The following is a 144,179-nucleotide window of genomic DNA, read 5'->3' as shown; positions in this document are numbered from 1 at the left end:
AAAGATCCAGAAGTGACATCTCCAGACGTGTTACCAAAGATCCAGAGCTGACATCTCCAGACGTGTTACCAAAGATCCAGAGGTGACATCTCCAGACATGTTACCAAAGATCCAGAAGTGACATCTCCAGACGTGTTACCAAAGATCCAGAGCTGACATCTCCAGACGTGTTACCAAAGATCTAGAGGTAACATCTCCAGACTTGTTACCAAACATCCAGAGGTGACATCTCCAGACTTGTTAGTAAAGATCCAGAGATGCCATCTCCAGACTTGTTTGTAAAGATCCAGAAGTGACATCTTCAGACTTGTTACCAAAGATGCAGAGGTGACATCTCCAGACTTGTTGCCAAGGATCCAGAGGTGACATTTCCACACTTGTTACCAAAGACCAGAGACTACATCTCTAGATCTGTTACCAAAGATCCATAGATGACATCTCCAGATGTTACCAATGATCTAGAGATGACCTCTCCAGACTTGCTATAAAAGAGCCAGAGATGACATCTCCAGACTTGCTATAAAAGATCCAGAGATGACATCTCCAGCCTGGTTACCAAAGATCCATAGATGATATCTCTAGACCTGCTACGAAAGATCCAGAGCTGACATCTCAGTACTTGTTACCAAAGATCCAGAGGTGACCTATCCAGACTTGTTACCAAAAGTCCAGAGATGACATCTCCAGACTAGTTACTAAAGATCCAGAGGTGACATCTCCAGACTTGTTATAAAAGACCCAGAAGTGACATCTTCAGACTTGTTACCAAAGATCCAGAGGTGACATCTCCAGACGTGTTACCAAAGATCCAGTGCTGACATCTCCAGACATGTTACCAAAGATCGAGGGATGACATCTCCAGACTTGTTAGCAAAGATCCAGAGATGACATCTCTAGACTTGTCACCAAAAATCCAGAGATAACATCTCCAGACTTGTTACCAAAGATCCAGAAGTGACATCTCCAGACTTGTTATAAAAGATCCAGAGGTGAAATCTCCAGACCTGTTAGCAAAGATCCAGAGGTAACATCTCCAGACTTGCTAGTAAAGATCCAGAGATAACATCTCCAGACTTGTTATCAATTACCCGGAGGTGACATCTCCAGACTTGTTACCAAAGATCGAGAGGTGACATTTCCAGACTTGTAACCAAAGTTCCAGAGGTCACACCTCCAGACTTGTTATAAAAGATCCAGAGGAGAAATCTCCAGACCTGTTAGCAAAGATCCAGAGGTAATATCTCCAGACTTGCTAGTAAAGATCCAGAGATGCCATCTCTAGACTTGTTATCAAAGTTCCAGAAGTGGCATCTCCAGACTTGTTTTTAAAAGATCCAGAGCTGGCATCTCCAGACGTGTTACTAAAGATCCAGAGCTGACATCTCCAGACTTGTTAACAAAGATCCAGAGATGACATCCCCAGACTTTTTACTAAAGATCCAGAGGTGACCTCCCCAGATTTTTTTCCAATGATCTAGCGATTACATCTCCAGACTTGTTACCAAAGATCCAGAAGTAACATCTGCAGACTTCATACCAAAGGTCCAGAGATGACATCCCCAGACTTTTTACCAAAGATCCTGAGGTGACATCTCCAGATTTGTTACCAATGATCTAGCGATTACATCTCCACACTTGTTACCAAAGATTCAGAGCTGACATCTCCTAACTTGTTACCAGAGATCCCGAGGTGACATCTCCAGATTTGTTACCAATGATCTAGCGATTACATCTACAGACTTGTTACCAAAGATCCAGAAGTGGCATCTCCAGACTTGATACCAAAGATCCAGAGATGACATCTCCAGACTTGTTACCAAGGATCTAGAGATGACATCTCTAGACTTGTTAGCAAAGATCCAGAGATAACATCTCCAGACTTGTTATCAATTACCCGGAGGTGACATCTCCAGATTTGTTACCAATGATCCAGAGGTAACATCTCCAGACCTGTTACCAAAGATCCAGAGGTAACATCTCCAGACTTGTTAGTAAAAAACCAGAGATGCCATCTCTAGACTTGTTATCAAAGATGCAGAAGTGACATCTCCAGACTTTTTTTAAAGATCCAGAGCTGAGAACTCCAGACTTGTTACCAAAGATTCAGAGATGACATCTCCAGACTTGTTAGTGAAGATCCAAAGGTGACATCTACAGATGTGTTACCAAAGATCCAGTGATAACATCTCCACATTTGTTATCAAAGATTCAGAGGTGACATTTCCTAACTTGTTACCTGAGATCCCGAGGTGACATCTCCAGATTTGTTACCAATGATCTAGAGATTACATCTCCAGACTTGTTACCAAAGATCCAGAAGTGAAATCTTCAGACTTGTTACCAAAGATCCGGAGATGACATCTCTAGACTTGTTATTAAAGTTCCAGAGCTGACATCTCTAGACTTGTTACGAAAGATCCAGAGGAGACAGCTCTAGACTTGTTACGAAAGATCCAGAGATGACATAATCAAACTTGTTATCAAAGATCCAGAGGTAACATCTCCAGACTTGTTACCAAAGATCCAGAGATGACATCTCCAGACGTGTTACCAAAGATCCAAAGCTGACATCTCCAGACTTGTTACCAAAGATCCAGAGATGTTACTAATGATCTAGAGATGACATCTCCAGACTTTTTACCAAAGGTCCAGAGCTGACATCTCCAGACTTTTTATCAAAGGTCCAGAGCTGACATCTCCAGACTTGTTACCAAAGATCCCAAGTTGACATGTCCAGACTTGTTACCAAAGATCCCGAGTTGACATCTCCAGAATTGTTACCAATGATCTAGAGATGACATCTGCTGACTCGTTATCAAAGATCCAGAAGTGACATCTCCAGACTTGTTATAAAAGATCCAGAGGTGACATCTACAGACTCGTTACCAAAGATCCAGAGATGACCTTCAGATTGGCACTAAAAGATCTAGGGATGATATCTCTCGCCTTGTAACTAAAATTCCACAGATGATATCTCTAGATTAGCAAAAAAAAATAGATTCAGAAGTGACTCACTGAAAGCTAGATATACCTTAAAGCTCTTCACACCACCCCAAATACTCGGAGTACAAGGGCTATTCAGGGATCTTTGTCTGCTGCTTGCCTATCATGGAAAAACTTACAATCCTCTGCCTATAATATTTCGATAACCCTTTATCCTTTGGCAGACGCTGACCCCACTGGGACAGACTGGAGTCTACAGAAGTTCCACCAAAGGTGTCTAGACCCCATTCTGGATCGACTTGGGTGCTTGTACTGACCTTTTAGCTCTTACTTGAATTATGTCCAAAGGCTGCCTGTACTACCGTATAGAATGGGTAATGGAGAGCGTTTTTGGCCTTCAGAAGAAGGGCTATTTGCATATTTTTTCCCAGCAAGCATTGCCTGAAGTTTCATTTCTCCTTAAGCAGAGCCAATGATAATATACAGTATATACAAGTGAATTGACTATCCCTATCTCCGTCTCCCATCTGAAGTGGGTGGGCTGAGCTGAGGGAGTCTTATATTTTTTGTGCTCCACCCCTCAGTCAGCCTATATGTATTATATAAGGGGTGGAGCTTGCCATTTTATCTAGCGCTCTAACTTGTGCGCCTTCTTTCATTTGCTATTACTTCATATTTTTCATACTTTTTAATGGAGTCTTAATTTAAAGGGGTCTCTCCTGGGCGGCAGGTCATGTGATTGATATCACAACATGGCCTCCAATACCAAGAGTTTAGCTAACATCGAATGGCTGTATCGCTGCAGTGAAGCAAAATCGTATTCGCCGTACAGACTGGTTGTTTTCCTGTTCATAAGGCTAAATAAACAGATACGGTTTTCGCGGTGACCTGATCTGCGCCGGTCATCTATGGAATTAGCTTGTGTAGAGTCATAGACACATCTTTGTGGGGACTTCGGGTGGATATTCCTCCTAATATGTAAATACACCCCTCCCCCACACACAGCGGCGCAGTGACATAAATAAAGAAATCCGACCCCGTAATAAGCAGATGTGAGGAAAAGGAGGAAAATAAAATATTGTCATCTTATTTAGAAATCGGAGAGATACGCGGGAGATGATTGCCGAGGGGCTGGTTGCCATGGCGACGACTGCCCTCGTTAGACCATCGTGCTGGTTTTTACGGCTACTTGATAAAAAAGCATGCAAAATAAAATATCTGTCTGAGGAACTGAAATATTAAGAAATTGGTAAATTAACGATGAGAAAAAAAGCGAGAAATCTGCGACTGGGAGAAGAAGACGCCGTGAGATACTATTTTACGAGCTTTACAATGTATTGCGACCATATGAAATGTACGCCCCTGAGATACTCACCGGGAACGCGCTGCTTCCACCATGTAACTCCCGGGATGCATTCACACGGGCGAAAAAATCCTGCGAGTTTTGTACGTTGTGAGACGCAGACAAAGCGCACGAAAATACAACCATTTATTTGTACTGAGTGTATTTACATGGTGATTTTCTCTGGCGGCGATGCTACGAGATGGAAGAATCGCGGTATGTCCTATAGTCGTGCGTATCTCACACGGTAATACATCATGCAGATGTGCGGTCACACGGACATGTGCTGTGCGATGCCAGTCACGCCCCAGTATGTCAGACGCGACCCGCTGTCACCCATGTGAATGCACCCTTAGGCCGGTTTCACATGGGCGAGAAAATCGTGCGAGATTTCTGCTGCGGGGGGAACCTGCTTTCTCTGCCCACCCCATGCACCATAGGATCAACACAACTATCTACTGAAATACTCGGTGCTGCTGTGAACCACTCTGTCCACCACAAGATCTGATCACTTCTCTCCGAAAATACTCTCTGCTGCTCCTAAAAACAGCTGAAACAACCATATTGGTAAATTTTCTTAAAGGGGTTCTCCAGTCGTAAATTATTGACAGTCTGTCCTTAGGCTAGGACATCAATAGTAGATCAGCAAGGATCTGCCGCCCGGGATCTGTATTATCCGCTGTTTGCGAGGTTGGTGTTAGCTGATTTCTGGAGGAAGCCGACAGCTCTGTTCTCACTGCAGTGGCCAGGCTTGGTATTACAGGCCATTCACTTCAATAGGACCTTTGCCTGTAATGCCAAGCCTGACCACTGCAGCGGAAATGGAGCTGTCTGCTTACTGCAGAAATCAGTTCAATGTCTGAGCACACCAACCCTGATCGGTGTGGATCGCAGGTGGCAGACTTCCACCGATCTACTATTGGTAGCCTATCCTAAGAACTGAGCATCAATAGTTTATGACTGGACAATGCCTTTAAGACTGCCCCCGTATCTCACCTGGAGGTGACATGAATTCTTGACATTTATGACCCCAGTGCTGTTAACAGGTTTAAGGTCAAGGTTTTATGGGACACGAGGAATCCTGACTGTGCGAATAAAGAGGATAAACATCTATAAACGCGTTTTTTGGAGCTGCTCACTCGTTATATAGACCTGCTCAGTGGGTATCGCTTGTCTTAGAAAGCTGACACCTCTCTGCAATAGCCATAATTAAAGATTACTCTGATCGCAGCTACTAACCCTCTGACATTTAAATGTCCCGATTGGGATGGGGATAAGTTTGCGGGGTTACCATCCCGGGGTCACTTCTGGGGACTTCTGAGGGCCTCTATAGTTGTCATGATTGTTTGCCTATTAGAGATATGATTTTGGCACGTGTTTAATAGGCAGCTTGTAATAATAAAGTATAATGCAATACCATAGTATTACATTATACTCTATAAGCAATCAAACGATTACAAGTCCTCTGTGGGGACTAATTAAAAAAAAAGGAAAAATAAGTAAAATAAGGATAAAATGAAGATATCAAAAGAGATCATCAAAATATACTAACAGAATATATCAACAGAATATACAGATAGTGTATCATCAGGATGCACACAATATATTATGTAGCATCCATTAGTGAGGGGAGTTGATGGTCAACCCCAGAGGCGGAGGGCAGACTTCAGCTTCAGTCCATGATGGCCTCCCACCTCCCGTTGTCTGCAGTGACTTCTATACCATTGATGACGGTACATGATATTTCCACCTAATTATCCAATGAGACATTTCGTAGCCGTACTGTCAAGTGTTGGGAACCACTTTTTTCATCCAGCCTTAACAGGTCCAAGTGAACATCATGACTGAGGACGGGGTTTCTGAGCGCCCTTTTACATGGCCGATAAATCCTTGAAATTCTCGCATCCAGTAGGAATCTGAATGATTATCGCTCCGTGTAAATGCGGCCCAATTAAACGACAAACGAGAATTCGTTCGCTTCTCATTCGTCGTTCAGTTTCTGCTTGCATAAACCTGAACGGATCGGCCGTGTAAACAGGCAGCCGTTCACTTATGGACAACTGGCTGCTTACTGCCAATGGAACGATCCCCGACCCGCTCCGCCTCCACTCACTGAGCGATGGTTGTTCCTGTGTAAAGGGGCCCTAAGACAGTGGTAGGGGCCATTCTAAGCTCTGACTGGACGTTGCATGACTTCAGTTTCTATTTTGAATTTAAAGGCATAATTGACAAAAATTCCCCTTCCTCACGCAGTTCTAAAAACAAAAAATATTAAAAGTAAAAAAAAACTTTTCCAGTCATTGCATCTAAAAAAAAAAAAGCTGAAAATTGGTATCGCTACCTCGCCACCTCGATCTTTGGTCTGCCATGAAAAAAATTGCGCAAGAAAAAAATACGCAATGACAGAATTGCGTTCCTTCGGTCACTCAGTCTCCAAGAAAATATTGAATAAGAAGTCATGTGACACTCCTCTGTAGAGAGTCGGGGTACATATCAGAGGGCAGGGCTCCCGTCTTTCAGCCTCTTTAATAGCACTTTGTAAAACTCTTTTAACCCTTTCCAATCCAATTTTGGATTTGGGGTTTCCTAGGGGGCTTTCTCTTTCTGCCATTATAGAATGGCACCATCTGCTGGCTAGAGGCAGTACTGCAGTATGTGACATGCTGAAGAGGCCCCCGACAACAAATCAGCCAGTAATATACAGTAAGAATACCCTGCCGGACGTCTTCCGACATCTGAGCTGTGCAGCCTTCAATCAGAATGTCTTCAGACGTCAGACAGTGGATTGGAAAGGGTTAAAGCTGCAATTCTGCCCACTACTTGCATGTAGGACGGGCATTGTACAGATGCCATAGTATGATAGTGCTGTGTTCCCCTTTAAATAACTCCACATGTGGCATCTCAGGCTCAAGAGAGTTTATTTTTGTTTGTTTTTTTGTTTTTTTACAGAAACCAACTCTGGGCAGAATGTACCATGTGAGATTTGTGCCAACCTGCGTGCCACCATAGACAAAATAGAGAAGGAAAAAGAGGAGGCGATAAGAGAGCAAAAAGAGGTAGGAACCACCAGGCATCACAACATGAATGGCACAATGACCCACCAGGCAATGCCCGCTGTGCCAAGGCTTCATTACATTCACAGTACCATTAGTAGATGGGCACGGGGCAAGGTTATGGCCGCAGGTCACATTCAGATCTAGTCATGTGACAAAAGTTGCTGTTTGTCAACACAAAACAATTCAAAAATATTGCTAAAAATCCCACGTTCGCCCTCTGCCCAGTCGTTCCAGAAGCAGCTGACTGAGATCTCCAAGAACCGCAAACATCTTGAGGAGGAAAGAGTAAGGACATTGCGCCAAAGGATCCGGAAAGAGCTGGAAGAGGAAATGAAGGAGCTACGGCGGGACTGGAAGGTGGAATCTACTGTGGCTGTGGAGGAGGCGTGCCAAGAGACGCAGAAACGGGCAGAGAGGGAACAAGAAAGGAAGATGCAGGCAGTGAAGGAGGCGGCAGAGGTGAGATAGTGGGGGTTGCAAAAAAATTTATATAAAATTGTGTCTGACTAGAAAAATATTGCTGTGTTTTTTTGGTTATTCTTACCAAAAACAGCATCACATCCAGTGGCATATCTATAGGGGTCGCAGGGGTCACAATTGTGACCTTGCCCCACAGCCAGGCTAGCCCAAAGACGCCCTTGACACATTTCTGCAGTGCCCTAAACACACTGCTGCCGTCACTTCAGACAGCATCTACATATTCTGTGCCCCTCGCCTCATTCTCTGCCGCCCCGCACCCCGTCCTGCAGACTTCAGCGTCAGTTCTTCTCTATTTCTGTCGCACAGCCGGCTGCCCATCGGGCTTTGCAACTTCCTGCACGGCATAGCCTGGCTCCTCCCGCTGCCTCCCATCATAATGAGAAAGGAGGTCTGGGGGCTCCAGAGTATGAGGAGAGGGGGCCCGAGAGGCAATATTAACCCCTACTGATGAGACAATTTTTTTGCCTTAAAGGCATTGTGCGGTTTTAATATATAGAGGCTTGCAGCCTGGGCATGAGTTACAGAACCGAACAGCATCAGACGGACCCCATTGACTATAATGGGGGTCCGTTTGGTTTCCGCTCAGCTGTCCGGTATTTTGTGCCGGATGTACGATGGTTCCAGCACAGATGTGAAAGCCGCCTCACTGGAGGGCAGGTGAGTATATGTCACTTCTTCTTTATTTTAACCCTTGTTCAGACCGTAAAGCTCTTTATATTAAAACCCCACAACCCCTTTAAGGACCGTTTGCATCATCGCTTGGCAATAGCCATAACTCGCTGACAGTTGTGTGAGGGCAGGTTTTTTAGGACAGCTTGTATATTTTACTGGCCGCGTTCTGGGGTCCATATAATGTGTTGTAGAACTCTTAGTATGTTTTTGGGAGGAGATGCCACACAGTCGCTCTTCCAAGTGCCCTTTTCACCAAACAAGAATTAGAATACGATAATGGTAAATCCCTTCTCAATTCTGCTCTCCCCAACATTGGCTGCTCAGCAGATTTCAGTGCAAGAGGAAGCTCGGGGGCGTGACCAGGAGGAAGTCCTTGTTATGACTCCTCCTTCATGTACACACCCATGCCCACCATAGCAATGAATACTTTATATTAGATGTAGATCCTATTATACCTTAGTGTAGCTCTATATATAACGACAGCTCTGACCGAGGACTACCTTTACATCATCCATCTCTTCTCATTCTCAGTTGTACTACAAGGAGCGTTTGACGGATGCGGTGAAGGAGGCGGTCAAGGAGGAGCAGAGACACTCCGAGCTGAAGAAGGACTTATTGAAGAGGCAACATGAAGAAGAACTGAAGTCTTTTCAGGAACAGTAAGACACTCCTGCCTAGGTCCTCCTTACCCCTCGGCTTGGCTCTTGTAGGCCACTTCCACCATACGGTAGGCCCTACATTGTCAGTTTGTCGTTCATCCCTAAGGAGGCACATTACGCATTTCGGGACGATCGTGTACTGACTTCATCATCCATTACACATGCCATATACTGAACCTATGTTTCACCCTGGTAGGATTTGTGCTGTAGAGGAGCAGCTGAAACGTGTCATCCGGGAGAAGGACGACTTTGCGTGTCAATTTAAGGTATTACTTTACTATTTATATCTATGCAAAGACTTTATATCTCTGTATGATGTATGGCTGAATTCGGTTCGGCACCAACCGAGATACAGCCGGTGACTCATATACACAGCTGCATTCGCAATTCTGCTGTTTGTTAGTGGAAACAATCAGTAAGCTTGATGGAACCACCCTTAGCAGTGGTCTTATCGTCCAAGTGGGGGAGGGGGAATCAGCTCTCTAATGATAACACTCCCTAGAATGCAAATCTAGTGAGGAGACACTGAACAAGCAGAGAAAATCAGGAAATGCAATCTCTGCAGAATTTTGATTGCTGCTCTGGAGTATAATATAATCTTTAATTCATTGAATTCTTGGTCTTTTTTGCAGGAGCTGCAACTGAATTACAAGCGGTTTATTGACCTGACAGACTCCGCCCTTCACTCCGATTACCTGCTGCGTTTGATCCGCCTGGGAAAACCTCCAGGATACGCCCACTGCGCCGTGCAGACAGATATGGATCTCCCTTCTTTATAATGTTCTAGGCTGCGTCCGTCACAGGCAGAAAGACTACCAATCCTGCTCCATACAACCCCCGTGCGCCCAGGACATTAATGTACGCCGTGCGGCATAAAGGGGTTATATTGGTGTACACATGCACATCTCTCTCTGTTGTTGCAGCCTTTGAATAATTGATTAAACTGTTTACTATTATTTTTATCATCCCTTTTCCCTTATTTTTAGGATTTTGGGTGCAAGATAGCAGCATGCTACAGTTTACTTTGCTACCACTAGAGGCCCTCAGCACTCCACCATCTCCCTATCACTAGTATCCTGTCTCCGCTATACATTAACTATATGCTTTCCTTCCCCCCTCTACCCAATACCCTCTCTCTGGCTCTTGTTACTCGCTGTAGGGGATTATGGGTAATATAAAGAAAACAATCGGGCATTTTTGCTTCTTCTACTCCAGTCACATCCAGAGCTGCAGTCACAATTGATCTTCCTTCCATTTGAAAGACATTAGCATTGCTTCTCCCAACAGACATGTCCAACAGCTCCGCTGAGCTCCCATTGCTGTATGTAGTAACTTCCTACACAAGATACATGTATAGCATATTTCCCAACCTTCTCTGATTCAGCCATGAATTTTGGGGGCTGTCCCAGGAGGCAGGAAACATGCCCCGCGTAGGTGAGTGGGTGGGAGGGGTGGAGTAGAAAAAAATTGCCTATCCTCACCCTCTTTGCTCCCCTCGCCTCTTGGTCCGTGCCGATCCAGACTCCCACTTTCAGGAACCTGATAAAGTGCTGTTTAGCACATGAGTGCTGCGGCCAATCACTGACCTCAGGCATACCAATGCCAGGGATTGGCCACAGTGATCATAGGATCGTGGTATCCGAAAATGAACAGGGAACTGGAGCGGCATGGAGTGATGGCGGTGCGGAGCAAAAAGGGTGAGTAGTGCTTTTTTCAAGTTTTACTGCATATAAGGAGGCATTATGGTGGGGAGTATTAATACTGGAGGGGGGGAGGGGGGCATGTGGGGACATTATTGTGAGAGGGTTAATAAGCTCCCCAGGGTGGCCATGACTGTTTGGCCTGTCTTTAATAGGTAAGCTGTTAAATTACAGTATAATGCAATACCCTAGTATTGCATTATACTGTATAAGCGATCATATAATCTAAAGTTCAAGTCCCCTATGGGGATTAATTAGAGAAAATAGTAAATATCTGTAAAATAAAATAAAAATTTTATAATAACTTTAACATTAAAAAATATTACCTAAAAATAAAAAAAATCTTTTCCAAGTTGTCACCTCCAAAAACAAAAGTTAGAATTGGTATGGCTACATCCGTGACGGTGCGGTTCATTGAACGATCACTTCATTAGTCCGGCATGATTAGCTCTGTCAGAAGAAAAATTCACAATGACAGATTTGCACTTTTTTCATCGCTCCGTCTCCAGGAAAATGGGAATAAAAAACTATTAAAAAGACTTATGTGCCTTAAAATAGCAGCAATACAAACTGCAGGTCGCCAAAAACTGAGCCCCGCCCTATCGAGGGAAAAATAAAAAAGGTCTAAGGGTTAAATGATGGCGGCAGAAGGCGATTATTTATTTATTTACAGGTATTACATTTTTCTTAAAGTATTAGGCTGGATTCAGACAACCGTATATCGGCCAGGTATTCATGTCGGCCGATAGACGGCGTCTCTCTCTGGGGGGGGTGGAGGCTGGAAGAGTCGGGAGCAGTGCTCTGAGCTCCCGCCCCCTCTCTGCCTCCTCTCCACCCCCCTACACTATTTTCAATGAGGAGAGGCGGGATGAGGCGGAGCTAATTACAAAAAAAAACTTAGCCCCGCCCTGTTCTGCTTCCTCTCATTGCAAATAGTGCAGAGGGGCAGAGAGGGGGCGGGAGATCAGAGCACTGTTTCCAGCTCTTCCAGCCTCCTCCCCCTGCAGAGAGAGACGCCGTATATCGGACGGGTGTGAATACCCAGCCGATATACGGTCGTCTGAATGCAGCCTTAATATGTAAAAAACCGACATAAATCCGGAGTCGCTGCACTCACACCGAACCCGTCAGTCTTACCGCACCCTGAATGCTGTAGTAATCCTTCCCCCACCCCTTCCCCCCAAAATGGTGCAATTGTGGATTTTTTCCCACATTTTTGAAAGTCTTCTAATACATTACATGGAACAGTAAATGGCGCTATTTAAAATTACAACGCGTTCCACAAAAAAGCTGCCCTCGTGTAGATACGTCTCCGGAAGAATAAAAAAATCATGATGATACCAGAACTTCAACATGTGACCTGGACACGGGCGCATCAATGACCCTTGGTCCTCAGAGGGTTAATTGTGTGATCTACTCGTTATCTCATTAATGAGTATCAGAAGCATTCTGTGTCCGCACAATCAGCGCTCTATGAGTCACGCCGGAACGTCTGCTGCTTTCATATCCACGGCTGTACATGCTGAGGGGTTTGTACATGATGGGAAAAGCATGGCTGCTTTCTTCCAGAAACAGTGCCACACCTCTCCACAGGTGGCTTATGGTATTGCAGGTTAAGGTGCTTTTACACGGAATGATTCGTCACACGATCCAACTTGATTCTGCCCAATTATCGTTCGGTGTAAATGCAGGCAGCGACTGAACGACGAACGAGACGTCACTCACTTCTTGTTCACTTGTTGCAGGCACAAAACAGAATGATGGATCTTTCCGTGTAAACAGGCAGCATCATCTATGAACAACCGCCTGTTTACTGTAGATGGTCCAGAAGGATCCCCGGCTGCTCCTCCTACATTCACTAGCGATGATTGTTCCTGTGTGGACGGAGCGATTATCAGTGGGGCGCCCTGTCTGGCATCTGCGCCCAACAAGTCGTCCCCTGTAAAAGCACTACTACATCTATTCACTTCAATAGAGCTACATTGCATTACCGGACCACCGGAGACCGCTGTCTCACCTGACACCCCCCACACATGGGGCTCAGTCAGTTGAGTGTACATCCGCAAGTAGAGAACCCTTTGTGGCATATCTTCCCCGAAATACAAGAATAGGGCAGATAAAATCCAACTGCCTGATCTTCATCTCCCCCAATATCTGCTATCCGAGGACCGGAGAGACCGGGAGACCCCCATACACATTACATCATCTGCTGGACCCATTGAAATTGGTGGCTTCAGCTAATGTGCACGACCACCCCGAGGAACGAGGAACTTTGTGCATCTATTAGCTTAGGGGCGGAGAAACATTAACTCTTCCCGCTTATGATGGGTGTAAGGGGCAGAGAAATATTAGCTCTTCCTACTTCTAATGGGTGTAAGGGGCGGAGAAACATTAGCTCTTCCTACTTCTAATGGGTGTAAGGGGCGGAGAAACATAAACTCTTCCTACTTCTGATGGGTGTAAGGGGCGGAGAAACATTAACTCTTCCTACTTCTGATGGGTGTAAGGGGCGGAGAAACATTAACTCTTCCTACTTCTGATGGGTGTAAGGGGCGGAGAAACATTAACTCTTCCTACTTCTGATGGGTGTAAGGGGCGGAGAAACATTAACTCTTCCTACTTCTGATGGGTGTAAGGGGCGGAGAAACATTAACTCTTCCTACTTCTGATGGGTGTAAGGGGCGGAGAAACATTAAGTCTTCCTACTTCTGATGGGTGTAAGGGGCGGAGAAACATTAGCTCTTCCTACTTCTAATGGGTGTAAGGGGCGGAGAAACATGAACTCTTCCTACTTCTGATGGGTGTAAGGGGCGGAGAAACATTAACTCTTTCTACTTCTGATGGGTGTAAGGGGCGGAGAAACATTAACTCTTCCTACTTCTGATGGGTGTAAGGGGCGGAGAAACATTAAGTCTTCCTACTTCTGATGGGTGTAAGGGGCGGAGAAACATTAGCTCTTCCTACTTCTAATGGGTGTAAGGGGCGGAGAAACATTAAGTCTTCCTACTTCTGATGGGTGTAAGGGGCGGAGAAACCTTAACTCTTCCTACTTCTGATGGGTGTAAGGGGCGGAGAAACATTAACTCTTCCTACTTCTGATGGGTGTAAGGGGCGGAGAAACATTAACTCTTCCTACTTCTGATGGGTGTAAGGGGAGGAGAAACACACACTTCCTAGTTTTAATGTGTGTGATGCTACTTTCAAAGTGCAGAATCTGCATTAAATTTTTCCACAGTTTTCCCCTCAAAATAGACGGCTTGGCCACGGTTTTCTGTGGTGGATTTGCACTTGAGTTTATCATGGATCTACACACCCTTTACAGTGGGGCAGAGCCACATGAACGCTTCCCAATGCAGATTCCTCATCAACTGCTTTTTTTTCTGTGCGCACATTTCCGTTACATTTGATGGCTAACGCTTAGTATGCGGAATCTGTGAGGAACGGCAAACTCCATGCCAAAATCTAGTGTGTGAACAAGGCCTGAGGGGCATTAACACTTCCTACTTCTAATAACTAAGAAGACGAGAAATAGTGACACTTCCTGATCCTAATATCTAAGGGGGAGGAGGATATATGAACACTTCCTGTTTTTAATGAGTATAAGGGGTGGAGAAACAGTGACACTTCCTTCTTCAAATAAGTCCAAGGGGCGGAGAAATAGTGAGTAGAAGTAATGGGGAATCATTGACACTTCCTGCCTCCAATCACTGAGGAGGTGGTGAAACATTGAGACTCCTAACTTCTGCTAGTATAAAGGGTGGAGAAACATTGATGGCCATTACAGAATCTATGCAGGCTGCGACTCAGTTCTTTATAGAACTTAAATGGCATAAATAGCTGTATGATTATGTAGACTTCACTTCTTGCCTCAACTACTAGTGTGTCAGTCTTTACTGAGGGTCTGTCATTCTATTTATGCATAAGCAAGCTCAGGATGAACAGACCTACAAGTCCCGTGCAGATGGAGGAGTACAATAGTGCATGAAACGGATTCATTTTCTTTCTTCTCCGCTCAGATGGTCCCCAGCGCAGCAGAGGGTTTGCTATTAATGCAGATTTCTCTGGGTCACCATATGCTGGATCCTCACAGCAGGCAGATGAGGAGGCAGGCAGTGTGAACGCAACCATAATGAGTCTCCTGCTTACCAGGAAAACCTGCTAAACCAAAGAGTGCACGGATGGCATCACTCAGAGGACAAAAAGCAAATCCAGCATTTGCCATATTGCTTTACATTATTAATCCGTCTCAATATGTAATGCAGCTTTGGATGTGATTAGAGTATTTTGGGGTTTATAGAACAGGGTGGAAACACTTCAACCCAACAGACACTGAACCAACTGGAACGTACATTGCTGCTGTATAAGAAAGAGGTAATGGGACACCAGTAGACGTTTGGGTGCAGCTATAGATGTGGCTAGAGTACAGGACATAATCTCATTCTAGATGCAATAAGAAGTGTGACAATGTTGTGGGGGCTCCTGGGACCCCCTTGTGTGTGCGGCCGAGCATTATCCTACTGGAAGCCACCATGAGAGGAACGCATGTGGCTGCAGGATGTCCTGAACATATCACTGAGCTGTCATTGTCCCTCGTACCACTACTAGGGGGGACTGACTGTTGTATGTGATGCCCCCCCCCCCAGACCATCACACCAGCAGAGGGCAGTGTGACGCTCCACAGCAAAGGCAGGATTGAGATGCTCGTGTTTGTCAGACGATCAGACGCTCCGCTCTACTGGTGGTCTGTCGGGGGGTCCTGAGCCCGGTCACCTTGTGTGCCCTCATCCATTGGTCCAAACACTTCCCAACAGTCTGATCAGATGCTCCTCTCTACTGGTGGTCTGTAGGGGGTCAGGAGCACGGTCACCTTGTGTGGCCCCATCCACTGGTCCCAACACCCCCTAACAGTCTGATCAGATGCTCCTCTCCACTGCTGGTCTGTAGGGGGCGTCCTGAGCTCAGTCACCTTGTGTGCCTTCACACATCCACTGGTCCCAACAGTCTGGTCAGATGCTCCTCTCTACTGGTGGTCTGTAGGGGGCCTTCTGAGCCTGGTCACTTTGTGGGCCCCCATCCACTGGTCCCAACACATCTTAACATTCTGGTCAGATGCTTCTCTCTACTGGTGGTCTGTAGAGGACGTTTTGAGCCCGATCACCTTGTGTGCCCCCACACATCCACTGGCCCCAACCCCTTCTAACAGTCTGGTCAGACGCTCCTCTCTACTGGTGGTCTGTAGGGAACGTCCTGATCCTGGTCACCTTGTGTGCCCCCATCCACTGGTCCTATCACCGCCTAACAGTCTTGTCAAATGCTCCTCTCAACTGGTAATCTGTAGGGGGCGTCCTGAGCCTGGTCATCTTGTGTGCCCTCACACATCCACTGGTCCCAACACCCCCTAACAGTCTGGTCAGACTCTCCTCTCTACTAGTGATCTGTTGGGGGTCCTGAGCCCGCTCACCTTGTGTGCCCCCATCCACTGGTCCCATCACCGCCTAACAGTCTGGTCAGATGCTTCTCTCAACTGGTAATCTGTAGGGGGGCGTCCTGAGCCTGGTCACCTTGTGTGCCCTCACACATCCACTGGTCCCAACACCCCCTAACAGTCTGGTCAGACTCTCCTCTCTACTAGTGGTCTGTTGGGGGTTCTGAGCCCGGTCACCTTGTGTGCCCCCATCCACTGGTCCCAACAACCCTTAACTGTCTGGTCAGACGGTCCTCTCTACTGGTGGTCTGTAGGGGGCATCCTGAGCTCGGTCACCTTGTGTGCCCTCACATATCCACTGGTCCCAACACTCCCCAACAGTCTGGTCAGACGCTTCTCTCTACTGGTGGTCTGTAGGGGGTCCTGAGTCCGGTCACCTTGTGTGCCCCCATCCACTGGTTCCAACAACCCCTAACAGTCTGGTCAGACGCTCCTCTCTACTGGTGGTCTGTAAGGGGCGTCCTGAGCCCGGTCACCTTGTGTGCCCTCATCCATTGGTCCAAACACTTCCCAACAGTCTGGTCAGATGCTCCTCTCTACTGGTGGTCTGTAGGGGGTCAGGAGCACGGTCACCTTGTGTGCCTTCACAAATCCACTGGTCCCAACGCCTCTCAACAGTCTGATCAGATGCTCCTCTCTACTGGTGGTCTGTAGGGGGTCAGGAGCACGGTCACCTTGTGTGGCCCCATCCACTGGTCCCAACACCCCCTAACAGTCTGATCAGATGCTCCTCTCTACTGCTGGTCTGTAGGGGGCGTCCTGAGCTCAGTCACCTTGTGTGCCTTCACACATCCACTGGTCCCAACAGTCTGGTCAGATGCTCCTCTCTACTGGTGGTCTGTAGGGGGAGTTCTGAGCCTGGTCACTTTGTGTGCCCTCACACATCCACTGGTCCCAACACCCACTAACAGTCTGGTCAGACTCTCCTCTCTACTAGTGATCTGTTGGAGGTCCTGAGTCCGGTCACCTTGTGTGCCCCCATCCACTGGTCCCAACAGTCTGGTCAAAACGGCCGGTGAGGGACAATTCATCGATACGACCATCTAGCTTCTCACATCCCAATAATGCGCCCCTCTCACTCTGGTAACGGGGTGAAATCTCTTCTCTGCGTCGTAGAGGCGTCTAGTGGTCAACAAGCTCTACAAGCGGAAGAAGAGGTCAAAACACACAAGGAGCTCCAGGAGGACAAGGGGAGAACCACTCTCAGGGCCTCTGGTGACAAGACCGTTCATCTAATCACCACAACTCTCATCATTTACAGATCTGCCTGAGATGGAGCTGCAGTTTTACTGCAATTACAACTTCTTCTAGGGGGAGGGAATGTTTTTGACTAAGAACATACTAGACCCCTCACAATACATAGCCTTAGAGTATGTACACATATTGAACCAAATGGGGACAGCACTGTTATATATGCTATTGTAAAAGCAAAGAAACCAATAGAGTTCTTGGTGCAGCTCTGGATGTGACAGGAGTACGAGATGTAACCAGGTACAACCAATATTTTATATTGGTGAATTTTGTAAATTGATGATGAGTAAAAAAGATTGTGAGTGGAGGGTCATCTGCTAACCGCAGAACCAGTAAGAGGGCTCACAAGCAACGGAAATCAGACACAAGTAGCTGTTTGCAGATTTGGTCTGATTTCAGCTCATGTGTTCCTGCGGTTCCAAATCCTAAATTTAGGGCAATCCATTCTATTGCTATATTCTAGTATGACTAGTTCAATCTTTTCATTCCTCCAATCGATTCTTCATGCAACGACCTTTTGGTATTTTTGTCATAAAACTGCCCTCTTGCTAAATATCATACGTGATACTATCTTTGTTGCCATGTAGAACGAATTGCGGGACTCATATATAAGCACTAGAGTTGAGCGAGCATACTCTGTCGAGCTTGATGCTCGTTCGAGTATGAGGCCTTAGTCACACAGGCGTTTTTTCGCGCGATTTGCGGATCGCATGACGGATGCGCATCCGCAAATCGCGTGACCGATGCCCAAAAATCGCCCGAAAATCTGCTCCTAGCCGCGTTTCATTAGAAACGGGCCGGAGCTGTCCAGCGCATTGCATTCAATGGAGCCGGCAATACAGCCGGCTCCATTGAAAGCAATGCGCTGCGGGCGAGCGCGGGATGAATTGTCGGGAAGGGCTTCAATATATAAGCCCTTCCCTGCAATTCATCCAGAAATGTGTTAAAATAAAAAATATATATATACTCACCTTGTCCCGGCAGCCGGAGTACAGCGCAGCCGTCCTGCAGTGGGTGTGAAGGGGGTGTGACTCAAAGCTGCCCCTGATTGGCTCAGCCTGAGCCAATCAGAGGCAGGTCTCACTCACACCCATTCATGAAGTCATGAATGGGTGTGAGTGAGACCTACCGGGACAAGGTGAGTATATATATTTTTTTTATTTTAACACATTTCTGGATGAATTGCAGGGAAGGGCTTATATATTTAAGCCCTTCCCGACAATTCATCCAGCGCTGTTCGGCAGCCCATTGCTTTCAATGGAGCCGGCTGTATTGCCGGCTCCATTGAATTCAATGGGCAAACATCGTTCTTCTCTGCCACAGCTGTTACAGCTGTGGCAGAGAAGAATGATTTGTCTTCTATATGTTCTCAATGGGGTCGGCACTGCTGCCGCCGGCCCCATTGAGCGCATATAGAGAAGAGAACAGAAATCGCAGATCGCAGATAGGTGCGATCTGCGATTTTTGTTCTATAATTTATCGGACGAGCGCATAAAAAGCGCTCATGTGTCCGATACCATTGTAAAGCAATGGTTTTAAAAAATCGCCGGACGCATGCGCATGCGCAAATCGCGCGAAAAATCGCCCGTCTGACTGAGGCCTTAGTGTACTCGATGGTGCTCCTTACTCAAATGAGCATCACGTCGTGTTCGACCCCCCCCCCAGAGAAAGAGACCCCAATAATAATAAAAAAAACCTCGGGACCCGGCGGCCCGCATACAAAAATGCTTGAGTCTCCCATTGTAGTCAATGGGGTTCGTTACTCGAGTAGAGCTCTCGAATTTTACGAAAAGCTCGGCTTGAATAACGAGCACCCGAGCTTTTGGGTGCTCGCTCATCCCTACCCTGTTTCCCTGAAAATAAGACATAGCATGATTTTCCAGAATTTATGAGGATGCAGAATGATTTTTCAGGCTTTTTGAGGATGCTTGAAATATAAGCCCTACTCCAAAATTAAGCCCTGCTAACAGTTAATTAAAAAAGTCAATATAAATAGTGTGCAGGCAGCTATACATGTAAAAAACTTAAACCTTTTTGAACAAAAATTAATATAAGACACTGTCTTATTTTCGGGGAAACACGGTAATAAGCACGCCACCAAACTTCAATAACAACAAACTCTATTACACTACAGAAATTGAGCTGCATCCCAAAAAGTCTATTACTCCGATCCAGCAGCCATTCATTTCGGCCATGTGTGTCCTTTGGAACGTTCGGTTACGCTTCCGGTTACCAATGTGCATATAAAACCGCTTCTACTGGCAACAGGTCCTTACCGAGTACGCTCGCTCATCTCCAGTCCTTACCAAGTACGCTCGCTCATCTCTAGTCCTTACTGAGTACGCTCGCTCATCTCTAGTCCTTACTGAGTACGCTTGCTCATCTCTAGTCCTTACTGAGTACGCTCGCTCATCTCCAGTCCTTACCAAGTACGCTTGCTCATCTCTAGTCCTTACTGAGTACGCTCGTTCATCTCCAGTCCTTACCAAGTACGCTCGCTCATCTCTAGTCCTTACCGAGTACGTTCGCTCATCTCTAGTCCTTACCGAGTACGCTCGCTCATCTCTAGTCCTTACCGAGTACGCTCGCTCATCTCTAGTCCTTACTGAGTACGCTCGCTCATCTCTAGTCCTTACTGAGTACACTCGCTCATCTCTAGTCCTTACCGAGTACGCTCGCTCATCTCTAGTCCTTACCGAGTACGCTCGCTCATCTCTAGTCCTTACTGAGTACACTCGCTCATCTCTAGTCCTTACCGAGTACGTTCGCTCATCTCTAGTCCTTACCGAGTACGCTCGCTCATCTCTAGTCCTTACCGAGTACGCTTGCTCATCTCTAGTCCTTACCAAGTAGGCTCGCTCATCTCTAGTCCTTACCGAGTACGCTTGCTCATCTCTAGTCCTTACCGAGTACGCTCGCTCATCTCTAGTCCTTACCGAGTACGCTTGCTCATCTCTAGTCCTTACCGAGTACGCTTGCTCATCTCTAGTCCTTACCGAGTACGCTTGCTCATCTCTAGTCCTTACCGAGTACGCTTGCTCATCTCTAGTCCTTACCGAGTACGCTGCCTCATCTCTAGTACTTACCAAGTACGCTCGCTCATCTCTAGTCCCTACCGAGTACGCTCGCTCATCTCTAGTCCTTACCGAGTACGCTCGCTCATCTCTAGTCCTTACCAAGTACGCTCGCTCATCTCTAGTCCTTACTGAGGACGCTCGCTCATCTCTAGTCCTTACCAAGTACACTTGCTCATCTCTAGTCCTTACCAAGTATGCTCGCTCATCTCTAGTCCTTACCGAGTACACTCGCTCATCTCTAGTCCTTACCAAGTACACTCGCTCATCTCTAGTCCTTACCAAGTACGCTCGCTCATCTCTAGTCCTTACCGAGTACGCTCGCTCATCTCTAGTCCTTACCGAGTACGTTCGCTCATCTCTAGTCCTTACCAAGTACGCTCGCTCATCTCTAGTCCTTACCGAGTACGCTCGCTCATCTCTAGTCCTTACCAAGTACGCTCGCTCATCTCTAGTCCTTACCAAGTACGCCCGCTCATCTCTAGTCCTTACCGAGTACGCTCCCTCATCTCTAGTCCTTACCAAATACGCTCGCTCATCTCTAGTCCTTACCGAGTATGCTCGCTCATCTCTAGTCCTTACCGAGTACGCTCGCTCATCTCTAGTCCTTACCAAGTACGCTCGCTCATCTCTAGTCCTTACCGAGTACGCTTGCTCATCTCTAGTCCTTACCAAGTACGCTCGCTCATTTCTAGTCCTTACCGAGTACGCTTGCTCATCTCTAGTCCTTACCGAGTACGCTCGCTCATTTCTAGTCCTTACCGAGTACGCTCGCTCATCTCTAGTCCTTACTGAGTACGCTCGCTCATCTCTAGTCCTTACCGAGTACGCTTGCTCATCTCTAGTCCTTACCGAGTACGCTCGCTCATCTCTAGTCCTTACCGAGTACGCTCCCTCATCTCTAGTCCTTACCGAGTAGGCTCGCTCATCTCTAGTCCTTACCGAGTACGCTCGCTTATCTCTAGTCCTTACCAAGTACGCTCGCTCATCTCTAGTCCTTACCGAGTACGCTCCCTCATCTCTAGTCCTTACCAAGTACGCTCGCTCATTTCTAGTCCTTACCGAGTACGCTTGCTCATCTCTAGTCCTTACCGAGTACGCTCGCTCATTTCTAGTCCTTACCGAGTACGCTCGCTCATCTCTAGTCCTTACTGAGTACGCTCGCTCATCTCTAGTCCTTACCGAGTACGCTTGCTCATCTCTAGTCCTTACCGAGTACGCTCGCTCATCTCTAGTCCTTACCGAGTACGCTCCCTCATCTCTAGTCCTTACCGAGTAGGCTCGCTCATCTCTAGTCCTTACCGAGTACGCTCGCTTATCTCTAGTCCTTACCAAGTACGCTCGCTCATCTCTAGTCCTTACCGAGTACGCTCGCTTATCTCTAGTCCTTACCAAGTACGCTCGCTCATCTCTAGTCCTTACCGAGTACGCTCCCTCATCTCTAGTCCTTACATATTGTGCTTGATAAAGGAGGCAGGTATGTTGTAAAGAGCTCCGGAACGCGTTGCCCATTCTATACTGCCCTCTATAGTCCTATTGGGATTGGCAATAGAGATTGGAAGAGCATCCACTCTCCTTAAGAAATCTGGATGGAACTTGCACTCATTGAGAAGGCTAGCCTGGATTCTTGAGGAGGTTCGTTGATGCTCACAAACACCTCAACAAGGTAAGATTAACCTTATATTGTCCCCTTTGCTTCTCACCACACCCTTAGCAGCGCGGGGTGTTTGTAACCTGTTATTCCCCTGATCCTGCGGCCGAGGTACGGACGTACATTGGGTATATACCCGGTGCTCTCACCGTCATTATAGATTCATCGGAAGAGAGGATGGCCAAATTGTATCTAGAGTCAAACAAGAATCAGCGGTGCGGCAGCCGGTCTGTCACGCTGATCATACCAGCTGAATCCGATTTATTCAACACATACCCAATAATCACCTTCTGTGGCGCTGCCCCTGGACGGTGCATCCCCTATATAAACTGGGTATCGCAGCAATCATGCTGAGCAGATAAGAAAGTTATCATAGAATTTTTACTGAATTGCAGATGCTGAAAAAATGAAACTCAAAAACTATAGTGGGACTTCTGGGGATTGTTCCACCCCCCCCCCCCCCCCCCCCCCACACACACACACACTCAGCCTCAAAAATGCTTAATACTAGCAATACAACACATTGTATGTACACCAGAGCAGGGCCCTTACAACGGAAAAAAAAACAACAGCTCCTATGTCTATGTCAAAGACTTATGGCTCTCACAATGCCACAATGAAAGTGACTTGGCCCTTAAAGCATAAAGTAGACTGATCATGAAAGGGTTAATATTTCCCATTTATTGCCCCCATAAGTAATCATGCCCTTTTCCAACCCTGTTTGTGCTGGTAAAAAATACATACTCTTCTGTTTCGCTCCTCGAACTGCTACATCCTACTTCAGATTAACGATAGATTCCTGTATAAAGGGAGCAGTATTATAGTAGGTATATTCTTGTATATAGGAGGCAGTATTATAGCAGTTATATTCTTGTACATAGGGGACAGTATTATAGTAGTCATATTCTTGTACATAGGGGGCAGTATTATAGTAGTTATATTCTTGTACATAGGGGCAGTAATATAGTAGTTATATTCTTGTACATAGGGGCAGTATTATAGTAGTTATATTCTTGTACATAGGGGGCAGTATTATAGTAGTTATATTCTTGTACATAGGGGCAGTAATATAGTAGTTATATTCTTGTACATAGGGGCAGTATTATAGTAGTTATATTCTTGTACATAGGAGGTAGTATTATAGTAGTTATATTCTTGTTCATAGGGGGCGGTATTATAGTAGTTATATTCTTGTACATAGGAGGTAGTATTATAGTAGTTATATTCTTGTACATAGGGGGCAGTTTTATAGTAGTTATATTCTTGTACATAGGGGGCAGTATTATAGTAGTTATATTCTTGTACATAGGAGCAGTATTAAAGTAGTTATATTCTTGTACATGGGAGGCAGTATTATAGTAGTTATATTCTTGTACATAGGGGGCAGTATTATAGTAGTTATATTCTTGTACATAGGGGGTAGTATTATAGTAGTTATATTCTTGTACATAGGGGGCAATATTATAGTAGTTATATTCTTGTACATAGGAGCAGTATTATAGTAGTTATATTCTTGTACATAGGGGGCAGTATTATAGTAGTTATATTCTTGTACATAGGAGCAGTATTAAAGTAGTTATATTCTTGTACATGGGAGGCAGTATTATAGTAGTTATATTCTTGTACATAGGGGGCAGTATTATAGTAGTTATATTCTTGTACATAGGGGGTAGTATTATAGTAGTTATATTCTTGTACATAGGAGGGCAGTATTATAGTAGTTATATTCCTGTACATAGGAGCAGTATTATAGTAGTTATATTCTTGTACATAGGAGGCAGTATTATAGTAGTTATATTCTTGTACATAGGGGGCAGTATTATAGTAGTTTTATTCTTGTACTGAGGAGGCAGTATTATAGTAGTTATATTCTTGTACATATGGGGCAGTATTATAGTAGTTATATTCTTGTACATAGGAGGCAGTATTATATTAGTTATATTCTTGTACATATGGGGCAGTATTATAGTATTTATATTTTTGTACATAGGGGGCAGTATTATAGTAGTTATATTCCTGTACATAGGAGGCAGTAGTATAGTAGTTATATTCTTGTACATAGGGGGCAGTATTATAGTAGTTACATTCTTGTACATAGGGGACAGAATTATAGTAGTTATATTCTTGTACATAGGGGGCAGGATTATAGTAGTTATATTCTTGTACATAGGAGGCAGTATTATAGTAGTTATATTCTTGTACATAGGGGGCAGTATAATAGTAGTTATATTCTTGTACATAGGGGCAGTATTATATTAGTTATATTCTTGTATATGGGGGCAGTATTATAGTAGTTATATTCTTGTACATAGAGGGCAGTCTTATAGTAGTTATATTCTTGTACATAGGGGGTCAGTATTACAGTAGTTATATTCTTATACATAGGCAGTAGTATTATAGTAGTTATATTCTTATTAGAGATGAGCGAACGTGTTCGTCCGAGCTTGATATTCGTGCGAATATTAGGGTGTTCGGGATGTTCGTTATTCGTAACGAACACCATGCGGTGTTCGGGTTACTTTCACTTCCTTCCCTGAGACGTTAGCACGCTTTTCTGGCCAATTGAAAGACAGGGAAGGCATTACAACTTCCCCCTGTGTTGTTCCAGCCCTATACCACCCCCCTGCTGTGAGTGGCTGGGGTGATCAGGTGTCTGCTGAATATAAAAGTCGGCCCCTCCTGCGGCTCGCCTCAGATGCCGTGTGAGTTAGATGAGGGACAGTGCTGTTTGTACCGGAGCTGCTGTAGGGAAAGAATTGGTAGTTAGTGTAGGCTTCAAGACCCCCCAAAGGTCCTTATTAGGGCCACTGATAGCTGTGTGTTGGCTGCTGTTAGCAGTGGCATTTTTTTTTTCTCAAAATCGGCTCTGCAGACCGTTGCACCCGGCATTAGGGACAGAAGAGCTGCATAGGCAGGGAGAGTGTTAGGAGTGAGTGTAGCCTTCAAGAACCTCAACGGTCCTTTCTAGGGCCATATTTATCCGTGTGCAGTACTGTCCAGGCTGCTGTTAGCTGTGCTGCATTTTTTTCTTCTTCTCAAAATCGCCTCTGCAGAGCATTGCACCCTCCATTGATACTGCAGGGAAAGAATTGTGTAGGCAGGGCCACAACACAGTTATTATTCATTGAATATACGCAGTGCGGCCTTTTGGTGGAAAAAAACTGAAAATAATTCTATTTGTCCAGCCTCTGTCCGTCCTAAGGGCGGTGGACACGTGTCGGCTGCGTGTGCAACGTTTAAAAATCAGACGCACCCAGCTACGTTTTACTCCTGGCTTCGCCATTTGCTTTCCTTAATTGGGAAAAAAAATACCTGCTCTGCCAGATTTAATAACTCTGCTACCCTCACGTTCTGTGACACATTAGCAGGAACAGAACAGTTATTAAACTTAGATTATTCATTCACTAGAGGCAGTGGGGCCTTTCGTTTTCAAAAAAGGGAAAAAATTATATTTGGCCTGCAGTCTTGCGCCAATTTATTTCCTGCCTGTGAAATCAAATCACTGGTAATACAGCATGCTGAGGGGTAGGGGTAGGCCTAGAGGACGTGGACGTGGCCGAGGACGCGGAGGGCCAAGTCAGGGTGTGGGCACAGGCCGAGCTCCTGATCCAGGTGTGTCGCAGCCGACTGCTGCGCGATTAGGAGAGAGGCACGTTTCTGGCGTCCCCACATTCATCGCCCAATTAATGGGTCGACGCGGGAGACGGTTATTAGAAAATGAGCAGTGTGAGCAGGTCCTGTCCTGGATGGCAGAAAGTGCTTCGAGCAACCTATCGTCAACACGCAGTTCTGCGCCGTCCACTGCTGCAAATCCGAATCCTCTGTCTGCTGCTCCTCCTTCCTCCCAGCCTCCTCACTCCACTACAATGACACCTGCTCAGGAGCGGGAACACTCCCAGGAACTGTTCTCGGGCCCCTGCTTAGATTGGGCAGCAGCGGTTCCTCTCCCACCAGAGGAGTTTATCGTCACTGATGCCCAACCATTCGAAAGTTCCCGGGGTCCGGGGGAAGAGGCTGGGGACTTCCGCCAACTGTCTCAACAACTTTCTGTGGGTGAGGAGGACGATGACGATCAGACACAGTTGTCTTGCAGTGAGGTAGTAGTAAGGGCAGTAAGTCCGAGGGAGCAGCGCACAGAGGATTCGGAGGAAGAGCAGCAGGACGATGAGGTGACTGACCCCACCTGGTGTGCAACGCTTACTCAGGAGGACAGGTCTTCAGAGGGGGAGTCAAGGGCATCAGCAGGGCAGGTTGCAAGAGGCAGTCCGGTGGCCAGGGGTAGAGGCAGGGCCAGACCGAATAATCCACCAACTGTTTCCCAAAGCGCCCCCTCGCGCCATGCCACCCTGCAGAGGCTGAGGTGCTCTAAGGTCTGGCAGTTTTTCACAGAGACGCCTGACGACCGACGAACAGTGGTGTGCAACCTTTGTCGCGCAAAGCTCAGCCGGGGAGCCAACACCAACAGCCTCACCACCACCACCATGCGCAGAGATATGATGGCCAAGCACCCCACAAGGTGGAACGAAGGCCGTTCACCGCCTCCGGTTTGCACCGCTGCCTCTCCCCCTGTGCCCCAACCTGCCACTGAGATGCAACCCCCCTCTCAGGACACAGGCACTACCGTCTCCTGGCCTGCACCCACACCCTCACCTCCGCTGTCCTCGGCCCCATCCAGCAGTGTAGTTCAGCGCACCGTCCAGCCGTCGCTTGCGCAACTGTTGGAGCGCAAGCGCAAGTACGCCGCCACGCACCCGCACGCTCAAACGTTAACCGTCCGCATAGCAAAATTCATCAGCCTTGAGATGCTGCCGTATAGGGTTGTGGAAACGGAGTCCTTCAAAAGTATCATGGAGGCGGCGGCCCCGCGCTACTCAGTTCCCAGTCGCCACTACTTTTCCCGATGTGCCGTCCCAGCCCTGCACGACCACGTCTCCCGCAACATTGTGCGCGCCCTCACCAACGCGGTTACTGCCACGGTCTAGTTAACAACGGACACGTGGACAAGCACAGGCGGGCAGGGCCACTACATCTCCCTGATGGCACATTGGGTGACATTAGTGGAGGCTGGGACAGAGTCAGAGCCTGGGACCGCTCACGTCCTACCCACCCCCAGAATTGCGGGCCCCAGCTCGGTGGTGGTATCTGCGGAGGTGTATGCTTCCTCCACTAAAGCACCTTCCTCCTCCTCCTCCTCTGTCTCGCAATCAAGATGTGTTAGCAGCAGCATGTCGCCAGCAGTCGGTGTCGTGCGGCGTGGCAGCACAGCGGTGGGCAAGCGTCAGCAGGCCGTGCTGAAACTACTCAGCTTAGGCGATAAGAGGCACACGGCCCACGAACTGCTGCAGGGTCTGACACAGCAGACCGACCGCTGGCTTGCGCCGCTGAGCCTCCAACCGGGCATGGTCGTGTGTGACAACGGCCGTAACCTGGTGGCGGCTCTGCAGCTCGGCAGCCTCACGCACGTGCCATGCCTGGCCCATGTCTTTAATTTGGTGGTTCAGCGCTTTCTGAAAAGTTACCCACGCTTGTGAGACCTGCTCGTAAAGGCGCGCCGGCTCTGCGCACATTTCCGCAAGTCCCACACGGACACTGCCACCCTGCGCACCCTGCAACATCACTTTAAGCTGCCAGTGCACCGACTGCTGTGCGACGTGCCCACACGGTGGAACTCTACGCTCCACATGTTGGCTAGGCTCTATGAGCAGCGTAGAGCTATAGTGGAATACCAACTCCAACATGGGCGGCGCAGTGGGAGTCAGCCTCCTCAATTCCTTTCAGAAGAGTGGGCCTGGTTGGCAGACATCTGCCATGTCCTTGGTAATTTTGAGGAGTCTACCCAGGTGGTGAGCGGCGATGCTACAATCATTAGCGTCACCATTCCTCTGCTATGCATCTTGAGAAATTCCCTGCAAACCATAAAGGCAGCTGCTTTGCGCTCGGAAACGGGGGCGGGGGAAGACAGTATGCCGCTGGATAGTCAGGGCACCCTCATGTCTATTTCTCAGCGCGTACAGGAGGAGGAGGAGGAGCATGAGGAGGATGAGGAGGAGGGGGAAGAGACAGCTTGGCCCGCTGCTGACGGTACACCGGCTGATTGCCTGTCATCCTTTCAGCGTGTATGGCCTGAGGAGGAGGAGGAGGAGGAGGAGGAGGAGGAGGAGGATCCTGAAAGTGATCTTCCTAGTGAAGACAGCCATGTGTTGCGTACAGGTACCCTGGCACACATGGCTGACTTCATGTTAGGATGCCTTTCTCGTGACCCTCGCGTTGCACGCATTCTGGCCACGACGGATTACTGGGTGTACACACTGCTCGACCCACGCTATAAGGAGAACCTGCCCACTCTGATTCCCGAAGAGGAAAGGGGTTCGAGAGTGTTGCTATACCACAGGACCCTTGCGGACAAGCTGATGGTAAAATTCCCAGTCGACAGCGCTAGTGGCAGAAGGCGCAGTACCGAGGGCAAGGTAGCAGGGGATGTGCGTAGATCGAGCAGCATGTACATCCCAGGCAGTGCAACAGTCTTTAAGGGCCTGGCCAGCTTTATGGCTCCCCACCAAGACTGTGTCACCGCTCCCCAGTCAAGGCTGAGTCGGCGGGAGCACTGTAAAAGGATGGTGAGGGAGTACGTAGCCGATTGCACAACCGTCCTCCGTGACGCCTCTGCCCCCTACAACTACTGGGTGTCGAAGCTGGACACGTGGCCTGAACTTGCGCTGTATGCCCTGGAGGTGCTTGCTTGTCCTGCGGCTAGCGTCTTGTCGGAGAGGGTGTTTAGTGCGGCTGGGGGAATCATCATGGATAAGCGTACCCGCCTGTCAACCGACAGTGCCGACAGGCTTACACTCATCAAGATGAACAAAGGCTGGATTTCCCCAGACTTCTCTTCTCCACCAGCGGACAGCAGCGATACGTAAGCAATACGTAGGCTGCACCTGCGGATGGAAGCTACGTTCTCTCTCACCATCCAAAACGGGGACATTTCTGCTTCATCAATCTGTGTCTAATATTCCTCCTCCTCCTCCTGCTCCTCCTCCTGAAACCTCACGTAATCACGCTGAACGGGCAATTTTTCTTAGGGCCACAAGGCTCACTCAAATAATTTTTCAGAACAATTTTTATAAGTTTCAATGCGCTTAAAAGCGTTGGAACTTTAACTTGAACCAATTTTTCGTTACACTGGGCTGCCTCCAGGCCTAGTTACCACTTAAGCCACATTAACCAAAGCGATTCACCTGCCATCTTGGTTGGGCATGGCCAATTTTTACTGAGGTACATTAGTACTGTTGGTACACCAATTTTTTGGGGCCCTCACCTACAGTGTAATCATAGCAATTTGTATGTTCTTCGCCAGCACTCATGGTACAGAAAGGTGTGTGGGGTTGGCCTACACTTTAGCTACATAAATGTAACTTGGGCCTTGGCTATACTAAGGCTACTGAAATGGAACTAAGACTGCGCTCCCGCTATACTGCTGCTTCGGAATTGTTACTGGGGCCTGTCTTGAGTGCTACTATTGCTGACATGGAACGAAGACTGCGCTCCCGCTATACTGCTGCTTCGGAATTGTTACTGGGGCCTGTCTTGAGTGCTACTATTGCTGACATGGAACAAAAAATGCGCTCCCGCTATACTGCTGCTTCGGAATTGTTACTGGGGCCTGTCTTGAGTGCTACTATTGCTGACATGGAACGAAGACTGTGCTCCCGCTATACTGCTGCTTCGGAATTGTTACTGGGGCCTGTCTTGAGTGCTACTATTGCTGACATGGAATGAAGACTGCGCTCCCGCTATACTGCTGCTTCGGAATTGTTACTGGGGCCTGTCTTGAGTGCTACTATTGCTGACATGGAACGAAGACTGCGCTCCTCCTATAATGCTGCTAGTGATATGTTAGTGGGGCCTGTCCTAATGCTACGGCTGAAATGTTACGAATTCTGGGCTCTGCCTATACCGCTGCTAATGGTATGTCTCTGGGGTGTGGAAACAGAGGCTTCCCAAAGACATGATGGCGGCGAGGCCATTTCCCACCAACGCGGTTACTGTTAAGGTGCATATAACCACGGACACGTGGAGAGGACACGTAGTGCCTCAAAAACATCCCCCTCCTCCTCCAACAGGGAAAACATTCTTGGCAAATGCCTTTGCATTGGTTTGTCTGGTGGCAGTCCAAGAATTTCACCTTTACCGACACTACAAGAGAGCCCCCACACCATCCCCCCGCCACGGCCCACTTAATCCTGGCCGCATTCCGAAAACCAACAAAATACAACCGTGCTACTAGGTCCGCAGTCACCACCACATTACCACCAACGCGGTTACTGTTAAGGTGCATATAACCAGTCTGACTGGGGCATGCAGACACCTTGACAGAATGAATAGTGTGTGGCACATAGGTTCCCCATTGCTATGCCTACGTGTGCAGCTCCTGATGGCGGTGGCACAGGATTCTATTTCTCATTGCTTCTGTACAGCATTGTGGGCTATCGCCCCGCCACTTTTAAAGAGGGTCGCTGCCTAGCCATGCCAACCCTCTGCAGTGTGTGCCTGTGGTTCCTCCTCAAGGCAGACGCACTTCTAAATAGACATGAGCGTGGTGTGGCATGAGGGCAGCTGAAGGCTGCGCAGGGACACTTTGGTGTGCGCTGTGGACACTAGGTTGTGCAGGGAAGGTTGGGCAGCATGTAACCCATGAGAAGTGGCAGCGGAGTGTCATCCAGGCAGTGATTGTGCTTTGTTGTAGCTAGTGTGGTGCTTAGCTAAGGTATGCCATGCTAATGAGGGCTTTTCAGAAGTAAAAGTTGTTGGGAGGGGGGGGGGGGGGCACTCTTGCCGGTATTGTGGCTTAATAGTGGGACCTGTGAACTTGAGATGCAGCCCAACATGTAGCCCCTTGCCTGCCCTATCCGTTTCTGTGTCATTCCCATCACTTTCTTGAATTCCCCAGATTTTCACGCATGAAAACCTTAGCGAGCATCGGCGAAATACAAAAATGCTCTGGTCGCCCATTGACTTCAATGGGGTTCGTTGTTCGAAACGAACCCTCGAACATCGCGGGAAGTTCGTTTCGAATAACGAACACCCGAACATTTTGGTGTTCGCTCATCTCTAATTCTTATACATAGGCAGTAGTATTATAGTAGTTATATTCTTGTGCATAGGGGGCAGTATTATAGTAGTTATATTCTTGTACATAGAGGGCAGTATTATAGTAGTTATATTCTTGTACATAGGGGGCAGTATTATAGTAGTTATATTCTTGTACATAGAGGGCAGTATTATAGTAGTTATATTCTTGTACATAGGGGGCAGTATTATAGTAGTTATATTCTTGTACATAGAGGGCAGTATTATAGTAGTTATATTCTTGTACATAGGGGGCAGTATTATAGTAGTTATATTCTTGTACATAGAGGGCAGTATTATAGTAGTTATATTCTTGTACATAGGAGCAGTATTATAGTAGTTATATTCTTGTACATAGGAGGCAGCATTATAGTAGTTATATTCTTGTACATAGAGGGCAGTATTATAGTAGTTATATTCTTGTACATAGGGGGCAGTATTATAGTAGTTATATTCTTGTACATAGGGGGCAGTATTATAGTAGTTATATTCTTGTACATAGGAGGCAGTATTATAGTAGTTATATTCTTGTACATAGGAGGCAGTATTATAGTAGTTATATACTTGTACATAGTGGCAGTATTATAGTAGCCATATTCTTGTACATAGGGGGCAGTATTATAGTAGTTATATTCTTGTACATAGGGGGCATTATTATAGTAGTTATAATCTTGTACATAGGGGGCAGTATTATAGTAGTTATATTCTTGTACATAGGAGCAGTATTATAGTAGTTATATTCTTGTACATAGGGGGCAGTATTATAGTAGTTATATTCTTGTACATAGGGGAGCAGTATTATAGTAGTTATATTCTTGTACATAGGGGCAGTATTATAGTAGATATATTCTTGTACATAGGAGCAGTATTATAGTAGTTATATTCTTGTACATAGGGAGCAGTATTATAGTAGTTATATTCTAGTACATAGGAGGCAGTATTATAGTAGTTATATTCTTCTACATAGGGACAGTATTATAGTAGTTATATTCTTGTACATAGGGGACAGTATTATAGTATCTATATTCTTGTACATAGGGGACAGTATTATAGTAGTTATATTCTTATACATAGGAGGCAGTATTTTGTAGTTATATACTTGTACATAGGGGGCAGTATTATAGAAGTTATATTCTTGTACATAGGGGGCAGTATTATAGAAGTGATATTCTTGTGCATTGGAGCAGAATTATAGTAGTTATATTCTTGTAGATAGGAGGCAGTATTATAGCAGTTATATTCTTCTACATAGGGAGCAGTATTATAGTAGTTATATTCCTGTACATAGGGCAGTATTATAGTAGTTATATTCTTGTACAAAGGGGGCAGTATTATAGTAGTTATATTCTTGAACATAGAGGGCAGCATTATAGTTTTTATATTCTTGTACATAGGGGGCAGTATTATAGTAGTTATATAATTGTACATAGAGACCAGTATTATAGTAGTTATAATCTTGTACATAGGGAGCAATATTATAGCAGTTAAATTCTTGAACATAGAGGGCAGTATTATGGTAGTTATATTCTTGTACATAGGGGGCAGTATTATAGTCGTTATATTCTTGTACATAGGGAACAGTTTTATAGTAGTTATAATTTTGAACATAGGGGGCAGTATTATACTAGTTATATTCTTATACACAGGAGCAGTATTAGAGTAGTTATATTCTTGTACATAGGGGGCAGTATCATAGTAGTTATAGTCTTGTATATAGGGGGCAGTATTATAGCAGTTATATTTTTGTACATAGAGCAGTATTATAGTATTTATATTTTTGTACATTGGGGCAGTATTATAGTATCTATATTCATGTACATAGGGGCCGTATTATAGTAGTTATATTCTTGTATATAGGAGACAGTATTAAAGTGATTATTTTCTTGTATATAGGGGTAGTATTATAGTAGTTATAGTCTTGTAGATAGAAACAGTATTATAGCAGTTATATACTTGTACATAGGGGGCAGTACCATAGTAGTTATATTCTTGTACATAGGGGGCAGTGTTATAGAAGTGATATTCTTGTACATTGGAGCAGTATTAAAGTGGTTATATTCTTGTAGATAGGAACAGCATTATAGTAGTTATATTCTTGTACATGGGGCAGTATTTTAGTAGTTATATTCTTGTACATAGGGGGCAGTATAATAGTAGTTATATTCTGGTTTATAGCAGCAGTATAATAGTAGTAATATTCTAGTAGATAGGGGGCAGTATTATAGTAGTTATATTCTTGTAGATAGGAGCAGTATTATAGTAGTTATATTCTTGTACATAGGGGGCAGTATTATAGTAGTTATATTCTTGTACATAGGGGGCAGTATTATAGTAGTTATATTCTTGTACATAGGAGGCAGTATTATAGCAGTTATATTCTTGTACATAGGAGACAGTATTATAGTAGTTATATTCTTGTACATAGGGGCAGTATTATAGTAGTTATATTTTGTACATAGGGGGCAGTATTATAGTGGTTATATTCTTGTACATAGGGGCAGTATTATAGTAGTTATATTCTTGTACATAGGAGGCAGTATTATAGTAGTTATATTCTTGTACATAGGGGGCAGTATTATAGTAGTTATATTCTTGTACATAGAGGACAGTATTATAGTAGTTATATTCTTGTACATAGGGGGCAGTATTATAGTAGTTATATTCTTGTACATAGGGGGCAGTATCATAGTAGTTATATTCTTGTACATAGGGGGCAGTATTATAGTAGTTATATTCCTGTACATAGGGGGCAGTATTATAGTAGTTATATTCTTGTACATGGGGGGCAGTATTATAGTAGTTATATTCTTGTACATAGGGGGCAGTATTATAGTAGTTATATTCTTAAACATAGGAGGCAGTATTATAGTAGTAATATTCTTGTAGATAGGGGGCAGTATTATAGTAGTTATGTTCTTGTACATAGGGGGCAGTATTATAGTAGTTATATCCTTGTACATAGGGGGCAGTATTATAGTAGTTATATTGTTGTACATAGGAGCTGCATTATAGTAGTTATATTCTTGTACGTAGGGGACAGTATTATAGTAGGTATATTCTTGTACATAGGAGCAGTATTATAGTAGTTATATTCTTGTACGTAGAGGGCACTATTGTAGTAGTTATATTCTTGTACATAGGAGCAGTATTATAGTAGTTATATTTTTGAACATAGGGGGCAGTATTATAGTAGTTATATTTTTAAACATAGGGGGCAGTACTATAGTAGTTATATTTTTAAACATAGGGGGCAGTATTATATTGGTTATATTTTTGTACATAGGAAGCCATATTATAGTAGTTACCTAGTCACCGGAAAGAACTTTACTAAGATATAAAATAATAACCTTTATTTAATCATTTAAAAGAGCTTGTAAGTAAAAATAAAAGAAGTCATACGACTCCACCAGCAACAATCTGGGGGCTATGCTGGCACCCACAATAAACCAGAGGGGACAAAGGTTTATACAATGACCCTCTAACTTGATTAGATGTATCCTATGTCCATAATAGGTATACTTAAACCGGATAACTCTATGGAGCAGTTTCTTGTCTTTTATGCCTGATCTCACTGATCGCCAGAGCTAGATTAAACAAAGATCACATCCATCGACGCGTTTCCTTTAGTGCCTCCAAAGTGCACTATTTCATCAGGATGGGCACCATTCAATCAGTTAGAGAAAGACCAATGTCTGATTGACGTATTAAATGTACTTCCTTGCTCTAACCCTCAATAGAGGGGGCTTATTCACACCAATGTTGTACTGGATAAACCAACACAGTCACAGCATTGGACTTTGTGTCGTTCACTCAGAAAAAGTCCGAATAAACAGCACAGGAGGTAAGTTCAGATGCAGATATATGCTCCTAGCCCTCATTTACGGGGCAATTAGCGAAGTGAAACACTGTATTGATGATAACAGAATTTCCAAGGTAGATATAAACAACTGGATGAATTCAACCCCATATAACCAGGGTCAAAAACTCCCGATGATGCATATACATGGTAAAGCCTGCTACTGCCCACATTTACGGGGCTATTTTAGTCAGCCAAGATCTGTATTGATGGAGAATAATTCATTGGATGAGATTGACCCGAATGTTGAGGGTCAATAACCTCCAATTCCAAACTCTTATGGACCACCAAATACCAAAACCCACATTTACGAGGCAGATCAACAACTATTTCTGATCAGAGAGGAGACCGATGACAGCAATCACATTGGTGAAGTCATACGTGAAACCCCCTAACACTGATCAGAGAAAAAGCACAAACCCTGGTCTAAGTTCAAATCCCTAGGTTAGATAGTGCCTGGGATCAACATGAACCTAAGACCAGATAGTATAATATTGCAAGCCACTACTGCATCATTGGATAGTAGGCTAGTATCGGCTCAATGCCCTTATGCAGGGAGCAGCAGGACCAGCCACACTGGCCGGGATCTTAGGACATAGATATTATAGTAGTTATATTCTTGTACATAGGGGCAGTATTATAGTAGTTATATTCTTGTACATAGGAGGCAGTATTATAGTAGTTATATTCTTGTACATAGGAGCAGTATTATAGTAGTTATATTCTTGTATATAGGAGGCAGTATTATAGTAGTTATATTCTTGTACATAGGGGGCAGTATTATAGTAGTTATATTCTTGTACATAGGGGACAGTATTATAGTAGTTATATTCTTGTACATATTAGCAGTATTATAGTAGTTATATTCTTGTACATAGGGGGCAGTATTATAGTAGTTATATTCTTGTACATAGGGGGCAGTATTATAGTAGTTATATTCTTGTACATAGGGGGCAGTAATATAGTAGTTATATTCTTGTACATAGGGGGCAGTATTATAGTAGTTATATTCTTGTACATGGGGGCAGTATTATAGTAGTTATATTCTTGTACATAGGGGGCAGTATTATAGTAGTTATATTCTTGTACATAGGGGCAGTATTACAGTAGTTATATTCTTGTACATAGGGGCAGTATTATAGTAGTTATATTCTTGTACATAGGGGGCAGTATTATAGTAGTTATATTCTTGTACATAGGGGGCAGTATTATAGTAGTTATATTCTTGTACATAGGGAGCAGTATTATAGTAGTTATATTCTTGTACATAGGAGCAGTATTATAGTAGTTATATTCTTGTACATAGGGGGCAGTATTATAGTAGTTATATTCTTGTACATAGGGAGCAGTATTATAGTAGTTATATTCTTGTACATAGGGGGCAGTATTATAGTACTTATATTCTTGTACATAGAGGACAGTATTATAGTAGTTATATTCTTGTACATAGGGGGCAGTATTATAGTAGTTATATTCTTGTACATAGGGGGCAGTATTATAGTAGTTATGGTCTTGTACATATGAACAGTATTATAGTAGTTATATTCTTGGACATAGAGGGCAGTATTATAGTAGTTATATTCTTGTACATAGGGGGCAGTATTATAGTAGTTATATTCTTGTACATAGGGGGCAGTATTATAGTAGTTATATTCTTGTACATAGGGGGCAGTATTATAGTAGTTATATTCTTGTACATAGGAGGCAGTATTATAATACCTTTATTTTTCTACATAGGGGGCAGTATTATAGTAGTTATATTCTTGTACATAGGGGGTAGTATTATAGTAGTTATATTCTTGTACATAGGAGGCAGTATTATAATACCTTTATTTTTCTACATAGGGGGCAGTATTATAGTAGTTATATTCTTGTACATAGGGGGTAGTATTATAGTAGTTATATTCTTGTATATAGGAGGCAGTATTATAGTAGTTATATTCTTGTACATAGGGAGCAGTATTATAGTAGTTATATTCTTGTACATAGGGGGCAGTATTATAGTAGTTATATTCTTGTGCATAGGGGGCAGTATTATAGTAGTTATATTCTTGTACATAGGAGGCAGTATTATAGTAGTTATATTCTGTTACATAGGGGGCAGTATTATAGTAGTTATATTCTTGTACATAGCAGCAGTATTATAGTAGTTATGGTCTTGTACATATGAACAGTATTATAGTAGTTATATTCTTGGACATAGTAGCAATATTATAGTAGTTATATTCTTCTACATAGGAGGCAGTAATAGTAGTTATATTCTTGTACATAGGGGGACAGTATTATAGTAGGTATATTTTTGTACATACGGGCCGTATTATAATACCTTTATTTTTCTACATAGGGGGCAGTATTATAGTAGTTATATTCTTGTACATAGGGGGTAGTATTATAGTAGTTATATTCTTGTACATAGGGGGCAGTATTATAGTAGTTATATTCTTGTACATAGGGAGCAGTATTATAGTATTTATATTCTTGTACATATTAGCAGTATTATAGTAGTTATATTCTTGTACATAGGGGGCAGTATTATAGTAGTTATATTCTTGTACATAGGGGACAGTATTATAGTAGTTATACTCTTCTACATAGGAGCAGTATTACAGTAGTTATATTCTTGTACATAGGAGGCAGTATTATAGTAATTATATTCTTGTCCATAGGAGGCAGTATTATAGTAGTTATATTCTTGTACATAGGGGGCAGTATTATAGTAGTTATATTCTTATACATAGGAGCAGAATTATAGTAGTTATATTCTTGTACATAGGGGGCAGTATTATAGTAGTTATATTCTTGTACATAGGGGGCAGTATTATAGTGGTTATATTCTTGTATATAGGAGGCAGTATTATAGTAGTTATATTCTTGTACATAGGGGGCAGTATTATAGTAGTTATATTCTTATACATAGGAGCAGTATTATAGTAGTTATATTCTTGTACATAGGAGCAGTATTATAGTAGTTATATTCTTGTACATAGGAGCAGTATTATAGTAGTTATATTCTTGTACATAGGGAGCAGTATTATAGTAGTTATATTCTTGTACATAGGGGGCAGTATTATAGTAGTTATATTCTTGTACATGGGAGCAGTATTATAGTAGTTATATTCTTGTACATAGGGGGCAGTATTATAGTAGTTATATTCTTGTACATGGGAGCAGTATTATAGTAGTTATATTCTTGTACATGGGGGGCAATATTATAGTAGTTATATTCTTGTACATAGTGGGCAGTATTATTGAAGTTATATTCTTGTACATAGGGGGCAGTATTATAGTAGTTATATTCTTGTACATAGTAGGCAGTATTATAGTAGTAATATTGTTGCATATAGAGGGCATTTTTATAATAGTTATATTTTTGTACATAGGGGGCAGTATTATAGTAGTTATATTCTTGTACATAGGGGGCAGTTTTTATAGTAGCTATATTTTTCTACATAGGGAGCAGTATTATAGTAGTTATATTCTTGTACATAGGGGGCAGTATTATTGAAGTTATATTCTTGTACATAGGGGGCAGTATTATAGTATTTATATTCTTGTACATATTAGCAATATTATAGTAGTTATATTCTTGTACACAGGAGGCAGTATTATAGTAGTTATATTCTTGTACATAGGGGGGTGTATTATAGTAGTTATATTCTTGTACATAGGGGCAGTATTATAGTAGTTGTATTCTTGTACATAGGAGCAGTATTATAGTAGTTATATTCTTGTACATAGGGGACAGTATTATAGTAGTTATATTCTTGTACATAGGAGGCAGTATTACAGTAGTTATATTCTTGTACATAGGAGGCAGTATTATAGTAATTATATTCTTGTCCATAGGAGGCAGTATTATAGTAGTTATATTCTTGTACATAGGGGCAGTATTATAGTAGTTATATTCTTGTACATAGGGGGCAGTGTTATAGTGGTTATATTCTTGTACATAGGAGCAGTATTATAGTAATTATATTCTTGTACATAGGGGGCAGTATTACAGTAGTTATATTCTTATACATAGGAGCAGTATTATAGTAATTATATTCTTGTACATAGGGGGCAGTATTATAGTAGTTATATTCTTGTACATAGGGGCAGTATTATAGTAGTTATATTCTTGTACATAGGGGGCAGTATTATAGTGGTTATATTCTTGTACATAGGAGGCAGTATTATAGTAGTTATATTCTTGTACATAGGGGGCAGTATTATAGTAGTTATATTCTTAAACATAGGAGCAGTATTATAGTAGTTATATTCTTGTACATAGGAGCAGTATTATAGTAGTTATATTCTTGTACATAGGAGCAGTATTATAGTAGTTATATTATTGTTAATAGGGGGCAGTATTATAGTAGTTATATTCTTGTACATAGGGAGCAGTATTATAGTAGTTATATTCTTGTACATAGGGGGCAGTATTATAGTAGTTATATTCTTGTACATGGGGGGCAATATTATAGTAGTTACATTCTTGTACATAGGGGGCAGTATTATTGAAGTTATATTCTTGTACATAGGGGGCAGTATTATAGTAGTTATATTCTTCTACATAGGAGGCAGTATTATAGTAGTAATATTGTTGCATATAGAGGGCATTTTTATAATAGTTATATTTTTGTACATAGGGGCAGTTTTTATAGTAGCTATATTTTTCTGCATAGGGGCAGTATTATAATAGCTATATTTTTGTGCATAGGGGGTATACTATAGTAGTTATATTCTTGCTCAGAGGGGTCAGTAATAGTAGTTATATTCTTGTACATAGGGGGGCAGTATTATAGTAGTCATATTCTTGTACATAGGGGGCAATATTATAGTAGGTATATTCTTGTAGATAGGGGGCAGTATTATAATAGTTATATTATTGTACTTAGGAGCAGTATTATAGTATTTATATTTTAGTACATAGGGGTATTATTATTTTATCTATATTCATGTACATAGGGGACAGTATTATGGTAGTTATCTACTTATACATGGGAGGCAGTATTATAGTAGTTATGTATTTGTACATATGGGACAGTATTATAGTAGTTATATTCTTGTACATAGGAGCAGTATTATAGTAGTTATATTCTTGTACATAGGAGCAGTATTATAGTAGTTATATTATTGTTAATAGGGGGCAGTATTATAGTAGTTATATTCTTGTACATAGGGAGCAGTATTATAGTAGTTATATTCTTGTACATAGGGGGCAGTATTATAGTGGTTATATTCTTGTATATAGGAGGCAGTATTATAGTAGTTATATTCTTGTACATAGGGGGCAGTATTATAGTAGTTATATTCTTATACATAGGAGCAGTATTATAGTAGTTATATTCTTGTACATAGGAGCAGTATTATAGTAGTTATATTCTTGTACATAGGAGCAGTATTATAGTAGTTATATTCTTGTACATAGGGAGCAGTATTATAGTAGTTATATTCTTGTACATGGGGGCAGTATTATAGTAGCTATATTCTTGTACATAGGAGCAGTATTATAGTAGTTATATTCTTGTACATAGGAGCACTATTATAGTAATTATATTCTTGTGCCTAGGAGACAGTATTATAGTAGTTGTATTCTTGTACATAGCAGCAGTATTATAGTAGTTATACTGTTGTACATAGGGGGCAGTATTATAGTTGTTATATTCTTGTATATTGGGGACAGTATTATAGTAGTTATATTCTAGTCCATAGGGGACGACAGTATTATATTATTCATATGCTTGTACATAGGGGGCAGTATTATAGTAGGTATATTCTTGTATATAGGGGGCGGCAGTTTTATTTAGTTATATTCTTGTACATAGGGGGCAGTTTTATAGTAGTTATATTCTTGTACATAGGGGCAGTATTATAGTAGTTATATTCTTGTACATAGGGGGCAGTATTATAGTAGTCATATTCTTGTACATAGGAGGCAGTATTATATTAGTTTTATTCTTGTACATAGGGGGCAGTTTTATAGTAGTTATATTCTTGTACATGGGAGGCAGTATTATAGTAGTTATATTCTTGTACATAGGGGGCAGTATTATAGTAGTTATATTCTTGTACATAGGGGCAGTATTATAATAGCTATATTTTTGTACATAGGTAGCAGTATTATAGTAGTTATATTCTTGTATATTCGGGGCAGTATTATAGTGGTTATATTCTTGCCCATAGGGGACGACAGTATTATATTAGTCATATTCCTTTACATAGGGCGCAGTAATATAGTAGTAATATTCTTGTACATAGGGGGCAGTAATATAATAGTTATATTATTGTACATAGGAGACAGTATTATAGTAGTTTTATTCTTGTACATAGGAGCAGTATTATAGTAGTTATATTCTTGTACATAGGGGGCAGTATTATAGTAGTTATATCCTTGTACATAGGGAGCAGTATTATAGTAGTTATATTCTTGTACATAGGGAGCAGTATTATAATAGCTATATTCTTGTACATAGGTGGCAGTATTATAGTAGTTCTATTCTTGTACAAAGGGGGCAGTATTATAGTAGTTCTATTCTTGTACATAGAGGGCAGTATTATAGTAGTTATAATCGTGTACATAGAGGGCAGTATTATCGTAGTTATATTCTTGTACTTTGGGGGCAGTATTATAGTAGTTATACTCTTGTACATAGGGGGCAGTATTATAGTAGTTATATTCTTGTACATAGGGGGCAGTATTATAGTAGTTATATTCTTGTACATAGGAGCAGTATTATAGTAGTTATATTCTTGTACATAGTGTGCAGTATTATAGTAGTTATACTCTTGTACATAGGGGGCAGTATTATATTAGTTATATTCTTGTACATAGGGGGCAGTATTATATTAGTTATATTCTTGTACATAGGGGGCAGTATTATAGTAGTTATATTCTTGTACATAGGAGCAGTATTATAGTAGTTATAGTCTTGTACATAGGGGCAGTATTATAGTAGTTATACTCTTGTACATAGGGGGCAGTATTATATTAGTTATATTCTTGTACATAGGGGGCAGTATTATAGTAGTAATATTCTTGTACATATGGGGGGCAGTATTATAGTAGTTATATTCTTGTACATAGGGGGCAGTATTATAGTAGTTATATTCTTGTACATAGGAGGCAGTATTATAGTAGTTATATTCTTGTACATAGGGGCAGTATTATAGTAGTTATATTCTTGTACATAGGGGGCAGTATTATAGTAGTTATATTCTTGTACATAGGGGGCAGTATTATAGTAGTTATATTCTTGTACATAGGAGGTAGTATTATAGTAGTTATATTCTTGTACATAGGAGGTAGTATTATAGTAGTTATATTCTTGTACATAGTGGGCAGTATTATAGTAGTTATATTTTTGTACATAGGAGGCAGTATTATAGTAGTTATATTCTTGTACATAGGAGGTAGTATTATAGTAGTTATATTCTTGTACATAGGAGGTAGTATTATAGTAGTTATATTCTTGTACATAGTGGGCAGTATTATAGTAGTTATATTTTTGTACATAGGGGGCAGTATTATAGTAGTTATATTCTTGTACATAGGGGGCAGTATTATAGTAGTTATATTCTTGTACATAGGGGGTAGTATTATAGTAGTTATATTTCTGTATGTAGGAAGCAGTATTATAGTAGTTATATTCTTGTACATAGGGGGCAGTATTATAGTAGTTATATTCTTGTACATAGTGGGCAGTATTATAGTAGTTATATTTTTGTACATAGGGGGCAGTATTATAGTAGTTATATTCTTGTACATAGTAGGCAGTATTATAGTAGTTATATTCTTGTACATAGGGGGCAGTATTATAGTAGTTTTATTCTTGTATATAGGAGGCAGTATTATAGTAGTTATATTCTTGTACCTAGGTGCAGTTTAGTAGGTAGAAATCCGTTTATGCTGGAATCTCCCAATAATATGTGCTCCCTTGCTGCACTTATTGATTTGCTTCACCTCTCAGTTCTGTTCTTGAACAATGAATGTTTCATGCTTCGTTTGCTTTAACTTTTGTTCTTTTGTGTTTCCTAGAAAAACTTACTGCTTGTGTGGAGGAGGGAGTACATAAGTTTCCTCAGTCACATTTTGAGTGAAAATGAAAAATATTTTTGTTTTCGACCCTTATCTTTAAACTAAAACAGTTCGGGTTCTTTCTTTCTAAGAATTCCATCTAGCTGTGATGTTCAGCTGCACTGTCGCTCACCAGCAATGTTCATTTTCAGATGATTTTTATTTATATGCACTTTTACCATGACAGAACATGTGGAACAGACACCTGTTTGGCAACGATACGATGTATGGGGGTGTGAGGCTGGAGACAGATAGCTTGATATTTTTTTATTTCTTGATGTACGAGCTATATATACATAATTATATACAGAAAATACCCGGGTTATACCAGCATGCGCTGTATCACTGAATACAGAGATATGGATAATTTATACCAGGTGTACATATATTATTATATACAGGAGATGCCCAGCCTATACCAGCATGCTCCAAATAACAATATACAAGAGATTTTATCCAAGAGATGTATAACTTATACCAGATGTACATATATGATCATATACAGATAATACCCATATTATACCAGCATGGGCCATATCAATATATACAGGAGATATATAACTTATAATAGCTGTACATATGTAATTATATACAAAAGATACCCAGGATACACCAGCGTAGTCCATATTACTAGATGCAGAAGATGTATAACTTAAACAGGCTGTACATATATAATTATATACAGGAGATTTGCAGATTATGCCAGTATGCTCCATATCACTATAAACAGAGTTTATAATTATATACAGATGATACCCAGGTTATATCAGCATGTTCCATCAAAATACTAATGACCACCTGTCAGTGCGTGTGTGCATGAGTGAGTTAGTTACAGTCTCCGCCCCTGATCACATGACGGTGATGTCATTAAAGATCCTTCATCCCGAGTGAGTTAGTTGAATACTCCGCCCCTGATCACATGACGGTGATGTCATCACAGGTCATGTAAGCCCACGGCTGCTGTCCGGCTAGGTGCTCGTTAGTTTCCATAGCAACTGAAGTTTTTAAGGCTTGTAGGGGATGGGATACTAATGAACACCTATAGAACCTGTGATGATGTCACCGTCATGTGATCAATCACCTGTGTGGGAGGAGTCTGGGGTCACATGACCAGGGGGTGATCAGTGTGTGCAGGACTGTGCTGCTTTTGATCTCTGTTGTATGAAGAATATTTGAGGCAGAGCTATATGTGACATGCATGTAGCAGAGCTGTGTGTAACGTGCATGTAGCAGAGCTGTGTGGTGCATTGCGCCACAAGAAACACTGATACTTTACAATTTCCTAATATTTATTAGTATCACTATATATAGGAGACGTATAACTTATACCAGCTGTACATATATAACTATATACAGGAGATACCCAGGTTATTCCAGCATGCTCCATATCACAATATACAGGAAGATGTATAACTTATATTAGCTGTACATAACTGGATGTATAACTTTTAAGGGTACCAATATAATCATATACAGATGATAGCAAGTTTATACCAGCATGCTCCATACCACTATATACAGGAGATGTATAACTTATACCAGCTGGACATATATATACAGAAGATACCCAGGTTATACCAGCATGCTCTATATCATTATATAAAGGAGATGTATAACGTATACCAGCTGTACATATATAATTCTATACAGATAATACCCAGGTTATACCAGCATGCTTCATATCACTATATAAAGGAGACGTATAACTTATACCAGTTGTGCACATATATATATAGTGATATGAGGCATGCTGGTATAACCTGGGTATTATCTGTATAGAATTATATATGTACAGCTGGTATAAGTTATACATCTCCCTTTTATAATGATATAGAACATGCTGGTATAACCTGGGTATCTTCTGTATATTTATCACTATATAGAGGAAATGTATAATTTATACCAGCTGTACATATATAATCATATCAGATGATACCCAGGTTATACCAGCATGTTTCATATTACTATATGCAGTAGATGTATTACTTATAGAGGCTGTACATACCTATATAATTATATACAGGAGATTTGCAGGTTATACCAGCATGCTCCATAGCATTATAAGCAGGATGTATAATTTGTACTAACTGAACATATAAAATTATATACAGGAGATACTCAGGTTATACCTGCATGCTCCATATCCCTATATACAGGAGATGTATAACTTCTACTACCTGTACATATATAATTATATACAGATAATACCCAGGTTATACCAGCATGCTCCATACCACTATATACAGGAGATGTATAACTTCTACCAGCTGGACATATATATACAAATAATACCCAGGTTATACCAGCATGCTCCATATCACTATATAAAGAAGAAGTATAACTTATACCAGCTGTGTATATATATATATATACATACACACACAGAAGATACCCAGGTTATACCAGCATGCTCCATATCACTATATACAGGAAATGTATAATTTATACCAGCTGTACATATTTAATCATATCAGATGATACCCAGGTTATACCAGCATGGTTCATATTACTATATGCAGTAGATGTATTACTTATAGAGGCTGTATATACCTATATAATTATATACAGGAGATTTACAGGTTATACCAGCATGCTCCATAGCATTATAAGCAGGATGTATAATTTATACTAAATGAACATATAAAATTATATACAGGAGTTATACCAGCATGCTCCATATCACTATATACAGGAGATGTATAACTTATACCGGCTGTACATATATAATTATATACGGGAGATACCCAGGTTATACCAGCATGCTCCATATCACTATATACAGGAGATGTATAACTTATACCGGCTGTACATATATAATTATATACGGGAGATACCCAGGTTATATCAGCATGCTCCATATCACTATATACAGGCTGTATAACTAATACCAGCTGTACATTTATAATTATATACAGGAGATACCCAGGTTATACCAGCATGGTCTGTATGACTAAACAGAAGCTTCTTGCTGTACATATTGCTTTTGAGCAGTCTCATTCTGTAACGCTAGTGATTTCCTCTGTCCCGGCAGCACGGTAGCAATGTAACATATTTGCTGACGTGCCATCTCTAATAGCGCTACACTCCATCTGGTATGGAACACGACTTCCACATTATTTTATGCTAATTAGTCAACTCTTCGCCAGCTGTCAAACGTCTGGTTCCTTCGCTCGTCATCGCCGTGTCCATGTGTCGGATTTGGTGATTTTGTGTTTACAACAGAGGCTGAGCAGAACATGAAGGATACATTTGGGACATTTCACGTGGTGCTGCTGAAAGTGGAGTTCCCCTTTTAGTATTGGGATAGGTGTAATTGTGATGGATGACCAGAAGGGCTAGGCAAAAATGGGCCCTGTGTCTTTAAGATTACAGGAACCAACAATTTAAAGGGATACTCCACCTCCACTCTAGAAGTCTACTGAGCCCTCAATGATTAGGGAAGAGGGAGGTCCTTTGTGCTCACTCGTAGGATCGCACCTCATCACCTTCTAACACATTGTTGGAGAATTTCCCATGAACTATACAGTGAGTTTGTTTGTGCGGGAAGAAAAATCAACCCCTGATCAAATTCGGGTTACTTCATGAATATTGAGAAAGGTTTCTTTAAGTAGCAAATAGGGGAGGGGTCTGGGAGTGTGAATTACCCAAGCTTTTAAAGGGGAAGTACGCTGCTAAATAGTGACTCAAATACTCACCAGGCATTGAATCTACAAGTCGTAATGGAGGAAGAAGGTGGCCAAGAACCTGTGCTGGACGCTAAGCTACTCCATAAGCCACTGTTTTACATGGTTTTACCCACCAACCCTGAAGGTAAGTATCTGCACCCTGAAGGTAAGTATCTGCACCCCTTGCAAGTAGAGAGTGGAGACTGGATCTTGTGAAGGGGAATGCAGAACATGTGATGATACAAAGCCCTGTTGCACAGCTCTTCACACCCCATCGTTGAACACGATCCACAGGTGGCATTTTCATCATTAATGTCTCTTTATACCAAACTTGGTGATCTGTAACTCTTGGCATCATAGTTCACACAACCAATATGACCGTTCACATGAGCGTTAGCACCCAGCTTTTCCTGGTACCCGAATGATAAAGCGGTCTACTTATACTTTAAGACTGGGGAAAGTAGCATCATGTAACCAGACAACAACCCCAACGAGAGAAAAATGGCACTTTCCTCGTCCCGGTAAGAAGGAGTTTCAACGCCTCTCCGAACCACAAAGCATCATGGTCCTAAATATCCCAACTTTTTCTATGCAGATGTTGGTACTTCATCTGAACCATCCAAATGGTTGCCCACTGGATGCCAGCCGTTGGGTGCTTTGAGGGTGCCATTTCAGGGCATCATGTGGCAAATCAAATTTATGGCCAATTTATGGATCAATCTGACCGATAACACGAGTGTGAATGAAAAAAAAAAAATTGTAAAAAACTGTGTAGACCATGTGTGCCTACCCTGAAGGTAGGTATCTGCACCCTGAAGGTAGGTATCTGCACCCTGAAGGTAGGTATCTGCACCCCTTACAAGTAGAAAGTAGCAACTGGATCTTCTGAAGGAAAATGCAGAACATTTGACTATACCAAACCCGGTTGCAATATTCTACACACCCCTGATTGGTCACTATCCACAGGTGGTCTGATTACACCAGACTTCATTATATGCGATTCCAGGACAAACCCATCAAGACCAATATGGCCGTTCACAGGAGCGTTGTCAGCCAGCTTTTCCTGGTACCAGAATGATAAAGCAGAATGATAAAGCAGCCTACTTATACCTTTAGGGCGAGCACCCACTGGCGTTTGCGTTTTCCGCGGGAAAAAAACGCAGCGTTTTCGCCGCGTCTCCCGCGGTTTTTCCGCCCGCTTTCCGCTGCGTTTTTCGCGGCGTTTTCGCGGCGTTTTCGCGGCTTTTCCATTAATTTCCATGGAGAAAAATAAGGACACATATGCAACTGACAGCTCCTATGTTAAAAACGCAAACGCAACGCAAAAAAAACGCCAGTGGACAGGAACACATGTTATCTCTATGCCTGTGCAGGAAAAACGCAAAACGCAAAACGCAAAACGCAGGTAAAAAAACGCCAGTGGGTGCTCGCCCTTAGATGGGAGAAAGAATCATTGCGTAAGTAAACAGTAACCCCAACGAGAGAAAAACTGCACTTTCCTCGTCCTGGCAAGGAAGAGTTTCACTGCCTCTCCGAACCACAAGGGATCATAGTCCTAAATATAAGAACATTTCCTCCACAGATGTTGGCCGTCCATCGGAACCAGTCGAATCGTTGCCAACAGACCGGTGGCTGAATGTCGGCCACTGGGTGTTCTTTATGGTCATCGGTATGAAATATCGCATTTGGGGCTGATTTTGCGATCAATGTGACCATAATAAGAGCACAAATGAGAAAAAAATAGTAAAAAAGTAGTGAATGTGCGAAATCCCAACAATACTGTGTAGGCATAAAATAACGATTCCATGATGTGGCGACTAAATGGGCTTTTAACCCCCAAAATGCAATGGGTCCTGTGTCTAAACAGGTCTCCGCTGTCAATGACATTGGCGCCCCGGCTGTAACCAATGACACGGCCCGGTTGTCCTTCACCTGCACTGCAGGCTCTGGGGGCTCTGCCTGTACATGTGGGGGTGTGTACATTGTGTGTGTCTGGGTGCACACTAAGCCTAGAAATGAGTGTGGTTTCCATCCCTCCTCCTCCTCCTCCCTCCCCTCTGCTGCCCTCCACCATTCCTCCCCTTCTCCCCTCCTTGCATTCATCTGCCTCTCCTCCCCTTCTCTCCACCTTCCCATTCTTCTGTGCAAGGGATTTATTCCAGCAGCCTGCTCCTTCCTTGCAGAAAGACCCTACTACTCCGCTCACTCATCCACACACACACACAGAGGGGGGATCCAGGGAGCCCGAGACAAAACCCCTCTCTCCCATCATCCATGCCTTCACCCCTCCCCCACCAACACTGCTCAAAATGACCCCCATCCCCTCAAATCGGGCCAAACACCCTAAACCCTACTCCGCCGTCCTCCTGCCAATATGGCAAAACTTTCTATCCTAAACTTTATCCCATATCCTTAAACCCCCCACCAAACCCAACAAAGAAGCCGGACTCCTTCCCCTGCTGCCTCCAGCATCCCCCCTCCATCCCCACCACCACCACCGCTTGCATTTTAACCAAAATCCCAGGATTTCAGGGTGAACAAAGAGCACCCCCCTCTCTCTCCCCAACCATGTTTTTACGAGAGTTCCTCTCAGCTTTGTACATAAGGATGCTGATCACCCTCTGGAATTTTTGGATTATTTCAGCCTTGAGCCTGGATCCCATCTACTGGAATAGCTCCAACAAAAGGTTAGTGGGATTTCGGGGGGCCCTGCTTACCCTTAAATCGTATCCCCTGGGACTTTTTACTGCAATGCAATCCAAGGTTCTGTCATTTTAAATCGCAATGTCTTTGAGGGTCGGGGGGTTTCAAAAAGTTCCAGGTGTTGGATGCAGGGGAAGGGGGGTTGGGGGCTAATATTAATGTGTTGGATACATTGTATCTATGACTGCACTTGTGATCTGCCCACATTATGGAGTTAATTCCTGCTGTACACATCAACAGTCACTGTCAGGCGTGAATATTTTTGAAAATTTTATTTTCTGTCCCCTTTTTTGTTTTTTTATTTCTTTCCTTTTTGCGTTACCTTTTGTTTGCCCCCTCCCCCCCCCCCCTCCTCCACCCACAACCTCGCTAGTCAAAAAAAGTTTTACAATTTTTTAAAATTGCGGAAAAAAAAAATAAATTCCATGCCTTAATTTTTTTGGCGTCATGTTGTTATATCTACATTGTTCTATGAGCGAGCGATATCAGGAATCGTTTATGCCGGCGGCTTGGATGTTAAGGCTGCTTGGAAAAGGTAATATTAATATTTCTGTCTGGCGTGTCAGTATAGAGGTGTTGAATTAATATGTGCCCTTGTGCCACCACCGTGTATTAGACGCGCGGGGAGATAAGACGCACCCAAGTTTCGGTGGCAGAAAAAGCCGTCTTCTCGTTCATTTGACACATTTTTGAAAATTTTTGCACAATTTTTGCACAATTTTCACCCGTAAAAAGTCTTGTGGTTGGAAAAATACAATAAATATTGATACCTTCATATAGGTATCATGGGTCCCTCTTGGGTTCAGGGACCCTGTGGCCCTCAATCACCTCTTTTGGGTTCGACCTGTCCCCCCTCGGCCTTGTAAAGGACCTTGATTTATGTTGCTATTGGTTTTTGCTCCATTTTTTGATGTGTTTTTTTTTAGGTTTTTCATTGAGCCCTCCTTTACAGTTGTAACTGAAGGGCTATTACTGGGGATCGGTTAACCCCTTGTATGCCAAGGTCTACCATTTCAACCCATCAACCTGCCTCTGTTTACCTCCTCCTCTATATTGTTAGCTGAGGAAGCATTTTCGGCATCACCTTTGTTTTGGTGTTGTGGGGTTTTTTTTTCCTTAATACTCGGGATTTAGTCTCCGACAGGCGCAGGATGACTCACTGGGAGTATAAGTGTAAGACCCCAGGGCTAATCCAATAGTTACAAGCCTGCGGGCTGTACAGGCTTTTCATCCGGTCGTTTAGTAGGAAGAGCATCCTCTATCCATACCAAACCGATGCCGAGCACCAAGCCATGGTGGCGTGGAACAAAGAGCTTGCAATCGTTCGGTGCGGGGCAGAGGGTGGGCTTCTGCCTTGGGTTCTTTCTTCGCAGACGGCTGTGTTTATAGAAAGTGCACTCAGGATGTAAGATGGAGGTACTACGTGTTGTAGTTATGGTATTGGAAACATATGTGTTTAGGTAAATGTAATGGCTGGGGTGGGAGGGGTGAGGTGGGCATTTACCTGGGTTCTACCCATCTGTTGTGTGTAAGAGGGAAGGCCGAAAGAGACGAAATTACTCAACGTCACTCCGTCACATGATGAGGGTATAGATACGGTCTCAGACATATGTATGGTGTTTATATATCTGCTCCATAGGGGCCAAATGGATTTGAAAGGGCCCCAAATGTGAAGACTGGACCTGAAATGGATAGAGTCGTAGATAGGGGGAACAATGGCCGAGGGTCAAAGACTGGCAGGTACACGGACGAGCCCAAAGCTTATGACCCTCACACGTCTAGTGACAAACATAGAAGGTGACAGCATATCAGACGTTGTATAGTCTGACGGCTCGTAGACCGAGATGAAGAAGCAATTATCTCCCAGCCAAATGGAATCATATAGTAAATGAGGCTCAATGATGGGAAGAGGGGAAGGAGAGCGGGGCAAGGAGAGAGTACGTGTACAATATCCGAGAGCTCGCTGCTAGGTGAACTGGGGGGAAGAGCACACAGCCAAGGGGACTGGAGAAATAGAGTGCAAGAACGAGGGGACTGGAGAAATAGAGTGCAAGAACGAGGGGACTGGAGAAATAGAGTGCAACAACGAGGGGACTGGAGAAATAGAGTGCAACAACGAGGGGACGGGAGAAATAGAGTGCAAGAACAAGGGGACTGGAGAAATAGAGTGCAAGAACGAGGGGACTGGAGAAATAGAGTGCAAGAACGAGGGAACTGGAGAAATAGAGTGCAAGAACGAGGGGACTGGAGAAATAGAGTGCAAGAACGAGGGGACGGGAGAAATAGAGTGCAAGAACAAGGGGACTGGAGAAATAGAGTGCAAGAACGAGGGGACTGGAGAAATAGAGTGCAAGAACGAGGGAACTGGAGAAATAGAGTGCAAGAACGAGGGGACTGGAGAAATAGAGTGCAAGAACGAGGGGACTGGAGAAATAGAGTGCAAGAACGAGGGGACTGGAGAAATAGAGTGCAACAACGAGGGGACTGGAGAAATGGAGTGCAAGTACAAGGGACTGGAGATATAGAGTGCAAGAACGAGGGGACTGGAGAAATAGAGTGCAAGAACGAGGGAAATGGAGAAATAGAGTGCAAGAACAAGGGGGACTGGAGAAATAGAGTGCAAGAACGAGGGGACTGGAGAAATAGAGTGCAAGAACGAGGGGACTGGAGAAATAGAGTGCAACAATGAGGGGACTGGAGAAATAGAGTGCAAGAATGAGGGGACTGGAGAAATAGAATGCAACAATGAGGGGACTGGAGAAATAGAGTGCAAGAACGAGGGGACTGGAGAAATAGAGTGCAAGAACGAGGGGACTGGAGAAATAGAGTGCAAGAACGAGGGAACTGGAGAAATAGAGTGCAAGAACGAGGGGACTGGAGAAATAGAGTGCAACAACGAGGGGACTGGAGAAATGGAGTGCAAGTACAAGGGACTGGAGATATAGAGTGCAAGAACGAGGGGACTGGAGAAATAGAGTGCAAGAACGAGGGAAATGGAGAAATAGAGTGCAAGAACAAGGGGGACTGGAGAAATAGAGTGCAAGAACGAGGGGACTGGAGAAATAGAGTGCAAGAACGAGGGGACTGGAGAAATAGAGTGCAAGAACGAGGGGACGGGAGAAATAGAGTGCAAGAACAAGGGGACTGGAGAAATAGAGTGCAAGAACGAGGGGACTGGAGAAATAGAGTGCAAGAACGAGGGGACTGGAGAAATAGAGTGCAAGAACGAGGGGACTGGAGAAATAGAGTGCAAGAACGAGGGGACTGGAGAAATAGAGTGCAACAACGAGGGGACTGGAGAAATGGAGTGCAAGTACAAGGGACTGGAGATATAGAGTGCAAGAACGAGGGGACTGGAGAAATAGAGTGCAAGAACGAGGGAAATGGAGAAATAGAGTGCAAGAACAAGGGGGACTGGAGAAATAGAGTGCAAGAACGAGGGGACTGGAGAAATAGAGTGCAAGAACGAGGGGACTGGAGAAATAGAGTGCAACAATGAGGGGACTGGAGAAATAGAGTGCAAGAATGAGGGGACTGGAGAAATAGAATGCAACAATGAGGGGACTGGAGAAATAGAGTGCAAGAACGAGGGGACTGGAGAAATAGAGTGCAAGAACGAGGGGACTGGAGAAATAGAGTGCAAGAACGAGGGAACTGGAGAAATAGAGTGCAAGAACGAGGGGACTGGAGAAATAGAGTGCAACAACGAGGGGACTGGAGAAATGGAGTGCAAGTACAAGGGACTGGAGATATAGAGTGCAAGAACGAGGGGACTGGAGAAATAGAGTGCAAGAACGAGGGAAATGGAGAAATAGAGTGCAAGAACAAGGGGGACTGGAGAAATAGAGTGCAAGAACGAGGGGACTGGAGAAATAGAGTGCAAGAACGAGGGGACTGGAGAAATAGAGTGCAACAATGAGGGGACTGGAGAAATAGAGTGCAAGAACGAGGGGACTGGAGAAATAGAGTGCAAGAACGAGGGGACTGGAGAAATAGAGTGCAAGAACGAGGGAACTGGAGAAATAGAGTGCAAGAACGAGGGGACTGGAGAAATAGAGTGCAAGAACGAGGGGACTGGAGAAATAGAGTGCAAGAACGAGGGGACTGGAGAAATAGAGTGCAAGAACAAGGGGACTGGAGAAATAGAGTGCAAGAACGAGGGGACGGGAGAAATAGAGTGCAAGAACAAGGGACTGGAGATATAGAGTGCAAGTACAAGGGGACTGGAGAAATAGAGTGCAAGAACGAGGGGACTGGAGAAATAGAGTGCAAGAACGAGGGGACTGGAGAAATAGAGTGCAAGAACGAGGGGACTGGAGAAATAGAGTGCAAGAACAAGGGGACTGGAGAAATAGAGTGCAACAACGAGGGGACTGGAGAAATAGAGTGCAACAACGAGGGGACTGGAGAAATAGAGTGCAACAACGAGGGGACTGGAGAAATAGAGTGCAAGAACGAGGGGACTGGAGAAATAGAGTGCAAGAACAAGGGGACTGGAGAAATAGAGTGCAAGAACAAGGGGACTGGAGAAATAGAGTGCAAGTACAAGGGGACTGGAGAAATAGAGTGCAAGAACGAGGGGGCTGGAGAAATAGAGTGCAAGAACGAGGGGGCTGGAGAAATAGAGTGCAAGAACGAGGGGACTGGAGAAATAGAGTGCAACAACGAGGGGACTGGAGAAATAGAGTGCAAGAACGAGGGGACTGGAGAAATAGAGTGCAAGAACGAGGGGACTGGAGAAATAGAGTGCAACAACGAGGGGACTGGAGAAATAGATTGCAAGAACGAGGGGACTGGAGAAATAGAGTGCAAGTACAAGGGAACTGGAGAAATAGAGTGCAAGAACGAGGGGACTGGAGAAATAGAGTGCAACAACGAGGGGACTGGAGAAATAGAGTGCAACAACGAGGGGACTGGAGAAATAGAGTGCAAGAACGAGGGGACTGGAGAAATAGAGTGCAAGAACGAGGGGGCTGGAGAAATAGAGTGCAAGAACGAGGGGACGGGAGAAATAGAGTGCAAGAACAAGGGGACTGGAGAAATAGAGTGCGAGTACAAGGGGACTGGAGAAATAGAGTGCAAAAACAAGGGGACTGGAGAAATAGAGTGCAACAACGAGGGGACTGGAGAAATAGAGTGCAAGAACGAGGGGACTGGAGAAATAGAGTGCAAGAACGAGGGGACTGGAGAAATAGAGTGCAAGAACGAGGGGACTGGAGAAATAGAGTGCAACAACGAGGGGACTGGAGAAATAGAGTGCAACAACGAGGGGACTGGAGAAATAGAGTGCAAGAACGAGGGGACTGGAGAAATAGAGTGCAAGAACGAGGGGACTGGAGAAATAGAGTGCAAGAACGAGGGGACTGGAGAAATAGAGTGCAACAACGAGGGGACTGGAGAAATAGAGTGCAAGAATAAGGGGACTGGAGAAATAGAGTGCAAGTACGAGGGAACTGGAGAAATAGAGTGCAAGAACAAGGGGACTGGAGAAATAGAGTGCAAGAACGAGGGGACTGGAGAAATAGAGTGCAAGAACGAGGGGACTGGAGAAATAGAGTGCAAGAACGAGGGGACTGGAGAAATAGAGTGCAACAACGAGGGGACTGGAGAAATAGAGTGCAAGAATGAGGGGACTGGAGAAATAGAATGCAAGAACAAGGGGACTGGAGAAATAGAGTGCAAGAATAAGGGGACTGGAGAAATAGAGTGCAAGAACGAGGGGACTGGAGAAATAGAGTGCAAGAACGAGGGGACTGGAGAAATAGAGTGCAACAACGAGGGGACTGGAGAAATAGAGTGCAAGAATGAGGGGACTGGAGAAATAGAATGCAAGAACAAGGGGACTGGAGAAATAGAGTGCAAGAATAAGGGGACTGGAGAAATAGAGTGCAAGAACGAGGGGACTGGAGAAATAGAGTGCAAGAACGAGGGGACTGGAGAAATAGAGTGCAACAACGAGGGGACTGGAGAAATAGAGTGCAACAACGAGGGGACTGGAGAAATAGAGTGCAAGAACCAGGGGGACTGCAGAAATAGAGTGCAAGAACAAGGGGACTGGAGAAATAGAGTGCAAGAACAAGGGGACTGGAGAAATAGAGTGCAAGAACGAGGGGACTGGAGAAATGGAGTGCAAGAACAAGGGGACTGGAGAAATAGAGTGCAAGAACGAGGGGACTGGAGAAATAGAGTGCAACAATGAGGGGACTGGAGAAATAGAGTGCAAGAACAAGGGGACTGGAGAAATAGAGTGCAAGAACAAGGGGGACTGGAGAAATAGAGTGCAAGAACGAGGGAACTGGAGAAATAGAGTGCAAGAACAAGGGGGACTGGAGAAATAGAGTGCAACAACGAGGGGACTGGAGAAATAGAGTGCAAGAACGAGGGAACTGGAGAAATAGAGTGCAAGAACAAGGGGACTGGAGAAATAGAGTGCAAGAACGAGGGGGACTGGAGAAATAGAGTGCAAGAACGAGGGGACTGGAGAAATAGAGTGCAAGAATAAGGGGACTGGAGAAATAGAGTGCAAGAACGAGGGAACTGGAGAAATAGAGTGCAAGAACGAGGGGACTGGAGAAATAGATTGCAAGAACGAGGGGACTGGAGAAATAGAGTGCAAGTACAAGGGAACTGGAGAAATAGAGTGCAAGAACGAGGGGACTGGAGAAATAGAGTGCAACAACGAGGGGACTGGAGAAATAGAGTGCAACAACGAGGGGACTGGAGAAATAGAGTGCAAGAACGAGGGGACTGGAGAAATAGAGTGCAAGAACGAGGGGACTGGAGAAATAGAGTGCAAGAACGAGGGGACGGGAGAAATAGAGTGCAAGAACAAGGGGACTGGAGAAATAGAGTGCGAGTACAAGGGGACTGGAGAAATAGAGTGCAAGAACAAGGGGACTGGAGAAATAGAGTGCAACAACGAGGGGACTGGAGAAATAGAGTGCAAGAACGAGGGGACTGGAGAAATAGAGTGCAAGAACGAGGGGACTGGAGAAATAGAGTGCAAGAACAAGGGGACTGGAGAAATAGAGTGCAAGAACGAGGGGACTGGAGAAATAGAGTGCAACAACGAGGGGACTGGAGAAATAGAGTGCAACAACGAGGGGACTGGAGAAATAGAGTGCAAGAACGAGGGGACTGGAGAAATAGAGTGCAAGAACGAGGGGACTGGAGAAATAGAGTGCAAGAACGAGGGGACTGGAGAAATAGAGTGCAACAACGAGGGGACTGGAGAAATAGAGTGCAAGAACGAGGGAACTGGAGAAATAGAGTGCAAGAACAAGGGGACTGGAGAAATAGAGTGCAAGAATAAGGGGACTGGAGAAATAGAGTGCAAGAACAAGGGGACTGGAGAAATAGAGTGCAAGAACGAGGGGACTGGAGAAATAGAGTGCAAGAACGAGGGGACTGGAGAAATAGAGTGCAAGAACGAGGGGACTGGAGAAATAGAGTGCAACAACGAGGGGACTGGAGAAATAGAGTGCAAGAATGAGGGGACTGGAGAAATAGAATGCAAGAACAAGGGGACTGGAGAAATAGAGTGCAAGAATAAGGGGACTGGAGAAATAGAGTGCAAGAACGAGGGGACTGGAGAAGTAGAGTGCAAGAACGAGGGGACTGGAGAAATAGAGTGCAACAACGAGGGGACTGGAGAAATAGAGTGCAACAACGAGGGGACTGGAGAAATAGAGTGCAAGAACCAGGGGGACTGCAGAAATAGAGTGCAAGAACAAGGGGACTGGAGAAATAGAGTGCAAGAACAAGGGGACTGGAGAAATAGAGTGCAAGAACAAGGGGACTGGAGAAATGGAGTGCAAGAACGAGGGGACTGGAGAAATGGAGTGCAACAACGAGGGGACTGGAGAAATAGAGTGCAAGAACAAGGGGACTGGAGAAATACACAGATGGGAGAAGCGGAGACATAGAAAGGACAGAGAAGGAAGAATAAGAGAGGACAGACAGGAGAACTGTATCAGTGCACAAATAGGAGAACTGGAGAAATAGAGTGCACAGGCAATGGATTTGGGGAAATGGAGAAATAGTAGGATCCAGGCCAGAAGTCTGGAAGTTTGAGGTGAGTGGGATGCAGTAAGGAGTCTGAGGTAAGTAGTATGCAGAAGAGCAGTCTGTGGTAAGTAGGATGCATAGCAGGAATCTGGAGGAGCAAGTAGCATTCAGCAGGCCAAGAGTCTGGAGTAATTAATATAATATGCAAGCCAGGAGTATGAGGTAAGTAGGATGCAGAAGTGCACGGATGTAGGGTGCAGGCCAAGAGTCTGGGGTAGGTAGGTTGCGGATCAGCCATGATTCTTGAGTAAGTGGGGTGTAATTTAGGAGTCTGGGGTAAGCAGGGTGCAGGTCAGAAGTCTGGGATACATAGTATGCAGGGAAAGTAAGATGTAGGCCACTAGTGGAGGTAATTGGAATGCAGGCTAGGAGTCTGGGGTAAGTAAGTTGCAGACCAGCTGGGGATCTGGGGTAAGTAGGGTGTAGGTCAGTAATCTGGGGTTAGCAGGGTGCGGGCCAGAAGTCTAGGATACGTAGGTTGCAGGCCAAGAGACTAGGGTATGCAGAGGTCTGTGGTCTGTAGTACAAAGTCTGGGGTAGCTAGAATGCAGGCAAGACATGTGGGGTAGGTAAACAACTACCTGTGTGTCAGGGGTAATTAGAGAGCATTCTGGGTGTCTGGGATAAGCAGAGAGCAGGCTGGGTGTCGGGGGTAATTAGACAGTAGTATGGTTGTCGGGGGTAATTAGACAGCAGTATGGGTGTCAGAGGTAAGTATCCAGGAGGCTGGGCATCCGGGGTGAGCAGAGCACTGAGTACATGAATATAATGACAGAGGCTCAGAGGGACACATATACTGACAGTGACATACACATTGTGACAGATCTGGGCTACACATTGGCGCCGCTTCTCATACATCAGCAAATAAGATCTATTCTCTGTTCTTTTTTCATAAAATTAGGTTAAAATAAATATTAATATCTTTCCGTAATTGACAAAAATTACTTCTGCGAAAAACTCGTCCTGCGCTCTGCAGCGGAGAGGATGCAGTGTCACCATCCACACGTAGAAGCGCTAGATAGATAGATAGATAGATATGAGATAGATAGATAGATAGATAGATATGAGAGAGATAGATAGATATATAGATTGATAGATATGGGATAGATAGATAGATAAATAGATATGAGATAGATAGATAGATAGATAGATAAATAGATATGAGATAGATAGATAGATAGATAGATATGAGATAGATAGATATATAGATAGATATGAGAGAGATAGATAGATATATAGATTGATAGATATGGGATAGATAGATAGATAGATAAATAGATATGAGATAGATAGATAGATAGATAGATAGATAAATAGATATGAGATAGATAGATAGATAGATAGATAGATAGATAGATAGATAGATAGATATGGGATAGATAGATAGATAGATATGAGATAGATAGATAGATAGATAGATATGGGATAGATAGATAGATATGAGATAGATAGATAGATAGATAGATAGATAGATAGATAGATAGATAGATATGGGATAGATAGATAGATAGATAGATATGAGATAGATAGATAGATAGATATGGGATGGATAGATAGATAGATAGATAGATATGAGATAGATAGATAGATATGAGATAGATAGATAGATAGATAGATAGATAGATATGAGATAGATAGATAGATAGATAGATAGATAGATAGATAGATAGATATGGGATAGATAGATAGATAGTAGAGATGAGCGAACGTACTCGGATAAGCACTACTCGTCCGAGTAATGTGCTTTATCCGAGTACCGCTGTACTCGGGGCTAAAGATTCGGGGCGCTCCGCTGCTGACAGGTGAGTTGCGGCGGGGAGCAGGGGAGAGCGGGCGGGAGAGAAGGAGAGAAAGATCTCCACTCCGTTCCTTCCCGCTCTCCCCTGCAGCTCCCCGCTCCGCGGCGCTCCCCGAATCTTTAGCCCCGAGTACAGCGGTACTCGGATAAAGCCAATTACTCGGACGAGTAGTGCTTATCCGAGTACGTTCGCTCATCTCTAATAGATAGATAGATAAATAGATATGAGATAGATAGAGGGATAGATAGATATGAGATAGATAGATAGATACTGAGATAGATAGATAGGAGATAGATAGATAGATAGATAGATAGGAGATAGATAGATAGATAGATAGATAGATAGATAGATACTGAGATAGATAGATAGATAGATAGATATGAGATAGATAGATAGGAGATAGATAGATAGATAGATAGATAGATAGATAGATAGATAGGAGATAGATAGATGGATAGGAGATAGATAGATAGGAGATAGATAGATAGATATGAGATAGATAGATAGGAGATAGATAGATAGGAGATAGATAAATAGATAGATAGATATGAGATAGGTAGATAGCTATGAGATAGATAGATAAATAGATATGAGATAGATAGATAGGAGATAGATAGATAGATATGAGATAGGTAGATAGATAGATATGAGATAGATAGATAGATATGTGATAGATATGAGATAGATAGATAGATATGAGATAGATAGATAGATAGATAGATATGAGATAGATAGATAGGAGATAGATAGATAGATATGAGATAGGTAGATAGATAGATATGAGATAGATAGATAGATATGTGATAGATATGAGATAGATAGATAGATATGAGATAGATAGATAGATAGATAGATAGATAGATAGATAGATAGATAGATAGATATGAGATAGATAGATAGATAGATATGAGACAGATAGATAGATAGATAGATAGATAGATAGATAGATAGATAGATATGAGATAGATAGATAGATAAGAGATAGATAGATATGAGATAGATAGATAGATAGATATGAGATAGATAGATAGAGAGATAGATAGATAGATAGATATGAGATAGATAGATAGATAGATAGATAGATGATAGATAGGAGAGATAGATAGATAGGAGATAGATAGATAGCTATGAGATAGATAGATATGAGATAGATAGATAGATAGATAGAAAATGTTTCCATCTCTATCCATATAGCTGAACATTTCTGGAGAATGTAGTCCTTACGCCCCGAGGATCTGCACCTCTTTCAATCAACCACACAAAAATAAAAATGGCTCTCTATGAAATGGCTCAGAATATTTCAGAAATGTCCCCGCTTTGCGAGGTAAAATGGCTGGCAATCAGCACAGCGTTACATTATTCTATAATTCACCATCCTCCCCGGAGTCCCTCAGAAAATGACAGGAAATGCTTCTAAAAACAGCACGCTGTCCAATTACGGCTTTAATACTTGTTAGACTTTACAAAAATTCTTCTAGTGCGAGGTTTGCACTTTGTCTTGTTGACTGAATGTTTTGTCCACATGGGTAATCCTCGTGACCCGGTGTTTACGGGTTCACGCTGGGCGTAAAAGCCAAACAACTACTTGGCATCCTTGAAAAAAGTTTGGATGATGGCGGTATTACCCTCAAGATGACTCATAGCCTCAAAGATCACGACATGGGCCCAAATATCATCTTTACCCAAATCTATAGCTAAGTGGTAAGAACCAAGGTAACTTTTTGGGATCTGTCCAGCCTATACCATCATCTGGCATGTTGTACAGACAATTCAAAAAGTTGCCTTAGTCTACTCCCTGCCGATGCTAAGGAGATCCTCATCTCAAAATAAGCTCACAGGATCTGGATGGGACCTGATGCCAGAAGTACAAGATCCCAATCTTACCAGCCACCTTATCAGTCTGTAAAGCCAAAAATATTAGGAGGAAACGCGGGGTGGGGTTGAGTTATGTCCAATATCCTTTCTGTATCGGAGTTACAATTTGGGGTAAATTATCCTCAATAGTGTCAAAACGATGTTCCAGTTGTCGTCCCCATGACCAATCTGACTAACTAACTAATTAAAAACCCTAAAAAGAGCCTAAATACTGTGTAACCCCTTATCGTGCGCCCAGTGTTTTATGATAGCGGCCAGTGCAGCGCTGCGGTGGTAGAGGACGGTGCGCTGCTCACTCCTGCTCTGTGAACACCTCCTGTTCCTGGAGTAGCCTCCCCGGAGGATCCCCATCTTATCCGCACACCACAGAATATTTTCCCCACAGAGATTGAGCTGCGGAGTGGATTCCTAAAGCTGCAGCATTTTTCAGTTTCTGTTGTGGATCTTCACCGCGGATGTCACCACTTTTAATTTAGCGATTCGAGGATGGATTTGTGGTGAAATATGCTGGCTAGAGATGAGCGAGTATACTCGTTTCGAGTAATTACTCGATCGAGCACCGCGATTTTCGAGTACTTCAGTACTCGGGTGAAAAGATTCGGGGGGCGCCGGGGGGCGGGGAGAGGCATGGTGGCGCGGGGGTAGCAGCGGGGAACAGGGGGGAGCCCTTTCTCTCTCCCTCTCCCCCTCACTCCCCGCTGCAACCCCCCACTCACCCACGGCGCCCCCCCGAATCTTTTCATCTGAGTACGGAAGTACTCGAAAATCGCGGTACTCGGGCGAAAAAGGGGCGTGGCCGAGTACGCTCGCTCATCTCTAATGCTGGCGGATTTGTGTTGGATTTTTCTGCCGCACATACTCCTGGGGAAATTGCGCCCATAGCGGAAATGTTGCAGATATTTTGCGCATAGAAAATCTGCAGAAGCCGGCAGGTGCGCGAGATGTAACAAATCTTATCAGCGCCCTGCAGAAACGTTCTGCTCCAAAATTGACCTGCGGTGTGAATTTTTAAATGTCAATTCATGTTTGGCGCAATTTGTTACAGATTTTTCCCTTTGGCTTCAGCGGGGATGAAATCCGCAACACTTTTTATCTCCTTTTTTTGTGCCTGCATTTCTCGCACGCGTAAAAATGTGGGACCGATTCTATCTTCCTGCGTGCCGTATTTGCACACTGAGGGCCCCATAGAAGTCGATGGGGGGTGCGCAAATGCATGTGCAAGAACATGCACAACTCCATGAACAGAGGAACACATCTGGAGCTCATTAGGCCAAATAGCTTTTTAAATCATAGCAAAAGGGGGGGGGGGGTCGCATATGAACAGGGCATTTTTTGCGCAAAACGGTACAATTTGCGATACGCACGTACATCAACCTCGTTCACTGTGTAAAAACAACAAAGTGCATTTTTACAGATTTTGCAGCAACTGCAAATTAGAAAAACTTTTTTTGCATAATTCACAGGAAAATCTGCATGATTAAGTGCGAATCTGTCTTGCGGATTCCCCTGCTGATTCTTTGCGGATTTGCTGCGTAAACGTCCTCCAGACAATCTGACCTCCATGTGCCTTTACCCCTGGTGCTGCCCTGAAGGCCCTTTTACGCAGACCAATGATCATGAGCGACAGTTCATCCAAACATTCGCTCACGCAATCATAAAAGGCCGCGATCGGCCAATGATGACTGAGCAAACGCGGGTCTGTTGGCTGATCGGATCTCTTGTCGGCATCAGTTCTCCCCAAGTGATGTATAGAGGATGAGAGATTGTATCAACGATCATTCATCCCCCATACGGGTGGCATTGGCTTGTGTAATGGACATTTAACCCCTTCCTGCCCCGGGGCATAAATGTACATCCTGGACATACTTTTATATCCTATGGATGGTGTGAGCTAAAAAACTGAGACCATACCATCCTCAGCAGGAACTGGCAGTGACTGACAGCCAGCCTCCAACTACAACAACGGGGATCAGTGAGAACACCGATCCCTGCTATTAACCACTTACACGCTGCAATGAACCCCCTCTGTGACGTTATTGGCCACCCGCCATGTCATCGCGAGTGGGTTGCGATGGCCTTTGATTGCTATGAGAAGCAATAATGCATTGCAGTACAGAAGTATTGCAGTGTATTATTAAGTGTGATCATAGCATCGCAGGTTCAAGTCCCCTAAAAAAATAAGAATGGTAAATAAAGAAAAAAAAATAAAAAACCCTCGTTTGAAAAGTTTACCCTGTTGTTTAAAATAAATGTTAAAAAAGGTAAAAAAAAAACCGACATTTTTCGTACTGTTGCATCTGTTACGACCCGTGGAATAAATTGAACAAAGTCTTTGTTCTGTACAAAAAAAGCTGTCGAAAAAACGTACAAAAAAAAAAGCCAAAATGCTTTTATTATTCATATTGCCTTTCAAAAAACCCCAATAAAAATTATCAAAAAGGGCATGTGTACCCCAAAAGGTCATCAATGAAAACTACAGCTTGCCATGCAAAAAACAAGCCCTCGCACAGCTCCGTCCATGCAAAAATAAGAACGTTATGGGACTCTGAACGCAGGGATGCAGAAAAAACTATTTTCTAAGGAAAAAGGGATTTTTATTGTGCAAAAGTGGAAAAACGTGAAAAAAATATATAAGGGCTCTTCCACACGGGGAGTTAGGGGCGCAGAAATCACGCGTGTACAACACATGCGGCCATTAGATCCAATGGCTTACTATGGGAACATTCAGATTCCTTCTTCTGGATGTTCCCATAGGAAACCATTGGTTCTAATAGCCGCACGTGTTTTAAGAGCGGGATTTTTGCGCGCCTAGCTCCCCGTGTGAAAGAGCCCTAATTTCGGTATTTTCGTAATTGTACCAACCTGCATAAAAAAATGATCATGTCCTTTATGCTGCATGATCAACGCTGTAAAAATTATGGCAGAAATGATTTTTTTTTTCTTTGCCCTCCGCAAAAAATTAATAAAAGTTATAAAATAGATTATAATATGTACCCAAAAACTGGTACCAATGAAAAAAAAAACATTCCCTCATCTGGCCATGTCGACAGAAAAATAAAAAAAAAGTTATGGCTTTTCAAAAGTGGAGATAAAAATCCCCCCCAAATCTTTGCGTCCTTAGGTCCAAAATGAGCCGTGCCCTTAAGGGGTTAAAAAAAGGTCTGATCTAATCGATGAGCGCTCATGTAAATGCTCCCTCAAGTAGTGATACAGATCATAGCGGATCGGCTTACAGAAGTATGCTAATACATTCTGAGTATAAAATAGAAATGTCAAATGTTAATCCGTTAATGGGATTAAAAAAAAGGTCAGGGAAAAAAAATCCAACAAAAAGGAGAAATAATACAAAAAAAAGGTACAAAAAAAGCGATTATGTAGCATAAAATACATCTTCTTGTGCAGACAATGCATAAAAACAAAAAAGCCGACACTACTTAGGTATCCGCACGACCATAATAACCCGAAGAATTAGTTTGGCAGGTTATTTCGTGTGAAACGGGAACGATAGAAAAGAATAAACAGAAAAACACAAAGCTGAAAAACGCTTTTTTCTATATTCGTGCCAGAAAAAAAATTATATGATTTGCACAGTAATTTACATGAAATCTCAAAGGGTGCAAAGAAAAACAATTTCTGTCGCATAAATCAAACTCTTCTACCGCCAAGACAAAAAAAATGATGCCTGTTAAAATGCAGAGAGACAAAAACACTAAAAAATAACTAAAGGGGTCTTCCCACCACAGCAAATATCCACTATCCGTTGGGTAGGGGAGACCTGCAGATCGGTGGGGGGCCGAATTCAAGTGCTCTACTATCCCTAGCGGATCCACTGAAGCGAATGCAGTGGAGGCACGCATGCAATCCTTCACTGTCCATACTTAGGGATGCGCCAGGTAAGCATTTTTGGGATCAGCAGTGTCCCAATGGTCAGACCCTCTGCAATCAACAAGTCAGCAAGTTATCAACTTCCTTGGGGTAAGTTGGATAACTCTTTTAAATGGCTTTCTCGGGACTAAACTATTGACCTACTCAATAGGGGATTGGTGAGGGTCTGCCGTTTAGGATCCGTACCAGTCAGATGATTGACCGGTGCTCAGGAGAGTGCCGTGGCCACTTCAGTCCATAATGGACACACTGCTATACATTTTATAGTGGCTCTGCCTGGTGTTGCACCTCCATCCCATTCACTTGAATGGGACTGAGCTGTTCTTTAGGCCATGTGACCAATAAACATGACATAACAGGTCTGAGAGGAGGCCATAGTGCTCACCCAAGTGCTGCGGCCTCTTCAATCAGCTGATCAATGGAGATCCGGAGTGGTGGACGTCCACCAATCAACTATTATTGACCAATCCTGAGAAATACTCTAGTCCTGGAAAATCACTTCAAGGCCCAAACAGGTGTGGTCATCAGGTTCTTTAATGTCCATTAGCAGACAGCTCAATTCTATCGTAGGTAGTTTCAGAGGAGGGTAATGTTTCTCCTTGTTTAGAGCACCACAAGGGTGTGGAGAGTCTTATAGACCATGCAATGGTCCCTGAAAAAAACTATGCAAATGAGTGATGTAATGATTCCTCCATAGTATCACCTATTGGAAGATAGCTTCTCTATGAGTCACTATATGACCTTGTAGCAGGCCTTGCAACAAGACTAGGTATGTAAGCCACACCACAGTACCCATATACATACAGTTGTTTTGGGGCTCCTGTACATCATCAGTGGATTTCAAGTCAGCTGGGTGAGAGGTCCTTAATGTGAGTCTGAGTGGAGTAATGTTTCTTCTTATGGGGAGCACAAGGGTGTTCGGAGTCTTACTGGCCATCCAATGTTTCCTGGGAAGAAGGTATGCAAATGAGTGATGGAATAATCCTCAACAGCACCACCTCTTGGAAGGTACTTTCCCTAACAGTCAACATCTGACCTTTTAGCAGGGTTTGCAACATGACTAGGGACATAAGCCACGCTGAGTACCTTTGTACATACAGTTGTTTTAGGGTTCCTGTACATGATCAGTAGGGTTCTGCTCGGCTGGGTGAGGGGCCACTAATGTGGGGTACTCTTTCTCCTTGTGGAGAGCACGAGTGTGTAGGGGATCTTACAGACCATGCAATGTTCCCTGGGAAATAGCTATGCAAATGAGTGATGGAATAATTATTCCAGAGTGCCACCTATAGGAAGGTAGCCTTCCTATGAATCAATATCAGTGGCACTCTGGAGGAATTACTCCATCACTCATTGGCAGTGGTAGTTTCAAGAAGGCCACCATGCCAATTCCTTCACCAGCAGACCTCTCTCAGGTCACATGACTAGCCAAGACACCTCGGGGGACCCATAATTTGCATATTAAGACATGAATGAGTCAATGTGCCTGCCATTAACTGCAACATGAGGCATTTGAATGGCTCATTAATCTCCATATTGTGCACTAACATTTTTGGCCTTCGCAGGTGACCATTTAGAGAGCGAGTATTTTGGCAGTTGGTAATAATGTCCTCTGATGAGGTACTTGTCCTGACATTGTGACATCATCCTGCAACATCGTAAGATATTGCTGTGACAGCGGGACTCATTCTTTACAAATTCCCAAATTAAGCATTCATTCAGCAACTTTAGATAACTTGTGGAGTTTACATGTGCAGACGTATCTGAGAAGCTGGCGTAGACCTTGAGACAAGGCTGCATTCCTGACTGTAACTCCTGAGACCCGTGAGACGTCCCCGGAGAGTCAGTGAAGTGTAAAAATGTATGGGGTTATCTATGTTTTATGATAGTCTTGTCATTGACACTGGCTCCTGTGTGTCTGAGAGCTCTAACGCCTACTTTATCACCAGGCCTAAGGGTCCCCAAGGGTTCCTTTACTAGTGGCCTGTGGTTTGGCTACCTATGGTGTGGACACACGTCTCATTAGTATCAGATAAATGCTCAGGGGTCCTTTAATTGTACATTCGCCCACTGAAAAGACTGAATTCAATGGGACATAAAAGACAGAGGTCCTGCTCTGTGTCAAAAGTGATATGGTCTAATAGAGTTGTGGAATGGTGCAGATCAACTCCTAATACCCTGGTCCATTACATCCCACTAATGTATGGTTGGATTGAGGTCATTGTTTGGGAATGCCGCACTTGTTCTCCATTCTCAGGCGCAGTTGACTGAGAAACCCACGCATTTCATGTCAACTATTGTAGGACGCCCACATCCACTTTTAATTGTCGGTCTTCTACAGTCATAGTAAATGTGTCTGCTGGTCTACTCCTTTAACTATATTCTTCTGTTGGAACTGTCCTCAAAGAATATAACTATATAAAAATAACTATATCTACCACAATACACTAAAACATTGCCCATATGTACAAGAATATAACTACTATAATACTGCCCCCTATGTACAAGAATATAACTACTATAATACTGCCCCCTATGTACAAGAATATAACTACTATAATACTGCCCCTATGTACAAGAATATAACTACTATAATACTGTCCCCTATGTACAAGAATATAACTACTATAATACAGCCCCCTATGTACAAGAATATAACTACTATAATACTGCTCCCTATGTACAAGAATATAACTACTATAATACTGCCCCCTATGTACAAGAATATAACTACTATAATACTGCCCCTATGTACAAGAATATAACTACTATAATACTGCCTACTATGTACAAGAATATAACTACTATAATACTGCCCCCTATGTACAAGAATATAACTACTATAATACTGCCTCCTATGTACAAGAATATAACTACTATAATACTGCACCCTATGTACAAGAATATAACTACTATAATACTGCCCCTATGTACAAGAATATAACTACTATAATACTGCCCCTATGTACAAGAATATAACTACTATAATACTGCCTCCTCTGTACAAGAACATAACTACTATAATACTGCCCCCTATGTACAAGAATATAACTACTATAATACTGCCTCCTATGTACAAGAATATAACTACTATAATACTGCCCCCTATGTACAAGAATATCACTACTATAATACTGCCTCCTATGTACAAGAATATAACTACTATAATACTGCCCCCAAAGTACAAGAATATAACTACTATAATACTGCCCCCCATGTACAAGAATATAACTACTATAATACTGCCCCCTATGTACAAGTATATAACTACTATAATACTGCCCCCTATGTACAAGAATACAACTACTATAATACTGCCCCCTATGTACAAGAATATAACTACTATAATACTGCCCCCCATGTACAAGAATATAACTACTATAATACTGCCCCCCATGTACAAGAATATAACTACTATAATACTGCCCCCTATGTACAAGTATATAACTACTATAATACTGCCCCCTTTGTACAAGAATATAACTACTATAATACTGCCCCCTATGTACAAGAATATAACTACTATAATACTGCCCCCTATGTACAAGTATATAACTACTATAATACTGCCCCCTATGTACAAGAATACAACTACTATAATACTGCCCCCTATGTACAAGAATATAACTACTATAATACTGCCCCCCATGTACAAGAATATAACTACTATAATACTGCCCCCTATGTACAAGTATATAACTACTATAATACTGCCCCCTATGTACAAGAATACAACTACTATAATACTGCCCCCTATGTACAAGAATATAACTACTATAATACTGCCTCCTATATACAAGAATATAACTACTATAATACCGACTCCTATGTACCAGAATATAACTACTATAATACTTCCCCTATGTACAAGAATATAAGTAGTATAATACTGCTCCCATGTACAAGAATATAACTACTATAATACTGCCCCCTATGTACAAGAATATAACTACTATAATACTGCCCCATATGTACAAGAATATAACTACTATAATACTGCCCCCTGTGTACAAGAATATAACTACTATAATACTGCCCCATATGTCAAAGAATATAACTACTATAATACTGCCCCCTGTGTACAAGAATATAACTACTATAATACTGCCCCCTATGTACAAAATATAACTAATACAATACTGCCCTCCTGTGTACAACAATATAAATACTATAAAACTGCCCCCTATCTACAAGAATATTACTACTATAATACTGCCCCTATGTAGAAGAATATAACTACTATAATACTGCTCCTATGTACAAGAATATAACTACTATAATACTGCTCCTATGTCCAAGAATATAACTACTATAATACTGCCCCCTATGTACAAGATTAAAACCACTATAATACTGCACCCTATGTACAAGAATATAACTACTATAATACTGGCCCCCCTATGTATAAGAATATAACTACTATAATACTACCTCCTATGTGCAAGAATATAACTACTATAATACCGCCTCCTATGTACCAGAATATAACTACTATAATACTGCCCCTATGTACAAGAATATAACTACTATAATACTGCCCCTATGTACAACAATATAACTACTGTAATACTGCCCCTATGTATAAGAATATAACTACTATAATACTGCTCCCTATGTACAAGAATATAACTACTATAATACTGCCCCCTGTGTACAAGAATATAACTACTATAATACTGCCCCCTATGTACAAGAATATAACTACTATAATACTGCCCCCTATGTACAAGAATATAACTACTATAATACTGCCCCCTGTGTACAAGAATATAACTACTATAATACTGCCCCCTATGTACAAAATATAACTAATACAATACTGCCCTCCTGTGTACAACAAAATAAATACTACAATACTGCCGCCTATGTACAGGAATATAACTACTATAATACTGCCCCCTATGTACAAGAATATAACTACTATAATACTACTCCCCTATGTACAAGAATATAACTACTATAATACTGCCCCTATGTACAAGAATATAACTACTATAATACTGCTCCTATGTCCAAGACTATAACTACTATAATACTGCCCCCTATGTACAAGATTATAACTACTATAATACTGCCCCTGTGTACAAGAATATAGCTACTATAATACCGCCTCCTATGTAAAAGAATATAACTACGGTACTATAATAGTGCCCCCTATGTACAAGAATATAACTAGTATAATACTACCTCCTATGTACAAGAATATAAGTACAATAGTACTGCTCCCCTCTGTACAAGAATATAACTACGCTAATACAGCCCCCTATGTAAAACAATATAACTACTATAATACTGCTCCCTATGTTCAAGAAAATAAATACTATAATACTGTCCCCTATGTACAAGAATATAACTACTATAATATTGCCTCCTATGTACAAGAATATAACTACTATAATACTGCCCTCTATGTTCAAGAATATAAATACTATAACACTGCCCCTATGTACAAGGATGTAACTACTTAATATAATGCTGCCTCCTATGTACAAGAATATACCTACTATAATACTGCTCCCACGTGCAAGACTATAACTACTGCAATACTGCACCTATGTACAAGAATATAACTACTATAATACCGCTGCTATCTACAAGAATATAACTACTATAATACTGCCCCCTGTGTACAAGAATATAACTACTATAATACTGCCCCATATGTAAGAGAATATAACTACTATAATACTGCCCCCTGTATACAAGAATATAACTACTATAATACTGCCCCCTATGTCCAAAATATAACTAATACAATATTGCCCTCCTGTGTACAACAAAATAAATACTATAATACTGCCCCCTATGTACAAGAATATAACTACTATAATACTGCTCCTATGTCCAAGACTATAACTACTATAATACTGCCCCCTATGTACAAGAATATAACTACTATAATACTGCTCCTATGTACAAGAATATAACTACTATAATACTGCCTCCTATGTACAAGAATATAACTACTATAATACTGCCCCCTATGTACAAGAATATAACTACTATAATACTGCCCCTATGTACAAGAATATAACTACTATAATACTGCCTCCTATGTACAAGAATATAACTACTATAATACTGCTCCCTATGTACAAGAATATAACTACTATAATACTGCCCCTATGTACAAGAATATAACTACTAGAATACTGCCCCCCTATGTACAAGAATATAACTACTATAGTACTGCCCCCTATGTACAAGAATATAACTACTATAATACTGCCCCCTATATACAAGACTATAACTACTATAATACTGCCCCCTATGTACAAGAATATAACTACTATAATACTGCCCCCTATATACAAGACTATAACTACTATAATACTGCCCCCTATGTACAAGAATATAACTACTATAATACTGCCCCCTATGTACAAGAATATAACTACTATAATACTGCCCCTTATGCACAAGAATATAACTACTATAATACTGCCCCCTATGTACAAGAATATAACTACTATAATACTGCCCCCTATGTACAAGAATATAACTACTATAATACTGCCACCTATGTACAAGAATATAACTACTATAATACTGCCCCCTATGTACAAGAATATAACTACTATAATACTGCTTCCTATGTACAAGAATATAACTACTATAATACTGCCCCCTATGTACAAGAATATAACTACTATAATACTGCCCCCTATGTACAAGAATATAACTACTATAATACTGCCCCCTATGTACAAGAATATAACTACTATAATACTGCCCCCTATGTACAAGAATATAACTACTATAATACTGCCCCCTATGTACAAGAATATAACTACTATAATACTGCCTCCTATGTACAAGAATATAACTACTATAATACTGCCCCCTATGTACAGGAATATAACTACTATAATACTGCCCCCTATGTACAAGAATATAACTACTATAATACTGCCTCCTATGTACAAGAATATAACTACTATAATACTGCCCCCTATGTACAAGAATATAACTACTATAATACTGCCTACTATATACAATAATATAACTACTATAATACTGCCCCCTATGTACAAGAATATAACTACTATAATACTGCCTACTATATACAATAATATAACTACTATAATACTGCCCTCTATGTTCAAGAATGTAAATACTATAACACTGCCCCTATGTACAAGAATATAACTACTGTAATACTGCTCCTATGTACAAGGATGTAACTACTTAATATAATATTGCCCCCTATGTACAAGAATATACCTACTATAATACTGCTCCCACGTGCAAGACTATAACTACTGCAATACTGCACCTATGTACAAGAATATAACTACTATAATACCGCTGCTATCTACAAGAATATAACTACTATAATACTGCCCCTATGTACAAGAATATAACTACTAGAATACTGCCCCCTATGTACAAGAATATAACTACTATAATACTGCCCCCTATATACAAGACTATAACTACTATAATACTGCCCCCTATGTACAAGAATATAACTACTATAGTACTGCCCCCTATGTACAAGAATATAACTACTATAATACTGCCCCCTATATACAAGAATATAACTACTATAATACTGCCTCCTATATACAAGACTATAACTACTATAATACTGCCCCCTATGTACAAGAATATAACTACCATAATACTACCCCCTATGTACAAGAATATAACTACTATAATACTGCTCCCTATGTACAAGCATATAACTACTATAATACTGCCTCCTATGTACAAGAATATAACTACTAGAATACTGTCCCTATGTACAAGAATATAACTACTGTAATACTGCCCCCTATGTACAAGACTATAACTACTATAATACTGCCCCCTATGTACAAGAATATAACTGCTATAATACTGCCCCCTATATACAAGACTATAACTACTATAATACTGCCCCCTATGTACAAGAATATAACTACTATAATACTGCCCCCTATGTACAAGAATATAACTACTATAATACCGCCCCCTATGTACAAGAATATAACTACTATAATACTGCCCCCTATATACAAGACTATAACTACTATAATACTGCCCCCTATGTACAAGAATATAACTACTATAATACTGCCCCCTATGTACAAGAATATAACTACTATAATACTGCCCCCTATGTACAAGAATATAACTACTATAATACTGCCCCCTATATACAAGACTATAACTACTATAATACTGCCCCCTATGTACAAGAATATAACTACTATAATTCTGCCCCCTATGTACAAGAATATAACTACTATAATACTGCCCCCTATGTACAAGAATATAACTACTATAATACTGCCCCCTATGTACAAGAATATAACTACTATAATACTGCCCACTATGTACAAGAATATAACTACTATAATACTGCCCCCTATGTACAAGAATATAACTACTATAATACTGCCCCCTATGTACAAGAATATAACTACTATAATACTGCCCCCTATGTACAAGAATATAACTACTATAATACTGCCCCCTATGTACAAGAATATAACTACTATAATACTGCCCCCTATGTACAAGAATATAACTACTATAATACTGCCCCCTACGTACAAGAATATAACTACTATAATACTGCCCCCTATGTACAAGAATATAACTACTATAATACTGACCCCTATGTACAAGAATATAACTACTATAATACTGCCCCCTATGTACAAGAATATAACTACTATAATACTGCCTCCTATGTACAAGAATATAACTACTATAATACTGCCTCCTATGTACAAGAATATAACTACTATAATACTGCTCCTATGTACAAGAATATAACTACTATAATACTGCCCCCTATGTACAAGAATATAACTACTATAATACTGCCCCCTACGTACAAGAATATAACTACTATAATACTGCCCCCTATGTGCAAGAATATAACTACTATAATACTGCCCCCTATATACAAGAATATAACTACTATAATACTGCCCCCTACGTACAAGAATATAACTACTATAATACTGCCCCCTACGTACAAGAATATAACTACTATAATACTGCTCCTATGTACAAGAATATAACTACTATAATACTGCCCCCTATGTACAAGAATATAACTACTATAATACTGCCCCCTACGTACAAGAATATAACTACTATAATACTGCCCCCTATGTGCAAGAATATAACTACTATAATACTGCCCCCTATATACAAGAATAAACTACTATAATACTGCCTCCTATGTACAAGAATATAACTACTATAATACTGCCCCCCATGTACAAGAATATAACTACTATAATACTGTCACTTCTATTTTTTATGCTGATCACAGTATAGAGACTGGCACAGACAGGAAAGCTGGGGAGCCATACTGGGTGAGGCTACCATACAGATATTGTTGTCTGGCTGGCACTGTTGTATAAGCAATACTGTCTGGTTGGTACTGCTATGTAAGTATTACTGTCTGGCTGGCGCTGCTGTATAGATATTGCTGTCAGACTGGCACTTCTGTATAGACATTGCTGTTTGGCAGGCACTACTCTACAAATATTGCTGTCAGTCTGGCAATATAGGATAGACTTTGTTGTCAGGCTTGCACTACTATATAGATGTTGCTGTCAGGCTGGCAGTACTACATAGATTTTGCTTTCTGGCTGGCACTACTATATAGATCTTGCTATCTATCTGGCACTCCTGTATAGATGTTGCTATCAGGCTTGCGCTGTTTAGATTTTGCTGTCAGGTGTTATATAGATGTTGCTATCTGCCTGGAACTATTATATAGATGTTGCTGTCTGGCTGGCATTGCTATATAGATGTTGCTGTCTGGCTGGCACTATTATATAGATGTTGCTGTTTGGATGGCACTACTATATAGATGTTACGGTTTGGTATATAGATCTTGCTGTCTGGCTGACACTATTTTGTATATGTTGCTGTCAGGCGGTCACTATTATATGGATGTTGCTGTCTGTCTGGCACTACAGTATAGATCTTGCTTTCAGGCTGGCACTACTATATAGATGTTGCTGTCAGGCGGGCACTACTATATACATGTTGCTATCTATCTGGCACTACTACATATATGTCACTGTCTGGCTGACACTACTATATAGATTTTGCTGTCTGGCTGGCACTACTTTATAGATCTTGCTATCTATCTGGCACTACTATTCAGATTTTGCTGTCAGGTGGGCACTATTATATAGATGTTGCTATCTGTCTGGCACTACCATATAGATCTTGCTGTCTGGCTGGCACTACTATATAGATGTTGCTGTCTGGCTGGCACTACTATATTGATGTTGCTGTCTGGCTGGCACTGCTATATAGATGTTGCTGTCAGGCGGGCACTATTATGCAGATGTTGCTATCTGTCTGGCACTACTGTTCAGATTTTGCTGTCAGGTGGGCACTATTATATAGATGTTGCTATCTGTCTGGCACTACCATATAGATCTTGCTGTCTGGTTGGCACTATTATATAGATGTTGCTGTCAGGTGCGCACTACTATATAGATGTTGCTGTCAGGAAGGCATTATTATACAGATGTTGCTGTCAGGCGGGCACTATTATATAAATGTTACGGTCTGTCTGGCACTACTAAATAGATGTTGCTCCCAGGCGGGCACTATTATATAGATGTTGCTGTCAGGCGGGCACTATTATATAGATGTTATGGTCTGTCTGGCACTATTATATGGATGTTGCTGTCTGGCTGGCACTATTATATAGATGTTACGGTCTGTCTGGCACTACTATATAGATGTTGCTCCCAGGCTGGCACTATTATATAGATGTTGCTGTCTGGCTGGCACTACTATATAGATGTTACGGTTTGATATATAGATCTTGCTGTCTAGCTGACACTACTATGTAGATGTTGCTGTCAGGCGGGCACTATTACATAGATGTTGCTTTCAGGCGGGCACGATTATATAGATGTTGCTGTCTTGCTGGCACTACTATATAGACGTTGCTTTCAGGCAGGCACTATTATATAGATGTTGCTGTGTGCCTGGCACTACTGTATCGAAGTTGCTGTCAGGCGGGCACTACTATATAGCTGTTGCTTTCAGGTTGGCACTACTATATAGATGTTGCTGTGAGGCTGGCACTACTATATAGATGTTGCTGTGAGGCCGGCACTACTATATAGATGTTGCTGTCTGTCTGGCACTACTGTATAGAATTTGTTGTGAGGCTGGCACTTCCATATAGCTGTTACTGTCAAGCTGGCGCTACTATATAGATGTTGCTGTCAGGGGGGCACAATTATTTGGATGTTGCTGTCATGCTGCCACTACTATATAGATGTTGCTATCAGGCGGGCATCATTATATAGACATTGCTGTCCTGCTGGCAGCATTATATAAATGTTGCTGTCTGTCTGGCATTACTATATCGATGTTACGGTCTGTCTGGTACTACTATATAGATGTTGCTGTCAGTCGGGCACTATTATACAGATGTTGCTGTCTGTCTGGCACTACTATATAGATCTTACTGTCTGACTGGCACTACTATATAGATGTTGCTCTCAGGCTGGCACTATTATATAAATGTTGCTGTCTGTCTGGTACTACTATATAGATGTTGCTGTCTGGCTGGCACTATTATATGCATGTTGCTGTCAGGCGGGCACTATTATACAGATGTTGCTGTCTGTCTGGCACTACTATATAGATCTTGCTGTCTGGCAGGCACTACTATATAGATCTTGCTGTCAGGCTGGCACTACTATATAGATCTTGCTATCTGTCTGGCACTTCTATATAGATCTTCCTAACTAGCTGGCACATTTATATAAATGTTGCTGTCTGGCTGGCACTACTGTGTAGACTTTGCTGTTTAGCAGGCACTACTGTGTGGATTTTTCTGTCTGGTGGGCACTATTTTATATATTTTGCTGTCTGGTTGGTACTACTATATAGATGTTGCTGTGAGGTGGGCACTACTGTATAGATGTTGCTGTCTTTTATGGTACTACTGTATCAAAGTTGCTGTCAGGCTGGCACTACCATATAGATCTTGCTAACTGGCTGGCACATTTATATAAATGTTGCTGCCTGGCTGGCATTACTGTATAGATTTTTCTGTCCATCTGGCACTACTGTATAGATGTTGCTGGCAAAGTGGGCACTACTGTATAGATGTTTCTGTCTGGCGGGCACTACTGTATAGATGTTGCTGGCAAAGTGGGCACTAATGTATAGATGTTTCTGTCTGGCGGGCACTACTGTATAGATGTTGCTGGCAAAGTGGGCACTACTGTATAGATGTTTCTGTCTGGCGGGCACTACTGTATAGATGTTGCTGGCAAAGTGGGCACTACTGTATAGATGTTTCTGTCTGGCGGGCACTACTGTATAGATGTTGCTGGCAAAGTGGGCACTACTGTATAGATGTTTCTGTCTGGCGGGCACTACTGTATAGATGTTGCTGGCAAAGTGGGCACTACTGTATAGATGTTTCTGTCTGGAGGGCACTACTGTATAGATGTTGCTGGCAAAGTGGGCACTACTGTATAGATGTTTCTGTCTGGCGGGCACTACTGTATAGATGTTGCTGGCAAAGTGGGCACTACTGTATAGATGTTTCTGTCTGGCGGGCACTACTGTATAGATGTTGCTGGCAAAGTGGGCACTACTGTATAGATGTTTCTGTCTGGCGGGCATTACTTTATATATTTTGCTGTCTGGCTGGCACCACTATATAGATCTTGCTATCTGGTGGTCACTACTGTATAGATCTTGCTTTCTGGCTGGCACTACTGTATAGATCTTGCTATCTGGTGGTCACTACTGTATAGATCTTGCTTTCTGGCTGGCACCACTATATAGATCTTGCTGTCTGGTGGTCATTACTGTATAGATCTTGCTGTCTGGCGGGCACTACAGTATAGATCTTGCTTTCTGTCTGGCACTACTGTATAGATGTTGCTGTCTGGCTGGCACCACTATATAGATCTTGCTGTCTGGCGGGCACTACAGTATAGATCTTGCTGTCTGGCGGGCACTACAGTATAGATCTTGCTTTCTGGCTGGCACCACTATATAGATCTTGCTGTCTGGTGGTCATTACTGTATAGATCTTGTTGTCTGGCTGGCACTACTTTATAGATGTTGCAGTCTGGCTGGCACTGCTGGATGTATATTGCTATTTGACTAACGCTGCCATTGCAAATTTCGCCAAAGTCCTGTATGGAATGTATCTCTGTGGAGCGTTGCTTCATCAGTGAGAATGCTGTAGTACATAACGGTGCTGAACGGAACACATTACAGTCCACGGGTTTCATTCAGTGCCGTTCGGTTGTGGCATGTACCGGATCTGGCACTTCCACTTTTGCTGTATAGACATTGCTCCCTGGCTGGCACTGGTATACAGACATTGCAGTTAGGCTGGCGCTGCTATGTGCACATTGTAATCTGGCTGTGAGTTCTGTAAAGGTATCGCTGTTTGGTTAACACTGCCACTTATACATTGCTGTCTGGCTGGCACGGCTGTGTAGACATTACCATCTGGCTGGCATGGCTCTATAGACATTACCATCTGGCTGGCACGGCTGTATTGATTTCACTGACTGAAGAACTTAAGCAAAAGACTCCTTTTGGACCCAAAGTTTATAACCTAGATCGTCGTCATGTTCCTTTGTATGTGTGGCCCTGGACCCTGACACAGTGCCGCACCAAGGATGGCACAGTAGCAGAAGTGGGCACAGCACAGTGTTACCAACAGAGGCATGTTGCTTGGTAGTTGCAGTCACTGGTAACTTACAACACTTGTGAATGCGAGGCCATGTGGGGTCGTTGAGTCACACTCACAGGGGTGACAATGCTTTATCATGCCCCCTGCTAGAAGGGGTCCAAAACCTGGCTGGCACATCTGGTCATGGAGCATTGTGCCTGGCAGTTGTAGGCAGGGGCGTAGCTAAAGACGCATAGACCCGGCGCTAAAGCTCAGCTCGGTATCACCCCCCCCCCCCCCCATGCCCCTCTCAACTTCTCTGCGATCCATAACTTTTACCAGTGGATGAAACGGGAAACAATCACAATGGGGACATTTTTGGGGGTTTTGGGTGCAGTAAAAAGGAGTAGTGGTTTTATTGGTAGCATTACAGGGTCCATATGTCTTTTTGATCACTTTTTATTCCGTTGTTTTTGGCAGACTCGCTTTTTTAATAGTTCAGACTTTTAAGGACACGGCAATTATGTTTATTTTTTTATTGTTTGCAATTTTTATGGGAAAAATAGGAAAAGGGTTTTTTGAACTTTTTACATTTTTTTTGTTTTCATTTTCTATTTCTCACACACTGGCGACTTAGCACAGGAATTTAATGAAATACTCCAGAGGCGATATCTCCCCACGTGGCGCTCCATCAGCCGACTCTTAAAGGGTTTTCCAAGTTCAAGAAAAATGTTTGCGAGGCGAACAAATGGTTAAAAATAACAAAGTAAGCTGTACATACTGTTCCAATCCCCCGCTGGTCCAGCTCTGCTGCGCTCCTCCTTACCGCTGGGCTGTGCTTATCTAGGCAGCAGTGACGTTCCGTATATACATGTCGCCACTGACTGGACTGGCGGGAGAGCGGAGCGGTGAGCATGCGTTAGTTTGGTATTTTAAACCGTTTGCTGCCCTCTCCAAAATGCTTCTAGAATTTGAAAAATGGCTTTAGCAGAGAGAGCACCATGACGGAAGGTATTTCTGCTTACCAGTGTAAAAATGCCAGAAAACCTCCTTAATTTAACATTATTATGTTTCTGTCCCTAATATGAAGCCTGTTACCCCTCACCCAAATAAGTGGAGCATCCGCCCTGTATAGGACAACCCCACAAAAAAGCTGCCCTTGAGTCTCAAGTGTGAGATAAACACTGACACCCTATATTAAAATAGCTGCTACTATTCCAACGCATTTCCATCACCAGTATTGGTGGTTTCATCAAAGGACTATTAGGAGGGTCCCAATTAGTGATGAGCGAGCATTGCCCTTAGCGAGTACCTGCCCAGCTCAAAAGGTTTGGCTGCCGGCGGCGGGCAGGGAGCGGCGGGGAAGAGCGGGGAGGAATGGAGGGGAGATCTCTCCCTCTCCCCCCCCCCCCCCCACTCCCCCTGCTCACTGCCGCAACTCACCTGTCACCCGCGTCGGCAGCCGAACCTTTTCTCTCGAGCAGGCAGGTACTCACTAAGGGCAATGCTCGCTCATCTCTAGTCCCAATATATACATTGTGCCTGGTCAGTATTTTCCTACCAGAGCTGGACACAACTGATATTGTTTTGGTGCACTTTTTGCCCCACTCCGGCACCATAGCCAGACATAGAAATTCTGCATGCAACGATTTTCTGTCTGGCGCAGGGAGGCATTCGCCTGTGCTATTTTTTCCAGCTTTTTTTATTCTGTTTCGACATTTTGATTTAGTCTTCGTGTCTGTTCATCCTGTTGCAGGCCACTAATCTCGTAGCAACCTCAGCGGGATAATGGATTTAGTAGGACATCCAGGTCTAGATCTAGACCTTTCGGTTAATTGAATCAGAATCCTTGGTCAGGTCAGTAAGGGTCAGATGGCTCGCTATAAATACCACGTGTAGCAGTCTGACTAAATGTTCTGAGACTTCTTGGAGACTTCTCTCGGATTCAGCATCTCCTCTGCAAGTGACATGTTTCAGATTTATATGGTTATCGAAATAGTTTTTGCAGTTCTTGCCTTGATGAGATATTCAGTGTTTTAGATATTGCTCATCACGTCTTGGTGATATATTTGAAACAGCACCAAGTACCCCTCCTCTGCTGAGGTCCTCCAGACTGCAGGTTTCACGATGTTGGGTTGGTGGATCAGCTTGGGATGTTGCTATATCATTATTGAGGTGATGTTCATCCATTTTTTAGAAGAGTCCGTATTAGGACCTGAGAAGGATAGGACCAATGGTGGATTATCATATGATGCTTTGTGTGGCTTCCCGGGGCCTGATGTCCCTGTGGGACCCATTGCTGTCCGAACTGCCTAAATGATAATCTGTGGCATTGGTTTTACCATGTGGCTGCCAGACTCCCCATTGAGATAAAAGTCAGGATCTAGTGTCTCTAATTGGCGCACTGCCTGTGATTTACATGTCCCTCAGCCAATCCAAGATGCCAGATCATGACTGTGCTCTCCACCGGTAGTCTTGTAGCCGCATGCTTATCACTGCCTATTTTGGTTGTTTCCTGGTCCCTTGTGAGTGAAGCTGGCATTGGAAAGTGGCGGCAATAGACCTTTAAAGTTTCCATCTCCATCATTTGGAACAAACGTGGCCTGTTATGGTAACTAGTAAACCTTTGCATCTTCTTAGCTTTTCCTTCCCACCACTTATGCTAACCTCATTGGGTTTTGATGTTCATCAAACTTCTGTTGAGGTCACCTATCCAACTTTGAAGGCCTCAATTTCGTATTTCTTCTTACCAGAGAGGGGATGTCTTGAGCCACAGTCTGTTTGGTGTTGGTAAACTGGGGTGCGGAGTCTCAGGAATTTCCCCATTCTTCACACTTAAAGCAGTTGCTCCAAGATGGTGCTATTAGGGCATATGAATGTCAAAGAGTGGGTTCCCCCTCTTGGGACCTCCCTCTATGTCCCAGAATGGTGAGCTGTTCAATAAACGTTGCTCCTGTCCTGGTGAACCTGCCATTCTGTGATAGAACATTTCAAGCTGGACACAGACTTCCCTGGCAAAATCAGCTGGTTCTCTGGGTTCTGATCAGCTGATTGCCCCGAACCCTGCATTCTCAAAGAGGTTGCGCATCTTGGCAAAACCCTTTTAACCTCCACATGGAAGTACAGACTATTCGAGTTGGATGTTCCAGTTGATGGCAGGTAGGCTGCTGGAAATGTCTGAAATAGAAGCAGAGCTGAAGTCAAGAACAGAGACAGGCTAGAATGTTGAACTACAAGTACCGAGCAACAAATTCAAATAAGCAAGACGAATGTAGAATCCTAATACAAAGCAATAGTCAATGTCAAAGTTAATACATAAGTAAACTAGCAATCAGTTGCTTAGAAGTAATGGTACCACATGCCATCTTAACCTTCTTTGGGGCAATAGACTTCATCAGATTAGACTGTAACCTCGAATGATCTCAATAGTTTACAAACTGCTGATAGTGGTGGCTGATGAGAGTTGAAGTTAATGGGGCATAAGAACTTTTTGATACCAAGTGAGTTTTTAAGTACCTTGTTCTTGATGCAGTAGCAAATCCAACTCAATCGGTTGTGGTTTCTATCTTTTCTGAGTTGATCTCCACTGGGGAAACAGGTTTTGGTTAGATTATCAGTGTCATATCAAAAAGATCCATGATGGTGTTATCATTTACTTTAGACCATCCACGTTAGGGAAGAACTTCAGATGATATACCAGAGGATGGAGTAACAACCTAGGTATACTAGACAGCTTACAGTATTATTTTGACGGTTTGAATGCCTAGGGATAACTAACTCTATGACTAGTGACTTTGAGATGTCTCATTGTGCTCAACCCTCTGATCTGGACCTTGATGGAGTAGGACCACTGTCCTACAGCAGACCTCTTCCATCATGACAGTTGTAAAGTCAGCTGATGTACTCACCTTCAGTTTTAGTTGGGGCTTTGAATTCTGGGGTTTGTACAGTAAAAAAATCAACTCAATCAGTTGTGGTATCCATCTGTTGAGCTCCATTAGGGAAACAAGTTTTGGTTGGGTTGTCAATGTTATATTGAAAAGATCCGTGATGGTGCTATCCTTTAATATGGACCAACCATGTTAAGGAAAAACAGAAAAATATCTTCAAATCTGCTACCCCAATATAGAGTAAAGGATGTACTAGACAACTTATTATGTTGACAGCCCACTTGCCTAAGTATGGATAAGTGCATGACTAGTAACTTCGGGATGTCTCTGTTGAGCCAAACCCTATGATCTGGAACTAGATGGAGGAGGACCACTGTCCTACACCAAAACCTCTTCCACCATGACAGTTGTAAAGTCAGCTGATGACTTCACCTTTGGTTGAAGTTGGGCATTCGAGTTTTGGGTTTTGTACAGTAGCAAACTCAACTTAAATGGTGGTGACCTCCATCTGCTCTGAGTGGACCTCTACTGGAAAACAAATTTTGATTAGGTTGTCATTTTGAAAAGATCCGTGATGAAGTTATCCTTAACTGTCGACCATCCATGTTGGTGAAGAACTTCAGATGTGATACTCCAGGATAGAGTAACAACCTAGGTGTACTAGACAACTTATTATATTATTGGCTTAAGTGATTAGGGATGACTACCTCCATGACTAGCAGCTTTGGGATGTCTCATTGTCCCCAACCCTATGATCTGAAACTTGACGGAGTGTGACCATAGTCCTACACCAGATCTCTTCCACCATGATAGTTGTAAAGTGACTTGATGACTTCACCTTTAATTGAAGCCTGGGGTTTCTGTTTTTAGTTTTGTACAGTAGCAAAGCCAACTCAATGAGATGTGTCCTCCATCTTCTATGAGCCAGTGGTATAGTAATGGTTCTCTATATACCGTCCTAATGATTTCATTGTGTGAGGAGTATGGATAATTCCGTGCTGCATTGTATAACAATATCATGAATATGGATGTTATTATATCCGCCAATCCTCTAATCACTCTAATTACCCCTCCAGCCTTACACATGTATTATATCTCTGGCTCACAATTGTCACTAATTGGCGCGTATTAATTAGATGTACTGCCTCATACAATCCTCCCATTAGCAAGTAAGTATTAGTTCATTAGAAGGATAACAATTGGTGTAGATATCATTTCCATGTCTGGGTGAATATAACGGCATATAACAGCGTACTCCATTTATTCTGCCCGTAATGCTGGGTGCACAGACAGCGCCATTCTATATACTGACTACTCTGTATATACTGATTGACTGCCCCACTCTCTGTTTATACGCCTTACACCTGCTCCGCTCTCTGTATCTACTGACTGCCTGCTCTATATATACTGCTTGACTTCTCCACTCTCTGTATATACTGAGTGTTGTACTCTATATACTGACTGCTCTACTCTGTATATACTGGCTGCTGTACTCTCTGTATAGACTGACTGCTCCACCATCTCTATATACTGACTGCTCCACTCTTTATATATACTAACTTTAGGTGACCAAACGAGGCGATTTAGATGGAAGAGTGCCGCTTTGGGACCTTGTGTCCCGCCTTCCCCAGGGTCCCAAGCTGGACAGCCATTTGTCCCATGTTCGGGACCTGGGGTCACCATTAAATGATTACCAGAAGGGGTGCTGCGGCTCCCTGGATGGTAATCACTCAGCGGCGCCACGGTCAGATATACACACTGACGGCAGTACGTGCACCTAGGATCTTCTCCCTCCTCCCTGACCTATCCTTCTTGGTTCCACAAGAGGAGAGAAGAGAAGGGAAGAGGCATTGCTCAAGATGCACACACTTCCAATCGCAGGGCTGGGAAGAGGAGCAGCAGCTCTCTGAGGACAAGGTAAGGATATGGGGGGGGGGGGGAGGGGGCTCTACTACTACTGGGGCTACTGTGGGGGTCACTGTTATATACTGGGGCCATTGTGGGGGGCACTATTACTACTCAGGAAACTGTAGAGGTATACAATTACTACTGGAGCCACTGTGGGGGCGTCACTATTACTACTGGAGCTACTGTGGGATACCCTGTTACTACTGGAGCCACTGTGGGGGTCACTATTACTACTGGAGCCACTGTGGGGGATACAATTACTACTGGAGTCACTGTGGGGACCACTATTACTTCTGAGGCCACTGTGGGGGGCACTATTACTACTGAGGACACTGTGGGGGGCACTATTACTACTAGACCACTGTGAGGGTGACTATTACTACTGGAGCCACTGTGGGGGCCACTATTACTACTGAAGCCACTGTGGGGGGTCACTATTACTACTGGAGCCACTGTGGGGGATACAATTACTACTGGAGTCACTGTGGGGGCCACTATTACTACTAAGGCCACTGTGGGGGGTCACTATTACTACTGGAGCCACTGTGGGGGATACAATTACTACTGGAGTCACTGTGGGGACCACTATTACTTCTGAGGCCACTGTGGGGGGCACTATTACTACTGAGGACACTGTGGGGGTCACTATTACTACTAGACCACTGTGAGGGTGACTATTACTACTGGAGCCACTGTGGGTATCACTATTACTACGGAGGCCACTGTGGGAGACACTATTAATACTGTGGTCACTGTGTGGGTCACTATTACTACTGGGGTCAATATAGGGGACACTATTAGAAACGGCCATGTACTTTTTATAACAATGGAGGTAAAATCATATGTTTTGATAAGCCCCACCCCTGACCACACCCCTCTGTTCCACTTTGACTGTGGGAAAATCTGGTCACCTTAACTGACTACTGCACCTCACTATATCCTCACGGACTGCTTCATTTATGAAGGGTGTTGTGGCAGGAGGCTCTTTTATGTGGGCATCGTCAATGTCAATACTACAGGACACTGCGCCTGTCACATTTGTGGAGGCACCGTGAATGGCATTATTATGTAGGCACTATGGCAGGCACTGTAGATGGCATTGTTATGGAGGCACTATGGCAGGCTCTGTCGTGGGGCACTGTAGATGGCATTGTTATGGAGGCAGTATGGCAGGCTCTGTTGTGGGGCACTGTAGATGGCATTGTTATGGAGGCACTATGGCAGGCTCTGTTGTGGGGCACTATAGATGGCATTGTTATGGAGGCACTATGGCAGGCTCTGTAGATGGCATTGTTATGGAGGCACTATGGCAGGCTCTGTTGTGGGGCACTATAGATGGCATTGTTATGGAGGCACTATGGCAGGCTCTGTCGTGGGGCACTGTAGATGGCATTGTTATGGAGGCAGTATGGCAGGCTCTGTTGTGGGGCACTATAGATGGCATTGTTATGCAGAGCACTGTGAAAGGCTATGTTTTGAGGGCACTGTGGAGGGTATTTTATGATGGACACTGTGAATAGCATTGTTATGGAGGCTCCATGAGAAGCTCTGGTATGGGGCTTTATGGACGACATTGTTAGGACCAGCACTGTAGCCATCATTACTTTGGGGGCATCGTGGCAGGCACTGATATGTGGTGAGGATGGCAATGTAAATAGTGTTCTTATGGGGGCACTATTCTGGCAGCATCTATTATGGGGCCCTGTGGATGCGATTGTTATGGCGGCTGTGTTTAGGGCACTGTGAGCAGCATCTCTTTGGGGCACTGTGGTGGGCACTGCTGTACTTTGCACTATGGCACCACAGGGACATGCTGCAGGGCTCATTCCTCACATGTATACTAATTACAGTTGTCACATAACCTGTTTTTTCAGAGTAAAGGGGAGTGTTCGATAAGTACTGACTTCAATGAAACTTTCCCTCCTTGTTTACAAGAGGTTCTGCAGCAGTCTAGGCGGGGATTGTACATTTAAAGCGTATTTCTGTCCTTTTCAGGTGACTTTTCAGAATGAGCTGCCATGCCTGCGTACCTGAGGAATAACACTACACCTGGCCACTATATCACCTATACCCGCCATTTATCACGATTTCCCCTCTGCCAGCTCATCTCTAAGGGCTTAAACAGATGAGCGGGATGGCATAAAGAGTTGATCCCATTGATTTCAGTGGGCTCATTCGCACATCTTTTTTTTGCACCCATTGTTTTCACGGGCGCAAACAAATAGGACCTGCCCTATCTTGTGTATGTATGCACACCACAGAGCTCCATAGAGGTCTATGGGAGGTGCGCAAACATGCAGATCTCCCCACGTGGGTATGCGCCAAACACCTTTTAAATCCGGGCAGGGTGATACCACCACCCGTGTAAGTCAGCAGTGCCTTGGTATTTCTGCAGGCATGAGCACTGAATACACTCATTCACTGCGCAAAAAAATTGCGCAGGAGCGAGCCTATTATGTTACAAGCTTGTCTGTCGAAGCCCTAATTCTCAGTTCTCTCTGAGCTGGTGGGTGTAGACTGCTGCTATGATGTCTCCATACACTGCACACATAGGAGAGCAGGATCTCTTATCTATCTCTGAGCTGGTGGGTGTAGACTGCTGCTATGATGTCTCCATACACTGTACACATAGGAGAGCAGGATCTCTTCTCTATCTCTGAGCTGGTGGGTGTAGACCGCTGCTATGATGTCTCCATACACTGCACACATAGGAGAGCTGCATTTCTTCTCTATCTCTGAGCTGGCGGGTGTAGACTGCTGCTATGATGTCTTCATACACTGCACACATAGGAGAGCAGGATCTCTTCTCTATCTCTGAGCTGGTGGGTGTAGACTGCTGCTATGATGTCTCCATACACTGCACATATAGGAGAGCAGGATCTCTTCTCTATCTCTGAACTGGTGAGTGTAGACTACTGCTATGATGTCTCCATACACTGCACACATAGGAGAGCAGGATCTCTTCTCTATCTTTGAACTGGTGAGTGTAGACTACTGCTATGATGTCTCCATACACTGCACACATAGGACAGCAGGGTCTCTTCTCTATCTTTGAACTGGTGAGTGTAGACTACTGCTATGATGTCTCCATACACTGCAGAGGTAGGAAAGCAGGATCTCTTCTCTATCTCTGAGCTAGTGGGTGTAGACTGCTGCTATGATGTCTCCATACACTGCACATATAGGAGAGCAGGATCTCTTCTCTATCTCTGAGCTCGTGGGTGTAGACCGCTGCTATGATGTCTCCATACACTGCACACATAGGAGATCAGAATCTCTTCTCTATCTCTGAGCTGGTGGGTGTAGACCGCTGCTATGATGTCTCCATACACTGCACACATAGGAGAGCTGCATTTCTTCTCTATCTCTGAGCTGGCGGGTGTAGACTGCTGCTATGATGTCTTCATACACTGCACACATAGGAGAGCAGGATCTCTTCTCTATCTCTGAGCTGGTGGGTGTAGACTGCTGCTATGATGTCTCCATACACTGCACATATAGGAGAGCAGGATCTCTTCTCTATCTCTGAACTGGTGAGTGTAGACTACTGCTATGATGTCTCCATACACTGCACACATAGGAGAGCAGGATCTCTTCTCTATCTTTGAACTGGTGAGTGTAGACTACTGCTATGATGTCTCCATACACTGCAGAGGTAGGAAAGCAGGATCTCTTCTCTATCTCTGAGCTAGTGGGTGTAGACTGCTGCTATGATGTCTCCATACACTGCACATATAGGAGAGCAGGATCTCTTCTCTATCTCTGAGCTCGTGGGTGTAGACCGCTGCTATGATGTCTCCATACACTGCACACATAGGAGATCAGAATCTCTTCTCTATCTCTGAGCTGGTGGGTGTAGACTGCTGCTATGATGTCTCCATACACTGCACACATAGGAGAGCAGAATCTCTTCTCTATCTCTGAGCTAGTGAGTGTAGACTGCTGCTATGATATCTCCATACACTGCACAGGTAGGAGAGCAGGATCTCTTCTCTATCTCTGAGCTGGTGGGTGTAGACTGCTGCTATGATGTCTCCATACACTGCACACATAGGAGATCAGAATCTCTTCTCTATCTCTGAGCTGGTGGGTGTAGACTGCTGCTATGATGTCTCCATACACTGCACACATAGGAGAGCAGGATCTCTTCTCTATCTATTTGAGCTGGTGGGTGTAGACTGCTGCTATGATGTTGCCATACACTGCACACATAGGAGAGCAGGATCTCTTCTCTATCTCTGAACTGGTGAGTGTAGACTACTGCTATGATGTCTCCATACACTGCAGAGGTAGGAAAGCAGGATCTCTTCTCTATCTCTGAGCTAGTGGGTGTAGAATGCTGCTATGATGTCTCCATACACTGCACACATAGGAGAGCAGAATCTCTTCTCTATCTCTGAGCTGGCGGGTGCAGACTGCTGCTATGATGTCTCCATACACTGCACACATAGGAGAGCAGAATCTCTTCTCTATCTCTGAGCTAGTGGGTGTAAACTGCTGCTATGATATCTCCATACACTGCACAGGTAGGAGAGCAGGATTTCTTCTCTATCTCTGAGCTGGTGGCTGTAGACCACTGCTGTGATGCCTCTATACACTGCACACATAGGAGAGCAGGATCTCTTCTCTATCTATGAGCTGGTGGGTGTAGACTAGCTGCTGTGATGTCTCCATACACTGCACACATAGGAGAGCGGGATCTCTTCTCTATCTCTGAGCTAGTGGGTGTAAACTGCTGCTATGATATCTCCATACACTGCACAGGTAGGAGAGCAGGATTTCTTCTCTATCTCTGAGCTGGTGGCTGTAGACCACTGCTGTGATGCCTCTATACACTGCACACATAGGAGAGCAGGATCTCTTCTCTATCTATGAGCTGGTGGGTGTAGGCTGCTGCTGTTATGTCTCCCTTACATAGAGAAGAGGAATCCTTGCTCCCCTATCAGTATCTCTCATATACAGGGAAACATCAGCATATGGAGAACATTATACAGCAATATTGAGCAATATACAGCCATAGCCAAAAGTTTTGAGACTGACCCAAGTGTTTCACAAAGTTTTGTGCTTCAGTGTTTTTAGCTCTTTTTTAGTCAGATGTTTCTATGGTTACTGAAGTACAATTATAAGCATTTCATAAGTTTCTAGACTTTTTTATTGACAATAACATCACGTTTAGGGAAAGACTCAATATTTACAGTATTGATCTTTAATTTCCTAAGACTTCTGTACTTCCCCCCGGCATGCTGGATATCAGCTTCTGGTCCAAATCCCGGCTTCCTAATCAGTGCTTGGAGTTTATCACAATTCCTGTGTTTTTGTTTGTCCACCCACTTTTTGAGGATTGACCACAGGTTCTCAATGGGATTGAAATGTGGGGTGTTTCCTGGCTATGGAGCTAAGATGTCAATGTTTTGTTCACTGAGTCACTTAGTTCTCACTTTTGCCTTGTGACCTGGTGCTTCACCATGCTGGGAAAAGCATTGTTCATCACTAAATTGCTACTGAATGGGTGGGAGACGTTACTCCTGGATGGTTGGGAGAAGTTGCTCCTGGAAGTTTGGGAGAAGTTACTCCTGGATGGTTGGTACAAGGTTCTCCTGGATAGTTGGCAGACGTTGCTCCTGGAAGTTTGGGAGAAGTTACTCCTGGATGGTTGGGAGAAGTTACTCCTGGGTGGTTGGTACAAGGTACTCCTGGGTGGTTGGTACAAGGTTCTCCTGGATAGTTGGCAGACGTTGCTCCTGGAAGGTTGGGAGAAGTTGCTCCTGGATGGTTGGGAGAAGTTGTTCCTGGGTGGTTGGTGAAGGTTCTCCTGGATGGTTGGGAGACATTGCTCCTGGGTGGTATGGAGAAGTTGCTCTTGGAGGAGGGTTAGATCCCATTCTTTATTCATGGCGGTGGTCTTGGGCTGTGAGTGAGCCCACTCCCTCGGAGAGCAGCTGCATACATGAATGGTCTCAGGACGCTGTACTGCTGGCATGACACAGGGCTCATGGTAGTGCTCACCTTCTTCCAGATGTCCCAAATCGTCTGAAGGGTCTTCATCAGAGAAGATATCTTCCCCAGTCCTTGCAGTCCAATCATTGTACTTCCTGCAGAGTGTCCGTCTGTCCTGGATGTTATCCTTGGAGAGATGTGGCTTCTTTGTTGACACCAGGTCGCCTCTAGAAGCCTTCGCCTCACTGGGTACAGATGCCCCAATACCCCTCTGCTGCCATTCCTGAGCGAGCGCTACACTGGTGCTGAACCAGTCCTGTAGCTGGATCCACTTTGGCTTCATGCAGAATCCGGCCCGTGACCGCGGCGGGAGACCCTACTTCTTCCGGGTTAACAGATGAGTGTGATACGTTGCGATTTGGCGCGCAGGAAATTCTCAAGGTGCACAAACACACATTTTCATGCGCGGCAACCTTTAGGCTAAACATGAAAACAATGGGAGGCCCTCCATGGCGGAGAGCCGCGGCGGAGGATCCCTACTTCCCCGAAGTGGTGAGAGGCGGCTGTGACAAAAAAAGCCTCATATCGGCGAGGAAATTGCATGTTGACGAGTGCAATATCGGGCCGCGATTCGGGCTCAATATCGCACTCCACGTGTGAAGTTAGCCTTACGGCTTCTTCAGGCGGCCGAATGTGCGAATACGCATCACCGCTACGGAGCGCATTTACACACCAACCAGTCAGAAGTCTTCTTTTTCCCCGTTTAAACTTCGCACTATTGCATGTGTAAAAAAAAGAGCGGGAAGACGGGGCGGGGCCTGCGCGATCATATCTGACACGTGGTAATATATATCTAACACGTGGTAATATATATCTGACACGTGGTAATATATATCTAACACGTGGTAATATATATCTGACACGTGGTAATATCACGCGGGAAACGCGATACTGAAAACGTAACCAGTGAAATCAGATACTTCGTTTTGTCATTTTTATGGGCGTGTTTTTCAGACGCTCAAAACGATAGATTTAGATACACAGCTCAGCAGACAGTATCACACAGGATAGGATTAGATACACGGCTCAGCAGACAGTATCACACAGGATAGGATTAGATACACAGCTCAGCAGACAGTATCACACAGGATAGGATTAGATACACAGCTCAGCAGACAGTATCACACAGGATAGGATTAGATACACGGCTCAGCAGACAGTATCACACAGGATAGGATTAGATACACAGCTCAGCAGACAGTATCACACAGGATAGGATTAGATACACAGCTCAGCAGACAGTATCACACAGGATAGGATTAGATACACGGCTCAGCAGACAGTATCACACAGGATAGGATTAGATACACAGCTCAGCAGACAGTATCACACAGGATAGGATTAGATACACAGCTCAGCAGACAGTATCACACAGGATAGGATTAGATACACGGCTCAGCAGACAGTATCACACAGGATAGGATTAGATACACAGCTCAGCAGACAGTATCACACAGGATAGGATTAGATACACAGCTCAGCAGACAGTATCACACAGGATAGGATTAGATACACAGCTCAGCAGACAGTATCACACAGGATAGGATTAGATACACAGCTCAGCAGACAGTATCACACAGGATAGGATTAGATACACGGCTCAGCAGACAGTATCACACAGGATAGGATTAGATACACAGCTCAGCAGACAGTATCACACAGGATAGGATTAGATACACAGCTCAGCAGACAGTATCACACAGGATAGGATTAGATACACAGCTCAGCAGACAGTATCACACAGAATAGGATTAGATACACGGCTCAGCAGACAGTATCACACAGGATAGGATTAGATACACAGCTCAGCAGACGGTATCACACAGGATAGGATTAGATACACGGCTCAGCAGACAGTATCACACGGGATAGGATTAGATACACGGCTCAGCAGACAGTATCACACGGGATAGGATTAGATACACAGCTCAGCAGACAGTATCACACAGGATAGGATTAGATACACAGCTCAGCAGACAGTATCACACAGGATAGGATTAGATACACAGCTCAGCAGACAGTATCACACAGGATAGGATTAGATACACAGCTCAGCAGACAGTATCACACAGGATAGGATTAGATACACAGCTCAGCAGACAGTATCACACAGGATAGGATTAGATACACAGCTCAGCAGACAATATCACACAGGATAGGATTAGATACACGGCTCAGCAGACAGTATCACACAGGATAGGATTAGATACACGGCTCAGCAGACAGTATCACACAGGATAGGATTAGATACACAGCTCAGCAGACAGTATCACACAGGATAGGATTAGATACACAGCTCAGCAGACAGTATCACACAGGATAGGATTAGATACACGGCTCAGCAGACAGTATCACACAGGATAGGATTAGATACACGGCTCAGCAGACAGTATCACACAGGATAGGATTAGATACACGGCTCAGCAGACAGTATCACACAGGATAGGATTAGATACACGGCACAGCAGACAGTATCACACAGGATAGGATTAGATACACAACTCAGCAGACAGTATCACATAGGATAGGATTAGATACACAGCTCAGCAGACAGTATCACACAGGATAGGATTAGATACACGGCTCAGCAGACAGTATCACACAGGATAGGATTAGATACACGGCTCAGCAGACAGTATCACACAGGATAGGATTAGATACACGGCTCAGCAGACAGTATCACACAGGATAGGATTAGATACACGGCTCAGCAGACAGTATCACACAGGATAGGATTAGATACACAGCTCAGCAGACAGTATCACACAGGATAGGATTAGATACACAGCTCAGCAGACAGTATCACACAGGATAGGATTAGATACACAGCTCAGCAGACAGTATCACACAGGATAGGATTAGATACACAGCTCAGCAGACAGTATCACACAGGATAGGATTAGATACGCGGCTCAGCAGACAGTATCACACAGGATAGGATTAGATACACAGCTCAGCAGACAGTATCACACAGGATAGGATTAGATACACGGTATAGCAGACAGTATCACACAGGATAGGATTAGATACACGGCTCAGCAGGCAGTATCACACAGGATAGGATTAGATACACTGCTCAGCAGGCAGTATCACACAGGATAGGATTAGATACACAGCTCAGCAGACAGTATCACACGGGATAGGATTAGATACACGGCTCAGCAGGCAGTATCACACAGGATAGGATTAGATACACGGCTCAGCAGGCAGTATCACACAGGATAGGATTAGATACAGCAGATCAGCAGACAGTATCACACAGGATAGGATTAGATACAGCAGATCAGCTGACAGTATCACACAGGATAGGATTAGATACACAGCTCAGCAGACAGTATCACACATGACAGGATTAGATACACGGCTCAGCAGGCAGTATCACACAGGATAGGATTAGATACAGCAGATCAGCAGACAGTATCACACATGACAGGATTAGATACACGGCTCAGCAGGCAGTATCACATGGGATAGGATTAGATACAGCAGATCAGCTGACAGTATCACACAGGATAGGATTAGATACACAGCTCAGCAGACAGTATCACACAGGATAGGATTAGATACACAGCTCAGCAGACAGTATCACACAGGATAGGATTAGATACACAGCTCAGCAGACAGTATCACACAGGATAGGATTAGATACACCGCTCAGCAGGCAGTATCACACAGGGTAGGATTAGATACACGGCTCAGCAGACAGTATCACACAGGATAGGATTAGATACACAGCACAGCAGACAGTATCACACGGGATAGGATTAGATACACAGCTCAGCAGACAGTATCACACAGGGTAGGATTAGATACACAGCTCAGCAGACAGTATCACACAGGATAGGATTAGATACACAGCTCAGCAGACAGTATCACATGGGATAGGATTAGATACACGACTCAGCAGACAGTATCACACAGGATAGGATTAGATACACAGCTCAGCAGACAGTATCAAACATGATAGGATTAGATACGTGGCTCAGCAGACAGTATCACACAGGATAGGATTAGATACGCGGCTCAGCAGACAGTATCACACAGGATAGGATTAGATACGCGGCTCAGCAGACAGTATCACACAGGATAGGATTAGATACACAGCTCAGCAGGCAGTATCACACAGGATAGGATTAGATACACGGCTCAGCAGACAGTATCACACAGGATAGGATTAGATACACAGCTCAGCAGACAGTATCACACAGGATAGGATTAGATACACGGCTCAGCTGACAGTATCACACAGGATAGGATTAGATACACAGCTCAGCAGACAGTATCACACAGGATAGGATTAGATACACAGCTCAGCAGACAGTATCACACAGGATAGGATTAGATACACAGCTCAGCAGACAGTATCACACAGGGTAGGATTAGACAGTATCACACAGGATAGGATTAGATACACAGCTCAGCAGACAGTATCACACAGGATAGGATTAGATACACAGCTCAGCAGACAGTATCACACAGGATAGGATTAGATACACAGCTCAGCAGACAGTATCACACGGGATAGGATTAGATACACAGCTCAGCAGACAGTATCACACAGGGTAGGATTAGATACACAGCTCAGCAGACAGTATCACACAGGCTAGGATTATATACACAGCTCAGCAGACAGTATCACATGGGATAGGATTAGATACACGACTCAGCAGACAGTATCACACAGGATAGGATTAGATACACAGCTCAGCAGACAGTATCAAACATGATAGGATTAGATACATGGCTCAGCAGACAGTATCACACAGGATAGGATTAGATACGCGGCTCAGCAGACAGTATCACACAGGATAGGATTAGATACGCGGCTCAGCAGACAGTATCACACAGGATAGGATTAGATACACAGCTCAGCAGGCAGTATCACACAGGATAGAATTAGATACACGGCTCAGCAGACAGTATCACACAGGATAGGATTAGATACACAGCTCAGCAGACAGTATCACACAGGATAGGATTAGATACACGGCTCAGCAGACAGTATCACACAGGATAGGATTAGATACACAGCTCAGCAGACAGTATCACACATGATAGGATTAGATACCCAGCTCAGCAGACAGTATCACACAGGATAGGATTAGATACACAGCTCAGCAGACAGTATCACACAGAATAGGATTAGATATACAGCTAAGCAGACAGTATCACACAGCATAGGATTAGATACACAGCTCAGCAGACAGTATCACACAGGATAGGATTAGATACACAGCTCAGCAGACAGTATCACACAGGATAGGATTAGATACACGGCTCAGCAGACAGTATCACACAGGATAGGATTAGATACACAGCTCAGCAGACAGTATCACACAGGATAGGATTAGATACACAGCTCAGCAGACAGTATCACACAGGATAGGATTAGATACACAGCTCAGCAGACAGTATCACACAGGATAGGATTAGATACACAGCTCAGCAGACAGTATCACACAGGATAGGATTAGATACACGGCTCAGCAGACAGTATCACACAGGATAGGATTAGATACACAGCTCAGCAGACAGTATCACACAGGATAGGATTAGATACACAGCTCAGCAGACAGTATCACACAGGATAGGATTAGATACACAGCTCAGCAGACAGTATCACACAGAATAGGATTAGATACACGGCTCAGCAGACAGTATCACACAGGATAGGATTAGATACACAGCTCAGCAGACGGTATCACACAGGATAGGATTAGATACACGGCTCAGCAGACAGTATCACACGGGATAGGATTAGATACACGGCTCAGCAGACAGTATCACACGGGATAGGATTAGATACACAGCTCAGCAGACAGTATCACACAGGATAGGATTAGATACACAGCTCAGCAGACAGTATCACACAGGATAGGATTAGATACACAGCTCAGCAGACAGTATCACACAGGATAGGATTAGATACACAGCTCAGCAGACAGTATCACACAGGATAGGATTAGATACACAGCTCAGCAGACAGTATCACACAGGATAGGATTAGATACACAGCTCAGCAGACAATATCACACAGGATAGGATTAGATACACGGCTCAGCAGACAGTATCACACAGGATAGGATTAGATACACGGCTCAGCAGACAGTATCACACAGGATAGGATTAGATACACAGCTCAGCAGACAGTATCACACAGGATAGGATTAGATACACAGCTCAGCAGACAGTATCACACAGGATAGGATTAGATACACGGCTCAGCAGACAGTATCACACAGGATAGGATTAGATACACGGCTCAGCAGACAGTATCACACAGGATAGGATTAGATACACGGCTCAGCAGACAGTATCACACAGGATAGGATTAGATACACGGCACAGCAGACAGTATCACACAGGATAGGATTAGATACACAACTCAGCAGACAGTATCACATAGGATAGGATTAGATACACAGCTCAGCAGACAGTATCACACAGGATAGGATTAGATACACGGCTCAGCAGACAGTATCACACAGGATAGGATTAGATACACGGCTCAGCAGACAGTATCACACAGGATAGGATTAGATACACGGCTCAGCAGACAGTATCACACAGGATAGGATTAGATACACGGCTCAGCAGACAGTATCACACAGGATAGGATTAGATACACAGCTCAGCAGACAGTATCACACAGGATAGGATTAGATACACAGCTCAGCAGACAGTATCACACAGGATAGGATTAGATACACAGCTCAGCAGACAGTATCACACAGGATAGGATTAGATACACAGCTCAGCAGACAGTATCACACAGGATAGGATTAGATACGCGGCTCAGCAGACAGTATCACACAGGATAGGATTAGATACACAGCTCAGCAGACAGTATCACACAGGATAGGATTAGATACACGGTATAGCAGACAGTATCACACAGGATAGGATTAGATACACGGCTCAGCAGGCAGTATCACACAGGATAGGATTAGATACACTGCTCAGCAGGCAGTATCACACAGGATAGGATTAGATACACAGCTCAGCAGACAGTATCACACGGGATAGGATTAGATACACGGCTCAGCAGGCAGTATCACACAGGATAGGATTAGATACACGGCTCAGCAGGCAGTATCACACAGGATAGGATTAGATACAGCAGATCAGCAGACAGTATCACACAGGATAGGATTAGATACAGCAGCTCAGCAGACAGTATCACACATGACAGGATTAGATACACGGCTCAGCAGGCAGTATCACACAGGATAGGATTAGATACAGCAGATCAGCAGACAGTATCACACATGACAGGATTAGATACACGGCTCAGCAGGCAGTATCACATGGGATAGGATTAGATACAGCAGATCAGCTGACAGTATCACACAGGATAGGATTAGATACACAGCTCAGCAGACAGTATCACACAGGATAGGATTAGATACACAGCTCAGCAGACAGTATCACACAGGATAGGATTAGATACACAGCTCAGCAGACAGTATCACACAGGATAGGATTAGATACACAGCTCAGCAGACAGTATCACACAGGATAGGATTAGATACACAGCACAGCAGACAGTATCACACGGGATAGGATTAGATACACAGCTCAGCAGACAGTATCACACAGGGTAGGATTAGATACACAGCTCAGCAGACAGTATCACACAGGATAGGATTAGATACACAGCTCAGCAGACAGTATCACATGGGATAGGATTAGATACACGACTCAGCAGACAGTATCACACAGGATAGGATTAGATACACAGCTCAGCAGACAGTATCAAACATGATAGGATTAGATACGTGGCTCAGCAGACAGTATCACACAGGATAGGATTAGATACGCGGCTCAGCAGACAGTATCACACAGGATAGGATTAGATACGCGGCTCAGCAGACAGTATCACACAGGATAGGATTAGATACACAGCTCAGCAGGCAGTATCACACAGGATAGGATTAGATACACGGCTCAGCAGACAGTATCACACAGGATAGGATTAGATACCCAGCTCAGCAGACAGTATCACACAGGATAGGATTAGATACACGGCTCAGCTGACAGTATCACACAGGATAGGATTAGATACACAGCTCAGCAGACAGTATCACACAGGATAGGATTAGATACACAGCTCAGCAGACAGTATCACACAGGATAGGATTAGATACACAGCTCAGCAGACAGTATCACACAGGGTAGGATTAGACAGTATCACACAGGATAGGATTAGATACACAGCTCAGCAGACAGTATCACACAGGATAGGATTAGATACACAGCTCAGCAGACAGTATCACACAGGATAGGATTAGATACACAGCTCAGCAGACAGTATCACACGGGATAGGATTAGATACACAGCTCAGCAGACAGTATCACACAGGGTAGGATTAGATACACAGCTCAGCAGACAGTATCACACAGGCTAGGATTATATACACAGCTCAGCAGACAGTATCACATGGGATAGGATTAGATACACGACTCAGCAGACAGTATCACACAGGATAGGATTAGATACACAGCTCAGCAGACAGTATCAAACATGATAGGATTAGATACATGGCTCAGCAGACAGTATCACACAGGATAGGATTAGATACGCGGCTCAGCAGACAGTATCACACAGGATAGGATTAGATACGCGGCTCAGCAGACAGTATCACACAGGATAGGATTAGATACACAGCTCAGCAGGCAGTATCACACAGGATAGAATTAGATACACGGCTCAGCAGACAGTATCACACAGGATAGGATTAGATACACAGCTCAGCAGACAGTATCACACAGGATAGGATTAGATACACGGCTCAGCAGACAGTATCACACAGGATAGGATTAGATACACAGCTCAGCAGACAGTATCACACATGATAGGATTAGATACCCAGCTCAGCAGACAGTATCACACAGGATAGGATTAGATACACAGCTCAGCAGACAGTATCACACAGAATAGGATTAGATATACAGCTAAGCAGACAGTATCACACAGCATAGGATTAGATACACAGCTCAGCAGACAGTATCACACAGGATAGGATTAGATACACTGCTCAGCGGACAGTATCACACATGACAGGGTTAGATACACGGCTCAGCAGACAGTATCACACATGATAGGATTAGATACACGGCTCAGCAGGCAGTATCACACAGGATAGGATTAGATACGCGGCTCAGCAGACAGTATCACACATAATAGGTTTAGATACACAGCTCAGCAGACAGTATCACACATAATAGGTTTAGATACACAGCTCAGCAGACAGTATCACACATGATAGGATTAGATACACAGCTCAGCAGACAGTATCACACATGATAGAATTAGATACACAGCTCAGCAGACAGTATCACACAAGATAGGATTAGATACACAGCTTAGCAGACAGTATCACACATGACAGGATTAGATACACAGCTTAGCAGACAGTATCACACATGATAGGATTAGATACACAGCTCAGCAGACAGTATCACACAGGATTAGATACACAGCTCAGCAGACAGTATCACACAGGATAGGATTAGATACACAGCTCAGCAGACAGTATCACACAGGATAGGATTAGATACACGGCTCAGCAGACAGTATCACACATGATAGGATTAGATACACAGCTCAGCAGACAGTATCACACATGATAGGATTAGATACACAGCTCAGCAGACAGTATCACACGGGATAAGATTAGATACACATCTCAGCAGACAGTATCACACAGGATAGGATTAGATACACGGCTCAGCAGACAGTATCACACATGATAGGATTAGATACACAGCTCAGCAGACAGTATCACACGGGATAGGATTAGATACACAGCTCAGCAGACAGTATCACATAGGATTAGATACACAGCTCAGCAGACAGTATCACACGGGATAAGATTAGATACACATCTCAGCAGACAGTATCACACAGGATAGGATTAGATACACAGCTCAGCAGACAGTATCACACAGGATAGGATTAGATACACAGCTCAGCAGACAGTATCACACAGGATAGGATTAGATACAGCGGCTCAGCAGACAGTATCACACATGAAAGGATTAGATACACAGCTCAGCAGACAGTATCACACAGGATAGGATTAGATACACAGCTTAGCAGACAGTATCACACATGACAGGATTAGATACACAGCTCAGCAGACAGTATCACACAGGGTAGGATTAGATACACGGCTCAGCAGACAGTATCACACAGGATAGGATTAGATACACAGCTCAGCAGACAGTATCACACAGGATAGGATTAGATACACAGCACAGCAGACAGTATCACACGGGATAAGATTAGATACACGGCTCAGCAGACAGTATCACACAGGATAGGATTAGATACACAGCTCAGCAGGCAGTATCACACAGGATAGGATTAGATACACAGCTCAGCAGACAGTATCACACAGGATAGGATTAGATACACAGCACAGCAGACAGTATCACACGGGATAAGATTAGATACACGGCTCAGCAGACAGTATCACACGGGATAAGATTAGATACATGGCTCAGCAGACAGTATCACACAGGATAGGATTAGATACACGGCTCAGCAGATAGTATTACACATGATAGGATTAGATACACAGCTCAGCAGACAGTATCACACGGGATAGGATTAGATACACGGCTCAGCAGACAGTATCACACAGGATAGGATTAGATACACAGCTCAGCAGACAGTATCACACATGATAGGATTAGATACACGGCTCAGCAGACAGTATCACACAGGATAGGATTAGATACACGGCTCAGCAGACAGTATCACACATGATAGGATTAGATACACGGCTCAGCAGACAGTATCACACAGGATAGGATTAGATACACGGCTCAGCAGACAGTATCACACAGGATAGGATTAGATACACAGCTCAGCAGACAGTATCACACAGGATAGGATTAGATACACGGCTCAGCAGTCAGTATCACACAGGATAGGATTAGATACACAGCTCAGCAGACAGTATCACACAGGATAGGATTAGATACACGGCTCAGCAGACAGTATCACACATGATGGGATTAGATACACAGCTCAGCAGACAGTATCACACAGGATAGGATTAGATACACGGCTCAGCAGACAGTATCACACATGATGGGATTAGATACACAGCTCAGCAGATAGTATCACACGGGATAGGATTAGATACACAGCTCAGCAGACAGTATCACACAGGATAGGATTAGATACACAGCTCAGCAGACAGTATCACACATGATAGGATTAGATACACAGCTCAGCAGACAGTATCACACAGGATAGGATTAGATACACGGCTCAGCAGACAGTATCACACAGGATAGGATTAGATACACGGTTCAGCAGACAGTATCACACAGGATAGGATTAGATACACCGCTCAGCAGACAGTATCACACAGGATAGGATTAGATACACAGCTCAGCAGATAGTATCACACAGGATAGGATTAGATACAGGTCAGCAGACAGTATCACACAGGATAGGATTAGATACACAGCTCAGCAGACAGTATCACACAGGATAGGATTAGATACACGGCTCAGCATACAGTATCACACAGGATAGGATTAGATACACAGCTCAGCAGACAGTATCACACAGGATAGGATTAGATACACCTGCACTGCAGTAGAGAGGCAGTGATAGTGTTTTCTGTCCTTGCTCCCCTCTCAGCAGCGCCGGCCGCGTCACCAGCGGTATCCTGCCAATTTTTGTCTGCAAGCGTTGTCACATCTCTGCCCCTCAGCAGATGCCCGGTGTGGATGATCCCCCCTCCCCAAATATATATACTGACTTGTCAGCTCTGTGGGCGAGGGGCTGCTTATAATTCTACGGGCTATTACAGAACGCAGTTTACACGCCGCGAATGGCAATAAGAGATAGTAATAAGCCGTGAGCAAAACCATCACAGACACAGTTATTGCTGCGGACGCTGGAGGATGATAACCGCCTCATATACACATATACTGTAGCCATGCTGGAGCCCGGGCCACAGCCAGATGTTACCGCGGCCTCCCCCATCCTTTGTCTTGTCAGCTTCCTTTGTCCTATCTCTTGAGTGGACTAGTCCACTGTGCATAACAATAGAGGGGGTGTGAGTGAGCTGGGTGAGGGGGCACTCCTGGACTTCTGTAGCAGGGCCCTATTGCTATCATAATACACCCCACAGCCCCCCACAGGTTTGAGTGCCACTTCTGTTACACTGGTCTTCTCTTCCCTTCCCCCACAAATCATTGAGGGTAAAAGAGAGAACTGATAAACCAGGCGGCCCGTCCGGCTGTAGCGTAATCACAGTATAAGGAAAAGCTCTGCAACTTTCTAGCATACTTTGCGATTTTCAACCATAGCAATTTTCAAGATCTCTGCTATCTGTCGGTGAATGAGAATATTCTTGTGTACATTCAGATGGCCCGACCTAGTCCTTCTAATATAGCTGAGGGTTCGTTACACATATCAGCCTAGCCCTAGAAGATGCTCTGAGAGCTAAAAACATCTCTCTTCTGTCAGGACTCCTGATTGCTTCTACCTAAACTGATACATTGTAACAGACTCTGTGCAGAGAGGGATTTGTGTTTTATTGCAATTAGAAGGGGAGACTGGAAGTGTTGGTTTCACAGGTGCTTTGAACATTCAATAAAGGCACACAATGCCTGGTTACTGACAGGTCTGTTCTTCTCAAGAAGGTGTGAACTGTGCCTCCATGTAAGCAACTTTCAGAAGATGTGTTATAGTGACGCCTGGAGCTGAAAAAGGTTACAAAAGCTAAAGTCTTGGGTCTACATCAGTCCATGGTTATTATCTACAGATGGAGAACATTCAGGACTGTCCTACTCTCCCCAGGGACGTCCTATTGTATCACTTCAAGAGCACAACGGGCAATCCTGTATGAGGGGAGAACGAACCCAAGAAAGAGAGACGAAGACCTACAGAAGACTCTACAGGCTGCAGAAATCTCAGCCCATGTGTCCTCTACTACCAAAACACTGACCAGGAATGGGGATCATGGAAGGACGCCACAAAGGAAGCCATTGCTGTCCAAAAAAATAATGAAGCCCATCTCAAGTTTCCCTGAGAACATCTGGATTCTGCTGGAAAAAGATCTATGGACAGATAAGAGGAAAGTTGGAGAAGAACTCTGCACACCAATACCAAAGCCTCATCCTACTGTGCAGCCTAGTGGAGGGGGCATCATGATTTGGGCTATCATGGAGGGGACATAATGGTTTGGGGCTACAGTGGAAAAGGCATTATGGTTTGGGGCTATGGTGGAGGGGGCATTATGGTTTGGGGGTCTATGGTGGAAGAAGCATCATGGTTTGGGACTACTTTTCTCCTCAGTGTCTGGATGCCTTGTGATCATTGAGGGAACAATCAAATTCTAAGATGGATCAGAAGCTTTTACATGAGAATGTGAGGACGGCCATCTATGACTTCAAGATGAAGAGACATTGGGTGATGCAACAAGACAATGACCCAAAGTACACAAGTAAATCAACTAAAGAACGGTGAAAAAAGTAGAATATTAGGGGTTTGGAATGTCCAATATATAGAGTCCTTAACCTTATTGAGATGCTGGGACATGACCACAAGGCATTCCAGAAATATTGCTGAACTGAGACACTTTTGAAGGAAGGAACGGTCCAAAATTCCTCCTCAACATTGTGCAAATATTATTTGCAGCTCCTGGAAACATTTTATGGGGGGAGGGGGTGTGAATTCCTGCTAAAGGAGGATCTACAGGTCATTAAATTCAAGGTAAAAGAAGGAAAACCTCGCCTTACTGCAGCACAACACGCTCTTTCACTTTCTTCACATGCAAGGAAGTCTCCACGCCCGTTGCCACTCAGTCCTAGTGGCTGCTTTGATACATACAGGCAAAATCTCAGGAACTCGGGTTTGTGAAAAAATCCTTCCTGCTTTATTCAATACGTGAAGTGCTTAGTACATCAGGATGGCAGAAATTGGAGAACGCGTTTCAGTTGTACAAATCTTTGTACCAGGAGGTGAACGAGGTTTTGTACAACTGAAACGCTTTCTCCAATTTCCGCCATCCTAATGTACTAAGCACTTCGTGTATTGAATAAAGCAGGAAGGATTTTTTCACAAACCCGAGTCCCTGAGATTTTGTCTGTATGTATTAAATTCAAGGGTTCACTTAAGGGCAGATGATCAGAATCATTGCCTCATGTGAAGGTGCCACTGACCCGGAAACAAACAGGCAAACACTTACTTGTTCGGTGGTTGCATCTTTTCTGTGGCAGCACGAACCCTCATTTGTGGGCAGCGCCCCGTCACCAGGCATGCGGTGCCGATAACGATGGACCTGTATGTGCCTGAATGCTACTAGCAGTATACGGTAATGCTGATTGCTTCATCGTCGACTTGCAAAAACATTGATAGCCGCTTGTTTCTGGCAGACCATCTGCCGGTGTGAAGCCGCCTTTCTCCCGACACTGTGGATGATTACTCAGTGCGCTCGACAACAGGCACGAGCAGTAAAGCTGTCCGCGGGTTATTAGTCACACTGGGGGACATTTAAGAAGTGCCAAAATTGGCCCAGAAGCTGCTTGCGCAAAAATTTTTTGCAACTTTTTAGCGTTCTGCACTGGCCTCGCCTCTGTCGGAAAATGTGGGCGTGGCCTCCACGGGCTGACAGATTTATGTATAATTTACGCCAGATCGGGATACAGCAGTGTGAAGGCGCGCAGAGCTGCGGGGATGTAGATGGGCGCGCCTCCTCATGTATCATTGTGAACCGAGGGAATTTATATGAAGTTCGCCGATATAAATGCCGGGCGCTCAGTAAATTCCCCCATTGTGTTTGTCTGTAGTTGTGAATTCGATACAATTAGCCCTCGTTTGGAGTGGCAATCACTGCAGAAATCCACATCATTTCAAAGCATTCACTTCCTTCTTCACCCAGCACTGAGGATGATCACTTGTTAAAAGACATGAGCGGTGCGCCTACGCAGAAATGTGCCACCTGGCATTCATTTTTGGCACAATTTATGACAATTTCAGGTGTAAATTATACATAAATCTGTCAGTCAGAGAGGCCACGCCCCTCCTAACAAGCCCCACCCACTTTTCATTTACATAAAACCACTAATTAACTTTTTTTTTACAGTGGACAGTAATGGGCTTCAACCTGGCACACAGATCTTTTTAACGCGTTGGCTTGGTTTTGGTGGACTGACAGCCAGGCTCCTGCTCTAACTGCCAGGAAGGGAAAAACCTCAGGTCGTGGCAATGTAACCCTTTACATGCCAAAATTAATAGCAACTGCGTCATGTGAGCAGATAAGAGAGGAGGGGGCTCCTCCCAGCACCCCACAATGTGATCTCAAGGGACCTATGGGTCCCATGGTAGCCAGAAGCGTGACAAAGGCCTCCATGTCTGGCATGTAACTCAGCCTATTAGACCCCGCCTCCCACAGCAATAGGCTGCTGTCATTGGCTTAGTAGAATGAACTGCATAAGTAATGCGGTGTACTATCCTAGCAGTCAAATGATCACAAGTCCTATTGAGGAACTAAAAAAATAATATAAAAAAAGTTCAACAAAGTTTAATTTAAAAAAAAAACAGATTAAAAAAAAGACATTTTTCCCACAAATACCCTTTTATAAATGGATAAAATACCAAACATTTTGAAATTAGCGGCACATAATAGGTATTGGCGCGTTCGTAAGCACGCAGACAATAAAAATATTTTGGTATTCATCGCACTTGGGGAAAACCAGAAAAATCATTTTAAGAACTAACACCAGAAATCCTGTTTTTATTTTGTTTGCATCCCTCAAAAATTCAATAAGAAGCTCCCATCCGTCCCATGTAGCCCAGAACGGTCCCAATGAGGGCTCTTTCACACGGGTGATGGCGATATCGCTGCAAGAAAATCGCGGTGAAATTGCAGCTTTGTTCAGGCGATTTTTGCGCATCAGCGATGCTTTTTCTTGTAAAGTATTGCGCTAACGCCCGTAATTTTCTCGCGGGAGAGTCAATACGGTTTTCTAATGTTAAAAACGCATTGCACGAAAATCGTAAATTCGTGTGTTGCGATGCCATAAAAACGAGGCTGAATAGGGAACAATGGCCTTGGAAAAAAACGAAAAGTGCAGAAAGAAAGGGCATGCCGCGATTTTCTTTTAATGCCACATCGCAAAAACATCCCAAATGGGAATGAAGCCGTTGAAAATCGTGGGTTTCATAATTCTACATTTTCACTCATTCTCGTGTTGCGCAAAAATCGCACGATTTGATCGCAAGTGTAAAGGGCCCTAATTTCCAGACTTTTTTCCGACCTTCCCAAAAAAAGTGAATGTAGTAAAACATTATCTGTACCCCGGGGAGCGGCCAGTAAATACAGCTCCTCCCACCAAGAACGAGCCGCGAGTTATGGCTCCCGCAGTGCGACAATCTTTTGGGGCTCTCTCACATGAGCATTCTTTACGGGTTTTACGCGAGTGATTTGCGGTAACAAACTTACATGTCAGCACGGCCTCTCACAGCATGCGACGAGCAAAGAAAGAGCACAGCATGCATTATCATGGCGTGTATTATGTGCGCATACAGGCCATGCTTTGCGTTCTGCTGCGTGATTGCTGCACCGGAGATGGGCTCTTAGCAAACACTCGTGTGAGAGAGCCCTAAAGGCCCATTTAGACACAACGATTATCGCTCAAAAGATGTCATTTACAGCGCAAGGTGATTGCTCAAACGTTGTTATACAGCCCAGCGCTCCGAGCGGAGGATGCAGAAGACAAGCGGGGTGGCCCCGTTTGTCTTCTGCATCCAACTGTTCCCCGCGGCTGTTATACAGCCCAGCACTGCAAGCGGACGATGCAGAAGACAAGCGGGGGCTTGCCTTCTGCATCCAGCTGTTCTCTGCTCGGAGCGCCCGGCTGTTATACAGCTGAGCGCTCCGTGTGGAGTATGGAGAACAGAGCTGGACCGCTCTGTTCTTCACACCCCGCCTGTCATCAAGGAGCGGAATACAGCTGAAACAATAGTATCAGCTGTATCCTGCTGTGAATCCCAGATAAGACTCATTGCTGAAAGACAATGATGAGTGACGGCTTAACAAAAACTGCATGATTATCACTCAAAAGACGGCTTTTGGCTGTCACTGTTATGGAGGCACTGTGGCTGTCACTGTTATGGAGGGACCGTGGAGCTCTGGATCCCACAGTGCAATTACGCCCGTGTGCATTAGGCCTAGGGGTTCACGCCCGCGGCTGGGTCGGGTTCCGACTGCGAAATCTTGCAGCGAAATCAGACCCGGCGCCTCACAGAGACCCAATACTCACCTCTCTGGACCCGCCGCCAGCGCCTCGCCGGCATCGCAGGTTGGTGCTCTGCAATTTTTGTGCGATGCGTTTTTAACATTAGAAAGTCCCATTGACAATCGCATGAAAAAAGCGCGCAAGAAAAACGCAAGTGTGCAGGAGCCCTTATGGGGGGACCGTGGCTGTCACTGTTATGGAGGCACTGTGGCTGTCACTGTTATGGAGGCACCGTGGCTGTCACTGTTATGTGGGGACGGTGGCTGTCACTGTTATGGAGGGACCGTGGCTGTCACTGTTATGGAGGGACATTGGCTGTCACTGTTATGGAGGGACATTGGCTGTCACTGTTATGGAGGCACTGCGGCTGTCACTGTTATGGAGGGACATTGGCTGTCACTGTTATGGAGGCACTGTGGCTGTCACTGTTATGGAGGGACCGTTGCTGTCACTGTTATGGAGGGACATTGGCTGTCACTGTTATGGAGGGACCGTGGCTGTCACTCTTATGTGGGGACCGTGGCTGTCACTGTTATGGAGGGACCGTGGCTGTCACTGTTATGGAGGCACCGTGGCTGTCACTGTTATGGAGGGACCGTTGCTGTCACTGTTATGGAGGGACCGTGGCTGTCACTGTTATGGAGGGCCCGTGGCTGTCACTGTTATGGAGGGCCCGTGGCTGTCACTGTTATGGAGGCACCGTGGCTGTCACTGTTATGTGGGGACCGTGGCTGTCACTGTTATGTGGGGACTGTGGCTGTCACTCTTATGGAGGGACCGTGGCTGTCACTGTTATGGAGGCGCTGTGGCTGTCACTGTTATGGAGGGACCGTGGCTGTCACTGTTATGGAGGCACCGTGGCTGTCACTGTTATGTGGGGACCGTGGCTGTCACTGTTATGGAGGGACCGTGGCTGTCACTGTTATGGAGGCACTGTGGCTGTCACTGTTATAGAGGGACCGTGGCTGTCACTGTTATGTGGGGACCGTGGCTGTCACTCTTATGCAGGCACCGTGGCTGTCACTGTTATGGAGGGAACGTTGCTGTCACTGTTATGGAGGGACCGTGGCTGTCACTCTTATGGAGGGACCGTGGCTGTCACTGTTATGGAGGGACCGTTGCTGTCACTGTTATGGAGGGACCGTGGCTGTCACTGTTATGGAGGGACCGTGGCTGTCACTGTTATGGAGGGACCGTGGCTGTCACTGTTATGGAGGGACCGTGGCTGTCACTGTTATGGAGGCACTGTGGCTGTCACTGTTATGGAGGGACCGTGGCTGTCACTGTTATGGAGGGACCGTGGCTGTCACAGTTATGGAGGGACCGTGGCTGTCACTGTTATGGAGGCACTGTGGCTGTCACTGTTATGGAGGGACCGTGGCTGTCACTGTTATGGAGGCACTGTGGCTGTCACTGTTATGGAGGGACCGTGGCTGTCACTGTTATGGAGGGACCGTGGCTGTCACTGTTATGGAGGCACTGTGGCTGTCACTGTTATGAAGGGACCGTGGCTGTCACTGTTATGGAGGCACTGTGGCTGTCACTGTTATGGAGGGACCGTGGCTGTCACTGTTATGGAGGGACCGTGGCTGTCACTGTTATGGAGGCACTGTGGCTGTCACTGTTATGGAGGGACCGTGGCTGTCACTGTTATGGAGGGACCGTGGCTGTCACTGTTATGGAGGGACCGTGGCTGTCACTGTTATGGAGGGACCGTGGCTGTCACTGTTATGGAGGCACTGTGGCTGTCACTGTTATGGAGGGACCGTGGTTGTCACTGTTATGGAGGCACTGTGGCTGTCACTGTTATGGAGGGACCGTGGCTGTCACTGTTATGGAGGGACCGTGGCTGTCACTGTTATGGAGGCACTGCAAGCGGACGATGCAGAAGACAAGCGGGGGCTTGCCTTCTGCATCCAGCTGTTCTCTGCTCGGAGCGCCCGGCTGTTATACAGCTGAGCGCTCCGTGTGGAGTATGGAGAACAGAGCTGGACCGCTCTGTTCTTCACACCCCGCCTGTCATCAAGGAGCGGAATACAGCTGAAACAATAGTATCAGCTGTATCCTGCTGTGAATCCCAGATAAGACTCATTGCTGAAAGACAATGATGAGTGACGGCTTAACAAAAACTGCATGATTATCACTCAAAAGACGGCTTTTGGCTGTCACTGTTATGGAGGCACTGTGGCTGTCACTGTTATGGAGGGACCGTGGAGCTTTGGATCCCACAGTGCAATTACGCCCGTGTGCATTAGGCCTAGGGGTTCACGCCCGCGGCTGGGTCGGGTTCCGACTGCGAAATCTTGCAGCGAAATCAGACCCGGCGCCTCACAGAGACCCAATACTCACCTCTCTGGACCCGCCGCCAGCGTCTTGCCGCCATCGCAGGTTGGTGCTCTGCAATTTTTGTGCGATGCGTTTTTAACATTAGAAAGTCCCATTGACAATCGCATGAAAAAAGCGCGCAAGAAAAACGCAAGTGTGCCGGAGCCCTTATGGGGGGACCGTGGCTGTCACTGTTATGGAGGGACCGTGGCTGTCACTGTTATGTGGGGACCGTGGCTGTCACTGTTATGGAGGGACCGTGGCTGTCACTGTTATGGAGGCACCGTGGCTGTCACTGTTATGGAGGGACCGTTGCTGTCACTGTTATGGAGGGACCGTGGCTGTCACTGTTATGGAGGGCCCGTGGCTGTCACTGTTATGGAGGCACCGTGGCTGTCACTGTTATGGGGGGACCGTGGCTGTCACTGTTATGGGGGGACCGTGGCTGTCACTGTTATGTGGGGACAGTGGCTGTCACTGTTATGGGGGGACCGTGGCTGTCACTGTTATGTGGGGACAGTGGCTGTCACTGTTATGGAGGGACCGTGGCTGTCACTCTTATGGAGGGACCGTGGCTGTCACTGTTATGGAGGGACATTGGCTGTCACTGTTATGGAGGCACCGTGGCTGTCACTGTTATGGAGGGACCGTTGCTGTCACTGTTATGGAGGGACATTGGCTGTCACTGTTATGGAGGGACCGTGGCTGTCACTCTTATGTGGGGACGGTGGCTGTCACTCTTATGGAGGGACCGTGGCTGTCACTGTTATGGAGGGACCGTTGCTGTCACTGTTATGGAGGGACCGTGGCTGTCACTGTTATGGAGGGCCCGTGGCTGTCACTGTTATGGAGGCACCGTGGCTGTCACTGTTATGTGGGGACCGTGGCTGTCACTGTTATGGAGGGACCGTTGCTGTCACTGTTATGGAGGGACCGTGGCTGTCACTGTTATGGAGGGCCCGTGGCTGTCACTGTTATGGAGGCACCGTGGCTGTCACTGTTATGTGGGGACCGTGGCTGTCACTGTTATGTGGGGACCGTGGCTGTCACTCTTATGGAGGGACCGTGGCTGTCACTGTTATGGAGGGACCGTGGCTGTCACTGTTATGGAGGGACCGTTGCTGTCACTGTTATGGAGGGACCGTGGCTGTCACTGTTATGAGGGGACCTTGGCTGTCACTGTTATGGAGGGACCGTGGCTGTCACTGTTATGGAGGCACTGTGGCTGTCACTGTTATGGAGGCACTGTGGCTGTCACTGTTATGGAGGCACTGTTACCGCTAAGAACGATGATCGCTTTTCTACACTCCAGTTGTATGCCAGTTTCTGGTGTAAAAAAGATTGCAATTTTTTGCAAAAGGGTATCTGTGCAAAAATTTGCAACTTTTTCCCTTTTTGTGCTGGCCCTGCTACTTTTTTGAAAGTTGGGTGGGGCTTGACGGGAGGGGGAGTGGTCATCCCAAATTGACAGATTTATGTATAATCTATGCCAGAAACTGTCTTAAATTATACCAGAAATGCACGTCTGGTCGGAACTGGCAGTCATTTCTGAGAAGGCGCATGGAGCTGCCGGGATGCGCTGAATACATGCCGCGGGAAACCGTATCCGAAAGCACTTGAATAGGTTTTCTGAGTTCATACAGGTGATTTCTTCATGTGACCGCTGCAGCCAATAGAAGACCCGATGAGGACGTCACTGCTAACGCCCCATAAACCTGCCGGTGGCTTCTACATTAGCAGGTTTATGGGATGTCACAGGCCTTCTGGCTGAGTGACATCACCTGTCAAATGTCGCAGCGTCAGACCGCCGAAACAGCGATCCAGCACCATGGTGAGTATATTTATTTTATATAGTTTTGGGTACGGGAGAACCAAAACTCTATAAAGTAAATAACTCCGAAGACCCCTTTAAGTTTCATGTCACCTTTTGTGTCCAGGCTCGGCTCCAGTCACAATTCAGTTTTTTGCAGATCTTGGATACCTCATATGTGTTAAAATTAGTACTCAAGCCCTGTGTAGTGTGCAGCAGGCCGGCTGGTCAGTTAGCTCATCCTCACTGCTTGCACACTGGTGTTTACCGAGGCCGGCCTCACCTACAAAACGTTCTGCAGCCAAGAGTCCTGGAACTCCAGACGACGATCCTGAAGCTGCTGCAGATTATTGCTCCATTGTGAAGTTCTCTCTCATTCTCGCGGCTCGTTGAACCTAGGCAAGTGACTCCTCCAGCGATGAGGAGTACTACTGTAACTTTATGCAGTCTCCCAGTCCTCACTCGATGCTGAGCAGCTCTTGTTACTCCTTTCACAGGCCCCTGTGACTTTATCAGACTGTCAGACTCGGCCTCACACCACACTTCAGCACACACTGCAGTCTCTGTCTAGTCTCTAATAAGGTCCAGGACCTTGCTGGGGCCGGGACTCTGCAGTGCTTAGTAAGGTGCAGGACCTTGCTGGGGGCAGGGCTCTGCAGTGCTTAGTAAGGTGCAGGACCTTGCTGGGGGCGGGGCTCTGCAGTGCTTAGTAAGGTGCAGGACCTTGCTGGGGGCGAGGCTCTTCAGTGCTTAGTAAGGTCCAGGACCTTGCTGGGGGGCAGAGGCTCTGCAGTGCTTAGTAAGGTGCAGGACCTTGCTGGGGGCGGGGCTCTGCAGTGCTTAGTAAGGTCCAGGACCTTGCTGGGGACGGGGCTCTGCAGTGCTTAGTAAGGTCCAGGACCTTGCTGGGGGCGGGGCTCTGCAGTGCTTAGTAAGGTCCAGGACCTTGCTGGGGGCGGGGCTCTGCAGTGCTTAGTAAGGTCCAGGACCTTGCTGGGGGCGGGGCTCTGCAGTGCTTAGTAAGGTCCAGGACCTTGCTGGGGCCGGGACTCTGCAGTGCTTAGTAAGGTGCAGGACCTTGCTGGGGCCGGGACTCTGCAGTGCTTAGTAAGGTGCAGGACCTTGCTGGGGCCGGGACTCTGCAGTGCTTAGTAAGGTGCAGGACCTTGCTGGGGCCGGGACTCTGCAGTGCTTAGTAAGGTCCAGGACCTTGCTGGGGGGCGGGGCTCTGCAGTGCTTAGTAAGGTCCAGGACCTTGCTGGGGGCGGGGCTCTGCAGTGCTTAGTAAGGTCCAGGACCTTGCTGGGGGGCGGGGCTCTGCAGTGCTTAGTAAGGTGCAGGACCTTGCTGGGGGGCGGGGCTCTGCAGTGCTTAGTAAGGTCCAGGACCTTGCTGGGGGGCGGGGCTCTGCAGTGCTTAGTAAGGTGCAGGACCTTGCTGGGGCCGGGGCTCTGCAGTGCTTAGTAAGGTGCAGGACCTTGCTGGGGGGGTGGGGCTCTGCAGTGCTTAGTAAGGTGCAGGACCTTGCTTGGCACTCTGAGGAGGGGTAGCACTTCCCCCTTATATGGCTGTCACTTTTATAGGCTGCTGCTCTCGTGTGGTCATAATGGCTTATAAGACACACTGTAGCTTGCAATATTAAGGAAGCATTGCGGCTGTCACTGTTGTGGGGGTGCTGTAGGCAGCTAAGTTGTTGGCTTTTATGAGAGATTTCCTGTTTATCAATGTCACAGCTTCTTTTGGTGGTCACTGTTATGAGGGCACTGGGGCAAGGACTGCTGTTGGGGTATCTGTGACTGGGGCAAGGACTGCTATGGGGGTACATGCGGCGGTCACTGCTGTGGAGCACTGTTATGGAGGATACCTGTGGCTGTCACTATGGCAAGCACTGTTAGGCTGGGTTCACATGGGGCAGATTGGCTGCAGAAATTCCGTGTGGAATTTCGCCGCGGCAAATCCGCATGCGGCCGCTAATCCCGGGATTAGCCAGCCATGTGGACGAGATTTCTCAGAAATCTCATCCACACGGCACGGCAAATCCGCTGCGGCTAAGCCACCAACCGCGCCATGTCCTTTTTTTTTTTTTCCCGCTGCGGCCGCGCTCTCCTCTATAGGAGCGCCGGCCGCAGTGGAAGAGCGAGCGGCTGGGCCGCTTTAAAAGCCGCCGCGGGTTTTGCAGCAGCAAGATTTCCACCGAGAATCCACCCTCTGAGAACCCAGCCCTGTGGATGTACCTGTGGCTGTCACTGTTATGAAAGCACTGGGGCAAGAAATGCTATGGGGGTACCTGCGGTGGTCACTGTTATAAGAGACAGGGGCAAGCACTGCTATGGGGGTACCTGTGGCTGTCACTGTTATGAGAGCACTGAGCCAAGCACTGCTATGGGGGTACCTGTGGCTGTCACTGTTATGAGAGCACTGAGCCAAGCACTGCTATGGGGGTACCTCTGGCGGTCGCTGTTATGACAAACCGGGGCAAGCACTGTTATGGAGGTACCTGTGGCGGTCACTGTTATGAGAGCACTGGGCCAAGCACTGCTATGGGGGTACCTACGGCGGTCACTGTTATGACTAACCCGGGCAAGCACTGTTATGGAGATACCTGTGGCTGTCACTGTAATGGGAGCACTGGGGCAAGCACTGCTATGGGGGTACCTCTTGTGGTCACTATTATGAGAGCACTGGGGCAAGCACTGCTATGGGGGTACCTCTTGTGGTCACTATTATGAGAGCACTGGGGCAAGCACTGCTATGGGGGTACCTCTTGTGGTCACTATTATGAGAGCACTGGGGCAAGCACTGCTATGGGGGTGCCTGTGGCTGTCACTGTTATGAGAGCACTGGGGCAAGCACTGCTGTGGGGGTACCTGTGGCTGTCACTGTTTTGAGGGCATTTGGTCAAGCACTGCTATGGGTTTACCTGTGGCTGTCACTGTTATGAGGGCTCTGGGGCAAGCACTGCTATTGGGCTACCTGTGGCTGTGTCTGTTATGAGAGCAGGGGGCAACCACTGCTATGGGGGTTCCTTTGCCTGTCACTGTTATGAGGGCACTGGGTCAGGCACTGCTCTGGGAGTACCTGTTGCTGTCACTGTTATGAGGGCACTGTGGCAAGCACTGCTATGGGGGTACCTATGTCCGTCTCTGTTATGACAAACTGGGGCTAGTACGGTTATGGACGCACCCGTGGCGGTCACTGTTATTAGAACACTGGGGCAAGCACTGCTATGGGGGTACCTACGGCGGTCACTGTTATGAGAGACAGGGGCAAGCACTGCTATGAGGGTTCCCGTGGTTGTCACTTTTATGAGTGCACTGGGGCAAGCACTGCTATCAGAGTAACTGTGGCTGTCACTGTTTTGAGGGCACTGCTATGGGGGTACCTGTGTCCATCACTTTTATGGGGGCACTGGGGCAAGCACTTCCAAGGGGGTACCTGTGGCGGTCACTGTTATGAGATACTAAGCCAAGCACTGCTATGCGGGGTACCTGTGGCTGTGACTGTTATGAGGGCACTGCTATGGGGGTACCTGTGTCCGTCACTTTTATGGGGGCACTGGGGCACGCACTGTTATGGGGGTACCTGTGTCCGTCACTGTTATGGGGGCACTGTGACTATCATTCTAATAGGATTCCTTCGGCTGACACTCTTGGGGCTCATTCACATCAGTGTCTCTGTTTTCCATTCTGCTGCCCCATTAGAGGCAGAATCATACAATAAGCCCCCCTGACCTGCGGTATTCCTGAAGCCCCCCTGACCCGCGGTATTCCTGAAGCCCCCCTGACCCCGCGGTATTCCTGAAGCCCCCCTGACCAGCGGTATTCCTGAAGCCCCCCTGACCCGCGGTATTCCTGAAGCCCCCCTGACCCGCGGTATTCCTGAAGCCCCCCTGACCCGCGGTATTCCTGAAGCCCCCCTGACCCCGCGGTATTCCTGAAGCCCCCCTGACCCCGCGGTATTCCTGAAGCCCCCCTGACCCGCGGTATTCCTGAAGCCCCCCTGACCCCGCGGTATTGCTGAAGCCCCCCTGACCCGCGGTATTCCTGAAGCCCCCCTGACCCCGCGGTATTCCTGAAGCCCCCCTGACCCGTGTTATTCCTGAAGCCCCCCTGACCCGCGGTATTCCTGAAGCCCCCCTGACCCGCGGTATTCCTGAAGCCCCCCCTGACCCGCGGTATTCCTGAAGCCCCCCCTGACCCGCGGTATTCCTGAAGCCCCCCTGACCCGCGGTATTCCTGAAGCCCCCCCTGACCTGCGGTATTCCTGAAGCCCCCCTGACTCGCGGTATTCCTGAAGCCCCCCTGACCCGCGGTATTCCTGAAGCCCCCCTGACCCCGCGGTATTCCTGAAGCCCCCCTGACCAGCGGTATTCCTGAAGCCCCCCTGACCCGCGGTATTCCTGAAGCCCCCCTGACCCACGATATTCCTGAAGCCCCCCTGACCCGCGATATTCCTGAAGCCCCCCTGACCCCGCGGTATTCCTGAAGCCCCCCTGACCCGCGGTATTCCTGAAGCCCCCCTGACCCGCGGTATTCCTGAAGCCCCCCTGACCCGCGGTATTCCTGAAGCCCCTCGCCTCGCTGCAGCTTTTGTTCCGTGTTCTTCATTTCTTGTTTTTAATGAGAAAAAAATCCCACAAACTGCGGCCCTTTTTTCCATAGAAAAACCCCATAAAGTGAACAAAAAGGAGCTTGTGTCTTGTTTCCTGCCTACACCGTGGCAGCGGCTGGCGGGACGGGCAATGCCCGCCTGCTTCTGGATCTGTTCTCTATTTCACGGATCCATTTGTAAATAATCACAAAGAAAGACAAAAGCAGACGAGCAGCAAATGGAACAAGACGGGGAAACGATATAAATGGGCGGCCCGATCTGTTAGAATACGGAAACTAACGTTTACTTCCATATTAATTGTGTTCTGCTGTCAAATTCATTAACCCCTTCATGCTCTTGGGCGTCAGTATATATACTTTGTAAAAAAATATCCAGCCTCTAAAAGGAGTTGTTGTACTGCTGCAAAACTATACATATATACTCCTAGGGGAGGGATGTTACTGACAATGAGTATATATATATGCTCCTAGGGGAGGGATGTTACTGACAATGAGTATATATATATGCTCCTAGGGGAGGGATGTTACTGACAATGAGTATATATATATATGCTCCTAGGGGAGGGATGTTACTGACAATGAGTATATATATATATGCTCCTAGGGGAGGGATGTTACTGACAATAAGTATATATATATATACTCCTAGGGGAGGGATGTTACTGACAATGAGTATATATATATATATATGCTCCTAGGGGAGGGATGTTACTGACAATGAGTATATATATATATAATCCTAGGGGAGGGATGTTACTGACAATGAGTATATATATATATATATATATATATATATATATGCTCCTAGGGGAGGGATGTTACTGACAATGAGTATATATATATATATATGCTCCTAGGGAAGGGATGTTACTGACAATGAGTATATATATATATATATATATATATATATACTCCTAGGGGAGGGATGTTACTGACAATGAGTATATATATATATGCACCTAGGGGAGGGATGTTACTGACAATGAGTATATATATATATGCTCCTAGGGGAGGGATGTTACTGACAATGAGTATATATATATATATATATATATATATATATATATATATATATATATATACTCCTAGGGGAGGGATGTTACTGACAATGAGTATATATATATATATATATGCTCCTAGGGGAGGGATGTTACTGACAATGAGTATATATATATATATATATGCTCCTAGGGGAGGGATGTTACTGACAATGAGTATATATATATATATACTCCTAGGGGAGGGATGTTACTGACAATGAGTATATATATATATGCTCCTAGGGGAGGGATGTTACTGACAATGAGTATATATATATATATGCTCCTAGGGGAGAGATGTTACTGACAATGAGTATATATATATATATGCACCTAGGGGAGGGATGTTACTGACAATGAGTGTGTGTGTATGTGTGTATATATATATATAATATATATATATATATATATATACTCCCACCAGGGGGGTGGATGCTACATTGGTTTTTGACAATTGTATTTTCTTTAAAGATATATATATACATTTTTTTAAAGTTGTACAGAAAAAAACCCTGCATAATTTAAAAACGTTTTTCAGTACATTACATAGTACCATTGAGAAACTCGTCCCGCAAAAGAGAGCCCTCAGACAGCGACGTCGATGGAAAAGTAATAGGGTTATGATTTTTTTGAAAATGGGGAGGAGAAACCTAAAATAAAAAAGACTGTGTCCCTATGGGGTTAAAAAAATGGATCCACTAAAAACGGAGAGCAATCGCTGGTGTGAAGGCTGGGGCGCTGTGCCCGTCACCGTTATGGGCACAGTGGGGCCGTTCAGTTGTTTCAGGAGGTACGTAGAAGCCACTCTCAGAACTTCCCATCAGCTAAGTGGGTTGTCCCTGTGTGGGCGGTTGGGTTACCCTCCACGGGGCGGCTACAATGTGACGATCACCCAGCTTCTGTAGTAACAGATAGAACTAGTCGTTATTGTTGAATATGTAGTTGTCATATGTATATATATATATATAGTGGTTGCACAGGCCGTGACCTCTCCTCCTCTCTCTTCCAGGTTTCAGGACGCAGAGGGATACGTCCTATATCCACAGATCGGGGACCGGTTGGACTTGTTGTGTCCTCGCTCGGAGCCTCGAGGTCCCTTTTCGTCATACCCCTATGAATATTATAAGCTTTACTTGGTGGGCACAGAAGAAGAGGTAGTAACGTGTTCAGTCCTGCGGACTCCCAACCTCCTCCTCACCTGTGATCGCCCGGGGCAGGACCTCCGCTTTACCATCAAATTCCAGGAGTACAGCCCCAACCTGTGGGGACATGAGTTCAAGTCCCACCGGGACTACTTCATCATCGGTGAGCACATATGCTGTAGACTGCTGTGAGACCTCCGGCCGCCAGTCTTCCTGCCCCTAATATATCTACAACGGTCTGGGCTTTTTCTGATACTGAGGGGAAAATGTATTATTGACTTTTACCACAATTTTGGCATAAAAAATTGCAAACATAGCGCAGACCACGTAAGCACCATAATCTGCGACTTTTCACTTTTTTATGCTTCTCTCATCACTTCTTTATTTATTTTGGTTAAATATCTTATTTTTATGCTGAGTTATAATTAGTGGAATTTAAGTCCCCATGGAAACACTTCTTGTCCCACAGTCTCCATGGCAACACTTCCTGTCCCAGTGCTCCGGCAGCTATACGCTGTCATAGGGATACGAGACCTTGCAGCAACCAATTGGCTTTCTGCTTTATGACTAGGTAAATCATATATTCCAAAAAACAAAATGAGGTAAAGTCTGGAAAGTCTTTTTGTATCTTAGGCCACACCCCTTTTACATTAAGCCACTCCTTTTCTGTCCTCTCATTGTAATAGTGACCCTTAGTGACCCCCCTCACAATAAAAGTGCCTCTTAATAGTGACCCCCCTCGTAGTAATAGCGCTTCTTACCTCTCGTAATCACAGGTGACATCTTTATTTTTCTTCTCTGAGTCCAGACCACCATGATGACTTCTTTCAGCCACACTCTTCTTATCCTACCGCTACCCACAATAAACCTCTCAGTAACCCCCCATAGTTATAGAGCTGCCAATAGAGCTATAGTTTACCCATTTGTTAGTAGTGTCCCCATTCCTTTATGGTGCCCCTATCTTGTGACCAGACTCTTTCATTGTTCCCCACTGTTTCCCCACTCTTTTACAGTGCGCCCCATTGCCCTACTCCTTTATAGTCCAATAAAGAATGGGGTAACAGAAGTGGACAATTGGGTGACATGATAAAAGCTAGATTGTGATTGGTTCGGTGTCCCTGAGCTGCTAAATCACAGAGGCAGGAAGTGTTATCATGGGGACACAGGCAAAGAAGCTAGTTTCTTCAAAAGAGTATAAGCATGGTTATAATCTTTCAGGGCAACATGCTGCAATCATACTTCTCCTTACCTAGGGTGATTTTCCAACTGGTCAGGAGATCCATTCTCCGTTATACTCTGCACTAGGCATAACCTGGCAAGTCTCATCCATGCGATGGCATCACGGTTCAAAAACATTGACCCAAGAAAATTCACAGTTGTTACAAGTCCAAGGAGCCCACGTCTAGATAGAACTCTGGCCCAAAATTCTTGTATTTCCAAGATTAGGGGAGGGGGGCGCTGTTGCATTGAAGTCATTGGAGATAACTTGCCAAAATAAAAGGTGAAAGCTGGTACTGCAGCTGAAAGTGGTGAACTGCAATAAGATTGGAGATGGAAGCATCCCTTACAAAGAGCAGACCCTCGTTTTAATCAGCGTGACTTTCTATACAACATAAAATATTTTAGGATATGTCAATTTCATAGGAATTGCTGCTACCCCTCTAAGTAAATGAAAAACAGTTCATGACTGATGGTTTACATAACAGGAACTCATATGCTTCTGCTGCCACGGGTTGTTAAAAAGGGTGTCCTCGATTAGAAAAACACGGCTGCTTTTCTCCAAAAACAGTGCCACAGGTAGTGCGTGGTGTCGCACTTCAGCCCTATCATTTTAGTGGAGCTGTAATACCAGACATAACCCATGGACAGGAAGTGGCGCTGCATTTGGAAGACAGCAGCCATGTTTTTCTTATCCTTTCCATCAGTTTATGTCCCAGCTGGGAAGAGGTTCCCGCAAATGGATGTAAATTGGGTTCAGAAGCTGGGACTGACAGCCGACCTCCCGCTACAGCAGTGGGGATCGGTGAGAACACCTATCTCTGCTGTGAACCCCTAAGGCGGGGCTTAAGCCTATTTACGCGTGCATTGGCGCTACGTATTTGCACCATGGCTGTGGCGTTTTTGAACGACTGCGTGGATTGAACTATATTTTTTGCACACACAAAAAATTTTTAAAAAATACGTTCTTATGTACGAACTCATTGAAATCAATCGGTTCTATTCACTGCGTATTGCGCATGCAAATTCTGCACGGATATTCGTGTGAATGAGCCCTTGCTTGCCACAATGATCGCGGAGTGTAAAGGGTTAACCGAGGGAAGCCACTCCCCCTGTGATGTCATCAGCCCGCTCCTGTATAATCAGAGGAAAACCAAATGCCAGAGGAGGACTGTGTCTGCCCTGACCTGTGATCATTACAAGTAGTGGTAATGCATCGCAGTACAGAAGTACTGCAATGTATTATCATAGTGATCACAGCATCGCAGGTTCAAACCCCTAACAGGGACATAAAAAATGTAAGGAAAATAAAAAGCAGTGGTAATCAATAAAATGTAAAACATCATTGAAAATTCTTTTCGCGCACTTTCCCGTTTTGTTTGAAAAAATAACATTTAAAAAAATGAGCCAAAATGCTTTTTTGTCCATTTCACCTGCCAAAAAAAACGCAATAAGGGTGCATTAAGATGACCGTATATCGGCTGGGTTTTCACACCCAGCCGATATACGGCGTCCCTTTCTGCAGGAGGAGGAGGATGGAAGAGCCGGGAGCAGGAACTGAGCTCCCGCCCCCTCTCTGTCTCCTCTCATTGCAAATAGTGCAGAGGGGCAGAGAGGGGGCGGGAGCTCAGTTTCTGCTCCCGACTCTTCCAGCCTCCTCCCCCCCCTGCAGAGAGGGACGCCGTATATCGGCTGGACGTGAATAGCTGGCTGATATACGGTCCTCTGAATACGCCCTTAAAGTGATTTTAAAAAGCCATATGTAGCCCCAAATGGTACCAATAAAAACTTATCACACAATTTAAAAAAAAAAAAAAGTTTTTTAAGTTGTGCAAAAGTGAGGAAACCTAGAAAAAAATACAGCATTTTGGTAATGTTGTTATTTATGCTGCATGATTAATGCTTATAAAAAGAAAAAAAATGATGGCAGAATTGAGGTGTTTTTGATCCCTGCCCTGTAAAAAATAAAATTAAAGTCATACAATAAATTACATGTACTCAAAAATAATAAAACTTCAGCTAACCACGTAAAGAGGAAGCCCTCGTACGGCCGTGTTGGGGAAAAAATAAAACAGTTATGGCTTTTGAAATGTGCAGATAAAAATCCGTCCAAAATCATCGCCCAAAATAGGCCGTGTCCTTAAGGGGTTAAGCCATATTAAACCTTGTCCAGTTTTTTGGGCTACAAGCATCAGATTTATATGACTTGAGATGCCACCAAATTCAGAAGCAAGGAGCCTGGCACTTCGTGAGATGCGCGGTCACCTTCACGCTTGTCTCTATAATTCTTAATCTTTGTTTGGAGACTCCATTAATTTTCTATAGGTATATGTGCATTGGAAATCCATTAACTGCTTTGCACTCCATGACATACGGAATATATCTATCATGTACTTGCTGTTTTATGACAACTTTACATGTCATGTTGGGCTCCGGGGTACGGCCGCTGTACCTGAGAGATCCCAGTCAGGAACCTAGCTATCACACATTGCCACGCTCCTGTCGCAATTTCTGAAATCGAAACTAGCTTTTATCTCAGCGGTTTAAACCCTTAGATCTGGAAGTTAATGCTGACCACAGTATCTATCTGGTTGACAGGAGGGGTCTTCCTCTGTTAGCCCATCAGTTACTTAAGGCCCATTTACACGCAAAGATAATCTTTCAAACGACTGAAAGATTGAAGGATTTTGCGATCTATTTGTGGTCTATTTGCATAAAGTGTTAATGGCGATTAACACTTTATCATCTTGATTTGCATGTAAAAGGGCCTACAGGAGCTGTTTGCAGAGCCCAGTGTGCGATTAATCACACACCCAGCTGTGCACACAGCTGCATTGTTCTTCTCGTAGTTGACAGCAGATTACAGTGTTATCTGCCGGCTCCCATGTGTAGCATCCCATAGGGAGACCCTGGACACCTGACATACGTGGGGAGCTGGGAGGGTATAGTGCTGACGTGTCACGGTGGCATTTACCAGACTCCTTCCTGGAGGGACGCATGCAGCCAAGGCCAGAGTATCGCTGCAGGCCACCTAGGACAGCCCTAGAATAGGGAACGCCCATTAAACAGGATAACAGGGGTTGTAGTTGTCACAGATGACGCCACCGTTCCTATACACACCGGTATGACTCTCGGTGGAGAATAAATGCAGCCACAGTCAGGTTTCAGTACTACGGGTCCCTAGGAACGGTTAGAGCCCGGCAAACTTTACTTGGAAACTTGAAACAACAATTACAAGGCAGTTCACTTATAGACTTCACAGTGCAGGTAAAAAGGCTAGTCTTTAAAACGTAGTAACTCCACATGGGTCTCACAAGCTCAAAGATGCACGTGTATGAACAGTGATTATTTTCTCTTGCAGTACCTCCACCTAGTCTTGCAGACGCATGGGTGTCTGAATTAAAGGGTGTACCTCTATGCGGTGATCTAGCCTCAATACGGCTACGTAGGAAAACTAGACAGTGAAGTAGTACCTCTGCACTGGCCTTGAGAAGAAGTAGTTACTTACAATTGCTCTCTCACTCTTGAAGGGCTCACTCCATTACCATACAGACTCATGCAACACAGTAAATCTCTCCTCTTCTTCCATCTTCACCACAAGGAGGCTAAAGGTGCCTCGATGTGGCTCTGTGTTAGGTGGAACTCAGGTGGCAGACAAGATGGAACTTGCTACTCCAGAAGATGGAACTGCTTTCCCGCTCTCAATCACTCCTATTTATACCTTCTCTCATACCACATGACATGACAGACTTGATGCATTTACACGCAGACTTGGATTTTAATAAAGTTAACCTCTCAAGCGCTGCAGCTGTGCAACACACACACTGGAGATGACCAGACAGCTTTGCACAGTGTATCTACATAGGACAGACATATATGACATTTATGGAGGGGACCAGGATGGTGTACTGGGCCATTACACATGGAGATAACAGCGTTCGGTCTACTGAGAGATACTCTGACTTTCACTAGCTGAACAATGGATTTTAAGTTCACCTTAAAATCATCATTCAAATGAAAAGTTCTCGATGCCCACGTTTCCATGTAACGATTATCGCTCATTTTCAGTCATTCAAACTAATTTTGAGTGATAATAGTTACGTGTAAATGGGCCTTTAGTGACACAATTTCAGTGGGCCAATGGGTTGCTATAGTACCTGAAGACCCAACAATGGCCTCTGGCTCTGCCATTTACAAAGCCTAATAGGTTGGCTATCAGTATAAAACTGACAGGTACTGTATAGTACACTGCAATAAAGAAGTATTGCAATGTATTATACACTGTATTAGCCACTGCATTCTTCCCTCAGACCATATTTACCTCTGCGCTAGAGACTGTCCGGAGCCTACGATGCAGATCGCGCACAATATCGCAGATGGTGGCCTGCTGGGAGCCAGATAGACCCCTTATATTCAACGGGGTCCGTCTGAAGCTACATCCGTTCCTTTGGGTATTTTTGTTGTTTGATTCCTATAACGGAAATCATATCAGAGCTCCAAAGGTGAAGTGAATGTGACCTTATGTACAAAAAACAATAAAAAAGACACATACATGGTATCGCTGCATTAGTAACGACACATACGATAAAACTAGTATATTGTTTATCCCACACGGTAAATGCAGTATTAAAGAAAAATAAAAAACTCTGCTAGAAAAACTAATTTTTTCATCACTAAGTCACTTCAAAAAAAAGGAAGAAAAAATGTGCACCTCAAAAAGGGTATCAGTAAAAAACTACAGCGGCAACCGCAAAATAATAAGCCCTAAAACAGCCCTTATCACAAAACAATAAAACGTCCTGGATCTCTGCAAAAAAAATGGTAAAAAGAAAAGCTTTTATTGTGCAAACGCAGAAAAACATTTTAAAATATTACATTTTGGAATTATAGTAATTGTACTGATGCACAGAATAAAGGTAACGCATTACTTGTGCCGCACCGTCAACGCTGCAATACAATAGTACAAAACAAACAATCCCAAATTGGCAGTTTTTTGGTCAATTCATCTAAAAAAGTGAAATAAAAAAGCAATCAAAAAGCATTATGCACCACAAAATAGTGCCGATAACAATTACACCTCATGGAAACAACATAAGCCGCACAGCAATGTTGACAAGAAAATTTAAACCTTGTGAAAAATTTTATGAAAAATGCTTTTATTGTGCAAAAATAGAAAAACTATTTAAAAAAAAACAACATAAAACTACCAAACAGCAAGTTATCACTTGTTGTGGTTGGAATAACCCCTTGAGGAGTCATGTTATACTCTTCAATTTGGGGATCATTCAGGGTCCCAGTCAATAGATCCTTTCTCTCACTAAGATCTTCCCAATAGATGAACTACTGATTCGCCAATTTTTGTCCCCAGTCCCCCCATCCATTACCTACTGGGCCTATTCCCCAGTCTCTTGCTAGCTACCAATGCAATTCCTTGGAGTCCTGCACAGGTTCTCACCACCTGGTGGCAAAGGTCATGGGTCCAAGAACAACCGTGCCATCTCTGTCTATGAGCCCTACAATGGTAGCAGACTAGGTTATTGAGGACCTGTCCTGAAGATAGGTCATCGATATCCAATTGATCGGGGTCTGCCATCCGGGACCTCTACTTATTCAAGTGAACTACTATACCAGGCACCACCGCTACTAAATGTGGCTGATATGTAGTGAAGAGGCTAAAATGTTTGACCAAGCTTTGCAGCCTCTTAAAACAGCTAATCATTGGAGGTCCCAGGAGGCAAACCCCTACCAATCAGATATTGATGACCCATGCTAAGGATAGGTCATCAGTATCCTAGTCAGAAGAAAAGCCCTCTAAAACAGACTACCAGATTAAAGGACCTGCCCCACTTCCAGCTATTGATGATCTAGATAAGTCATCAATAGCAATTCAGCAGGGGTCCACCACCCGGGACACCAAGGGATTAGATGTTATCCTGAGCTGGTGTCTTTATGTGCTGAGCTGTTTTGCTGCAGGAAGCAGACAGCTCTGTACATTGCGCAGTGGCCTAAGTTGAAGTTGGAGTCCTTTTGAAGCGAAATGAACTCAACCTGCAATACCAATCCAGGCCAGTGTGCAATGTATGGAGCTGTCTGCTTCCTGCAGCAAAACAGCTCAGTGCAGGAAGACACTGACCTGGGGAAACAGCTGATCGCCAAGGGGTCCCAGGTGACAGACCCCGCTGATCTGCTATTGACAACCTATCCTGAGGAAAGGAGCAAGGGCCTATATACCAAAGAGGCAACCCATACAGGCTCCTGTAGTAAGGATGGCCCATATTTGATTGGTCTTGTTCCCATTTTAATGGGTGCGGAGAACCTGCACCGCCATGAGGTTTTCACAGGCATATCAGGTAGTGGAAAATGGCTTGCATCTGGTATGGGCACACCCTTAGGAGTGTTGGGGTGTAAAGCAATACCTGGAAAGGGGCCCAATTTTTATTGTTGGCGACCTCCATCTTCTATGTATTGCCCAGCTTTCCCAGAAACAGATATACCTAATGACCTGCCGAATACAATTTCTAACAGCTTGACTCATTACTCGTCCTTGTCACGTGACGCCATCATCTTCAGATCTGCTATATAATTTTTGGCTTTTTTGTTCTGTATATGATCCAAATCCAAGTGAAGTGACTTTCTTTCTTAGGTTCCATCCTCCCCCTTCCTCTCTCCTTCCCGAAGGTCTTTCTCTTTACCGTTCCTAGAATACGTCCGTGCCGTCACTCTCCTCCCCTCATATCTCCCCTGTCAGCCTCTCCCTCCATACTCTGCTGCGCTTCCCCTCGGGGTACTCTTGTTTGTTGTGCCAGTGAGCGGAAATAACGAGCTCTGACATTTAGGTCAGGAATAGAGTGGGGGGAGATACGGCAAGGAGGCCGGGAGGAACGCGTCTACCTCTGACGCTCGTCATCACCACCAGACTCACTTACCTGTTGCTAATTACTACATGGCTCAGAGGATTGTGGAAGAACACAGGAGGTATACAGGGGGTTCTTAGTAAACTACGTTGCCTGCCTTTTTAATTGTAAAAATCGCAAAAAGACAAATTGGTCATGTGACAATGGGATCCACTGCGACAGTTGCCATTAATTTGCATGGGGTTGCGTACCTTAACTTCCCGCATTTCCAAATATCGCCAGACGTAGTTAAAAAAATTGGTGCTTTCATTTAACAATATGCCACATCTTCCTTTACTATGCTGCTTTGCCAGTGCTCATCCCAGAAGAATGCCCAGGCAATAGTGACCTGGGTAGTATAGTCCTGGGAGATGTCCTGCCTAGGTGACCCCTTGAGTGTTCTTCACCAAGGAGTTGTAAACAGAAGAAGTGCCCGAGGGTAAATCAGTAAGTGGGCCAAATGTTCTCAATTTGCAAAGTGCAAAGCTGTGATCATAGAGCTAATCCCTCAATGGTTCCTCAATTGGGGTACATTGAGAATATTAGCAGAGTCAGGTGATTCGGGAACCCTTACACACATCCTTCTTGCATTTCTGCATAATCATGTCCCTTCATGTGTCCACCTGGACTTCACCACCTGGAAAGTCTGCTCTATGATATGTAAATCATGCCTCTCTAAACTTCTCATCAACTACAGACTATACATCTTTGTATAAACATTGATACTATTTATATCTCCTTTGGACTTTTGGAATGATGCAAGGTTTTGGTACCCTGCATGTTCAGGATTGTAAGGTCTTGGTTTACGAGATTAAATTTCAGTCACATTCTTTTCCAGTGTTAAAGTGCTCAAAGTTCTAATTTGTAGATTCAAGACCAGGAGCTCTGAGTCATGATGTATCCAGAAGCTCCTGGGTCATGGTGGATCCAGAAGCTCCTGAGTCATGGTGGAACCAAGAGCTTCCAAGTCATGGTGAAACCAGAAACGTCCAAGTCACGGTAAAACCATGAGCTTCTGAGCCATGGTGAAGCCAAGAATTCCTGAGTCATGATGGATCCAGAAGCTCCTGAGTCATGATGAAGCCAAGAGCTTCCCTGTCATACCAGTAATGGTGGAAACATGGGCTCTTGAATTAAGGCAGAATTAGGAACTCCCAGGACATGATGGAACTAAAAGCTTCCAAGTCATGATGAAACCATTCTCTTCAGAGCCATAGTGAAACAAGGAGCTCTGAGTCATGATGTAAGCAGGAGCACCCGAGTCGTGATCGAACTAAGAGGATCCATGTCATGGTGGAACCAGGAGTTGCCAAGCCATAATGGAACAAGTTGCTTTTTGAGTCATGGTGGAACCAAGAGTTTACATGTCATGGTGAAACGTGGAGCTCCTAAGTCAAGGTAGAACAAGGAGCTCTAAAGTCATATTAGAACCAGGAAATCTTAAATCATGGTGGACTCAAGAGGTTCCATGTCATGGCAGAACCTGGAGCTCCTGATCCATAGTTGATCTATGAACTTCCAAGTAATGATGGAACCACTAGTTCTTGAGTCATGGTGGAACCGGGAGTTGTTCCTGAGTCGTGATTAAGCCAGGAATTAGCAAGGCACAGTGGGGCATGCGACATTAATGAAGTTATCTTGCTGTATCTGATTATGGCCTTCATGGCTTTTTTATAACGTTTTTATCAAGCTCCAAAGAGGGAATTAAACCCAGTAACATAGGTCAGTGATGGAATGGACACAGTACTGCAGACATAATTCTAGAAAATTCCTGCGCACCACCGAGACACTGGCAAGTATTCCTCAATGTCACACTACATCCGCCAGTCCATGACCACCCTCTACTATTTGCTATAGAATGTAGTTCTTTCCTGTACTGCTCACTACTCAGCAAGCAATGCTCTCCTGATTATCCAGTCCTTGCCCTATACAGATAGTGGAACCCATCTGTGTTGTCTGCATTCTCCCTTCCCCTCTCTCATCATATCTATGTCCCCCCGCTCTCCCACCCTCCGCCTTTTCTAACCCTGTCCCCCACAGGCATGTCATTCTACACCCTCCGTCTCGCCAGCCCCCCCATTCCTCAGGCCTCTGATTGGCTGCGGTCTCTCTCTTCCGTGACAAGGGACTGTGGGGGACATGATTTAATAAAACAGGACCCAAGATGGCTGTCAGAGCTCGTTAACAAGTGAGCTCGTTTAGCCTACAATGCTTTCTAACAAAGGCTGCTACTCCATTGAGTCAAGTGCAGAGATGTACACGCGTGACCTTAAACGGGAACGTGTTCTGTGCTGTGATTTATAATAATACTGAGTGTCTATGTACAATGATAATAAATTATAATATCAAAGACATGACCTATTTTCATCCACTCTACATTTCGTAAACACTGTGAACATCTCGTTTCAGCCACCTCGGATGGTACCCTGGAGGGGTTGGAGAATCTCAGCGGTGGTGTGTGTCAGACCAAAGGCATGAAGGTCACTTTAAAGGTTGGACAGAGTAAGTAGCTCATCACAACAGCTGCTATGTCTAGCCCCAAGTAAAGCTCAATGAATTATTGGGGGCAGAAAAGTGACCCGAGGTGATGCTAGTGTAACGACAAATGGGAGAGAGCTTGTGCCTTGAGGTAATACTAAGAGAAAGGACTTGAGAGAAGTCGAAACTGTGTCCAACGGAAGGAGTCGATGATGACTGAGATATGACCTAAAAGAAAATGTTGAAGGCATGGCTAGGAGAAAGGTCATAGTAATTGGAGATGATAAAGATGTGTCCAAGTGAAGGAATCAATGACCAGAGGCTCGGTAAGACAGAGGGGACGGGAGCAATTAATTGAAGAATGGCTGAAAGGGAGTAGTAACTGGAGATGATGGAGGTATGATAGAGAGGAAAGGAGCAGTGACTGGAGATGATAAATATGAGTTCAAGGGAAGGAGTCAATGAACAGCGATGAGGGAGGTAAGAAAAAAGTAAACACCAGCTGCTGGAGATGATGGTGGTACAGTATGACGCCGATGACACTAGTGATGGAGAAGGAGGTATAATGAATATTAAATCAGTGTCAGAAAAAATATGATACGGATGAGGCCAGAGATTGTAGAGGTATGATGAGGATGAGGCCAGTGGCTGGAGATGACAGAGGCATGATAAGGATGAGACCAGTAATGTTGATAATGGAGGTATGATGAGGATGGGACCAGCTGTGGGAGAAAGTAGATGTATGATGAGGATGAGGTCAGTGGTTGGAGATGTTGGAGGTGTGGTGAGAATGATCCAGTGACTGGAGATGATGGAGGTATGATGAGGATGAGGCTGGAGGTTGAAGATGATGGAGGAATAATGAGGATGAGACCAATGTCTGGAGATTATGGTAGTATGTTGAAAATTAGACTGGTGTTAGGAGCTGGTGGAAAAATGATGAGGATGAGGCTAAAATTTGGAGATGATGGAGGTATAACAAGGATGAGGTCAGTGGCTGAAGATGATGGAAGAATGACAAAGGTATAATGAAACTAATGGCTGGAGATGATATAGGCATCATGAAGAGAAGATCAGTGTCTGGAGATGTTGGAGGTATGATAAGAATGATACCATTGGCTGGAGATGGTGGAGGTTTGATGAGATGACTGGCTACAAATGATGCAAGTGTGACAAGGAGTACACCAGTAACCAAAGATGATGTTGGTATAATAAAATCAGTGGGTGGAGATGAGGAAGGTATGATGAGGATGAGACAAGTCACTGGAGGTGGTGAGGATGAGACAAGTGACTGGAGATGATGAGGATAGACAAGTGACTGGAGACTGTGTAGAAATGATGAGGATGAGACAAGTGACTGGAGATGATGAGGATGACACAAGTGACTGGAGATGAAGAGGATGAGACACGTGATTGGAGATTATGAGGATGAGACAATTGACTGGAGATGATGAGGATGAGACAAGTGACTGGAGATGATGAGGATGAAACAAGTGACTGGAGATTGTGTAGAAATGATGAGGATGAGACAAGTCACTGGAGATGGTGGAGATATGACTAAGAGGGCAGAAACATTGACTGTAGTATCACTCAGAGGAACAAAAAGTGGCAGGAGATGATGGAGCTATGAGTGGGAGGAAGAGAGAACTGGCAGGATGATCATGGAGAAATCACTTAAATAAAGGGAAGAAAGACTGAATGATATAGATATGTTTGTCAGGAAGTGAGTTGTGACTGGACATGGTGGAGTTCTTACTAAGCAGATGGGAGAAAAACTGGGGATGATGAAGGAGTGACCAGGATGAAGGCAGCACTAACTGGAGATGATAGAATTATCACTGATAGAAACAAGCAATGACTGGATATGATGCAAGTATGACCAGTTGGAAGAGGTAACCAGCTGAACGTGATGGTGGGAGAATTGAGCTAGTAGTGGGATAAGGCTAAAAACGCACTTACAAGATGGTGGGGGTATGACTGTGGTGATTGCGAGGAAATGATGAGTAGCTGGAGATGATGGAGCTAAAATAAGGATGAGGCCAGTGGTGGAAGATAATGGAAGTATAAAGATGATGGTGCCAGTTGTTGGAAATGACAAAGATCTAATGAGGATGAGGCCAGTGGCTTGAAATGATGGAGGTGTGATGAGAATAAGACCAGTGATGGAGATGATGGAATTATGATGAGGATTACACCAGTGGCTGGAGATGATGGAAGTGAAGAAAGAATGAGGTCAGTGATGGAGGCATAATAAGGATGAGGCCAGTGACTGCAGATAATGGAGGTAGGATGAGCATGAGACATGTGGCAGAAGATTTGGGAAGTATAATGATGATGGAACCAGTGACTGGAGATACTGGAAGTATGATGAGGATTTAACCAGTGATGAAGATAATGAAGGTATGATGATGAGGATTATGCCAGTGGTTGGAGATGATGGTACTCTGAAAAGAATGAGATCAGTGACTGGAGATGATGAAGTTATGATGAGATCATTGACTAGAGATAATGAAGGTTTGATGAGGATGAGAGCAGTTTGTGTAGAGGTTAGAGGTATGACAAGGAAAAAGATATGAGGTATGATGAGAATAAAGCCAGTGAATGGAGATGATGGTGGTACGATGAGGACAAGGCTAGTGGTTGGAGATAACAAGGTAGAATGAAGACGGGTCCAGTGGCTGGTGATGATGGAGTTGATGGAGGGATGGTGAGGATGGGACCAATGGTTGGAGATGATGACAGTATGATGAGGATGTAACCAGTGATGGAGATGATGAAGCTAGCAACTGGAAATGATGGAGGTTTGATGACAATGAGACCAGTAGCTGGAGATGATTGAACTATGATAAAGATGTTACCAGGGGCTGCAGATGATGGAGATATAATGAGAATGACCAGTGATCGGAGATGATGGAGGTATGATGAGAATGGCCAGTGATTGGAGATGATGGAGGTATGATGAGAATGACCAGTGATTAGAGATGATGGAGGTATGATGAGAATGACCAGTGATTAGAGATGATGCAGGTATGATGAGAATGACCAGTGATTGGAGGTGATGGAGATATAATGAGAATGACCAGTGATCGGAGATGATGGAGGTATGATGAGAATGACCAGGGATTAGAGATGATGAAGGTATGATGAGAATGACCGGTGATTGGAGGTGATGAAGGTATGATGAGAATGACCAGTGATTAAAGATGATGGAGGTATGATGAGAATGACCAGTGATTGGAGATGATAGAGGTATGATGAGAATGACCAGTGATTGGAGGTGATGAAGGTATGATGAGAATGACCAGTGATCGGAGATGATGGAGGTATGATGAGAATGACCAGTGATTAGAGATGATGGAGGTATGATGAGAATGACCAGTGATTAGAGATGATAAAGGTATGATGAGAATGACCAGTGATCGGAGATGATGGAGGTATGATGAGAATGACCAGTGATTGGAGGTGATGAAGGAATGATGAGAATGACCAGTGATTAGAGATGATGGAGGTATAAGGGGAATGACCAGTGATTGGAGATGATGGAGGTATGATGAGAATGACCAGGGATTAGAGATGATAAAGGTATGATGAGAATGACCAGTGATTGGAGGTGATGAAGGTATGATGAGAATGACCAGTGATTAAAGATGATGGAGGTATGATGAGAATGACCAGTGATTAGAGATGATGGAGGTATGATGAGAATGACCAGTGATTGGAGGTGATGAAGGTATGATGAGAATGACCAGTGATCAGAGATGATGGAGGTATAAGGGGAATGACCAGTGATTAGAGATGATAAAGGTATGATGAGAATGACCAGTGATTGGAGGTGATGAAGGTATGATGAGAATGACCAGTGATCAGAGATGATGGAGGTATAAGGGGAATGACCAGTGATCAGAGATGATGGAGGTATAAGGGGAATGACCAGTGATTAGAGATGATGCAGGTATGATGAGAATGACCAGTGATTGGAGGTGATGGAGATATAATGAGAATGACCAGTGATTGGAGATGATGGAGGTATAAGGGGAATGACCAGTGATTGGAGATGATGGAGGTATGATGAGAATGACCAGTGATTAGAGATGATAAAGGTATGATGAGAATGACCAGTGATCAGAGATGATGGAGGTATGATGAAAATGACCAGTGATTAGAGATGATAAAGGTATGATGAGAATGGCCAGTGATCGGAGATGATGGAGGTATGATGAGAATGACCAGTGATTGGAGATGATGAAGGTATGATGAGAATGACCAGTGATCAGAGATGATGGAGGTATAAGGGGAATGACCAGTGATTAGAGATGATGCAGGTATGATGAGAATGACCAGTGATTGGAGGTGATGGAGATATAATGAGAATGACCAGTGATTGGAGATGATGGAGGTATAAGGGGAATGACCAGTGATTGGAGATGATGGAGGTATGATGAGAATGACCAGGGATTAGAGATGATAAAGGTATGATGAGAATGATCAGTGATTAGAGATGATAAAGGTATGATGAGAATGACCAGTGATCAGAGATGATGGAGGTATGATGAAAATGACCAGTGATTAGAGATGATAAAGGTATGATGAGAATGGCCAGTGATCGGAGATGATGGAGGTATGATGAGAATGACCAGTGATTGGAGATGATGGAGGTATGATGAGAATGACCAGGGATTAGAGATGATAAAGGTATGATGAGAATGACCGGTGATTGGAGGTGATGAAGGTATGATGAGAATGACCAGTGATTAAAGATGATGGAGGTATGATGAGAATGACCAGTGATTGGAGATGATGGAGGTATGATGAGAATGACCAGTGATTGGAGGTGATGAAGGTATGATGAGAATGACCAGTGATCAGAGATGATGGAGGTATGATGAGAATGACCAGTGATTAGAGATGATAAAGGTATGATGAGAATGGCCAGTGATCGGAGATGATGGAGGTATGATGAGAATGACCAGTGATTGGAGGTGATGAAGGTATGATGAGAATGACCAGTGATTAGAGATGATGGAGGTATAAGGGGAATGACCAGTGATTGGAGATGATGGAGGTATGATGAGAATGACCAGTGATTGGAGATGATGGAGGTATGATGAGATTGACCAGTGATTGGAGATGATGGAGGTATGATGAGAATGACCAGTGATTGGAGATGATAAAGGTTTGATTAGGATGAGATCCCTGACTGGAGATGATGGTAGTAGTAGTAGTGTGAGCAGTGTGGAAGGATGGGTAAGTATGATGGAATTGAATGAACAAGTAGAGAAGTTGTTCTCACAGAGTAGAGGGGTTGGCCTAAGTGGAGACTTTGGAGGCTTCTGGATTTACCGGTTGGGTATCTTTGTTACGCTGCGGACACTCAAATGGAGGTTGAGGAACCTCATGACTATCTGGAGAGGATGAAAGGTATCAGCTGGAGTCCTTGACTTAATTGGATATCCCCTCCTATTCATATGCATAGTGATGGCATTTACATATACTTGTCTCTACCTAAAACGTAATTTACATTGGAATCATAGCCTCTTTCCAGCATTCAGCCAGCTCTTAAAGTGATACACACCCATAAAACCCCCACAAATTCATTAGCTAATTATGTGTCCTCATCCTTCTGTTCCTCAAGGTCCTGATGGAGTGAACCATCCGCGTAGACCTTCAGGGAGGGATAAAGATTCAGGATTCCTGCCATCAGTACCAAACCCGGACTCCCCGAACTTTGCAGGTGCGTTTCAGATATAGAGAAGTCTTATGTAATGAAGATCTGCTACTTTCTAGCAACTGCATGTTTGAGACAGAGGTCCTTTCTGTTATACCCCCCGACACACTTCACCCCAGACCATCCTGCTCATTGCCACCCCATTCGTCTGCCCTACAGCTCATGTACGGGCACGCTGTGAAGGTTCTTGGCATGGTAGCTGAAGTGAAGGGTTAACAGGCTCTATAAAACTGAAGGGAACACTGCGGTGGGGCGAGAGGGCTGCACAGTGGGTTCTGCGCACAGGACAGGGAACCACTGAGCTGTCAGTTTGAAAGATATTCTTTAATAAAGCCGGCAATTTGGACAGAAGGAAGACAGTGGGGCTGAAAGAGAGGAGATGAGACGCTTATTATGTCTGGAACCTCTAGGAGACCGCAGCCCCACCGCCCGTCCTCGCCTCACCACCCCTGGCGTTCGTCTGATTTAATGCGTTCCGCCAGTTAAAGTGCAGATTCGATCTTTTTAATTAGACTTAATTAAAGCACTTTATTTAATTCCAAGTGATACTGCCTAAGGCAAAACAGGGCGAGGAGGGCATATAATAGAGACCACCGTACTGTGTATAAGACTGCATGAAGAGGGTGATGCCTATAATATCACCCAGCAGGGGGAGGAGCAGACTCATAGCCCACTTCTGTATATATCACCCTGCAGGAGGAGGGGCAGACTCATAGCTCCCTTCTGTATATATCACCCTGTAGGAGGAGGAGCAGACTCATAGCCCCCTTCTGTATATATCACCCTGCAGGAGGAGCAGACTCATAGCCCCCTTCTGTATATATCGCCCTGCAGGAGGGGCAGACTCATAGCCCCCTTCTGTATATATCGCCCTGCAGGAGGAGGAGCAGACTCATAGCCCCCTTCTGTATATATCACCCTGCAGGGGGAGGAGCAGACTCATAGCCCCCTTCTGTATATATCACCCTGCAGGGGGAGGGGCAGACTCATAGCCCCCTTCTGTATATATCACCCTGCAGGAGGAGGAGCAGACTCATAGCTCCCTTCTGTATATATCACCCTGCAGGAGGAGCAGACTCATAGCTCCCTTCTGTATATATCACCCTGCAGGAGGAGGAGCAGACTCATAGCCCCCTTCTGTATATATCACCCTAAAGGAAGAGGAGCAGATTCATAGCTCCCTTCTGTATATATCACCCTGTAGGAGGAGGATCAGACTCATAGCCCCCTTCTGTATATATCACCCTGTAGGAGGAGGATCAGACTCATAGCCCCCTTCTGTATATATCACCCTGCAGGAGAAGGAGCAGACTCATAGCTCCCTTCTGTATATATATCACCCTGCAGGAGGAGGAGCAGACTCATAGCTCCCTTCTGTATATATCACCCTACAGGAGGAGGAGCAGACTCATAGCCCCCTTCTGTATATATCACCCTGCATGAGGAGGAGCAGACTCATAGCTCCCTTCTGTATATATCACCCTGCAGGAGGAGGAGCAGACTCATAGCCCCCTTCTGTATATATCACCCTGCAGGAGGAGGAGCAGACTCATAGCTCCCTTCTGTATATATCACCCTGCAGGAGGAGGAGCAGACTCATAGCCCCCTTCTGTATATATCACCCTGCAGGGGGAGGAGCAGACTCATAGCTCCCTTCTGTATATATCACCCTGCAGCAGGAGGAGCAGACTCATAGCTCCCTTCTGTATATGTCACCCTGCAGGAGGAGGAGCAGACTCATAGCCCCCTTCTGTATATATCACCCTGCAGGAGGAGGAGCAGACCCATAGCCCCCTTCTGTATATATAACCTGCAGGAGGGGCAGATTCATAGCTCCCTTCTCTATATATATATCACCCTGCAGGAGGAGGGGCAGACTCATAGCTCCCTTCTGTATATGTCACCCTGCAGGAGGAGGAGCAGACTCATAGCCCCCTTCTGTATATATCACCCTGCAGGAGGGGCAGATTCATAGCTCCCTTCTCTATATATATATCACCCTGCAGGAGGAGGAGCAGACACATAGCTCCCTTCTGTATATATCACCCTGCAGGAGGAGGAGCAGACTCATAGCCCCCTTCTGTATATATCACCCTGCAGGAGGAGGAGCAGACTCATAGCTCCCTTCTGTATATATCACCCTGCAGGAGGAGGAGCAGACTCATAGCCCCCTTCTGTATATATCACCCTGCAGGAGGAGGGGCAGACTCATAGCTCCCTTCTGTATATATCACCCTGCAGGAGGAGGGGCAGACTCATAGCCCCCTTCTGTATATATCACCCTGCAGGGGGAGGAGCAGACTCATAGCTCCCTTCTGTATATATCACCCTGCAGGAGGAGGAGCAGACTCATAGCCCCCTTCTGTATATATCACCCTGCAGGAGGAGGGGCAGACTCATAGCCCCCTTCTGTATATATCACCCTGCAGGTGGAGCAGACTCATAGATCCCTTCTGTATATATCACCCTGCAGGAGGAGGAGTAGACTCATAGCCCCCTTCTGTATATATCACCCTGCAGGAGGGGCAGAATCATAGCCCCTTCTGTATACATCACCCTGCAGGAGGAGGAGCAGACTCATAGCCCCCTTCTGTATATATCACCCTGCAGGAGGAGGAGCAGACTCATAGCTCCCTTCTGTATATATCACCCTGCAGGAGGAGGGGCAGACTCATAGCTCCCTTCTCTATATATATATCACCCTGCAGGAGGGGCAGACTCATAGCCCCCTTCTGTATATATCACCTTGTGGAAGGGCAAACAGATCTATAGTTCGCTTCAGTCCATATCAGTATTTTTTACTCTGTCCCTTCCTCTCTTTCAGGAGACACATCCGGCAATGCGACAAAGACTGGAGAAAATGGTCCACTTCCAAACTCCCACGTGCCACTTGTGGCGGGCGCAGCTGGTGGAGCATTTCTCTTGCTCCTTGTCTTCGGAGTGGTAGGATGGGCGTGCCACAAACGTCGCCAAGCCAAGCACAGCGATACGAGACATCCTCCCCTGTCGTTGGGGTCCATAACGTCTCCAAAGAGAGGAGGGGGTAACAACAACGGTCACGAGCCCAGTGACATCATCATGCCTCTGCGGCCTTCAGAAGGAGGTGCATTCTGCCCTCACTATGAAAAGGTCAGCGGAGACTATGGACACCCCGTCTATATCGTACAGGACATGGCGAGCCAGAGTCCGGCCAATATCTATTACAAAGTATGAGAAAGCCGTCCGCTTTGGCTTCTTACCCTTATAGTTTCTGTTTCTTTTATGTTCCATATGGAGGGTGGGGGCTTATTGTAGGATATTTAAAGGATGGGGTGCAGGACATTACGAAAGAGAAGTCTCTATTGCCAAGCCCCACTTGTGTGTGCCCCTGCCATCTCGATGCTGTACCCATACTCCCCATGACGCCAGTTGAAACCCGGGGGGGTGCAGTGCGAATAGATCCGAGGTATAAAGGGATGTTTGCCTGACCAGCTGAAAGCCTCGCTTCACCAAAGGCCTGAAACAATCGATTCGTTTACTGGCTTGGGTGCTCCGGGGACGCCAACCACGAGTGCCACATCAGCCATTCTGAAGATGTATTGAATTGTACTTCGACGCCTCGGAGGCACTTTGTATAACAGAGACGAGGACAACAAGCGCTCGCTGCCGCCAAACAAAATGGCAGCCGTTCTCTGTTATTGGATTTTTAATTCGTTTTTTTTTTGTGTTTTTGTAATTTTTCAACCCAAAGCCTTAAATAATCGCCTTTACCATCCCCTTCCTCCCTTCCTTCCGATGTGTGCTCAAAAGTTAATTCGCCTTCTTTGAAATACGACTTCGCCCGAAGATTTACACCCAACGCAGCCGCCAACGTCTGATTTCTTTTTTGATTTTTTTTTTGTATACTCTCCCTGGTGCCTTTCGAATCTAGGCAAAGGAATGACCCCCGATTTGTTTTTGTACCGCCGTTGTGTACGTCTTAGGTCACGGAAACGCGCCACGAGTCCTTTCTGTCTACTGTTTTGCTGTGCGTGAAATTCCAGGTTTAAAAGAGAGGGGAGAGTGAGGGGAAAAAAAAAACACACCATCCGTGGCTCCAACTGTGCCCGCGCGTTGCGACATGTTGAAATATAGCACCTCAACTGGGGGCGCAGGAGCGAAATATAGGAAAGGGGGGGGAGAAAACCAAGCGTAATTAAGCTAGGCCCTGTATCCATGGTGATGGATTGGGACTATTCGCTCTTCAGTGTCTCGCCCCCCCTCTCCTTCCCCGTGTCTGCTTCTCTCCGCTATGGCATTAAAGTGTCGGTCGCCAGGGAGACAGGGAACCGAAATGAACGATAAAAAAAGAGGGAGATGTAGTTTTTACGGCTCAGCATTTAGAAAGATATTTGAAGATGTCAGCTTCGCGAGTAAATACTCTTGATAAAAGACGGGTCCGGCAGGGCGGGGGGTCCATTTTTAGACTTGACGACGGTCTCCTACCCAGTCCCCCAAATGAAATCATAGCCTGTGAAAATTAAGCAGACTTCATCTCCCACGCCAACCTGAGAACCGTACACTATTGTTAAAGATGTATTAAAAAAAAATGTGACATGGGCCAAAGAAAGCCCCTTTTGTTCGGGATCGTATGTACGGTTTTGATAGGAAGCGACAGGTTGGGTTATTACTGCGCAGTTTGCGTTACCAGGGATAAGACGTCACGGGCCCGACTTGAAATCCCATTAAACAATATATGGGAAAGAGAAGGGGTTTCATGTAGCCTAAGCCCTTTCTACACAGGGCATAACCTCTAGTGCCAGTTACCGCCAACAGATTTTTTATATATCATTGTTGTACCTCATCCTACGTCTTCGTGTTTTACGTCCTTTTTTTTAAAATGAAAAAAAATCTTTTTTTTTTTTGGTTATTTTATATATTTCTAATATAAAAAAAAAACAAAAAGGGAAAAATAAAGAAACCAGCAAACAACGGTGAAGTCTTGAAGCTTCTATAAAAAAATGACATCCCGGCAGCCATTAGTGTTGTCTGAAATCGGGTGAAATTTTTTTCATATTTCGCCTTCGTAAAGATGTCATCAAGAAAGTTCCTACGGCTGTATTATATTATCCTCCATTGTCTCCTAATGACGGGGCTACATTTAATGAAAGCAACAAAAATGGAAGGGAAGTTTTGATTTTTTTTTTTCTGGGATTCAAATCTAGCCAAAAATGTTTTTTTTTTCTAATTGTAATTTTTTAGTTTTTCAATTTTTTTAATTAAATTATTTTTTTTTTTCAGTTACTTTTTTTTTTTTCATCCTTTTATCACGGGGCACAGACTTAAAATGTAAAATATATTTTATGTAATGTGTTAGATAAAATATATTTTAGTATTTTTTTTGGTGGAGGGGGACAACAAAAATGGGGGTGGGGTTATTTTTTATTGTTAACCGATTGGCCATGGTTCAATGTGAAATATATTTTATGTGATATTTTATATAAAATATATGCTGGGATTTTAGTCGCTCTACGCCTTTTTTGGGGAGGGGGATAAAACATGTATATATTTAGTTATCCTTTTTGTTTTCTCATTTCACATAGTCACGTATCCTTCGTAAGCTCTGCTTTAGTTCTCAGGCAATATTATTATGAGTATTCAAGAGGTGTTAAGCTACAATACGGTCATTTATATTTATTTTTACTTTTTTTTTATTTTCCGAGGGAATAGGCCTGATTAAAAAAAACCAAAAAGTTTCTTTTACCTGGAGTTTTCTCCAGTTATTGGGCCTGTAATTCTACTCACTTTTTGATTTCGGTCATGCAAACACCACAATATCAGTTTTGCCCATCAAATTTAAAAAAAAGTAAGAACACCCCAACGTAATCAATAATTTGTATGCTGCCATTTTGCCCCCTGTGGTCTGAAGGATGGTGAAACGTCCCACAGACATAAATCCTATACAATAAAAATACTTTAAAAAGTTTTCTATCATTGATTATTCTTATGTCATTGACTGGATGTCGATCAAATAAAAAAAAATGGCCGCCTCACCTGCACGCAGTTGTTTTCCATTGACCTTTATAGCACAAATAACAAGGCCCGGTCCAGTCCTAGTGTCTTATCCGATCTCCCATTCTAAGAATCTCAGGCTTTGATGACATTATGTTGGATTTTCATCCGGATATAATGTTCCTTTTTGCCTTATCCCTGTTAAGAGCCTCATATTCCAAAATGGCCGATACATTCACGTCTTGTAAAAAAAATGCATTAGAAGCTCAGGTCTCTTCGCCAGAGTAATCCACCAAGCTTGGCGGAGGTTCCACCAGTGTCCGATCGATGTCAACCTCGTTTACATAATTTTCAAAATGGCTGCCCTCGCATATTTTTTTCTTTTTTGACTGATCTAATGAAGTCGTTGGGAGGTTTGTGATGTGTTCATTATGTGACATTCGCCAGGATTCCAGAATTTCCTAATTAAATATTGTAAGCATTTGAATTTCCGTGTTCTTGTTGCCTTGATGCCTGTATTAACTCCTTCGCTTCCCCCCCCCCCTTCACCTTCAACAAACAAAGAACAAAAAAAATTCTGTAAATAATTTTACACGTTTTTATTTGTAGAAATTTTTTTTAAAGCAAAAAAAAAAAATTAGTTTTTTTGTATGATTTAATTTTAGAATGGCGATTTTTTTTTGGTTTTTTTTTAAAGAGTTGTCATTAGAGATAATTTATGAACTAATTAGAATACTGTTAGCGCCTTGGAATTGTAATTAGCACATTGCTCCCTTTTTCAAAGGGGGAAGGAAATATTTTTTTTTTTCTCTCGCTTCTTTGTGAAAACTTAATTAAAAGTTTTATAAAAAGAATTTGTGTCGTCCGTCATTGAAATAATAAATTTATGAAATATAATAAAATATTTGAAAAACACAAACTTTTTTTGCGCAGGAAATTCTTATTTTATTCTGTTTTGTATTGAATGGGAGTATATGACAAATGGCATGCATCGCAGTGGCATACCCAAGGAGGAGGGTATTAATCCACATGCAGTGAGCTCCCTCTAGTGGCGGCTTTAGGCAGCTAAAATTGTTTTGTTTGCTGTGTGTGTGTGAAAACAGGAGCTCCAACCAAAGTTATAATATGTGCTGAAATTATAACAAAAGTGGTACATGTGCTGGAGCCCCCAAACCAGGTGACTACAACCACCAGAAACGCACATAAACTCCATTCTATGAGTACCGAGGAGGCCGTTCAGATGAAGGGGAAACATTTTCAAAACTTACTAATGACTTTCTTTAATCAATACCACATATACACACTCAAGGAATGGATTATGATCTTGCTGTGTAGTCACGGCCGGTCATACCGCCTGTAGAGCCGGTTCAGCTGCACAGGGGGCCCAGAGGGTGAGCGGACCCAAGCTGTCGGGATCTTTTAATTTTAATTAGTTTTCTAAGTGTGCTCAATAAAATAAAAAACATTACATACTCATCTACCCTATCGCTCCCCGGCCGTATGTTAGAACATATTTATAAGGGGACAGTTATGTAAAGGGGGGAAAGGTGATATAAATATGTAAAAGGAAGCCTATATATGTCAAAGGGGGCAAAATGGGGCATGTATATTTAAAAGAGGACCAACAAGCTCTACGAGAGTGGAAGAAGAGGTCACTACACACAAGGAGCCTCCAGGAGACCTTTTTAGGCTACCGGTGACAAGACCGTCCATCTAATCACCACAACTCTCATCATTTACAGATCTGCCTGAGATGGAACTGCAGGACGGGTTCTGCAGCAAATCGACAACTTTTTCTAGGGGCAGGATGGTTTTTTGACAATGAGTGTATATAAATAAAACACAAGAGAAGGTATTATTACTAACTGGAAGCAGAAGGGAGCCATAGTGATTGGGGGCATTATTACTGAGTGGGGACATAAATAAGGCATTAGCGCTAAAGGCCTATTTACACCAGCTGATGATCGCTAAAAAAATTGCTAATCAGCGATCGTTTTAGTGATAATCGGTTGGTCTAAATGTGCGCCTATCGTGCGCTTTTTGGACACTGCTAGCTGATCGTTAAATTCAGTCTGACCTAAAAATCGTCCTTCAGCCTTATCAGCAGTTCTCCACGGGGAGTGCTGATAGCATTGTTTCCCTGTGGAGAAGAAAGGATCTGAGCACAGATAATAGCCCCGGGCTATTAGCTGCATTCAGGGAAGGCTTCATTTGCACACTTAATTGCTACTTAAGTAGCTGAATAGCTACTTAATAGTTTATGCAAAATGATCATGATCGCTCAAAGCTGTCGTTTGAGGGATCATTGGCCCGTGTAAACCAGCCTTAAGTGGGGGCACTTTTACTGTGTGGGAGTCACTACAAGCAGTACTTACTATGTGGACTCTACATAGGGCAAAATAAAAGAAATACTTGTTAGGTTGTGCTGCTGGGAGCTGTTGTTCTTTATGGGTATCCAGCAGCACAGCTTCACAGGTGTGGGATAATTAAACTGGCTGGGTGTGGAGATTCCCCAGACAGCCAATCCCCACTGGTCTGCTGCTCATATTTCCAGCCCCTCTGCTAGAGGATGCTGGTTTCCCAACACCCTGGGGTTTTGCTTCCATGCATGATGTGTTGTGTGTGTCTGTGTAGGTGGCCGGACATGTGTGTGAACAGTGATGTGTTCTATGGGTCTGTGGAGGTGGTTAGACATGAAGTATGAACAGCTCTGTTCTGTGCTGCATGCAATCCCTAGTGTGTTGATGTAAACTGTGTCCTGTCCTGCTTTGGATTGTTTTCCATCACTGATCAAGTTATGTCCATAGGTTCCAGCATGGGGCCATCCATATTGGGACGATCGCCCTGCATGCAGGCAGGCTTCATATGGAAGCTGTCTCATTAGAGTCGCAAGACAACGAGGACCCTTGAAGCGGGCTATCTGGGGC

At 44.3% G+C, this 144,179-nt stretch overlaps 2 protein-coding genes across 2 annotated transcripts in view; both read left to right on the top strand.

Annotated features, from left to right (window-relative positions):
- Positions 1–10,090, top strand: part of CCDC91 (coiled-coil domain containing 91) — a 20,607-nt gene extending 10,517 nt beyond the window's left edge. The window contains exons 2-6 of the mRNA XM_066590091.1: positions 7,235–7,341; positions 7,567–7,800; positions 9,025–9,152; positions 9,349–9,418; positions 9,785–10,090. Coding sequence (XP_066446188.1) covers positions 7,235–7,341; positions 7,567–7,800; positions 9,025–9,152; positions 9,349–9,418; positions 9,785–9,931 — 686 coding nt within the window. The 3' untranslated portion in view covers positions 9,932–10,090. The remainder of the gene's footprint in view (positions 1–7,234; positions 7,342–7,566; positions 7,801–9,024; positions 9,153–9,348; positions 9,419–9,784) is intronic.
- Positions 10,091–49,192: 39,102 nt separating this feature from the next.
- EFNB3 (ephrin B3) lies at positions 49,193–140,576 on the top strand. Its single transcript, XM_066593828.1, has 5 exons — positions 49,193–49,706; positions 118,836–119,131; positions 129,489–129,581; positions 135,190–135,288; positions 138,107–140,576. Exons 1-5 carry the CDS (start codon positions 49,588–49,590, stop codon positions 138,493–138,495), a joined length of 996 nt encoding a protein of 331 aa, XP_066449925.1. The 5' UTR covers positions 49,193–49,587; the 3' UTR covers positions 138,496–140,576.
- Positions 140,577–144,179: the final 3,603 nt, after the last annotated feature.

The sequence above is a fragment of the Eleutherodactylus coqui genome, chromosome 2, assembly GCF_035609145.1.
Source record: "Eleutherodactylus coqui strain aEleCoq1 chromosome 2, aEleCoq1.hap1, whole genome shotgun sequence".
Taxonomy (NCBI): domain Eukaryota; kingdom Metazoa; phylum Chordata; class Amphibia; order Anura; family Eleutherodactylidae; genus Eleutherodactylus; species Eleutherodactylus coqui.
The sequence above is the reverse complement of the archived record's forward strand: the minus strand, read 5'-3'. Positions and strand labels throughout refer to the sequence as shown.

What these genes read in the sequence shown, in the direction of transcription:
- EFNB3 (XM_066593828.1), top strand. Translation starts at nt 49,588, where the DNA reads ATGTTTTTACGAGAGTTCCTCTCAGCTTTGTACATAAGGATGCTGATC. An exon ending in CCGGGACTACTTCATCATCG is followed by an intron (nt 119,132 to 129,488) that starts GTGAGCACATAT and finishes ATCTCGTTTCAG; the next exon opens with CCACCTCGGATGGTACCCTG. An exon ending in CACTTTAAAGGTTGGACAGA is followed by an intron (nt 129,582 to 135,189) that starts GTAAGTAGCTCA and finishes CTGTTCCTCAAG; the next exon opens with GTCCTGATGGAGTGAACCAT.